The following is a 129,162-nucleotide window of genomic DNA, read 5'->3' as shown; positions in this document are numbered from 1 at the left end:
TCTTCTCTGCCGCCTTTTAGCTCCCTCTGTCTTTGTGAATTTGTGCAAAAGGCATCTTTTTTTTTAAGTGTAACTTTGTCCATGTTGTGCCTCCATTTTGTGTCTTCCCACCACTGAGTTTTCTGTATGAGAGTGTTTAAAAGTGCCCGTGTGAGAGGAGTGAGTGATCCCTGCTTATATCTCCCTTCTGTAACACGGGGAAGAACAGAAACTTTTCTTATTACTGCAGTGGTAGAATAGCAGGCAGCTAAGTCTCTGTCTATCTCTGTGTCTCTCTCAGTGGTGTAGCTGACTCCCCAGTGTATCCCGGGTCTTCAGTAACTCTGACTGAAGTTCAGAGGGGTTAGGTAGTATACTCAGGAGGAAGGGGGGGGGAGACAAGAGGAGCTGGAGGCGGAGGGGGAGGGTTAAGTAGGATTGGAACAGTGGGAGTTTTAAAACAGAACTTTAAATCTCCACCTACGAGAAAGAGAGAGAGAGGACAATGGCGTCATGTGGCGTGCCGTTATCTTCAGGTCTCTGAAAGTCAGGAGACTGGAGGATGAGCATGAAAAGGAGCTTGAAGAGGGGCGCACATGTGATAAAAAGCTGTAGGCTGCATAATCTGCGCTGTGTTTAGGAAGAGAGTGTAGAAAGAAGTAAAATCTTTGCAACCTCCAGATAGGGAAGTTCAACTTGCATCAACACCAAATAAAACGAGGGGAGGATTTGCAAGATGGATGGATGAATGGATGAGTGCACGGCTGGATGGGTTAAAAAAACAGAAACAAACACAGCAAAAGAACAAATAACCCCCCAAACCCCTGCAGCTTAGAGCCAAATGAATCCTGTGCGACGGACCATTAGCTTGTTAACAATCTTTACGGCGCTTTGGACATCAAGGACGAGATGTGAGATCATGCACAAGATAAGAATCTGAAGCAACCTGTGATCAAGACATAAAGAAGGATTCATCTCTTTCATAGTGGACTCCCTTGCCTCCCCCCATCAGCTGCCGAGGAAAACGATGGAGTGGTTAACCTTCAAAACGAGTCAAATTTCTGCGTCAGACGCATTATTTATCTTAATAATGATAAGCCTAATTTACCAGCTCTTCAATCAAGGCACCAACTCCGAGAGGTGTTAAATGAAAACATGTTTGTTCAGTCTTTGATCATTCAGAGAGCAGAACAAAAAGCTGGCCTATTACGTTCCCAGGCAGCCGTCTGCTGGAATTTAAGGAATGACACCGTGTCTTAATTTCACAAAGGTTGCAACAGATGTTCTCTCTGTCAGACGATGACATTCACTGCATCGCCAAACAACATATTCATTTCTCAACGCTGGAAAGCGTCAGCCACTAGGCCCCTGTTTGTCTCCTCGCCAAAGTGTGTGTTGAGCTGTGTGTGGATCACTTGCTCCCCCTACTGGTGATGTAAAAAAAAAAAAAAAAAAAGAAGAGGCTTTTCAGCATCCAGGGAGGAATAAAAGACCAGCATACCTAAGCTTCATTTTGGTAAGAAATTAGATTTCTTTAATAAAGAAGTGATGCTTTAATGAATTCTCTGTGTGGCTTTCACAAAATTCCCCTTTCATTTTTATACTAAAACTGCTTCAATTAACTAACACGCAGCCAGTCTATACAGCAAAGTCTCATCCTCGTTTCTTTGTCGCCCGTCCTCTGCAAAAGTTAGAAAGAATGATAAATACCCTCGCCGCGCGGACCTAACCTCTCCTGCAGCTCATCTTCCCCTCCACACACATGAACGGACAGATCCGTCCATGCCACCACGCTAATGGTGGGGACATTATTCATCTCTCCAGCCAATTTGGGCTCTTTTTTTTTTCTCCCTTTCAGGAACAGAGGCGCGAAGGGTTGAGAGGAGTCAGCGGAGAGTATTAAAAATGTAGAGGAAGATGGACAAAAAGGAGCGGCAGAATAAAGAGGGGCAGGGGAAGTGGGAATGAAGAAGGACAGGAGGTGTGTGGACATTCTGTTCAGTCGAAGTCAGAGGGAACAAATGTGTGCGAATGGATGGAGGAGTTTTGTGAGCTTTTCTTTCCCCCAAGACTGTAGAAAGAGAGGAAACTTTAGGTGGAAAAAGTATTAATACCCCTTTGGTCGTTTTATATGCTGTGTCCGCGCCCCCTTCATGGCCTGCCAAGGATTTTGTTCACAAGGGAGGCAACTTTGAAACCTGTGGTATCTCTGGGGGAGCTACAGGGACTTACAGCTCGGGTAGGAGAATCTGCAGATGACGATTGTTGTCAGGCATTCTACAAATCTAGCCATGTGGAAGAAGGTGATTTGGTCTAATCAGAACTAAAATAGATTTTTGTTGTTGTTGTTGTTTCAGGGATCATAGTTTAGGCTCGTCTACTTAAAATCTAGATCTGAATCCAAGTTGAAATGTGGCAAAACTTAAAAAAGCCTCTCCATCAAATCTAACGCAATGCCAGGTGTCTCTAAAAGAGCACAAAATTTTAGTATTAATTTGAACAAAACTGGAACAGATAGTGGTGTGACTGTGGGGACAAAGGCTTTGTTGATGCATTAAGGTGTCACATTTACATGTTTTTGTAAAAAAAAAAAAAAAACCACAAAAATTTCACTTCACAAATAGTTGCTGTTTTGTGCTTGTCTATCAGATAAACTCACAATACAATATGCAGAAATTTGTGAATATACAATGGCCAAATGAGAATGAACCTCAAAGGACATGAATACCTTCACATAAAACTAGAAATGGGCGGTGCAAGTTTCACAGATTTCCCTGAACTTAAGGACGAACTGTGGAGTCACTGAATTATGGCTCTCTGAGGTGAATCGGCGAGAGCTACGACACAATCTTAATTAAACACTTTTTGATCGAAGGCCATGAAGTCTTACAGAAGCTACAAAAAGTGTATCCAATTTATGGCGCGAGCTGCAGTCCGAGTGTCACTCTGAGGATATACGTTCGCCAGCCCCAGTCAGGAGAAATTACACCCAAAGAACGTGATTGAGGGCATCTTAATAGAGGGGGACGGATCAATAAGTATTATGAGCATGTTTTAATTTCTGGCACCTCACATAAACCTTTACCAACTTCACAATGTCACTCTGTGTTCATAAAAGTTTTCTCCTCAGCCGCCTTGGACAAAAAAAGAAGATATAAATCCATCAAAAAGTCTTCTCCGTTTTATAGTCCCTCTCTCCCTCCCCTTCCTCTTCCTCCTCATCTCCATTTTGATGTCTGTCTATTAGCAGAGGGTGAGGCCTTTCCTGCTCTCCCATCCAGGGGCTAAATTAGCTCAATCAGCCCTCTTTCACCTCTCTTCCGTGGGCTTCGAGCTGAGTGACACACTGCTCCCAAGAGATACAGAGAGGACTCACACACACGCACACACACACACACCAAGCCCCAGCAGCAATGCAGGGAGGGGGCTGCTGGAGAGCGACATGTTGGGAAGGAAGAAGAAGGATGAAAAGGAAGGTATTGGTCAGAGCGGAGGATAAAGTTTCATTCTGCCTCCATCCATTTGAGGTTTCGGCTGTGAATGAAGCACCTTGTTCACTCCTTGTTGAACTTCATTTCATCATTTCCCTCTTCCTCATGCCTTTCTGGGGCGGTGAGGTGCTCGCTTCAGAAAAGGCTCCTTCCATATAGAAAAAGGAAGCCACGAGTAACTACTCCTCAAAGCGTCTCCTCTCTCTTTCTAGGATCCTCGCACTCAGCCAAAGCCAGAGCCTGCTTTCCTGAGCCAACTTTTCTTAAATTGCCCCTTCATGTTTGATTTGTCTCGACCCTTCCCCTCTTTCCCTCTCGCTAAACAGCCAACCAAGTGTTAGTAGAAGTGCAAGGCAGGCATTTCTGTAGCGGCGCATGTGTGTGTGTGTGTGTGTGTGTGTGTGTGTGTGTGTGTGTGTGTGTGTGTGTGTGTGTGTGTGTGTGTGTGTGTCGTTGGAGGAGGGAAGATGGGCGAAAAGGTGGCGATCAGAGTGAGCCATAAGATCTACTCTTTGCAGCTCTACAGGGATTTATTAGAGCGGGAAGTACATTAGCATCATAAAGACCCTGGAGAATAGGACTGTGGATGGGCTGCAGACACCATCACTGCACTCCAGCGTGCTCCTCGCTATCAGGGAACGCGTGCGTGTGTGTGTGTGGATGAGAGAAAAGATTACCCTGATTTAACTTAAGAAAGGCAGTCAGACGGTATATGGATCATCCCAAAGCAGCGGCCGACTAATACATCAGGAGATGATGGAACGAGCTGCAGGAGAGGTTATAATGGGCGAACTACAGAAGATAGCAAGTATTTAAACTTGACCTGATATAAGCACAACATATATATTGTCAAAAAACTGGGCGCTTTCTTGTTTAGATTGGTCTGGGGTGTTGCGGTGCTTGATTTAAAACAGCAACATTTGAATATGACTCTTCCAATTCATGCCCTTCTTTCCATTGAGAATATCTAAGAATCTGATTAGCCAATTGAGTGTTACATTAAAAAAGGTTAATTACACATCGACTCGGGCCTTTCTGTGACTGCTGTGGAAGTAGCTGTCAGAAAACACAAGGAGGAAACTGGATGGCGTTCCTTATTGTAAAGCTCTGATGCCCTCTGTTGGACAAACTATGTAGCATCATATGTAGAGAAACTAAGATCTCTAGCAGAAAATACAATGAACACAAATGCTAGGATTTATAGCTGAAACTTGTTCACTTTATTGGTAAAAGATTGCAATGGGTAGTGTGGAGCTAAGACGTTTTAAAGTATTTCACCCCAAATTTGAAGAAATGTTCTCATTTATGAGAGTTTTTTGACTGATTTACATTCTTGTACTATTGAAAAAAAAGACTCACTCTTTTTTGTCAGTGTAACTTACAAATATTTACATTTATTCCACCCTCTTGGTTTTTTTCTTAGAGAAAGGCAAAGGTTTTAAATGAAGATTTCAAAACACGAGATTACTTTGTAGCTGCAGTAGAGTAATTCATCTATATGAGCTAGAATGACTCAAATACACCTGAGAGTGGGAATGTGTGAAAAATAATATTGACAGATAAGGATAAGAGATAGAGCTGTTTAGCAAAGACGTATGGGCAAAAATTTTATGTTGTAGATGCAAAACACTTTCAGCTGTAGTTGCAGCAAATTATTGACTTTGAGAGGAGCTAAGTGCATATGTACGTTTTACATAATCACTTGTAAAAAATAATTAAAAACCATGTATAATTTTTAAAATTTAATGTACAACTTTATATATATATATATATATATATATATATATATATATATATATATATATATATATATATATATACACATTACTTTATGTAAGAAATTCCCAATAAAATACACTAGTTGGTCTTTGATTTTGTTCCTTTTCTTAATTTAATGGGTGTGATCACTTTTGCAACTCACTGTATAAAAAGGACAAGGACTAACATATGTTGGACTGAAGACACTCCATCTTTCAATGTTGTGTCTTTTGAATTACAGAACGTCTTAAAAGTTGGGAAAAAAAACCTCCAAACAAATCAAAACTCAGAGGATGGATTCTGGAAAAACGTTTTATACTTTTTGTAGAAACACATTTCTCTGTTGGGTTGCTCTGCAGAGCAATTTCAATCAAATAACAAACGAGGCTCATGAGCTCTTTGGCGTGTGATCCGGGTGACTGTGCAACTCAAGTGTAGAATAAAAAAAAGCCCTTTTCTGGACAACAGTGGATGCAGAAACAGCGATAAAAAAACCCAGAGACACAAAGAAATCTTGGATTTCATGGAGTCACAGATGTTTTGTTGTTTTGTTCTGTTTTTCCAGTTCAACCAGAACCACCCAAAACTTTACATTCATTAAATAAGTCATTAGATTTCAGTTAAATCACAGAATCATGTTTAATCTCAATCTGCCAAAAGTAAAATTTAAAGCAGACCAAAACAAATAATTTGAATCATATAAATTTTTTTTTAAAAAAATCATGTCCCAAATGTACATAATCTTATCACCTTTAAAATTATTTGAAATTCAGAAGTTTATAAACCATTAACTTTTTTTTTTTTTTTTTGTGGAACACTTGATAATGTAGTTTCCCAAACTGGCTCTGAGAAGAGCAGGTACTTGGAATAAAATTGAAATAGAACTAAAACAACAAATACAAATAAAATACATTTAAGTGGCATAGTGGTATATGACATCTGAAATATATTTTTTACAAAGTCTAAGCAATAGTAGAGATTCCAGTGCTTCAACAGATAAAATAAACAACAAACTCTAAAATAAAGAACACAGGTCAACATAAAAAAAAAATCATTATCAATGTTCTTTTATTTATTTTGTGTTTTGTCTAACTTAACTGATCAAAAGCGACAACAAATAAAAGTCAAACCCAAGCAGAGACACAACAGACTCAACCTGCTTCAACCGTTAACATGACACCTGGAGTGATGAATCACCTCAAGGCGGCGTGAGGTTCACCCCTACAGCCGTCTGTGTCTGTGTGAACATGTAGACTATACCGCATTATAATCTTTACACTTTTCTGTAAAGAGTGTGTTTGTGTGCATACAGTTAGGGCCAGAAATATTTGGACAGTGACACAGGTTTTGTTATTTTAGCTGTTGACAAAAATATGTTCAGAAATACAATTTATATATAATATGGCTGAAAGTGCACACTCCCAGCTGCAATATGAGAGTTTCCACATCCAAATCGGAGAAAGGGTTTAGGAATCATAGCTCTGTAATGCAGAGCCTCCTCTTTTTCAAGGGACCAAAGGTAATTGGACTATGGACTCCAAAGGCTGCAAGTAACTCAAAAGGCCTTTCCCTCGTTAACCTGTAATCAAGTAAGTAGTTAAAAGGTCTGGGGTTGTTTCCAGGTGTGGTTTTGCATTTGGAAGCTGTTGCTGTGACCAGACAACATGCGGTCAAAGGATCTCTCAATTGAGGTGAAGCAGAACATCCTGAGGCTGAAAAAAAGGAAAAAATCCATCAGAGAGATAGCAGACATGCTTGGAGTAGCAAAATCAACAGTCTGGTACATTCTGAGGAAAAAGGAATTGACTGGTGAGCTTGGGAACTCAAAAAGGCCTGGGCGTCCACGGAAGACAACAGTGGTGGATGATCGCCGCATACTTTCTTTGGTGAAGAAGAACCCGTTTCACAACATCAACTGAGGTCCAGAACAGGGAAGTAGGTGTATCTGTCTCTAAGTCAACAGTAAAGAGAAGACTCCATGAAAGCAATACAAAGGGTTCACATGTAGATGCAAACCATTCATCAATTCCAAAAATAGACAGGCCAGAGTTAAATTTGCCCAAAAACACCTCAAGAAGCCAGCCCAGTTCTGGAAAAGTATTCTATGGACAGATGAGACAAAGATCAACCTGTACCAGAATGATGGGAAGAAAAAAGTTTGGAGAAGAAAGGGAACGGCACATGATCCAAGGCACACCACATCCTCTGTAAAACATGGTGGAGGCAACGTGATGGCATGGGCATGCATGGCTTTCAATGGCACTGGGTGACTTGTGTTTATTGATGACATAACAGCAGACAAGAGTAGCCGGATGAATTCTGAAGTGTACCGGGATATACTGTCAGCCCAGATTCAGCCAAATGCTGCAAAGTTGATCGGACGGCGCTTCACAGTACAGATGGATAATGACCCCAAGCATACAGCCAAAGCTACCCAGGAGTTCATGAGAGCAAAAAGGTGGAATATTCTGCAATGGCCAAGTCAATCACCAGATCTTAACCAATTGAGCATGCATTTCACTTGCTCAAATCCAGACTTCAGACGGAAAGACCCACTAACAAGCAAGACCTGAAGGCTGCGGCTGTAAAGGCCTGGCAAAGCATTAAGAAGGAGGAAACCCAGCGTTTGGTGATGTCCATGGGTTCCAGACTTAAGGCAGTGATTGCCTCCAAAGGATTCGCAACAAAATATTGAGAAAAAACTTTTTGTTTGGGTTATGTTTATATGTCCAATTACTTTTGAGCTCCTAAAATGTGGAGTGTTTGTAAACAAATGTGTACAATTCCTACATTTTCTATCAGATATTTTTGTTCAACCCTTTAAATTAAACGTTACAATCTGCACTTGAATTCTGTTGTAGAGGTTTCATTTCAAATCCAATGCGGTGACATGCAGAGCCCAACTCACAAATATTGTGTTACTGTCCAAATATTTCTGGCCCTAACTGTATGTTCTGATTCTGTGCTTACAAAACTGTTACAGAGGCAAGACCAAACTTTCATATTCCTCCTTCATTAAAGCCTAACTTTACCTGCCTTTCTTGTGGATCTCATTCACAAACCCTTAAAAAGTCCATACATAAAATTATGTTTATCCCCTGCAAATTGCATAGTTCAGCTGAAGCAGACAGAAGAAAGGCCTGGTTGAATACGATTATAAAATCTTAGCTGTGTATGGCCCAAAATGTATAAAAACATGCTGTAAAAAGAGGCAGAAGAGTAAATGAAAAGGCACACATGGATGTGGATCATGGCTCAGACACAACTGAGTGATCAAAACAAATGCTGCTTTTTTTTTTTTTTTTTTTTTTTTTTTGCATTTTGTTACAACACCTGAGTATTTTTGACAAATTTCCCATAAATTAATGTTAAGTCTTTCAGATCATCCAAAGAATTTCATTACTTCACTCCACATAACTTGACAGTGTCTGAGTGAAGGTCCTAACTGGATCCTCTCCCAAGAATTTTAATCAGGTTTTCCATCAAGTCCTTGACTGGACTTTGCTCCCTATAATGGTCATCGTTACACCGTCTGTGATTATGGCGTTTGCACCTCAAGCAAGATGTGCAGTCAGTTAAAAGAAAAAAAGAAAAAAAAGAAAGGATTTGAAACACTGCACATAAAATTTTATGTTTTATGAAGCTGTAAGTTTCATCTGTACACAATTAACTGAAACTGCTTTAGGATATGTTTCAAGTCAAATCAAAACAGCAGGTAAACGTACTAATGGCAGCCACTCACTTTAGCAAGCTGTGCTGAAAGCATGCAGGACCAAGAGTTTATTGAAGACTTCTTCCACCCACCCACTGAGTAAGGTTTTTAACTGAATCATAAGATGTGAACTCCTCCAGAGATCCCTCCAATTTATCAGGCCAACTCAGATCTTTATCAACACCTAACAAGTGTGGCCAAAGCAAAATGTGGAAAAGCAAAGTGAGGAGAGCAGCTATGTCAGAAGACTGTATCCCCTTCAGAATGAATTATGTATGCAGGGCCATAAAGCTATTTCCATTTTATTAGCTATCATACACCGAATCGTTTACGGTTATTAAAAGAGGTGTGCGGGGGGGAAGGGGGCAAATGACGTTCACGTGAGACAATGCCCCCATTTGCTCTCGCATCCGATACCGTCAATCTAATTAACTGCTGGTGTTGTCCTCTGCTGAGATAGGATTCAGAGTCACCCTGCTGGAAATAAGGCTAAATGTGCTGCACAAGTGATCTGTGTGTTGGTTCAATACTGGAAATGCTCAGCCTGGCAGGTAAAGCTTCGAGCCATGCAGATCAACTTGCAGGCACTTGAGTGTGTGTGCAAAAGTATTTAATCTAAACAGAGCCGGCCCAAAGTAGTCTTTGGTCTGATTTGGACCCCACTCCAATTCACCTTAAATAGTTCCAATAGAGGCATGTGAGTTAAGTAAAATCTTGGATGCCAGAGGTAACGGATAAATATAATTTCCACGTGCTGCCTCAAAGTAAAATGGAATAAAATAAATACTTGCATTATATATGCTTTTGACATAAAATGTATACAAACTTTAAAATACCGTTGTTTCTAAATTGTTTTGATATTTAATTAATTCATATGATTTATTTTGTTTTACTTAAATGATCTATTATATGGTGCAACTTATTGCCATATTGAATTGTGGCACTTTTGGCTCTTGATGACTAAAGAGGCATAATTGTAATTTATGTATTAAATAGTGATATTGTCCTTAAAATGTGACTCTGGCACAGACATAAGCAGCAGCTAGCAGCATTTAACTACTGACATTAAATTGAGATCAATAACATAATGATGCAACTATGAATAAATTATAACAAATAGTGCACATGTCGAGTTTCTTGACTTTCTAAATGAGTCAAGAACATTTTGAGGATTTGAGATCAATATTCCGTTTAAGAATCCATATACTTAAACGGCCTGGAGGCCCCAAGCAACAGCTGAGTTTGTTTTTGCCTTGGGCCGGCTCTGACTAACAACTTCTGTGAGACTGGAGTACCCTCTGGTTTGGACTGTACCGTTAAAGAGAGATAACTGTACCACAAAGTGTGTGATTTTGGGACCTGGTGAATATTGATTGATTCTTTTTTGTGTATTGTGTGTATTTTTGGGGTTTTCTTATTTTGTTTGATGCTGTTTACAGTTTTACTGCAACCACGCTACATTTCTACATGATGTCTCCATCCTCTATGCTAAAGCTGGATCTGCGGCTAGAGTCGACAGACGCCTCGGGGGACATGGCAGACAGCAGCGGGTCTCCACCCATGGGGGACAAAGGCTCGTCCATCATCAAGAAGCCCAGCTCGCCTCTCCTCCCTTGGACGTCCAGTCCGCCTAGGTCACCCAGCCCCGACATGCCGTCTGAGAATCCGTGAATCCCATCGCACAGGTCCAGTGACTGAACAAAGTCAAAGGGCTGGGAGCTGCCCACGGCTGGGTACTGGATGGGCTGCTGGGGCGGCAGATGCTGTGGGAGCGGTGGCAGCTGCCGGGCCTGAGGCTGGAGCTGGCTCTGAGGATGGAGGTGGGTCTGGGGGAGGAAGTGGTGCTGCTGGGGCTGAGCCTGGTTGTGGGGTATGTGCTGGGACTGGTGGAGGGCTTGTGCCTGGGCATGAGAAAAGTTCTGCTCTGGGCTGGTCTCTTGTTTTATGTAAGAAGGCATCATTTCACCGGGGTTTAGCGCAGATGGGGAGGTGCTTGGCAGGCCATGTAGTCGAGCTTGCATCTCCAGCTCCTGTCGACATCAAAATCAAACGTCATCCCAAATATTGTCTGCATTGATTTCTTGTTTATGTATTTCTGTTAAGTGTTTTACCTGAATACGTAGCAAAAGCTGTTTGTTGGCCACCTCCATCCTTTTGAAGTTATTTTCCACCTCTCTGGATCTCTGCACATCTTTCTGCATGCGTTTGATATAATCTACAGATGCGCGCAATATAGTACCTTTGTTCCAACGTACATCACTACAAACAGAGGAATGTACACACAGCCAGTTACTCATATGTCCTTTGGATCAGTTGACACCCAATGAATATCATTAAAAACATAGCTTATTTCAGTAATTCAACTAAAAAATGAAACATATAAGAGATCTGTTGTTGTAGCTCTCAAAGCTCTCACTCCTGCTGCAGTTCATGCCCTTAGATTTGTCTTTCTCTTCCTAAACAAGCTTTGATTCAGGTTCCTCGCAAGACTGCAGTTGTCCTTGCTGTTTCTTTTTTTCTAATACACTTTTTCCCTTCTCTTGATTTCTTCATTAATAGGTTCCTTCTTCAGTACTGACCATCTGTAGCTTACTCCCACCCAAAGGAGGGCGTTGGTAACTATGTTGTATAAAGTCAGTATGCTTGTCAATGACTGCTTAGGCCATAACATGGTCATAAGATAACATCCCTGCATGAAGAATCCCTTTTTATTGGTCTTGTGTAATATGTTGAATTTCAGAAGAACTTTGGGTTTCAATTAACTGAGAGGAAGAATGATCAAAACCAACTAAAGTAAATGCTTGGAATGTACACAATAAATGTGATATGAATTTAACTTTTGATAATATTGTAATTTATTGAGGTGTTCCTGTAAACAAAGCAAACTGAAAGACACTCACAGGTCGTTGGTTTTGGGAATCATGGTGCCCAGCTCTTTGATTCGATCATTAATGTTGAATCTTCTCCTCCTTTCAACTATTGAAGACCAAAGAGACAGAAACAGAAAAACATTTTTGCATTTTGGAGATTAACAATAAGAAGTAGCACAAATGCACACAAAGTCACAGTCACAGGCAATTACTCTTAAGTGCTAGAACAGCAGAAATGATCAAGTTAACTATCCACCCACTTGTTACACTATGTCAGCTAAATCAGCATAAAGCTGTAGCAAACTATGCATGAGGCCAACTATGTTGTGCATATTTGTCACTGTGAATGCGTCCACTGCAAAGATACTTACTTAGATTGTGGTTGTCTTTCTTTTGTCTCTCCTTAGCCAGCGCACGGGCTTCTGTGTCTTTGCAAAAACAAAAAATAATCAACTAAAAGCTGTCAAAGTGGCACAACAAAGATGTCACAGATTACCAGGAAGAGTCACTGTAGTTCTTAGAGTAGCAACGTTTACATCATCTGCAAAGAATGAAATGTTTCAAAACTCAGTTGTTCGCACCTGACAGTTCCCGCTTGATGGTCAGGTTGGCGGGACAGGAGTTGCTTGTCATTCCGATAGTCGGCGCCTTCATCCCAGGACCTGTGTAGACGTCTAGGTGGCTGCTGGAAAGCGGGAGCTTGGAGTAAGGGGAGCACAAACAAAAAGAGATACACTGTAGTTTAGAACACATGTCTAAATACAGACTGAACTTTAAGCATTTGAAAAATAACTATTTTATTGCATCAACGCAAGTAATGGCTCAGTCTTTTTATTTTTATAAACAAGCCCCCTTGCTGTTCCCTATTCTAAAAAAGCAAAAATGTTTAGGGTCAAACATGAAATGATGCTATTATTTAAATTTATGTTTGTGTTATAGTGTAAAATTACAATCAGATTAAATTTTACAAAGTACAACATAAAGAGTACCCTATAAAGTATAATCTCATCTGTCTGCACTTCAGCTTAAATATGTTATTCCTTACCAAGAAATTTTTCAGAGCTTCTTGCAACTTGTAAAATACTTTTATGGAGTCAGTGTTCGTGTTTATTGTGCTGTAAAGCGCAAACAGCAGCAGATAATGCAATAACATCACAGCTTGCCAAATGCACAGCAATGATTGACAATCGTCTTATCAACCTTATCGGTCTTTATGGTTGGATTCCCTCCTCTGCCTTCTCCTGCTCCTGAATTTACACCCGTGAAGTGCTCCAAACTCCAAAATCTTGCACTTTAGACGCTATATAACAACAGAGATTTAACTCGGTGAAGACTATTAAAAAGAACTCATTTCTTTTTAATTGTGCAGGTCAAGGAGTCAATGAGTTTTGGACCCGTCAAGGAGCCGTGTCAAACTGCCCTATAAAGCAGTCGGGACGAATGTGTCCCTACTAATGAGACCTGACAGATAAAGAGCTCAAGGAGAAAGATAACTTAATCTGTAAACTACTGTGTGACCTGGAGGATTAAACACATTCACTGACAAAAACATGAAGAGGCATTTCTGAAGTTTTGCAACAATGCTGAAAGATTTCAATACTAACATAAACAAAAAGCTTCAAATTATTAGAAAGTTGAGCTGTGAAGGAGAGAAAAATGGCTTTAAAAAAAGCATAAATTGATTATTAACTAATGAAATTAGACATCCAACAGTGTGGCTATTCATTTATAGGGAAATCAGATGTTTTTTCAGGTTAATGTTTGAAACAAATTAGTGCATCATGATACACGATAAAATCCCAATAAAAAACTTTTATTTCCACCGGTCATATTGACATTATTTCTGCTGACAGTAGATAGCAGAAAACGCACGCTCCGTCTCAGCCTGTTCCTCCGAGCTTCTGCACTTCACTTCACACATTCTGATCGGAAATCCCAAGAGTCTGCTCGTCTAATTAGCGGCTAATTCTGAGCCAGTGCCACCGTCTGCTTGAAGACTTTCAAAACACTCTGTCTGTGCCTGGCATTCAGTGGGGTCCCCGGCTTTTGCTAAAGTTTAAAAGATTCCAAGAATTCCAAGGAATTTGCTGTCTTAATCCCCGTCAGGATTAGCAGGTGAGTTTTACTCACTGTGCTGACATTAAAGGGAATAAAGAGAGGCCGGGTAAGCTGGAATCTATCCAGCACAGTTAACACACTGATATGCAGTTCTTCTACAGCCATCTTTTGAAACACTGAGATTGATTGGTTTGTGCTGACCAATCTTATCACGCAGTGCAGTACAGACTCATGCACAAAGACAAAGTTTAAGTGATTAAACCAATCAACCACACAGGGCGGTGGGAGTTAAAGGCACAGCTGTATATGTGGGTTTCTGTCTCCACACAGCAGTCAGTGAGGTTGAACACACATAGTATCAGAGCCTGCTTTGATTTAAGCTCTAATTGAGATGTAAAATCCAACAATATGAAATGGAATGAGGAGAATCTGAAGTGCAGGAAAAGCATCCAATAATATGCTTATGTAAAAAAAAACTGACAGAAGTTCAAACTCTTAACACACAGCATAAAGAAAAGGACAATCCACTGCCTCCGATCTAAATCAAAGTCATGTCCAAGCAGCCAAAGAGCTTTTTATCTTACCAGCTGAATCTGTTCTCCTTCAATAACTTCCACAATGGCATACGTCTTGTTCATCTCCTTCATCCTACACTCCCTTGCTTACAAAGGCCGAGCGGGCTTTCTTTTTCTCTCCTGGGCTCGGGCAGCACATGCAGAGTTTTGTGGCACCCGCCTCCGCTGCAGCTACTGCTGTTGAGAGAATGACCTCAGCGGCGGCGCTCCGGTTCGTCTTCTACCTCCGTTCTCCACCAAACAGGAGTGAACTTTCCCCCAACTGGACTTTCACTCCGTTTTGCCTCCAGCATAAATTGTCCTCATCGCCCCCACCCGTATACACCCCCTCGCTCCCATTTTTTCTTTCCTCCACCTCCCTCTCTCCGAATGTCTTGTAAACAAGTTGAACTCTAACTGGTGGCGGCTTAATTGTTAATTTTCTGAGTTTGCTTCCTCGGACACAAAGCGCAGCACAGTCCTCGTCCCGGCATGTCTTCCCGGCTATTCCTAACTATGTCCAACACGGTTTGCGGATGGAATGTTTAGTATTTAAGCCAATTATACACTTTGTTTCGTGCACTTCACTTTGTTTGTCTATGTGTTTTTGTTTATGGCTGCATGAAGATATAACTGATTGGACGCTGTGGGTACATGCTGAGTGGAAAAAATGGCTTTGGAGGAACATTCAGTGGATTAACATACTGTGCTTTAATTAATAGAAATGCCTAATAATGTCAAATAATAGCAAACATCACTAATATGGTAATTATTGAAACATAAGAGTTCAAACTCTTTATACCAACAACTGACTTGCAATATTTAACTATATGATTTTTTTTACTTAAAAGTTGAGAACAACAATGAAATTCCAAATAAAGAAACATCAATTATGTAGTCTAAATAATATTGTTTTCTTTTTTATTCATCCAAGGAGGCTTAAAAGGGACTGAAAGTAGTAAAATATGGTTTAAAAAAATGTCACTCAGTCCATAGTTTCAACCTGCATTATTTGAAGAATTCACGTTCTACTCAAAAAGAGGCTCATACTAGTCTACTACAGTTCTGAGATAAATACCACACAACCCAAAACTATAAACATTTGAAATGCTTTCTCCTTTTGTAACATAACACAGTTGCATATTTTAGCCAATTCCTCTTTGGAAATAGTTCAAGCTTTGACAGACTGGCTTGAATACATCGACTCTTGTCACAAACAATCAATTAGATTTAGGATCTAGTCCTTGACTAGGCCATTCTTTCACCTGTTTTCTTTCAAGACTACCTTGTATTTAACGGACTTTATCATCATCATTAACTTTGATCACTTTACCTTTTCCTGTTAAACTGAAATACTACTACAGCAAAGAGATGCCTCTGCTTGTTCGGAGTGATGGTCAGTGTTCCTGCTATATGCAGCATCTTGGGTGAATTTTCAAAAGCTTTCCATTTTGTCAACATCAAAAAGCAACATTCAAACTGAGATTAATTTCTCATTAATTTACTAATTAGTTGGTAGCTCTGGATTTTATTTAGAGGTATCATAGAAAAGGGGCTTAGATAAAAGTGCATGTGCAAATTTTATGATTTGCTTATAAACAATCCGTAAAACCATTCATCTGTTCCATCTACTTCTGATCGTCTGTGACATTAAATCCCAATAATTTAAGTTTGTGGTTGTACTGAGACAAAACGTAGAACAGTTATAGTTAAAGATTTTACTTTGTGTCATATATAATGAAATTATGTGCCGAAAGAAAAATGCTACCACAAACTGCAGTTAAAAATGACCAGTAACAAAAAAGCCTCAACCCTACAGCCTGCAGAGCCAGTGATGCACTCGGTCTTTTACCTCCAGGTTAACTGGATGCAAAGTACAGGCGTCATATAAAACACAATGAAAACGAAGAAATCTGTTTCTTTTCAGAAGGACGATTCTCTCTACTCACTGTGTTTGGCATCTGAACAGGGTCCATGTATCCTTGAATGTCGTCGTAACTGGACTGCATACTTATAATGTCATCAATAACCTCCTCCATCTGCAAAAAAAGAAAAAAAAATAGAGCAATTCAGAAAACCAGTAGATCCAGTTTCAATACAGAAATAAATTACCGAGGCTGAGTCTATCAAATAAGTTTAAAGGTCCATGTTTATTACTTCTTGAAGAAATTTTCCCTAAATAATATTAAAATATTTAGCCAATAAAAGCACTGGCCCATTTTTCTTTATTTCTTTTTTCTTCCATTTTAAAACACCTAAAAGCATTTAGAGAGCTAAATGAGAGCATTTACTCTCTGCGGCAGCGTTGAGTAATTTTTCTCTTCGAAAGAAAAAAAAGAGGAATTGCAGAGTTGAAGGCAGAGTGTTGGTCAAAGTCTCCCAGGTTCAAAGGCCCCAACGTTCTGCTGTTCCTCTGTCACTTGTTAAGCTGTAATTACAGCAGGAAGGCCATTATGGAGCATTTAAATTCCACTAATTGCCTCTCTCAGTTAGTCACCACTTTCTTCCAACTCACCTACTGCTCCTTTGCAAAGTGCTGCTCCTGCCCACCAGAGTACAATTAAAACATTATGATGCTTTCATAAAAAGTGGAGATCATGTCTTCTCTGGGCTAATTTTCAACCCTCGTAATTTTATATATTGGCATAATTAAGTTATATATTTGTGTTGGGTCCTTGCAAACTGAGCATTAAAAGAAGACCATGAACCGAATGTTTATGGGTTTATGTTTATTGCACAGTCTGCCCAGCACGCTTGCAGTCGCCTACCTCCTTCTCTTGGCTAGAGCCAATGTTGAGCATGGCCATGGGGCTGTTGGGGGCACTGTTGCCAGACATGAGCTGCTCCTTACGCATGTGTGGGGAGTGGAGCGGTGGAGGTGCGGATGCCGAACCCCCCGCAGGCCCCATGTTTGTGGGAGGAGACGGTGGCATAATCCCTGCCACTGCGTGAACCGTCTGGAGACACAAAGAGGAAAGAAAAGGTGAAGGTGAACTGAACACACAATTCCCACGGCAGCATCATGCTACTTTTTTTTCACTATGATTCTTCTGGTTCACAACTAAAGCTGGTTACAGGGCATTCCTAGAAGAAAACATATCTGAAGCTCCAAAGACCAGAGATTAGGGCAGAGGCTCACCTTCCAACAACACAAAAAACCTAAATTACATGAGCAAATCTGGTAGAGAAATACCTAAAAGACATTGTGTGCCATCACTGAAGTAAAAAGTGGTTCTTAAAGTAACTGACTCAAACAGAAATAAATTCATGCACACAATACGTTTCATGTTGTTATTAGTAAACGTCATTACAAACTGTCATTTTCCTTTGGTTCCACTTCACAGGCACATACTACTTTGTGTTTTTCTATTGATTTACATACCAGTAAATTACATGTGAAAACGCTCAATACTTTTGCAAGACATTCTGTACAGCAGAGCATTTAACAAACAAATACCTGTTTGTTAGCATAGGTGGTTGACAGATATTCTTTCACTTGTTGTCTCCGTGACTGACGGATGTGATAGTCTGTTGGATTTTCAAGGTGGGTTTGCACCTGTATGAAGTAAAAATATAATAATTCAGTTTAATCATTAAGCAAATGTGACTTCTTTCATTATTTCAAAACTGAAAATGAAAATCTTAGCAGTAATAACACAGACGTATACTCATAAATCAGTTTGAAAATTATTCCTATATTGTTCATAAAAGGCAGTTAACTCAGAATGGTTTACCAATAACATTTAAATCCATGTTTAGACAACTTTATATCTTAGTGATGTGATGGCGCAGGATATATAGCAGCATTAAATCAGTGATGTCTAGTGGGCTGCACAAAATCCCCAAGTGTGGCTCCACAAAGTCATGAGCCGGCCTCATTCCTTCACATCAAAGGCCAGAGCCGAGCAGGGAGCTGCCCCCTGCTTCTTTTATCCACTTTAATAGCTAAGAGCTGGGTTATTTTAGAATAACCACAAACATGTCAGTAAATAGATGTTTCTGTTATTTTCGATAGATGTTTTTACAACTCCCTTGTCAAAGACATTACTGTTACTGGATCTCATTTTAACTGCTACCCATTTCTACACAACCCTACATATGGATTTTTTTTTTTTCTCATTGGTACATTTTACAGGGTTATGCACTGCAAATACACTCCAACCCTACTCCCTTTTGTTCATTTTCTCACTTAAAATGAAATTTGGTCAGGCTTTTACATGCACTAATCTTTGGCAGGAATTTCATATTAACTTTGGGCGCATTTAGTGAATGCATTTCAACTGCACTAAACAGTCGGGCTGAGTGGCCAACTGTTCATGCTGGACTAATAATAAAGGAAACTTCAAAAGTTTATTTTAGAAATGAGAGCTAAGTGCCCAAGTTTGAACTTAAGGTGAATTTTCTCTGATTGACACATTGAAACATTAGTGGAAGTGTATGTAGATATTTGAGCATAAACGTAATGTTTAGCCCGAGGCCCACTTAATATTTTATAGCTGTTAATATGTGCCATTTATAGGGGGAGTATTATTTAAAATTGACTTTTTTAGCTTTACTTTCCATGATAATATTATTTCCTCATCAAAATCCTATCTTTAGCGTTGCCTTGATTCTTTCATGCATGTGTGAGAAATCCTTTAATCTCCCCTTGCTACCATTCAGGAGTCAAATTTACACAATAACTCCAAACCCCCTTAACCTCGGGGCTTTGGAGAACCCAGCTTGAATGGGCTGGCTAGGTTGAATGGTGCAACCCATTCAACCTTCTTTATTTTATTATACTTTATTCTTAAAATGAAGCAAGTGGGTGCTCCCACATCTACTAAGAAGAGTGGTCCAGGGTAATAAAATAAGGCCAAGACTTTGTTGGTGGTTACAAAAGTATCTGATTTCTTGCAACATTCTTAGGGGCTGTGATCAAAACATTTGCAGGAATGTATGCATTTTTGTGCTCGTATGTAAAATTTTGGCCTTTCTGTAGGAATGCCACAGTATATATGAACTTATGCACCCAGATCTTATTTTCAGTGATCACTGAATTTATAGGCTCAACAATAATTTTGCCTTGGAAGAAAATGGCTTAAATGTATCATTAATAGCCTAAATCAATAAGATTGATGATTATCAGAGTGTTTGCAAACCTCTGACCTCAACAGTACACAGATGCACTGAAGTTGAGTCTGTGTACATAAACTGATGATGGACTTCTGGAAGGAAAGGTTAAGTAAAGACGTAGCTGGACAGGAAGGAACAGCATTAGAATCCAGTTTATTCCTCTGAAGTTTTAAATAGAATCAACATGCACACAAAACTCTATGAAGTAATTTCATTAACAACAAGTTCCATGAAATTTGGCGTTGCTGGATATTGCATAACCTTGTTGATAAAAGGACAATGAACACAAAAGATTACATTCCTGTCTCTCAGCTCCTCACCTTGCCGGAGGAACAAAAATCTACACTGATAAACAGATACAATAAAAATACATCTAGCAGTGAGGACGAGCAACAGGACCGACTATTTAGTTCTGACAGCTTGGCCCAGCAGGCCGCGCCATACCGGAACTGACAAACTCCAAAGAAATGTGCTGCAGGAAGTATGACAGCCTCAGCGGGCCTGAAGACAAGAGAGCTTCCTTTATCTGCAACGGGATAAATGCAGGTTTCATAAACGCCATTCCATTGAACCACACACACATAAACACGCAAAGTAAACAGTCAATACAATACAGGCATGTTGCCCCACACTGTTAAGGCTGAGTACTTGCTGGAGAGATATACAGTTACAAACAGGACAAAAAAACAAAGCATCTGAAGGAGTGTCGCACACCAACACAGATAAGGACAAACAGGCATCTCTGGAATCAGGCAAAATGTCCTTTTGCTTTATCAGTCCCTGATAAAGCAAAGTATCTGCATCTGCATCACCCATATCTGGCCAATCACAAAACATGTCAAAAGTCTGTTATCTCCCCATTCTTTCTTCTCACATGATTGTTGCTCCCCTTTATTTTTATTTTTTCCTCCTTTCTCAAACCTGTTTCTGAGAAAGCAGACTTCCTGGTCAGAATGCTCAATGGAAACCTCCTTTGTGCCGTTCTGTCACCCCATTCAGCCATGATTAAATCCTCTGAAACCAGACTGACAGCGCTATCTGTTTAGTGATTTTTCTTTTGTAATGTTATATTTGGGCTGGTTACACAAGACCCAATGAGTTATGCCCAATTCTAAAAATAGGTTGTAGAAGGAGAGAGAAGGAATTCTGTTCAGAGTAAAATAATCAAACCACAGATCTGTGTTTGTTTTTTAATTTTCCCTGCCGATTTATAAGTCAAAATAAAAAGTAGTCATGCATTTCCACAAAAGCAAAAATTTAATCTAGCCACAACTTAATGAAAACACATCCACAAATAATTTTACTGATTCGTCAATTTCTCCAGTAGATAAGTGAAACATTTTCCATTTGTTTAAAAAGCAGAATTTCATCAAACAACAAATCAATATATATTTCCCAACTACACATCAATATGTTCCAAAGATTTTTGAGCACTGAATATAAAAACAGCAGGTTGGTAACAATCATTTATTGTGGCCTCACTGACCTTCAGAACCTCCACAGGAACCTGCATGCTTTGGTACTGCTGCGGAGTGCTGATAGCTGGCGTAGGTGCAGGAGACCCGGCCATGCGTTGCTGCATGTATTGCATCGCCACATTCTGCTGCTGCTGCTGCCGCTCACGCTGCTCCTCCTGCTGCAGCTGGTCTCGCATCAGCTGCATGCAAACACACACAAACATCTCAGAATACTTAAGGAAACCAAGAGTAAAGCAAGGTGTTAGAAAATTATGGAAAAATTATAGATTTACATCAGAAAAAATAGTCATCTTTATAAAAAAAAAAACTAAACGGTTGACTAAATATGTAGTGCCTTGTGAAAGTATTTAAACACATTGAATTCTCTCATTTTGCAGCCTCCTTAAATCCCAGTAAAATCCCAATGTATTTTACTGGGATTTTATCTGCTAGATCAACACAAAGGAGCATGAAATTCTGAAGCGTTGGAAAATAATACCTGGTTTTCACATAATTCAACAACAAAACCTGATTAATTGTGTTGCATTTAGGGGGACTTTGAAACTCCAAATCAAAATTCAATGGAACTAATTACCGCCTAATTAGTCATCTAACTAATTAATAGTTAAATGACTACATGCAAGAGCTGTATTATTACAGGCTCAGGTGAAAGAATATGGTTGTCAACAAACTGAGGCGTTCGTCCACAAATCTACACAACAAAGTGGAATTGATCAGATCAGACCAAAAATGTTACTGTATAATTTTTGCAATAGAAACCTAACACTAGGGCATCACCTTGAATGGGACATCCCCACTGTAAATCTTGTGTCATGCTCTGGGGAGGTTTTTTGTTAGCAGATACATAGAAGCTGAGTAGGATTAAGGGGAAGTTTTATGAAGCTTTGTGGTCATTATAGAAAAAAACTGTCTCTTTGGGGCAATAGAAAACTTTTGATTGGTGGTTATTTATTTATTTTTACAAAGGAGAATAACCATAATGTGCTTTACAAAAAACACTTGATATAAACTGGTTTGTTATTGCAATATGACAAAATCAGAAACAGTTAAGCAAACATGGATACTCTTGCAAAGCACACAGCTACTGTTCAATTAAGAATAGTGAAATTGTTCAGATGAATTTCTTAATTAAATTTATGATGAAGACCACAATGGCAATCGCTAAAAGGGAACTTTCTGAATGCTTGAACGAAACTGTGTTTTACCTGCATTCGCAGCCCGATGCGTGAGGCCATCGCTGGGGGCCGAGGCGGCAGGGGAGGGCGACCCGACGTTAATGCACCACAGTCCAGCCCGAGAGGTAGAGGTATCTGTGCAGGAGATAAGTGGAGATTAAAAAAGGGAGGAGGAAATCAAAGAGGGGAAAAAGACAGAGGCAGTAGAACCTTTCTGAATTTTGCAAAAAGATATCTTTATCAGTAGGATCAAAAGTTCGTTAATAAAAAAAATATCATGAACAGGGGACCGTTCCTTTTGGTTTTTATCAAGATAAAAAGCATGTTGGGCTATTTAAAGAGACAATTTGCCTACAAAGTGGCAGCTTAAAATGCTTGCGATAACTTCACAGATTAAAAATTTTCAGCCAGAGTTTGTACTTCCACATCTTAAAGCAAAAAATGCTAAACTTTCTCACACTGCTGATGGTGCTATATTGCAGTGGCACTGCTACATGAGTTCCAGTTAATTTGTCTCATTTTGTTTTCACTTCTTAATTTTTTTGTTAGCATACACAAATAGTATTGACGGCTTGTTTACTCCAGAATCAGTGAGTGAAATGAAACTTCTACTGTGGGAACAGTATAAAAACTTATTTTGCAACAAATGAATAACTAAACAAAATGTAGAGAACCCAATAAGGTTTTACATGACAATCACTAGCTGACTTTCTTCAGTCAACTGGGTTTCACATGAAACAGGCTGTTTTATCAGAGATGCATCAAGAAATTAGCTGCAGTTTGGAATCATCCGATTTTTGATCTGTTATTAACAACAGTCAACCAATAAGAAACTAAAATACAATCCCTTTTCAAGTCAGGAAATTCACCACAAATAAGGACTTTCAGGCCTTACTGGAGAGGACCTTCAATGTCGAAGTTAGTTTTACATAAAACAGATGGTTTTGTATCAGCTGTTCACTGATGACATGCTTACAAATGAAGTTGGAGGAAGTATAAAAGCTGCAGGAAGCTTTGTAAAAGTAAACCGTATATGAAATATATTTCTACCTGTCGTTCAACATGTTGGATCTGTAAACGTCCCAAGTCTTTTGGGGTTCTCCGAGTTAAAGTAAAGGTCTACATAGTCGAAAAGGGAATCACTGCAAGCAAAATCTTTTTGTGATTTCTGACCTGGTTTTATATCCGTCCACCGCATTTTGACCATTCATCTTTGGTAATAAGCTCAAAGTCACCTTTGTCTCTATTTCACTACCAGACATACTTTGTTAGATTTAAGTCGGGACTCCAAGTCTATAGCCCTAAAATATTTAGTTTTATTTGTTGTGTTATTTATGGTTCTTAAAAATAATGAGTTGCAAGTGATATAAACATCAGCATTGAGGTTTTCCTCCTCACTTTATCTGCTGCATTGTGTCCTGCTTATTATTCTGAGATTTATATTGTAAATCAAAGAGTGCACAAGATATATTGTTAAATAAATATTGAGGGAAAGTTATACATGGCATCTTATTTTTTGCAGCAAATCCTATTTAAAAAAAAGATTATATTGGCATTATATAATTACCTACAACCAGTCTGACTGTTCAGTTGAGTTCCTGGATAATCTGATTTCACACAGACAAAATATCTCATGTGAATGCAATTATCTGTTATTTCTTTCTCGGTAATGAAAGCAGAAATGAGTATGTTTTATTTATATACATATCATTTCTTAATATTCTAGCTAAAAGTATCAACCATACTGCATTTTATGCCTACAGGTGTTGATTTCTAATAATTTTCTTTTCCGTCAAGTCACTAGAAGACAAAACAAAACCAAAACAAAAACAAATGTGCACATAAGTATAATGACCTAAAAGAGGAAGCACCGTTTCCAAAGTAAACATATTTACATTCACTCTATTAGAGACATTAACCACCAAGAAGACTTCCTCTATCATGTAGAGGAGGTCATGTGGAAGTCATGTTATCTTGTTGTCCCTGTGAGATCATGTGAGTTAAAGACCAGGGGGAACACCCATCACCCCCTGGCCACATCTCCTCCTCTTTACTCACATGCACACATTACCAAAACATTCAGAGGGGAGTCCCAGCGCAGATAGTTCCCTTTCTGCGATGACTTGTGTTAATCTCTGCATGACTAAGCCCGCCTGGACCCAAAAGCATAATGACACGAGAGCCTGCCCTCTGCTCCGTTCAGCTGCTGATGCAGCATGTGCGGGGGAATGATAGACAGCACGGCTTCAGTCAGAATCCGATTCATCGGATCTTTCATTAAAAACGTTGTCTGTATATGGTCATAAAGAGAGAATGACCCAGAGAGAAAGACAGACAGAGAGAGAAAAGCTCATTGTGCGTGAGGTACAATAAGAAGGACAGCTCCTATTGAGAAGGACTGAAGCCGCCTGTTGTCCAAAGTGTACATTTCAGCACCCGAGGGGGCACACACTGCCCGCTTTGTGCCAGTTAGAAGGCCTACATGAATAACACACACCCATGCAGAGATAAGACATTGATACGCACAGGCATTCCAACACAAACTTGGACCAGAACGTGAATTTTAGCAAACAATAACTTTGCACTCATAGCTCCGTACTCCAATGAAGTGATTTAATCTCATACAAATGAGAATTTATCCTTACATCTGGACTCCCAACTATGTAAAGTTAACTGTGTGTCCACATCATTGTAACTATACAGAAACAAGTCTGCATGTCCGCAATAGGGGAAATGTTTGTAGTTCTTTAGGTATGTCAAAAAAAATAACTTAAAGAGCTTCAATTTTATGACTGAACCTGCAACTTAGAATAATAATTGTATGTTGCAAGGAAGAAAGGTTATTAGCATCAATAAAATAAACATTCTCAATTTCACTTTGTAGATCAAAGCTACTTTGTTCTGTATTTGACCTGCTAAATAAAAAAGACTGACCAAACTCTTCTAAACCTCAGATATTAACTTAAAATATACAAAAATAAGTTTCAAACTCACACATTATCACACTGAACACAAAACCAGCAATGAGGGCTTTATTCATTACCCACCAAGAACCAAACGGCTGCCATGTGATTTAATCATCTCGCAGAAAAACCCAGACACCATATGTGACACTCAATGCATAATGGCTCAATGGAGGGGTGTAAATTAAAGGTAGAATATAGAGAACCTTACTATTTTCTCTAAAAATTAAAGACTTGAGCTGGCAAGCATGGGTAGAATTAGTGGCACAGGTAGTAAATAGCCAATGCATGTTGTATCTGAGATCTTGAAGCTCATGGAGTGATGGGATCATTATTTCAGTCTAATATATGTACAGGATCAGTCTCTAAATGCTGCTGAACTGATGCAGGTTTTAAATACCTTTAGCATCGCATTCAGTGGTGACAAAGCTAAGAGCTCTCAAGTCAAAGATTCATCTTATCTATTAGTGCCAAGTTTTCTGAAGTACTGGAGGGAATGAAAACCACAAACCTTGTCAGCCTGATTCTTCCCCTTGCATGTGAGCTTTTACAAGCAGCTCTACAATTTCCAGTTCTATCATTTCCCACTTAATAATTTCAATTCAGCATGACACAGTGTAAACAAGATGTAGCAGAATGAGAACCAGGGGATCCCCATTCACTAGAAGAGAAAAACATTGTGAAGTATAACTCTAAGGTGCTGTGGGGTCACCAGACGTTTTCGGAAACAAAAACCAAAATGGAAATTGAATTTCTAGTGCTCGGCAGCTTAGACCCAGTTTTGAAAACACTCGGTCAGATCAAATTCAATTTAAAGTTGTCTAGAGATAAAAAAAAAGTTTGTGAAATGGTTCTGCTTTTTTTTTTTTTTATGAGGTCAAAATTAGTCAGTAAAGGAGAAAATGTCACATGACAAATCAAAAATGAAACAAGCCAATTTAGCACAATGTAAAAACCAGTGTACGTGCTAAAACATCATATAAAGAATAAAAACGGTCAGAAAAATTAAACCTGCATTCATGATGATCTAGACCTGGAAAGCGATAATGGTGGCAAATTCCAGACTTTTTCAGATTTATGGTAGGAGGACCTCAAGAGATCTCTTACCCATGGTGTTAATTTATTTTATGAATAAAATTGCTGCTGGAGGCAGAGTGTACAATGTTTGCATTTTAAAGCATCTCTCCCCAACACATTTGCATCATACAATATCCTGCTCCCACTATGACTCAGCCATGAGGCATACTGTATTACGCTTAACATACATGGTTTCGATGCAGCTTCCTAATATCATACTGAGACTCACTACTACCAGACTGCATGATCCCATACATGGGCTCTCCCGCTGCCTGACAACCACTGGGGACATTTGTGACGCAGTCGCAGCACACAGCAGCTATTGTGTGTCCAGTGCTGTAATGTCATGGCCTCCTTCACTTCAAACGCTGACAGCCAGTAGGAGGATGCAGAGCGGAGGAAGCCCAGGTCAGAGGCCAGCTATGGATTGTGCCGCATGTTAGTCACGGACACACTGAATAGGCAGCAAATACAAAAAGCGCCGCTTTAGGTATGTTGCATGATGACAGCCTAACTTTTTCAGCAAAATGTACATGATCGTAAAGTCAGAAGTTCATGCACACACACACACACACACACACACACACACACACACACAGAGGAAGTATGAGGCCATGGCACCTGTGCTTAGAGACATGGTGTTAATTTGTGGAAAGGGTATTTTTAGATGTGACTGTCCAGTGCCAAAGGAGGCCTCTTTGACAGCCAGCACTTAAAAGTAGGATACATACACACACATTATCCCCTTACACAATGCATATGCACTCTCAGTTAGCAAAGTGTGCAACCTGAAATGCAGGAAAAAACATGTAAAAATCATTCAATGGTAATTTAAGAATAATATTTTAAGAAAGAGACTTTGAATTTAAGTTCAAGCAGAAGAAAATCCTCTAAAGTTATATAAATATCTTCAGAGAACAGTAGATCAAACCTCAGCAGCGTAGCTACTGGAATATAATGAGCGTTTAAAACAAATAAGTCTAAATCTGTGTCCGAGTCTGTTTTATTTTACAGTGTGATTATACTAGTTACCACTGACCTTGATTTGCCTCCAGCACCATTTATACCCCTGGGAGATTTAGGTTAAAGAATTTGTTTAATTTTACCAACATATCTCTTCAACTGGAGGTGAAGATATGTTCACCTCCAGTGAACATATTGCCACTTGCAAAAAGCCATTTTTTAATTGATACTCCTTTCATATTTATTGTCTTTCGGGATATGTCTGTCCCATTTTCTGTCAGAAACAAAGCTTTTGGTTAAATGAAAATATTTTCTTTTGCATTTTAGGCTAACCTGTAACCTAAATATTATGATCAGATGTGAAATAATAACACCAGGAAGAGAAAAAAAATCAATTAAAGATAAATTAATCTGCCTTTCAAGTCCATTCAAAATTTAACAGCAAATACTTCAGTTCCTGCTTTTCTCTTGGCATTTCTGATAACAGAAACAGAAATGTAAATGAGAACAATAGTCATTCAAGTGTAGTGAAACAACGCCTTGGAGTACATTCATTGAGACTTTTTTTTTGTGAAAAACAAAAAATACTCTCTTATCTTTAAACCAAGCTGTAATTATTATTTTTGATATAGTTTTGGTCTGTATATGTCAAAAAGTTTCTCACCATAACAATCACTGACGAACAAAGCCTTTCTGCACTAAGCTGCCCTTCTGGCAGTTCTAAAGACTAAAATAACTCTCCACTCTCTGTTCTCCTTTTCAGGAACACCCTGTTCCCCTGAGGCCTGGTGGATCTTTTATATTTTTTTTACATGCATGTGTGTATTCACATGCATCTGTGTAGGTCTTTGTATGGTTTAGTGGGCATGATGGCATGAATGTAAGGATAGGCTTGCATGGGTAATCCCTCTCTAGAGCGGTTTGGGTATAGCATGTGTCAACAGAACTATCAACTTGCAATAAATGCAACTAAACCAGATGTAGTAAGCGGAGACACGAATGGAAGTGTGACATTGTGGACCCGATGTCACCCTAACACAAGAAGAAGCCAAACTAATTTGTGAGGCTGGCAGAGAGATGCGATCAGTTTCACATGCCGTCAAGTCAAATCCAGCAGGTGGACTTCTAAGATGGCTTATTCAAACATTAAAAAGTACACAGGCATATGAGCAGTTACCTGTTTTAGAGGAAAAGAGTTCACGAAGAGGTGCACACCGTGTTTATGCTGCTCGCTACATGTCTAGCTGCTGCAGGATGATGGTCAAGGGAAAATACAAAGCAAGCAGAGATGGAGACAGGTGGTGAAAGTCCGACAGGAGAGAGAAAAACAGAACATGTGAAAATCTAAAACCAGGGACTGGTGACAAAACATAAAAAACACCAAAACTGGTAAATCAGCAGCTGTAGATAAAAATAAATTAGTTTTGATCTAATAAAAGTAGAAAAAAAACAGCATAGGCAGTAAAGTTTTAAAGAAGGGGAAACTGCAGGTGTGAGTTAAACACTTTGAATAGTTTACAAGTGAAGAATTTCCACAGCGGAAGCAAAGGAAGCAGCAGACCGTGATAAAAGCATGAACATGTGGGTAGTTGGCATCTGTATGAGATTCTCATTGTGTGTATATCAAGACAAACATTTTAGCACATTTAGCTTTGATTTTAAAAAAAAATCAACATTTGTCAATACTTATATTAAATTAGCATAATATATTTATTATCAAAGTTGGAAAGATGGTATTTATAACATATTGTTTTGGTCATTTTTATTTTTGTTGATGGAGTTAAAGCAGCAGTGTTATTTCAAATCAACTTTTTTGAGCTTTACATTATGTCATAATGTTTTCCCCTCATCAAAACACATACCCAGAGCTTTGCTTTGATTCTTTCATGCATGTTTGAGAAATCCCTTTATCTCCATTCAACAGTACAAAACTCTTTGTGGGCCAGAGGATGAAGATCGGAGCTTCTGCATTACAGAGCACCTCTCCTCCACGACTCCCCCACTAGCCAGCAGCAAATAGTAAGTACCTGGTGGACCTTATACATCAGCTGAGTTCATCATGCAAGCTACTTCACAGTGCAATGCTAGTGACGACTTCCTGAAGGCAGAGTATTGGAAAGAGCATCACTTTCTTAAAGAGACAGAGGCCAAATTTGAAAGTGTTCAATAAGTCAAAATTTCTTTAAGTCATATTTGATATATGCAGCTTTTTCAAAATAACTGAAGGAAACGTAGTTACTTGATTGTGCTATAGAATGCATTATGTGGATGGAAAACACATAATAATGAGCCATTAAACTAAAAAAGTATAAACACCTGCTAAGTTCAGAACTAGATTCAAAAGCTTATTTTACAAAATTTCGTTATGCATAATTGTAATGGGTCCCATAGCCTGATGAGCTTTTATCAAAACAGTTTAATTTGACTTTCTTGTTAAAAAAAAAAAAGAGAGAGAAAAGGTTTAATCTAGAAATCTTCTTTCAGCCAGCTGACCAGCAGTTCACAGCAACAGCTTGGCCAGTCATTGTGATGCAATATTCTCTGCTCCATACCGGAGCAAATGGAGGTTCCTGATACACTTTTGTCTGGCCTTCAACTAAAACAATTTCAGAGGAACAGTAAGATATAATATATATATATATATATATATATATATATATATATATATATATATATATATATATATATATATATATATATATATATATATATATATATATATATATATATGTATATGTATATTCTTTTTTTTTGTTTGTTTTGTTTTTTTTTTGTGGCTTTGAAACATTTGAAAACCTTGGTACACTTTGATACTCCTGACAAAACATTAATTCTTTACATTTGTTGATGCTGCTGATGTATGATTTTTTTGTAAATGTCCATTCAGCTGACCGAAGGCAGAATTTATCTAAAACGGGGGTGTCAAACTCAAGTTCTCAAGGGCCGGTGTCCTGCAACTTTTAGTTGTGCCTCTGCTGCACCACACCTGAATAGAATAATTAGGTCATTAAGGCTCTGGAGAACTGAGATACACAAGGAGGAGGAAATTCAGCCATTTCATTACAGTGTTTTGTACATGTGGCACATCTAAAAACTGCAGGACAGAAGTCCCTGGGGGACTGGAGTTTGACACCTCTGATCTAAAAGGTCACTGTGTAATAAACAACCTCATCTTATTTCAAACTATATTCAACACTTGCACTTTTCCAGAGATTACCAGCGGACATTACCAGCTTTGTTCAAACACATCAAACATTTCTAAAATGCAAAGAGTGTTTGACAAGAGCACTCAAAACAATAGTGCCGCCATATTGTTGGTGTGGTTGAGACTAAAGGCTGATGAACAAAAGCTGCTGAAACATTCTTAGACATCTTCTGATTGCCAACTCATGGTCTGGAAGCAGAAAGTGTCCAGAACAACCCAACAGGCTCTAATTACTGTCGTTTAGCTCAGTAGCCAGCTCTAAGAAGGTCATCTTGATATGCCACTGTATGTGATAGCAATGTATGAATCTCTTCACCTGTCAGCTTCTAAGCAATCTATTAACAGGCATTAAAGAGAGAGGGCCTCTGCTTTCCTGGAAATACAGCAGTGAACCCTTTTAAACAGAGATGCACCCAATCTGATACAGCGGGTATCAGTGCTGGACCCAATAATGACATCATTCTTAGGCTATGCATTGACCCAGTTAAAATGGTGATGTTTCACAGAAGGTCAAGTTGGCTTATTTTACTCTGAAAGTTCAAGCCTGTTGTGAAAAGCTGTTTCAAGTCTATTTATAAATATTGTAATATGATTAATTGTATTTGAATAGATGTGTTGATAACACATTTGAGAAAAAAGGTGACCCATTTGATCACACCTTTCTAAGTTTCCTAATTTCTGAGACCCCGACACAAACTCCAGCCTGGCGGTTACTTAGAGTTCAAACAGCTGCTGGAAAGATTCACAGCACTGAGAAGATAATTTAGTGAAAAGTTTTTAAACCAAGATTGCATAGCTTATGGAGCAGAAGGTTTCAGCATTTCATCCACACAATAGATGTTGGTGTGAGCACAGACCCCAGAGATAAATGATCGACAACAGCCCACAACATTCAATATGACACGTTTCAGAGCCAAAACAAGCAAACCTAAGTCTGAGTTGAGTTGAAAAGATGTGATTATCCAAGACTAATTAAGAGGCCCCTAATCGACCACACACGGACTAGATTTTGCAGGCTACAGGGTAAACACTGCTGCAAAGCATCACCTTTTTAAAGGTATTTTAGATCATAAGAGAAAACATGAAAACGATGTTTGTTATGGTATTTGTTCTGTGCACCAAGAGGAACACAAAGGCTGATTGAGTAACAGAAAGTTGCCATTTCTTTTATTCATTTGAACTTTTAGCTGCCACAAAATATGTAGGCCTCAGAAATGTAAGTAATCAAATGGAAGAGTAAGGTACTCTTGCAGTAACACTAAACTGTTCTTAGTGTTACTGCAAATTTAAAAATGTCATCACTTTGTGTCAATAAAGTGATGACATACTGAAGATGCCAATAAACGTCACATGATCACCCTGAGATCTTGTGAAAACAGAACTCAAGATAGGGCAAAAAAAATGCAGCACTGTAATTAGTAGATGGATGCAGGATGCAGGGGAAGATGGAGTCAGTAGCAGCCATCACTCATTAACAGGTGGGGTAATCCCTGGGAAGATCTCAGGTCCATCACAAGGGCCTAAAAATCCAGCATTAACTGACTAAAGCACTGCTCATTAAGAGACTGAATACAACGTTATCATCAATAAATACCACAATGCATCACTTCCCTTTTTCTCCCATTAGTTTTCACAACTCCTAGTTTTGTTAGCAATAAAGCAACTTCCTCTGCAGGCAGCCCAGAGGGGGAAAACAAGCTTTATGTCATAACACAATTTCCAGAACTGGATATTACTTTAAATCAAGAGTCTTGTTCCACTGCACTAACAGAAAATGCTTCACTCTAACCAAACTGGTTAAACACCAACTATACTACTGTGCACTACATCAGCAAGTATGGCGTTTGTTGTTGCTAAACATGCACAAACAGGTATTGAAACTGACAAGATACACTACTGCTCCTATCGCAGCGTATGGAGGACATTTAAGTGTGGTTCATGCTGCTTAGTTTAATGTCCCATAGAAACACCTGCATAGGTCTTCATGATGCAACAAGTCTGGATTCAGTTTGTTTTTGAACAGTTATGGGTATAATCACAGTACTGTTGTTAGCAATTCAATAAAAACAGTTTGCTACTTGTTTCAATAATGCATTTAAGTCCAAAAGCAATGTTGTATTGAAATCACAAAACAAAATGTGTTGAAATATTTCCAGGGATTCTTACCAGCAGTTCTCTTACTATCCCAAAGACAACATAGTGAATCCAGGTGAAGTCTGATCCTCCACGCTTTGCTGTTTGAAACTGACAACTGATTGCTTCCTTGACCCAGCTTTTGCTTACAGCGCGTGAAGCCACTCCCCTCCCCGATATACTGGGGCACTTACAGTGGGCTGAGTGCAGTCAGTATTAGTCACCTTCTTCTTCCTCTCTAACTGCACGGTCAGCTTCCAGCTCGTCCTCAGTCTCCCCCTCCTTCTTCCCCTAAATTAGTCGGAGTCTGGGCAAACAACAAGGAGAGCGCTGTTTTCCAGTAAACTCATCTGTCACTTTTTTCTTTTCTTGCTCAGTAAAGTGTAACTCCTCCTTCAGTGCAGCCTCTCTGAATCTCCCTCTGTCTCAAATCAGCATTTACATGCAGCAACACTTACCCATGTGCGTGTAGAAGCACTCACATAAACATAAAGCCAATTCCTTATTTTGTTACTAGGTCACAGTGGAGTTTTACAGAACAATGCATCAGCATATTTACTTCTTTATTTGCACGCCCACTTATTATCTTCCCAAGCACGCAAATATTCACACACAAATCTGTGAAAACAGATAGCAACTAAGAACTAATAGAATGCATTTTCATTGCACTCTCTGTCAGGTCAATGTCAGTTATTCCAAATTGTGCTTTTTTACATTAATATAGGGTCACTTTATCAGACAATTTTTAAGAAAAAAAGAACAACCAGAATGCAATTTAAACATACTCGCAAAAACTATCAAAGCATATCTCAACAAATATGCATTACTTCTAATGTGTGGGTTAATGGAATATACAACCAAAAAATACAGCTGTAATTAGCACAAGTCAGAATTATGAACATATATTATGAAAACAGAGCAAAAAGACTCAGAACAAAACATTACTTTTGCCTTCTTTCTATGTTTTCATTTAAAATATCCAGAAAGTATGACAATGATATGACATATAAATTCAACTGCATTTTTAGGTAATTATTCCATAAACATTGGAGAACATAGAAAGAATAATGATAAATGTTCTTGTTAAATATTTAATGTTTAGTATACATTTATTTGATCTAAATCAGAGTTTAGTGATTTAGATCAAATAAATCTAAATCACTTTGTTTAGTCAACGGTTAAAGAAATGAACAGTTGACTAAACAACTGTTTAAATTTTATATGAGACATTTTAAAGGGATGTGTTGGGTTTGCAGCTCTGAACAAATCTTAGTAATATGATATAATCTAATAGGACTGGGGCATTACCTCCTTGTAGTTATTTCTACTAACAAATCAGTGGCATTTCACAGTAATCTACTCTCTCTTTCAATTTCCTTTACATCAAGACATGTGAGATACACGTCTGTCTCCCAAAAACCATGTCAAAAATGGAGAAGCAGTGTGTGTCAAATCAATAACAGCCACACCTTAAGTGTTATATGAAGGACCAAACATGAAATAAGTGGCTTTATAAAGTAATTTATGTGCCAAAAATTGCATTCAAAACCCAAAATGATGACTTTTACAACTTATTCCATTACAAATTGTAACATAAAGTAATATTTATTAATAATTTACAACCATATTATTTTTTGACTGTCGCTTGTTAATTTGTTTTCTTTTTTAATGTATTTTTATTTATTTATAACAAATATTCTATATATGTTTATCTATTGTTATATTTATATTTTGTATTAATTTATTTCCTGACATTTTATTTTTCATGTTTTTTTACATAATCAGAATTTAATATTTTTATCCACTATCACAATTCCCTTTTTTCTTTCTTTCTATATTCAGAAAATATCTAATATTTATTTATTGTCACTTTTTTTAAATTATTAATGTATTTACTTCTCCTAAACTAATATTCTTTTTTTTTTTTTGCTATTTCTCTCCTCCAAATTTCTACTTTATTTATTTTGGAGATTTATTTTTCCTATTTTTGTCATGTCCTCTTTTCTTTTTCTTTCTGACTGGATCTCCCTGAGATTGGCAGGGGGAGCCTGGTGGGCGGGGATTCACCGTCGGCTTCTCTCCTATTGGTCAATCTCAAAGAACTGGACATGACTAGATGAAAATCATACAAGACAAATTCAAAGTTACAGAGAATGTTAACTAAGAGTATCCAGTTTTTGTTTTGTTTGTTTGTTTTTTAGTTACTGTTACACATTTAGTCTACAAAAAGACAATATATTATGCATTTTATTGTAGGTGTGCAGGTAGGTATTATTACAGGTAAAATTCATTAACCTGTAATATTCCAAGGTCAAAATTCATTAAAATTTTGACCTTGGAATTTACAGTGAGGGTTATAAAAACAGGTCAGACTTTCAGTCAGGCCTCACATTGTAAATTTTATTGTAATTTGGAATGACCCTGAAGTAAAAAATTTTTGCTGTGCTTACATCCAACATCCCTCAAACAAGATTAACTCCACAGCTACTTTTCACAGCTAAGATTTGTTGAACGATTTGATACTATCTGCTTTTTAGAAAAGCCTGCAAAACTGCTTAGTCATTGAGATTATGTGGAAATATGATGAATGGCAAAAGAGGAAATATACAATCTATCCTTTGAAGAACAAAAAGGTAAAAAAAAAATAAGCCATGCTATTTTTCTATAAACTGAACTAATTGTAAACACTAATTAAAATTAAAAAGTCAGTAACAAAATAGCATATGTGAATCATATTAAATTAAAGAGAAGTATATTTTATGTGTGCAAGAAATCAATTTAGTTACCACATCCTCCTGCATTTGCTGCAAGTTTCCAGTGAGGGTGTGTATCGTGTAGCATGTAGCATGTGAATGTAGCACACAGGTGAAGCTGCTTTGATGGAGATTTTCATCCCATAATTCCAGGTCCCTCCATTTACCCTCTGCTCGCTCTGTGTTGTTGAATGAAGAAACACAAACCACCGCTGCTGTTCCTACCACAACGGAGGAGAACAGAGGCCAGCGTGGTTCAGCAGCACAGAACTGACAAGAACCCCTTGTTTGCACACAAAGAATTCAGCAGTGGGCTCGCTCCAGCTCTCTTAGAGCATACAGTGCATGCACTGGCTTATTTTAGACTGGGAGGGGTTGGACCCCAAACGCTGCCAACGGATTGGTTGGAGAAGGCTGTGTTGCTGACCAGTCATAAGGGGAAAATGAGAGTTCAAGACTTCAACAACAGACTGTCAAAAATACTAGATAAATTGAAACACGCGCCTTAAGAAGAACTTATTTTCTACGAGTTTTCCCCCTTTATCTCGTTGGGTTACATGGTAACCTGGAACCAACAAACAAACAAGATGTTTTAAGGGTCATTGCTGTGGTTCTACTTTGTTTATGTCGTAGAGCTGTGCTAACGCTTTCTAGGGCTTTTTGCTCTATTTTTTTATTGAACCTTTATTGTAGCAGGGTAAAAACCCATTTAGATTAAAAACCTCGTTTTCAAGGGAGTCCTGGCAAAGAGGCAGCAACAAATACAACACAAAAAATACAGTGTCAAGCCACAGAATCAGCCTTAAGAACTTTTACATGGACCCGCTGTAGTTGTCATGTTATTTGTATTACATTAAAAATGAACTGCAATATTTTTGTGTTGTTTCAGGAGATCTGTCACGTATCTGTCACAAAGTTAGTGAATGAGCTAAAAACACTTGCAAATGTCAAGAGACGACAGACCACCTGCAAAAATAAACAATTCTTTTTTTAGGAATTAGAAAAAACTCTGAATAGACAATGCATTGAAGTTGTAAAAAGGGCTTGAACAGTAACAATCCAACCAGCCACACCGCTTTTCTTTATGCACGAGTTAGATTCATTATGTGCAGGCAACTGAATGGAAGGCATTTGAGAGATGAGTTCAAAGATAAAGCACATACAGAGAAACAAACTTACAACAAATTCTGAACAAAACTGTTCGGTTTTCAAATCATGTCACAAATACTCTCATTCTCCAAATTCCTTACACTTTTCTGTCCTATTTGTAAATTAGGCAGCATGTTGTCTCTCCCTCCTTGACTTTGAGAAAAGAGAAAGCAAAGGGATCAGAAAGAGGCTGAGAGAGGAAGACGTAAGGAGGATGAAAAGATAATGAATGAAAGTGTGTGCAGAGTTTAAGGAGGTGAGGGATTAACAGGAGGCTTATAAAAACGTTTACACAATCACGCAAATATTCACACACAAATCTGTGAATATTTAGACCGTTCAGTGCATGTAATGGCTTATTTTAGACTGGGAGGGGTTGGACCCCAAATGCTGCCAGCGCATTTGGCAAGAAGAAGAATTTTATTTCCTTGTATATCAAAGGTTCAACTATTAATAAAAGGTTTAAAGGTAAAATAAGGACAAAGGGTTCATGAATTAGGATTTATGGTTCTATAGGCTCAATTGGTTTGTCTAAATGGTCCTTAGGTGTAAGTGTGCTGGCATGGTTGTTTGTCCTGTGTGTCTATGTTGTCCTGCTGGCAATCAGCCCAGGATGAACCCATGATTCATACTGGCAAAATATCCTAAAATATTTGATATCTCAAATATTTCAGGATGTAATGCCCTTCAATAAGGGCTGAAGGATCTTTAAAACAGATTTTCCTCACATTCATCCTCTGTTCTACAACAAACCCAACAAAAAGTTTGTATCCCGACCAAAACAGGAGACTTGACAGGTATGCTCAGCGTAAACAAGGTCAAATGAAACCAAATGGTTTCTGGAAGTTTACAGATCAGTATTCTGGATATCCCAGATCAGTATTCTGGATAACTGTCTTTGGGTAAAACCATTTGGACTCCTTCCACAAACGTCTGAAAGGTTAACTGATACATTTGAGTTAGTTGGAAGAACACTTATGGATGTTCTTTAAGGACACCTGAAATACAATGTTTACTTGTTTAACATAATGGGAATGTCAAAAGAAATCAGCCAAGATATCAGGAAGAAAATTGTGCAGCTGGTTCATCCTTGGAAGAACCCTTTACTTCAACAGAAACAGAGAGCGAGATTGCAGTTTTCAAATGCAAACAAAGACAAAGATCTTCATTTCTGGACACATGAATCTAAAGTGAAACTGTTTTCTTACAGTTGGAAGAAGAACAGGGATGCTTTCAACATCCTGTGATGTAGGGGGTGGCAGTGTCATGTTGTGAGACTGTTTTGCTGCAAGAGGAACTGGTACACTCCATAAAATAGATGGCATCATGAGGAAAGAACATCATGTGGCAATATTGAAGCAATATCTAAAGACATCAGCCTTTAGATGTCTTTAGATATCTTTTTAGAAGTAAAAGCTTGCGCAGACTGGTCTTCTGAATGAAATATAACCCTAAGCATACAGCCAAAGTGCTTATAAATTAGGTTGAGCACAAGAAAGTCAATGTTTTGATGTGGCAATCACAAAGTCCTGATCCCACTCCTACAGAGAAACTGTGGGAAGATCTAAAAGTGCTTGCACGAGTGAGGCGCTAGTTCTGTCGTGAGGAATGGGGCAGAACTCCAGCAAACTGTTCTGACAAGCTTGTGGAAGGAAACCCAAACGATTTGACCCAAACCATACAGATCAAACTTCACACGCTGAGAAAAAATGTGTTGTGTGTGGAAATATTAAACTTTCATCTGTTTATAGGATCCTTGAAAGTGCATGTTCTCTTTTCCTTCCCATGAGCATCAGTGTCATGTCATTTTCAAACAACAGAGAAACAGGAAGCCACTGATCGTAATAAAGTTAATTGACTCTGTGTTCAATTAAAAAAAACATGGAGTTTGAAAAATACTTGAATTGTATTTACTTTATAGGGAAAAAAAAATCTTAACACAAATGAAGGTTTGAGTTTTCCTAAATTTTTAAAGATATATGTCTTATTAATTGTTTATTTTCATTTTTCCCCAAACCCATGAAAGAAAACTGTGCTTACGCTTGTTTCTTAATCAGCATTACTTCACAGTTTTTTATTATTTAGTCTAACGTATAAGGTTAAATTCATAATGATTCTGCTTTGGATTGCTCTAGGAAAAATACAGAGCCTAACATGACCGTTTGTGATCAGTAATCACTTTATTTACTAAATTAAAAACAAAAATAGAAATGTTTTGTTTACCAGGCCCAGTTCAAAAACAATTTGATCTGGTTCAAAACCCAGAAGTAACGATCTAGAGGTTAAAAAAAGTGTAAGATTTTCCTGTCTTTGCTTTGATTTAAAAAAAAAAAAGATAGAAAAGAAATTCAAAATAAATGTAAGGAGATAAAACATAACAGTGAAACTTGTTATAGAGTCCTGAGAGCTGTACAACTTCACAGTCACATCCGAATGTTCCCCGCAGCTCGTCCTAATAAGCAAATTGTCCAAATATCCACAGCTGGGCAGCAGCAGCACAAGCTTCACATGTGCAGATGTCACAACCTTCTTACACAGAAAAGAGACAGAGCTAGACTGTCACTACTGTCTGTTTCTGAAAAGAGGATATGAAACTGTGGAATGGAGATAAGATGAGGAAGTGGAGTCATACATTCAGCACATGCTCTAAAATGGCCCACCCACACTCACCTCTGATCGATCATGGGTCATGTTGTCATACAGCACACGCCACGCTGTCATCCTCTTGGTTTTTAAGAAAAAGTCCGACTTTTGTTGACAGGGTTGTTGTCGTTTCTTTCGCCTAATCTTGTGTCCCCAAGGGAACTCCAGATCACCACGAAGTCAGTTCAAAATACACCTTTTCTTAGTCTAATCACAAAGCAGCAAGAAAACTGTCCACGTCACGGAAGATGTGTCCATATGGCAAACAGATGAAGCTGTGTTTACACACACCTGATGCTCTTTCACACTGTGATCCACTGAACCAAGCAAACCTGCTTGTCTGTCTTAGCATTTGTGTGTGTATGCGTGTGTGTGTGTGTGAGGGTGTGCGTGCCCCTCTGTGGATACGGTGCGGGTCTCTGTTTACCTGAAGAAAATTAATCACTGACACTTTTAAGCAGGCAAAGTCAATGAAGATGAGCTTTCACAAAAACAGTGATAAGACAGAAAATGTGCCTTTCAGGATGAAAGCATGCTAACAACAAAATCCTACTGAAAGAAAGAACGATCTTCATGGATATGGTCACCTCTCATGTAATATTCCCATCCTGCTCTTATGTCTGCTGGCCAGCTGGGCCGGTTGCAGCTGTGCAACTGGAAAGAGTACAAGTCCATCAGCTGTCGGCACTGCGCTACATGACCTACTGTGACCTCTGACTTTGCTGACAGTCACCTCAAAGCCAAGTGTGTTCATGACACACACTTTCTTCCTGAAACCCAGGAAACATAACTGTTTTCAGATCAGAAAAACAGAAAGCTGTTATGTGCAAAACAAGCCTACCAAAGCTATTTAACTATTAACTAGTATTAACGATGTAGAGAATGTCAGTGTTCAGATCCAGAACAGCGTCTCTTGCTGCAGGAAAAGTTCTGTTTTCAACAGAGATTATGACAAACTTTATGGATGTTACATTGCATGATCGACTGCTAAGAAGGCAACCCATTTGATCCAATGTACATGCAAGTAATGACATGTGCTCGGATAGAGGATAGATTATTTACAGTTGTAAGAAGCACCGCATTATGCACAACCCATAACCGGCTCAATGGCAACCTTTCTGAATCCAGCTAGACATACTGGTCGGGTGAAAATCGTTTATCAAGACAACAGGTATAAGCCAGCTGCAAAAGCTTTATCCAGATGATGTAAATATCTAATGGCTAATTGATATAGATTAGTTGCTTTAGCATAGGTATTTACTGATAGTTGTAGTTATAGGTATCCTGGCTTGTACATCCAAAAGTTAAAGGTCAAAGTATCATGATAAATTTTTGCATTAATAGCAATTTTAGTCTATGTTTATTTCTTAGAAAATTAAGATACTAACATTTACTCCTATGTTTCCAAAAGTTTGTCCACATTTCCTATTTAAGCATGCTTCACTGCAGATGGAAAGCAACATTTTGATAATATACCGAGTCCTGTTGATTTCTTAGGGAAGCCAGGTGCTGTTCACCTTCCCAGCACCGTTTGATCATCTGGGGGAAGAAAGGACTTTCTCTCCATCCTCCAAGCAGAAAACCATATATGACCATACATGACATATCAAAAATATACTTATTTGTTGGGATGAAGAAAATGTTGAATTTAAAAGGTCCAGTAACAATATAACAGTTTAGTTTAAGAGAACTTATCATTTGTTTTTATACATATCATATGAAGGTTTTTAGACTTTTCTGCCCTTTGTGGAGCTTTTTAAATTGTCATTTTAATTTTTTAAAAGTAAAGTGGGTTTACATTTTTTATGTAGGTATGCCAATTTTATTATCATGTACATATGTTTTTACCAAGCTCTGTGATTTCATGAATAATACTTGTATTTTACAGTCATTCCTACAATCACTTAATAAACTCGCCCAGTGTGACATGATTAAACTGTGCGAAAATAATCTAATTAAACTCATTTATTTACATGTGAAATTTCTGGATTTGTTACAGCTAAACTCTGTGCCAGTGCTGCTGCAATGTGGGCCCATCTCTGTTATTTGGTTACATAACAGAGATATTTTCATTCATGGACTAAATAAAGAGCAAGCATTTGAAACAGAGTGAACAAGTGAGATAATGTCAGAGTTTTAAATTACTCTAATGCTGCAAAGTATACACAAGTTCCTAAGACTAATGGGGTAAATAGGCTCTCTTCATTTGTGTGCTATTACTACTCAGTAATCGAACACAACACCCAGTATTGAATTTCTGTCTGATTATTTTTTCACATTTTGCAGTGACAAAATGCTATGTACTTAATTAGAAGTTTGACAGACAAACACAAGCAGTGCATGATTCTTAAGTGGAAAGTTGGTTGTGAATATTGTTAGAAATAAGACTCCGACCCATGTGGTGTGCATTCAGAATATATTCAGTTTCCAAAATTTAATCGTTTGCCAAACTATCCTTAGTAGCAATTACAGCTGTAAGTCTTGCTTTGCCCAACTAGAAACACAAGAGTGTGTCCATTTCTCTTGACAACAGCTCAAATTCAGCGGGATTCAATGGAAGCTGGACATATGTGCAGCATTAGACTTGACCATTAAAACATGAATGTGCATTGACCTATACTCATTGTTCTGCAGGCAGGTGAACCTTCACCCCAGTTCCAAAATTTCTCCAGCCCTTAGAATTTCCTTTCAGAAAGGCCTTCCAAATATCTGCATCCATGCTACGATCAACAGGCAACCATTTTCCCTGCCTCTGTTTAAGAAAATCCTCCACACATCAGGCCGGGTGACTTCCAAGAGCACTTGGGGTGCAGTGGATTTCACTTGGAGGAATCAGGTTCAGAAGGAATTAGTTATTTTTCAAGAGCATCCATCACTTTAAGCATGCTCACTGAGACGTTTAGACCTCCATCACTGCAGATTATGCTGCTCTGTGCAACACATGTCTGATGACAGAGGTCAGACACACAGAGGTGAAAGATCAGAGTGAGACCTAATGTCACTTTGCTGTTACAATGCAAGTGGCATGCAGGTTGAGAAGGCAAGAATTCACCACAATGGGGGGGAAAGTAGCACAAGACATATGAAGAAATCTATTTCAAAGTAAGATGCATATTCACTGAACGATAACAAATAAAGCGGGCTTGACATATGCTGGCCGATCTCAAATGTTAACAATGCCCTAGCAGGCATAACCACACAATATACACACAATAAAACACAGAGAGACTTTGAATAAATTCTGGCCAACAAAGGAGCGCATCCAGTCAGCAGTGCATTCGATATTTCTGTGTTGGCGCCATGCAGGACTGTCAGGCAAAGGGCTTGAATAAGCAGCAGAGCATTACACGCTGTACAGTTTACAGCCACAGCTTATACATAGCAGCATACCCCACTGCTGAGGTGTTGTCACTGATACCAGCCAGACTATTAGCTTATAAATGGCAAGAAGGGCAGCTCCCTCTAGACTCACACATGACAGTAAAAGGGAAACGTGTTGTTTAATGTCTTGTCATTCTTCTTTTTTTTTTTTTTTTACATTTATCTTATTTTCCACCCATAATTACAGATTTGTTGCAGCAATTACAAATAATAAATCTGGTAGTGGTATTTCAAATAAGCTGAAGAAAATGACTGGGACTTCTTTTTCTGCAAATGTAATAATAATTTTATCTAACCTGCAGACGATGTGTTAAAGCTCACTACAAAATTAAAGTAAGATCAAACAAATTGGGGCCAAGTCATGACCAGACTTGCATGACTTGTAGTGCTTAATATATGTAGGTATAACATGGGTGGGAAAACAGGCGTGTGTTTTTGGAGCAATATTCTGGAGTTGGGGGAACAACGGTGTGTGACAGCATATTCCTTTACATGTCAATTAACCACATTTCTGGGTGTAAAGCAGGAAGTGCGCACTTAAAATCCCCTCGGCGGGAGGCGTTTTAGCCCGGGCTTCATTCTAATGGTGCCGCTGAAATACAACTCACCCGCTCTGAAGGTCAGGCAGAACGAGTCAGGTTGAAGAAAGTGCGCGTCCGCTTCCCAGACCCACCGACAGCTTTCAAACGGGAACGGGGGGAAATAAAACCGCAAAGCAAAACAGAAACAAACGGCAGAAGCTCAGGAGTTGTAGGCGCCTCTGTGTTTTCACATACTGACCGCGGACAACTGCTCGCACTTCGGTTCCTAAATTGTTTTCGTCTTGACGGTCGAGATGTTGTCACAACTCAAGAGCGTCTGCGGTCACCTGTGCCACCACCAATAGCGAACCGCTAATGGGATTGTGGGGAAATGTAGTTTTTGCTGTTCGTTGTCTTTTTGAACGAAAACGTGCGACAAGGTGGGTCTAAAAGTGAGATCGTTGGCTCTGCTGCCTGTGTTGGAAAGGCCCAGTCAAAGTCCAGACCTAAATACGATTGATGTTCCCAGGTGTAGCTATTTCATCAAGTCTCACTGAGTAGCTTGAGCTGTTTTCCAAAGAACTGGGGTGGAAAAAGTCTAGTTGTGGAAAGCTGGTACAGACCTCTCAAAAATATCTTGCAGTAAAAGAACTGAATACAAGTGCAACCCGCTTTTTAGTATTTTGTGTTTCTATAAAATTAACAACCATGCTTCATGATGGTGAAACAAGTTACTGTGAGTTTTCTTCAAAAGAGTACAGATTTAATGCGATTTAATTCACATTAGAAATTAAAAGAAAAAATCTCTTCCATATAGACTTTTTTTTCAAAGTATGAACACTTGCAAGATTCTGCGTTTCAATTTTTTTGTACATGCAATGCGGATATGCGATATGCACTTGCATATGTTGAGCTCAGGCTCTGGACTTCACAACACAGCATGGCACACAACATATTGCTCTCGAGGCATATTGTAATCTAGTGATTCCTGTTAGCAAAACAGATTTATCTCAGTGTATTTAACAAACAAGCCCATCAGATTTTAAAGGATAGTGTCTTTTGTCATAAAGATACCAATTTGCAGCATGTGAAAGGCATAAACAAAGTTAAAGAAAAATGTTAAGTCTTCCCAACATGAAAAGCTTTAAATATTTATTGCATGTAATACTAAGAGCAACCACAGGAGGGAAGCATAAACTTTTTATTGTACTTGAAAGAGAGACCAAGCTATTCCTTAAAGCTGCTATATGTGGTTTAAGTTCGTGGGAAGGGTTAAATTACTTCCCACCCACCATTAAAAACAAATGTTTGACAGGATAAACAGCATTGTTATCTATCAGTGGCTATACCTTTATAGTTAATTTTCATTTCAGAAATAAATGAAAAAAGATTTGATAAACTTGAGTGAGCAGTAGTTTTATTGAAATCCAATGTGTACATTATCAAAGTCACTTTCATTTGATAAAGCTAAACCACCAAACCACCATTTTACATACAATTAATCTAAACAACCAATTGTCCCTTTGTAATCGATAAAACATCTAACAAGAATTTTAATACTTCAAGGACATGTTGATTCAATTAAGTCCATTTCCTTGGCAGTTAATCAAGAAAATATTTGACTGCAAATCAAGTATCATCAAAACTCTGGATATGGTTAAACCAATAAAAATGGTAGCACTGTCCCCATCATTAAGAATAATTGATCCAACTATAACATTCTACAACACTGCCTGTGGCGGTAGATGGCAGAGTTTGGTCATGTGCAAGAAGCATCACCAAATAAACTGCAGAAGTGAAAAACCTGTTGAATTAGACGACAATGTATATTGCCCCTTTCTTGTAAAACAAGAGATGAAAATAGTCAGGTGTGTCTCCTAGTAGAGATACAGCAGAAACTGATTGAAAGGAATAAAATTCCCTTGATAAAATGTTTCAAATCTCAAAAAGAAATCTGCCAAATAAGTATTATATGAGAAACAAGCATGAACCAACTGTTGAAATAATAGTACTAATTACTGCCCTGTTGATTTAATATTTAATCTTCAAGGACTGTTTCTTTGCATAATGATCAACACCAGTCAATTCCACCAAATCTCTCTTAGCCATGTGGCTACAGGTGAAATATTCACATAATTTCCTCAAGTGCTTCCTTTTTAAACATACAATAACCAAAATGTCCCATTGATTGCGATTTGGTTTCTGTTTTATGATCATTGTAGGATCAACAGCAGGGTCCCTGAATTGCTGTGGTGGGTTCCAACAATCTTATATGTAGGGCAACGAAGGGTACAGTGGATGCCACCAGTCCATGAGCTTCACGCTGTGCACGGGATCTAAGACAACCTGCATCCCGCCTTGATCCCCTCTCTTCTTTCCCCGCTGCAGAGGCGAGTCCTGGAACACCAGACGGACACGGTGGTGACGCATGTCCGTGCTCACATTGATCGTGAACTGTAAAAACGAGAACATCTGATTAGGGTGGTAGGTGTTGGAGGGAAAAATTGGTGGGTTAATGTCCATTTTGGAAAATAATAAAATATTACAATTTGCAGCTCAGAAACATCTGTTGTTCAGACTGCACAGAGAGCATATCAATGTTATCAGGGTGGATTCAAATATTGAATTAGTACTTGTGTTTTAGTGAAACCATGTTTCACATCACATACCGGCACATCTAAAACGTATAATAGCACACAAAAGTTAAGATTTTTTTTTGTCATTCATTTTATAAAGTGAAACTAATTATTTATTTCACAGAGTGAAATATTTCAAGCTTTTATTTCTTGTAATTTTGACGACTCTGGCTTACAGATCAATGAAAACCAAAAACTCTCTCTCAGAAAAATCAAACATTGTGGAACTGAAACACTGGGAACCCGTGGTGTCACAACCTAATGTAAGCTAATTAACTTAAAACAGTGGAAGGGTTCTAAATCTGGGTCAGAAGGTTACACAATCATGGGAAAGACTGCTGACTGGACAGATGTCCAGAAGACAGTCACTTTACAAGAATGGTGAGCCACAAAAGGTCATTGTTAAAAAAGCTTGCTGTTTAAAGTGTCCTGTCTCTAAGTACAGTCATCGAAAGTTGAGTCAGCATTATGCCCCGTGAGTCTGTGTAGGTCATAATACACTCATATTTTTAAAATGTTTTATTGAACATAGATTTTAAGTATTGTAATAAATGAAACAGTGATTTAGGGTTTCACCATCTGTATGCCAAAATCATCAGAGTTTTATGACAAAGAAAGGCTTGAAATAATATAATAAACAATGTGTGATGAATAAGAGTCTGAAACTTATATATACATATTGAACTGTCAAGACATCCATATTAATTATCATTTAAACTATCAGGATAGCACATACTTGTGATAAAGCACAATGTATGTGCCCAGAAATAAAAGCTACTTGCCAGGGTAAGTGTGAGGCCCATGGCTACAGGGATGAAGATGTAGTTAAGTGTGGTGACCTGAAGCACACAGCAGTCAGAGTCTGGATTAATATGGACTTCTTCATATTGTTTGGGCAGATGCAAAGACTTGGCACAACCATTCTTAAAGTGTCCCTGCATGGATAGAGATTAACATAGGACTCAGACAGCTGTGACAGCAAGGGTCACCACAAGAAAAAACTAATAATTTGAACACAAAAAAGTGAGTTTACTTTAAAAATAGACATCCTGCTACCTGCTTTTTAAATTTGAAGTTGAACTCCCACAATGCTTCTGGTCGAGTCCCTGACACCTTTTTGACCCAGAAGAGAAAACACTGAAAGAACAGAGAATAGGGATTTAAAAGCACATCTTTATAAGGTCAAATGTCAGCTTTTTCATCTTAATTTTTATATTTCTCATAAAAGTAAACTTAACAAAATCTGCCTTACATTTTAAGCATTTACATTGCAACCCTTGTTCTGTCACAATGAAAATCAAACCACAAACAAATCAGATTCAATTTGCCCAAGACACACCAGTTATGTTTAAATTCATCTTTGTCACTACTTTTACATAGAGCAAGCAGGTCACAAGCAAATACACTAAATGTTAACATACCTTGGAATTGAGCAGCGTTGTGGGCGTGGATTCTGGCAGTGCAGGACTTTTTGAAACACGCAAGCTAAACGGCTCGTACAAATGGAAAAGGGAGCGAATCACACATGCCCGTAGACAGTGCATCCTATCTATAGAGTCAGGCTGGAGGCGAAACGGCAGAACAACTTCAACCCTGTAGTGCCTTTAAGAAAAGAAACAGCAAATGGGAAGGTTTGAGAAAAAATATATTTACGTTAATCTCGAAACTAACAATTAAGGTTTATTGTTTTGAACAATTGAACAAGAGGAAAATTATCGGAAAGATCCACTAGGTGGCTCCACTTGTTGCAGTTCAGCTACAGATCTCTGCTGTGTGAAATTATATTTCACACAGGCATATATTCAGACATTTCAAAGAAGGGGCACATATATATACACAGACAGGACACCAGACTACCGCCGACCCTTTAAAGTGAAATCTCAAAATTTAATCAGATCTGATTAAATCAAATCAATTAGATTAAAATAGCTCCAAATATTTTCAAACAATGGCCTTTCTAAGATGAGTTCAAAAAGTTAAGTGCTGTTACCAAACTGAATAACTTAATTATGTTTTAATACAATATAATACAGAAACAAGATTAGTTCTTATTCTGAATATGATGCCGACTTAAAAGCTGTATTGTGAGCTTAGTCACATCGTGCATACTAATGCAATTTAGAGAATAATAAAAGAGCCAGGAAAACATCAAAGTAAAATGTTTTACTAAATTGTTTAAAGACATCACATAAAGTGAGACAATCATCCAGATGTCCATGCTTTGAAAGAACGTCTCTTGCAAATACTGCAAGTATTTGCAAGAGACATTAAACATTCCATGTATTTTGATTTTAAGACACATCTTACAAAGTTATGTTTAAAGATTCAGTTTGAAGTCAACTAAAAACTAGTCAAACCATGACAAACCATTCAGCCAATTCGGGTGAAAAAAAAATTACCAGCATAATAAAAAAAACATGACTGTACACAAACGTGAAAGGGTGAAATCCCTATTTACATCCTGGTTTTCAACAATTGAATTAAAAATACTTCATAATGGATTTTAACACTTATAGCAAGTGCCATATTGTCTGATGCTTTCCTCCAAAAGTTTAAAATCTTTTAAAAGATTGTTGTAAAAATATGGTCATAATATTAATGGGTTACTTTTATTTTTATTCAATAAATCATATGCTTCTATTTTTTCCCCAATTTGAAAAATATTTTACTACCAAGTTTCAAATTTCATTGTTGTGATCATTCTATTTAAAAACATTTTACTAATGCATAATCATATGGTGCATTTACTAACCTGAAAGGTGAAATTTTGTGTTTACAATCTGTACATTTCTTCTCAATGTATTGCTATTGAAACTCATTCTTTTCAAAATTTTCTAGTGACCCGAAACTAATCACCTTCTGTAGAGTCTGGTCCAGAAAGCCGCAGTGCAAGTGACTATCCATGCATTCCTGCAGATCAAAGAAAATTTGCACACATCCTCAGGGCGAATGTAGGAGGAAAGCACCAACCAAATATCTACTGGATAATCCTTCCCATCACTGCTCTCACTGCTCTCTGAGGAGGCAAGACATGAAACATCGAATAAACATGAAACAAGTAACCACTTTCACCATGAACTGACTCAAAGAAATCAATGAAACTGCACCTTTCTTTCTCTTGCTTTTCTTCTTGCGGGCCACTTTAGTTTCACTTTCCCCTTCGTCGTCCTCGGGGTCATCACTGCTGCCCACAGCGTCCGCTCTGAGGCTCGATGCAGAGGATAGGACTTCCTCCACCGCCCCCTGAGAGGCTTCCAACCCACACAGCAATTTCACTGGAACACATGCGATTCACCGTATTAAACATTTTAGTCTCGTTTCCATTTAGGACACGGCAGTCGCTCTTCAGACAGTTTTTTACCTTCTTTTTCAATCGCATTTGCGACAGCTTTCTTTACTCTACCCGACTTCACAATGGCTGGGTCAGCATTAGCAAAATCAGCAACAGTGACTGAAAGAGCAGGAAGAAAGTCTCAGAAACAAAACGAACAATGCATTTAGACAGTTACATATCAATGTGACTAAACCGAATGTATATAATGCTTAAGATCTTGTCCGTCCAGGTTTTACTAAGTTGAACTTGACTTTATAAACCTGAGCAACTGTGTAAGCTCAGAGGTTCTGTCACAGATTAACGGCTAGCCTCCTCCCGGCTATGCTACCTGATTCGCAGCAAATGTCTCCGGCCTTAAATTTCAGCCGTTTTCGGTTCCCTTTCTTGGGCATGTCGATACCAGTGATATACAAGCGACTAACGGGGCTGTGAGTCCTGCCATGGCTCTATGGCAAGCCGAGTTAAAGAGAAAGACAGAAAAATGACAGGAAAATTAAAAATGGTTCCGCCAGGATCTTCAGCCATCATGGAATGACGTCACATACTAAAACCGCGAGAGTGAAGGCTGTTCGCGCTTCTTCTTCTCCTACTTTGACATGACATCTGGTTAGTAGCGATACTGCCATCTTCTGGGATTAGGTGGAAGAGTTTATGGCTTCGATAGACTGTAAGCCACTCCCAGATATCTTTTAAATCCTCTTGAGCAATCCTCTTCATATAAACAGTATAAAGTTTGGCCCTTTTCACCAAGTATGAATATTTTTCAGTGTGTTGAAGTAGGCTATATAAATTACATCTGGTTTCACGTTGACAAGAAAAACATGTTTATTTTCATTAGTGGAAAGCTAAACCTCTTAATATTGAAGTTTAAGATACTTGCTTTACTTGGCTAGAGTGCAAATCTGGGCTCAAAACGTATTGTTATTCTTTCTCCACTATGGCACACAGAAACTTAAAAGCATGTATTGTTTTATTTAAGTATGTATAAATATGTCTGTTTTCCTCAGTGACAGATTGTTTTGCCAGTAGTTGCCAACATATGTGGTTTGCTGATAAACTGATGTCTGACATCTGTTAATTCATATGCATCTACGTTTATTCCATTTTTTGCATTTTGACTTCACATTGAAGATAACCTTACCCTTTGCCTGTCATGTAAAACATTTTCAGCACCCCTGTTCAACAGGTTTACCCATTAAGGTAAATCCCTGACCAGTGATTGCTTGAACCCAGCTACAGAACACAGAGTTTACCTTGCAAGCCTTACCAGCCATATAAGCTTTTTGCCCAATGTTTTTTTTTTTTTTTTTTTTTTTTTTTTTTTGTGCGTGTGTGTGTGAGTGTGTGTGTGAAATTGCTCAAGATTAGTCAGACTCTATAAAGAGAGCTAGTAAAAATAATCTTTAATTCTTACCACAGATTGTCAACAAGATTTTGTTTGGGATCTTGATTGGGTCATTGCAATATCCAGTGATTTAAATCAATGTATTAGTTCAGCTTTAAATTGGACTCCTGAACTAATTCATTAATTTCAACAATGTTTTCTCTCTCCAGTTTCCCCGGTATGCTAGATTAATGGACAAAAGCATTCAGAGTTGTCCTGTCAACAGATAATTCCACCTTTTAATTAGATGACTTCTGAATGCAGTCAGCTGAACTACATTTTATGTTGTCACTCTTCTTTCAAGATTTCTTCAGTGAACCTTTCTGCAAAACGTTAATAATTTTGCTTCTACTACATCATTTTTTTTTATACCACTTTGTCTATGGCAAATACGGCCCACAATAATTATAGGCCAACTCCCAATAGAATTTCATTATAACAACGTGCTTAAAAGTTATCAGTCAAATCAAATCAGTTTTTATGTGTATGGTGCCGATTATTTTCAGCATCATAAATATTCAGTGTTAAATATTTAATTTTTAAGAAGTACTAATTTAATGCAGGGAAAGCTACAATATTTTAGTTGAGCTACTTTTATTAATACATTCATGATCTTGGCATGACCCGCAATGACAATGACTTTGACACCCCAGGGCATAAAAGCCCAGTAAACTCCACTAAAGCACTCTGATGTTTATGAATGCAATGTGACACAAACATCAAAAAGTAACTAGAGAGAAAAGTTGATCGCTGACAACAGTCAATAGATACTATTTTTATCGTCGTTAACAGTAACTACAGCAACATTGCATTGCTATGGTTACTGCAATCTTTGAAGTAATTGTTAAAAGAACTGAGCTTAATTTATCATGGAGGGAAGAGGAAAGACGAGTTTTAGCTGGAATCCACTGATAGCAATACACCAATAAAAAATTACGAGTGCTGCTTGTCACAAAATATTTATGTCTAAAAGATTGGATAAATTCTCAAGATCCATGATTTTCCTAAAAATGGATGGGTACTAAAAAATAATTTTTGCTTCGTGATCATTTTTATAAATTTTGTACTCCTTTATACTCAAGTGGTATGGTTTTTATTCAAGGTAGGGATAAATTCAGACCTGTTGGAAAAGCAGATATTCAACTATAGCCATCAGAGAATATTGTTTTAATTAAGGTTGTGTCCACAGATCCCATTTTGCAACATGCTGTTTTATCCCGATGTCTTCCTATCAGAAGCATTATACATTTTTTAGCAATATAAGCTACAGCGGTTTGTCTGTGGGATCATTTCATTAGTTTGTGCTTTGCAGCACTTTAAATTTATACTGACCTTTGTAGGCCTAATGCATACAAGGAAAGACTTTGGAGATGCCTTGAAACATTCTTTTAGTCATTGCAGTTTGTACCTTTCCAAATTGCACTAATCTGAGTCATCAGGAGCATGGAAATGTGAAAGTTTAGTTTGGGTTTCATCACTTTTGAGCTATTTGTCATTTTGTGTCACAATTCTTTGGATTTTGGATGTTAGTTTTGACGTCACTTATGTTTTTTATAGTCAATAGATGGAGTTCAATCTTAATTTTTTTTTAAGTAAATTAAAAAATTAGGTAAAACAATTTCTGTTTCCCTAGCCCTTCCATCAGCAATTCTGCTAGATTAGCCATAAGGCACCCTGAGAGGTTTTCACCCTTTACTGTAGTTGGTGCTTCCTTCAATTATATTCCAGTTGCTTCTTTTATTTTTCTGCCATCAAAGTTATGTTTGTCGCTTGTACAATAATTGTGTTGTGTTTTTAGTAAAGCACTTTTGAGTCGTTTTGAGCGATGAAAATATGTTGCATAAATGTGCTACACAAATAAACGACTCAATTCATCTCCCTGACTGGGTTTGTCCCGTGTTGTATCTTTCTCTTTGATGCCTACAATTTTGTAATTTTGCCTTTTATTTTTCATTCAATCACTTAGTAATGATATCTGCCTCTTCCCTGTGTCACATAGTCATCACTCCGTGAGAGGTGAGCTGGTTCTTTTCCCTCCTGTTTTTTAACAAGTAAACTGAAGGAAAATATGTTTCACTTGGTATGAATATATTCCACCCACTAACAATGTCACAATAAATAAATTCTTAATGACACCTGTCAGTGGTTGAAATGTTATGCTTAAATCCCTGATTCATTCAAGATCCTGCAGGGTGCGCTGTGCACCCCATATGCATATCTGCTTGTAGCTATTGCTTGGTCAACCTGAAGCCACTGGATAGATGGGGGATCATGTCCCAGGAGCTGTCAAGTCAGGACTGTGCTCGGTCTTCCTGATGTAAGTGGATTGTGGACGTGCATAGTCAGTGTGCGCGCTGGTAGTGGCCACTCATCCATTCATACAGGCTGTAGTGACAGTTGCAGCAGTTTCCCTTGTGTGTGTACGCGCAGGGGACCGTGTGTGTGTGTGTGTAAGTGTAAGTGGGAGGAGGAGTGAGCGTCAGTCCGCTGGCTGCGTGCAGGGATGGAAACGGAGAAGGCTGATGCAGAAAAGAGTCGCTCTCGCCGTCGCTAGGAATAGGGACATCCTCCTGGATATTTTGTGTTTTTCTGAGTGCATGTGCGATGATATCCGTCTTTTTGTCGAGCACCGCCCATTTAGACCTACCAGTCTGTCTCTAAGCTGTCAATCATTTCACGCCGGGGACTCTACATGTGAGTGCATGGCGCGCCCGGCAGGGCGGATCTTCTCACGGGGTGGAAAAAACGCCGGTTAATATGGATAGAAAGTCAGCCATCATCTCCTCATCCCAATCGCAACGATAAGGTATGGCCAGACAGACCCTGGAAACGCGTATTCGATGCACGAGAAATGCAGCTTAGCGGGGCTCCTGTGCGCATCTTGGGTTGGTTTGGCTGTGTGGCTGCGCGACGATATTAGGCCCGCTCTCATCATTCAAATCGAGACTGGACCTCGGGTTCGTAACCACCACGTCCTCCCCTTTCTTAATCCTGTTGTAGCGGCAGTGTCTCATAACGCCGGCCGGACCCCAGAAGCGGGAAGATGATGTGCGAAGTGATGCCGACCATCAGTGAGGGAGACTCGGCTGGTCCTCCGAGAGGCACCGGCAGCGTCCCGAATGGCTCGGACCAGGAGGCCAACTTCGAGCAGCTGATGGTCAACATGTTGGACGAGAGGGACAAGCTGCTGGAGTCCCTCAGGGAGACGCAAGAGACCCTCATCCAGTCTCAGGCTAAGCTCCAAGGGGCGCTGCACGAGAGGGACATGCTCCAGCGGCAGATCAATGCCGCGCTGCCTCAGGTGAGCAGGAGGTGGCTTCCTTTCCAAAAAGCGTCATTCATTTATAGCCTGTGGCTTTGGGACGCCGTTTGTTAAGTTACACAGACAGAAATCATTTGGGCTATTTAGCCTGTTATATGAGAAAAGAAATGGGGGTTCATTTTTCAAAGTCATATTTTCACCATTGAATATGGTGTCAATGTGATTTTTGGAGGAATTAAAACATTTAGTTTCAAACAAAAAGGTTTTAATTAGCAAGATAAATATGTTTGTTTACAAACCGAATGTAGCTCCAACCCATGTAGCTGCATCAAACTAAATATTTAGAAAATCAGTTCAAGTTAAGTAAGACATAATGGACCCATATCGGTCTCACTTTTAACCCAGACTTGCTCTGTATCAAACCTACACCTGCAAGCGCCTAAAATATGAAACGCACTGCCCAGAAACTTCATCTGGGCAGTGTGTTGTAATTGTGAGGATTCAGACCTGACACCTAATAACTATGGGAGTCAGACATGTACCCATTTATCAAAAATGGTCCCAGTTAACTGTTGGAAAGATTTCTGTTTGTGAAAGCTATGAACAATCATGACATGGTAACTCAAGGAGTACCACTCTACTCTTAAAGTAACTGTGTTATCGAAGTACAATTAACAGGTTAAGATAGTTGTTCGCCCTGCTAATTGATCAGCTAATATCAGGTTGCTGTACTCATTTAACAAAAAAGGTAAAATTTTCTTTAAAACAAGTGTTTCAAAATAACTACAAAATTTGGAAAGTGTTTTATCTAAATGTTCTACTTAAGGTACTTGTACTAAATTAAAGTATGAAATGAATGTCATAACTCTTTAACTGTAAGATTACTTTAAGAGAATTGACATGATTGTTGTGCTTTCTTGGAAAGCAACCAGTGAAATCTGGTGAAATATTTTAGCTTTGCATTTTTTGTTAAAGCTGTGACACTGTGGAATTATGTTTTTAATCAAGGCTGTCACACTGGGAGTATTCATACTGACCCATGTGCAGTTGCAATGCTACATATTGTGCAGCTCTAAAATTGTGGCTTTCGTTTATAAAGGGCTGTGCCACATGTTGGGAGCCCTGCAGAAAAGGGCAAAGCCCTCTTGTAATTACCTTAGTGCAAGCGACCTAACTTCTGTACGTGCTGACCTGCGTGTAACTGGAGTGAGATGAGCTGGTTGTAAAATCTGGTTGTGTTTCACATTTGCAGTCTTTGTGTGCGCGTTTCGGCTAAAGAGAGCTGAATAAGGGCTGCTGCAATCACTGTGCATGACGACAATGAATCCTCAGCACATAAAGCTGCGTTACCCTCCGACCCTCTGGTCTAAATGTGATGCATGATGTCACAGCGTGCCGAGTATTCGTCTGCGAGCGAGAAAAAGACAGAGCAGGGAGAAAAACCATGCAGACTGAGAAACTGGCTGCTGCCTCTTGTGGAGGAAACATGGCTGCTTGTCGGAGCACATGGCCCTGGGCTGCTTGCTTCCACACACATCTGTGTGCATTTGTGTGGATGTGTAGCTTTTGATGTGAGCTGTCATGCTTGCCTTCTAAGCCCACATGTTTTTTTTATTGCTGCAATAATACACATATTAGTTATGCAGTCACAGACCTACATGGATGTTATGATTGAGCTGTACATGTTCAGGGAATAAGTGAAACACTATTGAGCTACAAAATTTATTCACACACTTTACATGCTGTTGATGTGATTTGACTAAAGATTTGGATATTGTTAAATCTCTTTGTTGGACAGTCTGCAAAATATGTATAATACAGGCAATTCAAATATATGTTTCAACTGCAGACCTTTTGCAAGTGCATGATTCCTGGTCTGTTTTTCTTTTCCTTATGAAGAAATAACTTGGATGGTGCAGTCCAACTTTAACCTCCCAGTGTGCTTATGACTGTAATTTACTGCTTTGCACTTAGTCCTGCAAAACAAAATGTATATTTTTTGCAACTTCAAGAAAAGAAAGGGCAGAATGAGCTAAGAGAATATGAGGCCAACAAAAGAGTTGGTGATACTAATATATAAGACTATTAGCTGCTTATAGATTTTCTTTGAAGTAGGAAATTCATTACTTCTTTTAAAAGAACTAAAATTCTTATTAGGAGTTTCCCATTGAAGCAAAATTTGCTCTGATTTTCATGTAGATCTGAAACAGGCAGAATTAACATTTTCACTATGGTAGTATATATGAATGTCATTTCTATGTAAATTAAATAGCACATTACAGATAACTATGTTTCCTTACTTGTCCTTCAAAGTGTTGGTACACGTTCATATACAAATCCCTTCCTACTTCTCATCAAAAAAGGGAATCCAATTATCAAACAGAAACCAACTGTTTGATAATTGTTTCTACTTTTGTTTTCCTGTAAGTTGCTCCATTGCGTGATCTTAATATGTCCTTGCCAGAAGTATTGAAGTATTTTGCTCAATCAAAATTCTTTTACCTAGTGTTTCTGATAACTACCACTGCTGCAGGGGTAAAACAAATTAAGCATCAAGACATATAGACTCCTTATGCTAATTTTTGTTGTGCATAATGAGCCACTCTCATTCTGAAAGTCAGTGTCTATCCTCAGAAAGAAGTCTACAAACGTCTCCAATCAGACAGAAGACACGTAAAATTACCAACGACACACGAAGAAGGATTTACTGCCAGTTTCTCATCCATCTGATATCCTATATATTGTTGAGAGTCAAACGTTTCTGTAATCATTCTTCCAGTTTGTGGACAGCTTTCCAAGAAGATAAGGCTCTTATAGCTAAAACCCTGCATTGAAGTGTTTGTATTAAAAATGCAACATTCTTTTAGTTCTTGGGTGTCTAGGTGAAACAATATTTATGGCAGTATAGTGCATCTTGGCTGGGTCTCCCTTTTATGTGAGATCTATGATCTCTGAAACCTGGTCAAAAAAAAAGGAAACACATGAATGCTCTTGCTTCAGCTCTTCAAAAGCTACACAGCCTTATGCATTTCTGCGTGCTGAGCTTTGGAGTGGTCGATCCCCACACACACCGAACCAAGAGATGTTGCCACGGATGGGGTGGGGGTGAGGTTGGAGGGTAAAGTGATGGAGAAAAATGAGAAAAATCTCTGTTGGAATTGATTTCCTCTCAGTTTAACTGCTCGGCTGAGGAATGAGGATTGCCTGTTTTCGATGCATTACTGCGCAAAGAGCAGGGTGTAGTTTATAATGATGAGTGGGAAGTGTGGAAAAAACACATACTGTCGCTGATGTCTCAAGTTCAGGTGTGATGAATATATTAGAGCATGCTGGTGAGGCTCCTGACCCCCTGTATCCTATTCTGTCAGTGGAAATTAGGCTAACGTCTCTCCACATGGGCTCTACTTGTGTATTTATGTCCTCAGGTCAACATAATATCACAGGTTTTGGTTTTGCTCCAGTCTCCACTGTTATGTTGCCCTTGAGTAAGCTGTGGCTGCATATGTGAGCTTTTTTTTTTAAGTATGCCTTTTCAGGCCTCTTTGGTGCTCACTCCTGCGTACATTTTAGTATAGTAGTAAACCCTGATCTAAGAGCTACTTTGTTCCCTTTTGCCAATCAGATGTTTTATTTCCACCCTATGAATAATCTGTGTATGTGTGTTTGGTCTTCTGTAGGGTTCTTGACTCAGTGGTACTAGTCTGACCCAGAACTGTCAAGTCCGTGTTTCTCTTTAAAAACATGCAAACTCAAACTCGTACAAACAAACAGGACGAGCGATTCTAAATTCAGGGATTTTTTTTTTGAGTGTTGTTTCACTTGAAACCATCGCAACTTGCAGCAGTGCCCATGCTCATGTGCGCTTCAGCAGCGTGATAAAAATGGCACACCACAGACATTTCATCACCCACGCACACATGTAACATATTCGTATAGGCAAGAATGAATATGTTCATTAGCTGCAGAGAATAGAATTTCAGATTAACATGCCAGCCTATTACTGAACATAATGCTTCTACTACAGCTCTAGGAGATGGGCTTGCCATAGACAAATTAAGCCATAGGAACACACAAGCGCCCGCACATGCACGCCGGGCTTACGTTTGGATTCTGGCATTGCACACGCTCAAACACATTGTTCGTTTTGTGTGTGAAGAAAACTGTTCCGACACCGTCAGAGGAAATGTGCTGCAAAGCAGCAGCGTGTGCACATGGGAGCGTGCTGTGAACAGGACAGAGAGTGGACGAGCATCATGTGGCCAAACAAAGCAGGTCATGGTTCCTCTGCTGTCACTGGTTCCACAAAGTGTTCTAAAGAAAGCAAAACTAAAGAAATTATAACATAATTTTAAAAATCTATACGAAAAAGTATAAAAAATATGAATAGAAAGAAAATGTAACTTATTTAAAATGTATTCATAATTAACTAGTTGCTGCACTAGTTGTTATTGCTAGTAGTCCCCTTTTCCCTTTTAAGAGTAAATTGTTTTGAAAGATGTCTATGTAGTGCACAATAGTGCGTGGATGTGCGTGTGTATATGTGCATTTAGACACCTGTTCCGGTCAGACACAATACTAGCTATTTTTACCACTGTACACGAGCTGAGATAAAGATATACACCTCAGTGCCCTTCCAAAACAATCGTCTCTGTTTCACTTTCACCCTCTCTGTCTCCACACCGATAAACACCTACATGCTCACATGTACGTAAGGTTCCATGTGCTTTGTTGTTCACACACGTCAAGAGTAGTTTTTTAATCGCTGTACTTTCTGTACACCCTTGTGTGAACTCTTAAACTGTCAGACAGTTTTTGTTAAGAAGACCATATGCCTCTGAGGTTACTGTGTGTGCAAAAGTTTCCACCCTCGTTTTCCCTCTGATGCTGCCGGTCAAAGCATGGAGAAATCTCCCTTTAGCAGCAGGTCAAATCGATTTACAAGCCTCTTCATCTGGCACTCTATTATTAGTTCCCTACTTTTTATACAATGGTGTCTTTCTATCTGATGATCACTCATTTCACTCCTCACTGACCCAGGAGTCCAGTAATACTTCCCTCACTCTGTGGTCATAACGTACTGCTGTGGTTATCTGTTGACCAATGCACGACAGAGTAGCATCAATAGGATGACCACAGAACATTTTATACAAATATATATATGTATATTGCAAACAGTAATTGTAACTGTTTGTTTTAGATCATCGACTACAGTTTTTGAAGAAACGTGATTGTGTTTATGTACTCTGAGGCTATCGATTCAAAATTGCTGTAACACAAATGCCCCACCAGTAGGTGCCGATTACGTCGACATAAAGGACATTAAAATGAGAAAGAATTACATCCAAAGTATGGCTGAGGCAATTTTGGTAGCAATTCTGTCTTTGCGTCTAATTTTAGAATTAGAAGCACCCACGAAGTAAGACTTGCACAGCTTTGAACATTTTCTCCAGTGAAAATTAATTTCACTTCGTGACACTTAGAAGATTATTTTGTAGAGTTAAAGTTAACCCTACTGATGTTGAGGATGACCAGCACTGCACTGCAGTTTTTTTTTTATCCAGCAGACTTATAGACTTTTCAGCAGGAATTAGAGATGAATTCACTGATGGACATTTTTGGTTTCCAGAAGCGAGCATTCTGCATGCATTAAATGCTGCTCTGCTCCAGATTCAAGCAGATGAATTATCTACTATCTTCAAGTCTTAGAAGTCTGCTATTGACCCACTTGTTTCACCTAATCGTTAGGACATGCACTCATTTTAAGTGCATGTTAAACATTACACATTAAATCTGACTCAAACATATAGCATGATTAATTATTGTCGTTATGTGGCTTTCAGTCTCAGATTTTTGCCCACGGCATGTTATTTCTGCAGTTCTGCTGTGTAATAGCAAGAAATTTAAAAACACTCATGTCAACCATTAAATATGCTGTCAGAACTGCTGTCTTTCAGATCAGACATGTCAGAGCGGTTTGGATGTAGTGCAAGTCTCAGAAAGGGGGAAGTAGATCACAGATGATAATTTGTGCTCGTCGCAATGAATAAATACATGCACTTAAAACCTCCATCCTTGTGCTAATATTTGGGTCAGCTAAGATATGCCAGGAGATTTTACATTACTTTATCAAGGCCAGCAGAAAGGAGCCTTGCAGGTTTGGCACTTAGCCACCATAGTTACTGTTCTGAAAGTGTGTTGTGCATGCTGTTATAGTGCGAGAGAGTGTGTGTGTGTGTCAAAAATAATATATGGTAAAATACTGAGCTAGAAGGTCTCTTTGTGCAGTATTTAGAGGAGGAAAAGCATATTATAAGATATTATAACTTTTCAAGAGTAAACACTTACCAAGGAATTAAATGAACTCAAATTAATTATCAGCTGCTATGATAATTAAATACACCAACAATTTTTTGTTTGCTGAAAATGCAAACAAAATGCTACCAGTTCTAAGATGCAAAAAAGAAATGTTGCCTGGGATCAGATTGTAATAGATTTCAAACAATACATTTAATTCAAGTGAGATTAATTGTGCAACTCAAAGTGGGATTTTTTTTTTTCCTCACAGTTTGGGTTCCTCACAAAAAAATTGTCAATGGCTCTATCAGCTCACCAACCTGGGATCTTCAAAGACTCAAGTTTCTTTTTCCAAATGTCTCCGTCCCATCCTAAGCGCGTGTTTGTAATATATGCAAGTGTGTATGGCCTACAGCTAGTGTTGTTTATGCATGGATGGTGGAAACAGCTTTGTGCGCCCTGATAGGAGGATATTGAGGTGAGGGGAGGAGGAGGCACTGGCAGATGTGAAATTACTATGTCCCATTGGTCTGTTACTGAAGCTCAGATCTTATGCTGTTTGTTATGTAAGTGCCAAATAGTGGAGCTAAGGTTGAAAGAAATTGGAGCATGAAGTGAGCAGCTGAACGTCACCAGGAAGCTCTGTTGGGGAGAGAGAGAGAGTAACACAGGGACTGACACTGAAACAAACAAAGGTAGTTCAGTGTATCTAGGAAGTTTTTAAAGAAGGCTTAATGGAGGCCAGTGATGATGTTGGAGTGTCACCAAAATAAAACCCAAACAGGAAGCACAAAGTAAAATAATCAAATAATCATATGTCTACCTTAAATGGTTGTTTTTATTGTTTTACTTAGTTGAGCAGAAGTCCTTGTAGAAAAATGTCCTCTGCTTTTTCTGCTTTACAATGTGTCACTTCAATAGCATGCAAACTGGTGAAGTGCACTGCAGAGATGCCTTGTTTTCAGAACCCACCTCTTTCAGCACATATTACCAGTGGTAACTCCAATCTCTTTTCCTTAAGTGTAAACTACATTGCTATATCATGTAGTATTTTCTATCCTATATATATAATCTTGAGCAGGAAGTAAAGTTGAAAAGGTTTTGGCTCCTGTGCCAGCCAGATTAGCATGAGCCAGGAGAAGCTTTGGACTCTGGACTGTTGAGAGTGATGTTGTTTTGTTAGTTTTTTTGAGGTTGCAGGTATTTATTATGAATGTTGCCAGCTAAAATGACACAAGGGTCATGAACGAGTGCAGTCATTCGTGACTCTATGCCCATTTTCTCATTCACCCATTTTGGGGTGAATGAGAAAAGCAATGTTGTTAATTATTTAAAGCGTCACTGGCTAAATTTTAGGCATTCAAATATTTACAGACTGTATTTCACCCAGAGGCAAAGCTTCTTTTTAAGAACTATTAAACCCTTAAAAATAAATGAAATCCCTCCCAAATGCTGTTCCAAGTTGCTCTAAGTGCAACAAAATTTGAATCAGATTAAGATGAAAGACATACTATTACACTGCACACATAGCCCCCATTAATACCTGACACACTTTAAAAATGCTTAGTTGCCTCTTTTAGTAGTTTATTCATAAAATATACCTTAATATGCATTAACAAGCACAATAGGAACCATATCAATGCTATCACAGAAGCTAATCTCTATGGTCTTCCTTATTTCCACTCTTGGAGGTACAGCCAGTCAGTGCCAAGGAAAATAAATGCAGCTCCTGGATTGGCTGTTTTGCAAACGCCAGCCAGTAGCATGTCAACTAGCTCTATGCATTGGCATTTCAGTTTCCCAAGCTACATTTTTGTTGAATATTTTAAGCACGCTTGACAAAAAATATCTGTAAATAGCAGCTTTTCCATGAATAAGTTGTTGAGTATTTGTATACTGAACCACAGGTAACCAGATGCTAGGTGCTGTGAAGCTCAAAATTAAGTCAGTATTTTCGTGCTTTAATCTATTGAACTGAGACAAAATTAGGAGGTTCTGTTACGTCCTCCAATCATGGCAATTATTTTATCTTCAAATGTCATTCAATGTTCAAAAAAACTGGGAAAAAAATGCTACAGCAAGAGCTGACCACTTCAAATGGCATATTTTTGTAAGAATGTTTAGAAACGTCCACACTTTCATTTGCACAGTCCCACATAAGTTGATGGTAGAGATGTACAACTAGAATAACCTGCAAGTCTAACTAAAAATCTGCCTCATAACAGCTGACTAACCGACACCTCTCTGCCTTATCATCTCTATGACAATCCTTCATCTTGACTTTTTGGAAAATTTCATACGCTCTTCACGCTGTTATCCTGAGTCCATTATGTTGTCCCTGTACTGAGTCGCCCTCTTTGCCAAAGCTTTACCAGAGTCTGCACACAGTTTTTGACCCCTGCTCTCTGCTAGATTATCATTGTCCAAAGCTAGCTCCCCTTTGCCGCTGTGTTACACCATGAATTAGATGCTCCCCCTCTCAGTAGTATCCATCCTTCGCCTCCCTCCATCCCTCTGCCAGGGCCATCTGGCTCTCAGCACTATGCACATTTAGCTCAGCCGGGTGCCAATTTGTCCCTGCGGCTGCACAGGAGAGATGGAGGGAAAGGAAGAGGGAAAGGTGAGAAATCGAGACAGACATACATTATGGAGAGAGTTTTAGCAAAGAGAAAATAAGTCAGAATGAAAACTGAATCAAGCATACCCGAAGGACATGCGCTGGTAATGGGAAGAACAAAAAGCCACTTTATCTATGTGTGTGTATGTGTATCTCTCCTTGTAATAAGAGCAGAGTGATTGGAGCTGCAGGACCACCAAAGGCAAAGGCAGGAGGGATGGAGGAGGAGGCCAGGAAAGGACAGAATGAGAAAGACGAGGAGGAAGAATGGAAACGGGGTGATGTGAGATGAAGTTTTCCAGCCTGCAGTTAAGCCCACAGTGGCCCTGCCGTGTCTAACAACCACACAATTGGAACTCTGTCAGTTCACTTTCCCTGCTGCAACTCTCACAGAATAAAAGATAAGGTATCCGAGGGTGGGATGGAGAGGGATATGGTCGAAAGGCTGGAGTTAGCAGTTTAAACCCAGGAGAGATTACATCTTTGTCAGAAAAAACAAACAGGATATCTTAAAAGTGAAGGTTGTACTGTCTATAACTGAATGCATCAGCTGAGACCCAAAACCCATAATATGCACACTCTCCTATAGACAAAGAGGTCGGGGGGGGGAGGGTGACTCTATACATCACAATTTTTTCCCAGAGAGAGATTTAAGCAGAAGCAGAGGCTTCTGCGTCTCAAGCTAAGTCCCCGGCTGGACCCTTAAAGGGATTTAAAGAACTTCAAAATGCTTCTTCTGCTCCATGAAATAGAGCTTGTCAGTGTCTCACAACACAGCACAAACCCCCCACTGCTGACTGTCAATAACACACACATACACGCGCACACATGCTGAAGCTGCACAGAGCATGCCTCTGCAAGGGAAATACAGGATTTAAGGGAAGGACACAATTGTATGTGCATTTCAAATAAACATGCTATCATCTGAAGTCGGTATTTTTTCTTATTTCAGTCACGTTTTTATGTGTGATAAACTTAAAGCATCAAGATGGGTTGTGTGGTAATTAATGTGTTTATTACTCCACTTCAACTCTAGTATGATAAAAAACAAATTTAGCTTGGTAAAAACCAGCGCCTTGTCCTACAATATTTGCTTCAACCAGAGGGTCTGGGCTCTCAGCTGTTGAGAAGCTATTGCTTCCTGGAGGCGTGGATTGGGTTGAAGTTTAAAATTTTACCCAGTTGTTAATGTTTGTCCTTATATATATGATGCACCCATTTGACACTATAAAAGTTTACCAGAATTCGTCTATGCCTTGAACAACTATCCCTCACTGCGAAAAGAGTTGAGCTGAGCCGAACGAGGCAGCTGGTAATGTTAATTATTATTAGTAATTATTTACTCATAAGCCATCTAAAATATGATCATGTGACAGAAAGAATCAGTTGCAACCATTTAGAGTTGCTACTCTAAACGGTATTTTGAGAGGTATTTCATACCAGGAATGGAGGGTTAAGGGGGAATAGTCTCTTATATTTAATTAATCAGTATGCACTAAACAAGGATCAGAATCAATAGACACTGAGTGTTAATGTTACATCTTAAGAAAGTGTTACACAATTTAATTATAAGTAATGTGTGAAGGATCACTTATCTCCATAAATCTGGTTGAGTGCGAAAAGACTACAAAAGCCAACAGAGAGGAATTGATCCGGCAGCTTTGGATTAATACAGACACCTGAAATGACTGACTTTGATGCCCTAGATTGAGCAAAGGCATCAACATGAAGTTTATTTTATTTCTGTTTGGTTTTAACTAAAAATGACTACAAACTAATAGATGGCAAGAGCTTTTTTTTCTCCATTTATAAGGGCATAGTAAATAAAATAATGAACTAACCTTAAAAAAAAAAAAGACTGCAGTATCGAGAAAATTAGAATGAAATTATAATTATGCCTAAAGTTTATGTGGTTTTTGAAAATCTTGACAAGGTACCACTTTGGCACCCATGTCTGTCTCTAAAAATGAAGAGTAATATTATCAGAGTGAAAAGCAGACTTTAATAATTATTTCAGTGTGTTTGATGCGGTTTTTCAGTGGGTCAGTTGGCAACACTCTTCTGTAATCTGGACCTTACACCAATGAATAAATGGGAATCTCTGCCTGGAAGCACAAAGACAGCTCTAAATAGCTCTGCTCATTCTGAGTCACTATTGTATCACTCTCAGTACTAAATATAGACCTAAATAAACAACGCTTTGTTTGTGTGGTTAGAGTTTAGCCTAAAGGTATTTTAAATATTTCTGAGTCAGTGTTTTTTTCACTCTATTTCCTTCCCCACCAACCAGAATGGAACCATTTTTGAGTTTTTACATTTTAAACGGTATGTTTTTTTAAATGATATTTGGCATTATGGTCTTTCAACACTGCTGTTTTGTATGTCCAAACAATAAAACAAGATATTGTGCTGTGTGAGTTCTGAAACAATGCAAATCAACTTGAGATTAATCAAAAGATGTAACACCATGCTAATAAAAGTGAAAAATATGTATTAGCTGAGCACTCTTGCATTTTGAATTAATTACCTTCTATTGTATCTTTCAAGTTTTAAAAGGTTATTCCATTTTGTTTGCCAATTTATTGTAAATTTGAATGTAATTTAAATGACCAGAAGTTCTATCTTCATAAGTCAAATCACCATCTTTCACTGTCGGCGCTTTGTCTCAAACGGTTTGCTGGTTTTACACTGCAAAACCAAAGGTGTATGATGGACACACACCTTTCACATAGCTTCATCTTTGTGTCATCAGCCTAAAGAATAATTTCTCAAAAGATTTTAGTAGAACATCAAGATATCTTTTGTGTGATTTTTGGTCAACATGGATTTTGGCCTTGAAACTCCACTATGGGTGTAATTTTTGCCCAGTACTTTTCTCATTTCATGCAGAGTTTGGATGTTTTGCTGATGTATTGCAAATCTCTGGGTTCACAAAAGATTTGCTCTTGGAGTAATTTCGATAGCTCTGCCTAAATGCAGCATTATCAACTTGTTATAAACGCAGCATTTTTAAAAACATTGTTACTCTGAAAGTTTGTTGTTTTTTTTCACACTGACCCTAAAATCCTTGTAGAGTACTGTATAATAAACGGCTATGACTTGAATGTAATTCTTTGAATGTTGCTCAGTTATTAGCCTCGGTAAACCAAAGCTATATAAAATGGTGAAAGTGATAAATGACCCACACCGAGTCAGCACCTCCTGGTATTGTACATTTCTAACTAGGATGATACATCACAATCACACATGGTCACGGTGGGCAAATAAACTCACACGATACCTGCAGAGTTAGATTTATCTCAGGAAAAGTGCATGGGCTTGCTGTGGGTTAGAAGTTAGCCATGCAATCAGATGCCAAAGCACGCATGGCAACGTTCGCTGACCTTATTATATTCCAGGGCTGATTCAAAGAGTGGGAGTTCACCAAGTACTTAGTGAAGAGGAGGACGAGAAATTTCATGTGCCTGTGCATCCACAGAGGTTCTTAGATCATCTTGTCTCTGCATTAAACCGAGACCTATTTATTCAGCACCACCCACAACATGCCTCAGTTCTCAGCTGCAGTCTGTTATTCATTTGCTTCCAGCTCCATTCACAGATATGTGGGCTGGGGCAGACACTCGGGGATGACTTTCATCCACTCAGACGCTCCAATACAAACTCCTGCTCCTGATTCACTGAGGTTTGTCACATTGAGTTTAATTTGTGTGTCTGTGCGTGTTTCTCTTTGAGAACCATGAAGACTCGATATCCCAATGATTCAATACATGAAAAAGTGTGATCTCATCTGTCTTCAAAGGATTGCTCTCCTACTGTTGTTTCTGCTTTCTCAGTTTCATTATTTCCCTGTCTTTCAAGCACCTCGCTCCACGCCTTATCGGTAGTGATGGCTGCAAGCGAGTGTGCTGAGAGGTCTATTAGTTAGCTATCATCCTGTAATGCTTTAGATCGAGCAGCCAGGTCCTTGCACGTACAGCTTACCTCTGACTCTACAAGATGAGGGTACAGATAGAGGGAAGCTAAAAAAGACACGGAAATGCACAAACTCTTCACAGAATGTGTTCATCAAACAAAGTGGTTTGGTTTTTTTGATTTAAATGTATTTTTGTTGGACAGAACAGAGTGATGGTTTAATTAACCAGTTTCTTTTTACCAGTCTTGTCATAAAAATATTTGGTCTGTTTCCATATGTCCTTTTAGCTGTTCACTGAACTGACCTAATCAGCTCTTTGAGTCTTCACATATTCACAGTATCCTCTCTGTGTTTGTATGTGTCCATTGATGATGAAGGTCAGTGAGCATTGTGGTTCTTCATTATAATAATGGGGCTGTGACGTGGTTTGCCCAATGCAAGATGAACATCATTCACACTTAGCTGCCTCGCTCTGCCCTGCAACATCTCATCTTGCCCTCATTTTCACACTTCAGTGACCTTTTCATTTATGCAGACTTACTCTCACTCATCCTGTTCCTCTTACACAATCAGACATGAATCGATCAAACACACTCCAGTAGTGTCTGACACACTTGCCAGATGTTTAAAAAGCAGTATATAAAGGGTCTTGCTAATGTTCTTACTCCCCTTGGACTTTTCCCCGTATTGTCTCACATCATGACCACAGACACTGGTGTACCTTGTAGGGGTTTTATGTGATAGACCAACATGAAGTTGTCCATAAATGTAAAGTGGAATGAGTTTTCTCAAAGCTCTTGCTTCCTCTGATGCCTCTAAATCAAACCAGTTGTCACTCGAGGTTCTCAAATTAGAATAGTATATCTGTGTGTGCTTTAATCTCCAAATGAATCAAGATGTTCTGTGAGGGCCTCAGACATTTGTTGGAGACCATTGGTGAATGAACAATTATGAAGACCAAGTGGAGAAGCATAAAGCTCACAGTGTACTGTTCAGTCAATTATTAGGAAAAGGAAAGAGCAGGACACAAGTGTAAACCTACCAGCATATGGCTGTCCATCTGTACAAGGACAACTTCAATATGAGAAACAGGCAGTAACACTGGAGGTGCTGTCAATCAATCAAGCAATCAATTACAGAGCACTTCATACAGTCCGGTCTTACACAAAGTGCTTGATAGAGGTTAAAGACAAAAAAAGACAAGACATTTAACCTCTGGATACACACACAACAAACTACTCAAAAATAATGCTTATCCAGTAAACAAGCAAGTAATTAATTATAATAAAACTTAGGAATTAAAAGTTAGCTAAATCAACAAATTAAAGATTGAAAAGAGGATGGGAACTGCTGACTACGAGCTGTTCACTCTGCAAATATGGCATTTCTTGAAGAGGATTGCTGAAAGTAGGATCGCATAAATCTGAAAACCGTTTTGTGTTAAAATGCTAATGCCTTGAAGGTTTTGCTTGTAATGTGAAAAGAAATTTAAGAGGATATAATGTAGTGTGCAGTGGTTTTGAAATAGATTAAAGAAAAGCTTTTAAGTGAGAAGTGGCTGCAACTTTTAATTAACCCATTACCTGTCATGAGGACAGCGGATCCCTCATGCACCCATTGACTCACATGTAAGTGTTTTAAGAGTGACAGTTTGATTTCAGGTCTGAATGTATTTAGAGTTAATCTGATGAGCTTTAACTTTATGACCTCTGTCAGTCAAGTGAAGTAAAAAATATTACTGATCAAGTTATAATGTCGTCTTATATTATAACTGTAAGACGACAGTCTTACTCGCAATATATATTATAGACAGGAAGGGAACGTTCTGTTCTAGAAGTTGATGAGTGGGACGCAGATAAAGTGGGCACGTTTAAAGCTTTAAGTGAATAAGATAGCTTGAAGGCTGAGTCATAGCATCTTCACAACTTCAGCCCCTGAGTTATGGTCTAAGTCTGCTAATAAGTACATAGCAAAAACCGGTCCAAGAAAGAAGCAATGGTGAAGAGGAAACAGTGGCACGAGCAGGAGAAGGTTGTTGTCCACATAGCACTGTGGAGCTCTAGACTACATCACAGATAGTCATAATAGTAGGTTTAATTTGGGATTTCTTAGCCTGAAATAGAAAAAATAAGGTAATGAAGAAAGACTAAGATATAGATAAATGTCCTATTATAAGTTATGAGAAGACCATATTATAAGACATCTGTGCCAAAGCCCAAAACCTGTTTTCTTCCTCCAATAGTTCTCTCTGACTTTCAGCCATTTCTTTTTTGTCATTGTGGCATGTTCATTTGTCTTCTATCTGAATCTGTGTTTCCTCTCTCCAGGCCTATCGAAACTCACTGAGCCTCTTGTGTCGCCCAATTAATGGCAACATGTTGCCTTTTTTTCCCCTTCTTTATCTCTGCCATCTTGTGTGTTCTGAGTTATGGGGAGAGAAGGGGACCCTGGAGGGAACACAGGCTCCAACAGACACACACACGCCCACGCCCGCTCTGACACACACACACACACACACACACGCACACACACACACACACACACACACAGTTACATGCTCCTTCGTACCCACAGATACATGCTTTAATTGGTCCAGACTGACTTTGGTTTTACTGCCAGGTTGATGAGTGTGTAGTAGTATGGTTCACACACACAATATATGTAAATTGTTGTACAGTCAAGCAGTGGATTTTTTTGTTGTTGTTTTTTTCGTTGCAGTTTTCATTTTGGTTTCCAGCTCTTTACTGTGACATTCAGCGACACTCTGAAAGTAAGCAGTTGGGTTTTCATAATAAAAACTAAAACTCAAAGGACACAATAACATTTATAGCATTTTGGGGATTTAAAGGGTTGTTGTTTTCTTGTTTTTTTTAAGAAAACCAAAAGAGCAAACAATATTTTTAGATGTCCCAATTAGTGCAAAACTAGTAATTAGTTGGCAAGTCAATAATAAAGAAATATTAACTTATCTTAGAAAATAGTAAATAAATGAAGATTCAGTTCCCATATTCTGGATTAAATCTGTTTTATTTCTAATTTGAAATAAGACAGGCAATTCTCAGAAAATAATAAAACAATATAAAAATAGTATCAACTTTGAAACTTAATTATTTCTTTATTTACATCTTAACAAAAATAGCATGCCAAAACTAATCCAAAAGTGCCAGGAGAATGAATAATTTCAGACTTCACTTGCTGGATGTTTTAAAATAAACATTTTCTAAAGCAAAAGGATCTCATGACCTAAAACTCTTCATTTGCTGAACTGATTTTGACTATTATAGAATTAATCAAGACTTCTTCAAAACTCTAGGAGTAACGTTTCTACGTTATCAGCCATAGCTGCAATCCTAAACTTTCTAATGATTAATCATACAACGTGTGTGTGCTGCTAACACTAAGCAACAGATGGTCAGTCTTTAAGAGGCTTTGTCAAGTTTGTGAGGTTATCCGACTTTGTATTCACCTTTGTTGCACAGCTTATGTTTTTGCTTATCGTAGCGCTTTGTTTGTCAGACTTACAGTCCAAACAACTTCTAAAATCACTTATGTTTTATATTTTTAACCAAAACGGAGTGCCAAGACTCTTCCCTGGACATGCGTGCCTTGTTGTAGTTATTTCTAAACAATCCCAGCTTACAGATTTGGATGTCTGTAATCATTTTTTTGCCTAAGATACTGCAAGGGAGGCAAATGGCTGATCATCGGTGTGTCTGCACTGCTGCTTGTCTGCCAACTTGAGAGTTTGGATTCTGCCAGCTTTTTATTGATTTTAATGCAAATTAGTCCATTTTTAGCATAAATATAACAGTGTCAGTAAACAGAGATATTTGTGAAAACAGAATAATTGCAGAAAGCTTCATAGAAACTTTGCGATATTTTACTTAACTGATGGGATATTATTGTGTTGTCTGTCACGTTAGTGTGCTGCGGTTCTTCTGTGGCACCCATTATTTATAAAAAGCATGTCGTTCCCTCTTGCTTCAAACTTAAGAGCATTGTCGTAACCATCAAAGCTGAAAGCCTGCGCCTTGCTGTGCATGCACCCCATGGGAACCAGCACAGCATGCTCCAGCAGTGGAGAAAGTCCGCATGTCAACATGCTGACGTAGCAGAGAAGAGGAAAGGCAGAGAGAAACGTTTTTGAGACGGTGTGTTACTTCTGAATTTCCTTGTGCCAGTTATACATTTAATTATCTCTACATGTTCATTAACTGACCAACATTTTGACGTGTAATGATGACACTTGGCAAAATGTGACGTTTACTGGTTTTCTCAGTAGTTTGCTGTGTAGTGTCTTGTGTGACTTTGTATTCTTATGTTTTTATGATACAAGTCACCTTGTATTACCTAGTTGCTGACAAGTGCTATAAAATTAACTTGAACTTGACAAAGATTGATGCAGCTTTGAAACTTTACAGGCATATTAAAAAAATATACTTTTTGTCTATCATAGTTACTAAACAGAAATTAAAATTAGAATGTTGGAATGTTCAGAGAATCTGAGGTTTGAAATTGACCACACATTTCTGATACTTTCATCTTGAAAAGCTGCAGATAAGTCAGAAAGGTTGAGTTGTTTGCAAAGTAACACCTTCACATACAAACTGACTGATGAATGAAATAGTTTAGTTTGGGAGGACTTTATTTAATAGAAAAGATTAACTTTGCACATCGGGAGAGTGGATTTTGTGGATTTGAGTTGAATAAGTGATGGAGAATGAACATGAGTAAACTCAGTTTCAGTGAGTCTTGACTGAAGTTTTGAGCTAGATTGTGTGAAGAAGCCATTAACCTCCCATCATCCTCCTTAGTCATAAAAACCTCGAAATCCTGAACAGCCAGGAGAGACGAGGACAGTGAGCAGCTTGGAACAGCAATACAATATTTAATAGAGGATTTCTCTTTGACTTTTATGATGTTGCAGTATTAATGAAATCACCGAACTAAGTACAGACTGCATTCAGTGGAGGTGTAGTGCTGGTTCCGACCCATCATATGGTTTTAGGTCTGTTTCAGAATCCATCCACAATCACTGGATGATGCAGCACAACTGAATTTGCTTTTGATGGGCGAGTCCCTCTCACACTTTGGCACGACTTTTATCTGTTTAAATTACAAAGCCATTTGGATTCACAAAATTTGACCATATTACAAAAAAAAAAAAAAAGTCATGAGTGGAGCATGTAAATGGGTCGAAATCATTGGTGGGCGTATTTGTAGTCTGGGTCAACTCATCTTTGTAGGATTGTGTTTTTCCTGCCTTTTGGCAAAAATCATTTTTCCATCCCTCTCTGTTATAAATTGCGCTTCATTCCTGTGGGACTTCATTGTTGGCTCACACACAATTTCACACCCATACACACAGACTCCTCTCAACACAACCGCCTGGTGGGAATACACCACACATCTACTTGGCTCTTGTTTAATGCTGACCCAACAGAATATGCATCCAGTCTTCCCCTCACCCCCGTGGCAGAGAGCCATCCTCTTACATTTGCACATACAATTTAGTGTCCCTTATGTAGATCCTGCTCTCTTACTGCCTGCCCTTCTTCCTGCTCACGCCTCTAAGTGTCCGCCTGTGGTTCTGTCACAGTTGTTTTATGCTTTGTGCATGCTTGTGCTTCTATGCAGACATAGGGTTGTCTGTGTTCCTTGAACAGACAGCCCTATGTCATGCAAATTTGGTCTCAATTGAAATGTAGAGCTAAGGACAACATAAAGAGATGTGTCATGTTGTTGGACTTTGGAAAGATGCCAGAGTACCTGGAGAAAACCAACACATGCATAGGGAGAACATACAAACTTTGTGCACAAAGATGCCAGGGGAGGATTCAAAAGCAAGAGCTTCTTGCTGCAAGGCAGCAGTGGCTTCCGCCTTTTTTTTTTTACCATGACCTAATGTTTTCAGTGCTGCTTAAGTCAGATTTTTGCATTTTTTTGTTTACTTGTAATCTTGATTACTGGTTACGACCATCTGCCGACTAGACTGAATGTCTCAGTGGGTCCAAATTTAAAACGGATTGGGGAGGAATTCCCTATAGATTGAGACTGAAGGTGAAACAGGACAAAAAAAAATCTGGAGAAACTGCATTGCATTTTCTCAATCACTATTAAGACAACAGATAAGTGGGTGGATGCCTGGATGGTTCTAAAGTGGAAAAAAGGTGTGAAAATCTAAATACATTCTCCAAAACTCTTCATATGTAAAATATGAAATAGGATAATTTAAAGAAGTTGTCCTTTATATTAACTTAAGTGTAAACTATTAAAAACCTATATCTTTGTTCAAAATGATAAAACCGTTTTATTGTAGGAAAGACAAACACCCTGCTTCCTACTTCGTTTATCCACTTAGGGATAATAAAAAAAAAGTCCACTGGCATTTTTAGTGTTGTTGTTCTGAACTAAATGATAATGCTGGTTTCTGCTAATAAATATTCTGAGTTATTAAAATGTGAGGTACGGTAGACCTCAATTCAAACGAGAGCAGAGGAAAATAAACTGCATACAGTTTTTCAAATGTTCAATAAAAGTGATCTCCACACAGACGGAGACAAATATAGCCTGCAGTAACGAAGGAGGGGTGTAGCACAGCAAGAAAGGGAATAAATTCTTCAGGTTTGAGCTGCTGAATTCATTAAACAGCTGTGTACTCTGCATCCTTAGTAAACACACCTCAGCTTTGCCAAGGATGCTGGTCCTTGGCAGCACAGCTGTGTGCGTGTGCGTATTTCGGGATGACATCATACAGTAGCTTGCTGAGAAGGTCTACTTCAGGCACATGGCATCTACAATATTTATAGACCCCAAGAACAGATGAGCTCACTCAGTCACTCAGTGTGACTGGCTTCACTTCACACACAAACACTCACCCAAAGGACAGAAAAAGGAGACTGAAGAGTTAGTGCCACACCCACTTTGCAATATTGTCGCCATCATTTTCCTTGAGGTGACCTTAAAAGGTCCACAGCTCACAGGAAGGCAAATTCACCACAACATATAAATTATGCAATATCTTTTTGGTAGAAATTGGGTTTATTGAGACCGAACATGCATAGGTTTTATGATTTAGGACTACTTTCAGGAAAAATTGAGCCGCCTTCACATGAGTCATAAGGAAAGGGAATGCGAGGGATTAAACGGATGCAAAAAAGAAGAAAAAAAAAAAGAACTGCTTCAGTACAATCACACACAAACATAAAACGCAGTCTCGCACTCACACATTATAGGAGCAGGATTCCTGAAGCAGATTTCTAGCCCACACATATAGGACTGAAATTTCTATTTCCCGAAGTAGAATTTCATTTGAAGAGCCAATACTGTGAGTCAGTGTAACATTAAAGAATGATCGAGACTGACCACTTGCTGTGTTTGATTGGGTGTGTGTTTGTCGGCGTTTTTTCTGCATGCGTGTTTGTGAGGAAAGCAACCAGTGACTGAGGATGTGTGCTTAAGTTAGATGGCTGAAAAGCTCCAGAAGGGGGGGAAGAAAAAAAAAATCACATTTTATAAATAAATCATCTGGGGCCTGGTGATGGACGCACACACAGGCGCACGCACACACACACAGGCGCACACAGCACAGTGATGCTTCATACTACGGGCCAGATTATGGTTGAATCAATTTAAAGAGCAGTGTGCTACTGTTGTGTCCTCTAGATGTGTGCGTAAGTGTGTGTTTGTTCTAGTGGAGGAGCCTGCTAAACCAACTATGTTGAGCCAACAAAATGATAGTTTAATTTCAAAGATGAATTGTTTTAGACATGAAACATCAGGATTACAGTTCTGTTCATTTGTAGTAAGAAAATAATAATAATAATTAAAAAAAAATCAAGAAATAATTATATTTATATATATATATAAAATTTTTATTTAAGAAAATATATAACACTTTATAACACTTAGTGATAAGTATTGTGATTTTAAACTGTTGTTTCTATTTTGTTATTGGGTATTAATACTTAATTCGCCTGTGTTTGGACCATTTTGAGCTGAAAGTTATCTCTGTATCCCCAGTTTAATTAGCTGAATTACACAAATCTTTAAAATGCGGAGGTGAGTGATCAGTGCAAAGAGCCTATGTGTATAGCGTGGCACCACATGAAGTAAAGCTGTTATCATGTCATTGCTGTGTAGTCAATTTTATAACATGGGAACATGCTTGCCATATATAGTGTCTCAAAGTCCCCACAGAATCCACAGCAGAAGCACAATAGGGACATTTATCCGTTTGTTTTTAGTCTATGCACGCAGATTTCTGTGAAAGAAAAGTGAACTAACATAATATTTTTAAAATGATGCTGGTTGGAGCGTTCTGAAGAGCATGCCCTCTCCAGAAATGTGCATTTGTTGAGGTGCGTCATGTACTGTATATATAGCACAGGGAAGAGAGGCAGGCTGTGAGGGATGTGTGACAAAGGATTAGTTAACAGATGCACAAAGTTTCTTCGACAATCCCTGTAATTAAATATATTTTGTTCATTGCTTATTTAGCTTTTTTGTATTTGGTCAAATGGACATATCCATCAGTGGGGCGAAAAGGACAGACACTGCAAAAACGGACAGCAGCAGGATGCTCCACTTTCCATCACCTTGAGATCCACTTGCCATGCCTCTGTCATTACTGTTACAGTCATCGTGAGCCTATACTGTAAATGCACACACAAACACACACATGGCGGTGTAGAGTTACTTCCTGCCACTGCAGTTTGTGCTCTCTGAAGGACACCAGCAAGTGCTCCTGACCTCTAGAAACGTGAAAAAAAAAAGGAAAAGGAAAAACGCACACATCTGCTGCTCGTTTCTCACAGTCAGGTTTCGCTGCACGAGGAGCGTGGAAGACAGAAGATTTTTGAAAATGATCCTGGACTCATTATTGGAGCAGGTTATTTACTTTGAATGTGAAGATTAATATTAATACAGCTACTAATGAATCTTCTGCTTTCCTCTGGAATCATGATACACTTTCATCTGCAAAAAAAGCAACAAAAAAAAAATGCAGAGCAGTTGGAATGGGCCCGGTTTGTGTTTATGTGCCCTCTGGAGAATATGCATGTGGAAATCGGGTTGGTTAATTTTTATATTTTTATAGGGTTGTAAGCCAGGGTGAGTGTGTGTTTATAATCTTTGCATATTTAAAACTATTTGATCAAGCAAAATTTGCACTCCAGCCTAAACAAACAACAGAACAGTCAAACATCTACTGTTTCCAGCAAACCGTTGAGTCAAACGTGAGCTGGGTGTACAGAGTTTGCCTGTTTTGCAATGGTGGTTTGCAGTGCGCCTGCTTGACATTAAGTATTCGTTTGGGCTGGCCCAGGGCTTGAAGCAGAGGCAAGCCTGAAGGAGTGATGGAAAGAGCTAAGCCATGCACTCCGACTGAATGATGAGGACAGCAGGAGAGAGACACAGAGCTGACACAGGTGCTTTACACAGAGGCAAGGAGGAGGATGTGACAGCTGAAAAGAAAAAGCAAATGAGGTTAGCGGGAGGAGCAGCAGAATGAGACGATAAGGAAGGAAGTGATGAAGAAAAACAGCTAAATCTTTACAGGGCGATAATCGCGTTTGATATCTGCAATTAATTTGCAGAGGAGAACGCTTTCTTCTCACCCCTGTCACTCTCTCCTTGCTGATTAATTCATGTTGCTGCTGATTCTCTGAAACAGGTTCTTTATGTGTAGTTTACTGAGGCTGCGTCAACTTTTTCAGTTCGTCTTTTATGCTTTGTGTCTCAGATTTTCCATTGTGTGATTCTGAAATTTTATTTATCCTTGTTCAATGGATTAGCATTCTACTTTTTGCGAGAGAGCATAATATAGAGAAAATACCCGAATATGATGGTATAGAAAATATCAGATGTAATTATTCCACATTTTCCATCACAGTGCTCCTGTTACGCACCGAGACGCTTCTGGATCTTAACTACTGTCGTATGATTTGGTCGTGGGAATTAAGGGCAGAGATTTTCCGTCTGCCTGGCCAAATAAAATATTGCTGTTACCGATAAGAATATGAATAAAAAGACTGAATTTGATCTGGGTATCACTGATAGCACATTAGTTGTGCATTTGGCAGTTTTAAAGTGGTAATTTTCTGTTGTTGGGAGCCAAATAATGAATTACATTAAATCACATTAGAATTGGGGAATCATACTAGTGTGACTCCAGCAACGCAGCAAACGTTTGCGAGACGAAAATAAGATTGCAGTTATTTAAATCCGACAAAATATTTCACTGTCCAGAAAGGGATCACTGCAGATAGCAGAAGGTTATTGGTGAATGTGTTCATTTGGCTGCAATACCGATGAAATTTAGTGTTAATTCCAGCACTTCAAAGCTTCAGAGTTTTCAGCCATATTAATGACGTTGCTCTAATAACTGGTGCTCACTGTTAGCAAATGCAGTTTCTTAATTAATTCGAATAATATCGGCCTATTCAAAAGTTATTGATTGTCACATTGATTGAGTGGTTGGGTAAAATTTAGCAATTGATTTGAAAACAAAAAAATAAATAAATTACCCCTGGAAACATTTTCATAAATTAGCAATATTTGCATAAATACTATGATTCGTTTATATATAAACATATATATATAAACGAATCATAGTATTTATGCAAATATTGCATATATATATATATAGTACACAAAGTTTCTGAAGGCGTTGTGCTGCGAAGATGTCGTCTGCTCCATGTTAAAATTGGTTTTCAGTGCAAAATGGCTGCTCTTTGTCAAGAGAAGTTTCAGCTGAGATTAGTTATGCTTGAAAAGAATAAGGAGTCGAGGAAAGAGGAGAGAAAGACCTGAAGGAAAAAAGAGATGTGAGCAGAAGCAGTGGGGAGCTGGATTGGATGGAGTGTGGAAAAAAAGCAATCAAGTGCAGTTAGGCAGCAGCAAGAGGAGAAACGCTGGTGAAGAAGAGGAGTCAGACAGAAAAATGTGAGATGCTGTCAGATATACAAACCAAGTCAGAGGTCTCTCAGTTCTGTGAATTCTGCTGCAGAAAATGGTCTTTGAAACGTGTCAGGTTTCATAGTACAGAAGATGTGTGTGCATGTGAGCGACTCTTCGGTGCGTGTTTGTTCATCGCGTTGCCTGTTTTGGTGCTTCTTTCTGTGACAGTAAACACCAGGTTCTGCCAAATCTGGCTCCCGCTGATGTCAAGTAGGACTTGTCACCACACATGACTTCTTACCTGCTTTTGTTGTCAGCGCTGTTCTCCTGCTCCTCCTTCATCTCACTTATAAGACAATTTCATTTTCATTCACAAATCCTCTAAAGCTTGTTATCTGTCCCTTCCGAGTGTCTTGTCTTATTTCTCTGCATTTTCTGCATGTGAAAGTTTCCTTTTATTTCCTCCATGCCGTCAGTAGGGGTCTCTCTCTCTCCACCAACCAAGACAAAAGGCATTGACCACTGCTGTCGTCGGTTAAGGTTCAAACCTGCAGCGAGCTGCTGGTAGTTAGCAGTGGAGGTCAAGACAATCTCTAAAAGATTTATTTTTTTTTTTTGGACGTGTGAAAATGTGAGTCATCTTCTTCTGCTGCTCTTCCTCTGTGAACACCTGTTACCTTGACAACCAGGTGAAGGCAAGTCCTGTAGAAAAGAACCGTTTCCAAGTTGTTTTCGACATTTATGCTCTACCGCTCCCAGAGCTTATTTGAACAAGCTTTCCAAAGTAGAGGATAAAATAGCGAATCCGTGGGAACAGATAGATGTACAGAATGAAAATGAGAATTCAAGCTGAAGTTACCTTACCTCGGTCTTATTTAGTGCTTTTAAGATGAATCTGAAATACTTTTTGGGTTTCACAGGAAGTCGTTGCATTACATTTCTTTTTGCAAAACTTTAATTGTGGCGTTTAGATTAAAGCTAACACTTTTGTGGAGGCGTTTAGGCATCCAGCTAAAGTGGCGTTGCAATTGTCCAGTTAAACACACCAAAAGAAAGTTATTTCTTCAGCATCTCTGTGAGTAAGGAGTTTACTAATTTTGACTATGTAGGACCGCAATGTTTTTTTAAAATGTGAAACTCAAAAAAATGTTCCTGGTCAAAAGCACTTGAAGCTAAATATCAAGCAGAGTGAGAAAAATTGGGTTTTCTAGGATGAGTTTTGTCATCATCAGGCAAAGACATTAATAGAGAATTGAAAAGGTCCAAGTCCACAACCCTGTGGAACACCATACATGACTTTGGTATGAACAGAGGATTCATTGTTTTAATCTATGTTTGAGTGTTTGTTAACATTTAAAACAAATATACAAGAATAGTCAAATGGGAATTCTGAATATTCACATCTGAAGAAGATTAACTCTGATTCTTCCTCATTTCTACTGGGTAGTACAAGAAATAAGAATATTATTTTGTTAAACTGTCTTTAAAAAGTATCCTAAATACGTAGTTTGAGATTCCTAAAAGCAGCAACTCTGCAAATGTTTTAAATGAATGGATATTTTGTTGGTTTGCTTGGTGGTTTGTTTTTTCACTTATAGACTTGCTATCTCCTCAGAGAAGGGCCATTCAAGAGCATATTAGTACATTCTACATTGTACTTTTAAACATGCTTCAATAAGCTAAGTTTATTTTATATTTGTATATATGTGTGAACTATAGTTTGTGTTGTTACACTGACTTCTTGCACAATGTTTAGCAGCTGATGAGTTGAGTAGAGTTTGGTTCACACAGAATACCTACTTATCTCCCCTTTTGTCTCTGCATTGTGTCTTTCCTTTTACAGATTGTAAACATAATGACTCAGTGCGGATTCTCTGTTACGCTGTCTGTTGTTTTTGGATTAAATTGGGTTAACTGGGAGCTGTTCCAGATTACATTTTGCAGTCTACATGATCTGACTATGAACACCCTCATAGTCAGAAATGATAGATCCTGACTTCCAAGCACAACATATGGATTTATTTTATTTTATTTTTTTTCATTTGAGTCCCTCAACTGTTCCAAATCCAGATTTAAAGTGTGTTTGGGATTATAGTTCTGCTGAAACATTTGATTTTTTTTCCCACCATCCACTTGTAAATTTGAAAACAAGTTTAAAATGTGGAAGTACTCCTCCTTTATTGTTCCATCCATTTTTTGCAACATTTCACTGGCATCTAAAAAGACTTTTGTTTTGATGGCACTGCCACCATTATTGACAGTAGGTACTGTGTTCTTGAAGCCCTCATTTTGACTTTTCCAACCATACTTCTTGTCAGTGAGACCAAATATCTCAATCTCTGTCTCCAGAGAAGATAAAACCTTTTTCCAGGAAGGCATTTGTTGGAAGCTTGTAATTTCAGTCAAACTGACACCTTAAAATCAGGTCAGTGAATGTTCTTGAACGTTCCCGACCATAACCCTTTGCAGAATGTTTGAACTAGGTCAGTGCTAGGAATTCAGCCTATTTAAGTTAGCTTTATGTTAAAAGAGAAATCAAATAACTAACCAGAATCAGGCCAGGTCATTCTTGGTATTACCAGGCTCCTCTGCAACTTACTAAATCACATCAAATATTTTAGCTTATATGCAGAATTTTTACTGCATATGAATATTTTCTATAAATTCCGTAGCATCCTACCAATTCTTGTTTTCAGAAATTATTGAAGTTGCAACATCCATGCAGCTGATGAGGGAACCTCGTATGTTTTTATCAGAGAGATTCTGGTTCGCATAAGTCTTGATAGGGTGGCTATGCAGTGTAAAATCATAGGAGAAAGTGCAGTTTTCAGACAGTGATCCTCTAACATTGTAAGTATTCTTTATTGTAAAAAAGCACCGGCAAGAATAGACTGTAGCCGAGTGCAGGCACTGCGTAATTTTACCAAGAGAGGCAGGACAAGCCAACTATGACTTATAAATAGAAGGAATCAGCACGCACAATGTCACACTAGAGGAAAGCAGGTCTGTTGAATTTGTGTTGAGTAAGCAGTGATGGTGTGTTTTATTAGGAGGAAATAGAGCATTTAATTTTATGCTAATCCAAAGTATTAGACCTAAATGTGACTATAAAAACTACCGCTGAAGTGTCCCTCAGTACCTTCTGTGAAAGAGAAACAGAGCAGCTTGTGTGAACCCCAGAAATTCACCTCACCCATCACTCTTCCTTCCTGCCTTCCTTCTTCTTAGTTTGTCTTTATTCAACGTGCTTTTCTGTGTTTTTCTCTATTCCCTGGGTTTCCACTCCCTTCCCCTTTGTTTTTACACAGCTATCACATGGGAGGCAGGAGGGATCCTGTCTCCCATCTGAGGCTGAGTCTGTAGGAAGCTGAGTAGCAGGGTATCATCCTGGTGAAGGGCAGTGCAACTCTGGACCAGTATTTTTGCTCCATCCCTTTTTCCCTGCGACTCCTCATTCAATCCCATGCATCACCCTCTTTTTGCGGAGTTCGCGTTTCAGGAATGTGATATGTGTAGCTTCCATCATGAACCGAACAGTGAGGAACTACCTTCAGAACTGGACTAACTTTAACACCTACATGTACCAGGTAGGGGACTCGGCTCTCAGCAAGTACCCGGACATTAGCAGTGAGGAATCGCCTACAGCTCAGGCAGCTCTCTGCGCGAGCTCCGTGTGTCCTTGGCAGAGTATTGATTTCAGCGCTGATGACTCTTTTCTAGGACTGACATATGGCCTTCTCTGCACCTCTTCCTCCCTTCCTTCTCGTCTTTCCTTTCCCCTACTTTGGCTCAGTCGAGCTGGAACGCATAATTACACTTTGCAGTTATGGAATTTGCATATCTGTTGAGAATGAGGCTGTTTGATATCATTGTGGAAGAAAATACCAGAGATAACTGTGTGTCATGCATTGATGAGAATGCTCGTCCTTTCTTTGACTGCTTTGCATGCTTGACTAAACATATATTTTATTACTTCACATGTGAGAAACAGACTCCACTGATACACAGAAGTTCCTTTGTGCTTCTCCTTTCATCCAACAGAGGAAGTTTTCCCTTCTCATCCCACCATTTTTTTCCCCTCTGTACACGGTTCTAGTTTTGTTCTGCTTTGATGAAGCAAGTTAAAACACATAAATGGATTCTACTCTTTGCCTGCAGGGCTGCAGTGGATAAAAAAGTTTGAGGAATATTGGGAAGAGATTTAACACCCACTGTACGTGCTCGCCAAACGCAAGATTGAAGTGTGAGATGTGCCCTCTTATTTTGCTGCATAATAATCAATAAGGAGGTTCTCAAATGACTTTTTCTGAGCATGATTTGGCAAAACTGGATACTGAGTTGTTGCTGTTGTTTTATCTGGTTTAGAGTCATTCTTGCTTTAAATGTAGGACAAAAATCTATTTCTGCATTTTTAGATATTTAAGTGTACAGAGTGCACAGATTTCTCATGAGCTTTAAAGATGAGTTCTAAAAAGGCTGAGACCAAAAAGCACAAAATGAAGTTTCACCAACATGTTCCAATTTGATATACGTGCTGATTTCTATCTTCAGATTATTTAGGTTTTTCTCTGAGAAATATACTTAAACTATTATTAAAATGTGTTCTTTTGCAACAAATATTATGCAATATTTTTGATTATTGTGCACAGACGTTTTTGTGTAAGTCAGCATCCTCTATGCTTATTGATGAACTGAAGACATTTTGACGAAATTAGTACTAACTTTAAATCTAAGCTGGGAAATAAGTTAATCTTCTTTTGCATGAACATAATTCCACATTAAGCAAAAGTTTCAATGCTGTAAAATAACTCAGTGAAATGACTATGACTGAAGGTTTTTGTGATTTATTTATTTTTTTAATTTCAAATTTCATGCTGGAAGGTCTGTGGTGTTGTGGGCTGGTTTCTCCTCCACAGGCCCTGGGAATCTTGTTAAAGTGCATGGGATCACAACCTCTTTGAAATGCAAGATTTTAAATGAAAATCTGATTTAAAAAAAAAAAAAAACACGGGTCATTATTGAATCTTTTACCAAGATAATAATCCGAAACTTATGACCAAAACCGGAATGGTCAAAATCCGCCTCTCCCACAGCCTGGAAAAAACAAAACACAACAGCCATTTGTTCTATGCTATGTACAGAGGTTCTTGACCCCTGATGATTGAGAAATTATTGTTTGGAGATGCAAACTTTGTTAAAGTTTAAAATAACTGACATTTGGTCTTGATCTACAGTATGTAATGAACTAACTTGAAGCTATGCTACGCTTCCTAGAAATTGTGTGGGCCACCACCCACTGCAAAGCTGGAAGTGCAAAGCTGAACGAGATGTTTGTTAATGAGAGCAACGGCAAAAAATGTCTTAAACATTCTTGCTCCAACTTCAATTGCTCAATATTTGGAAACGTATCCAATACAAAACTAGACTGCAATTCTGAGGTAGTGCAAAAAAAAAAAAAAAAAAATGGTGTAATAATAACTTAAGAAATGTTGCCTCCAAGTAGTGTATTGGGATAGGGACTTTGAATACACTAATAATGTGAAGATGACTGGGAGTCAACTGTAGCTATTATTACATTTCCTTTAACACATAGATTCTCACAAGTAACAAAATGTATTTGTTACTTTCCAAGTAGAAAATGTGTTGTGTTTTTTGTGTAAAGTTATAGAAAGACTTTTTTTTCTGCCATCTTCATCACTCTAAAGATTCAGAGGGAGCTTGGACCTTTCAGGTGTTGCAGTTTTTTTCCACTTTCACTCGAAAAAAACAAACAAAAACAAACAGCATCTCTTCGCAGCCTTGAATGTGTTCAGCGTGCTCCCCCACATGGCTGTGGAACCGAGGACATCCCTCCACTCAAACGTTCATGCAAAGTTTGTCGGGCTCTCAAACGCTCTTGCTAATGAGCCGTTGCCATGACATTCACAGCAGTGTGAGGCTGTGGTGTCATGGCAACAGATTACTCACTGCCTACTTTAGGGGCCGTCGCCCAGGCAAAAAGCGCCACGGCGATGTGTGTCACAGTTCCTGCGCGCGTTGATTAAGGTTTTGTCAGAGCAAGGTCGAGTCCACCTCCCTGCCGTTCGCCACATCAGGTGCCTCTGCAGTGGTGAGGAGTTACAGAGATGTGATATCTGAGGCTCCACGGGGATGCAGCTCGTCTTTGGCAGTCCTTGCTAAGCCGATGGAAAGAACTCAAGAGTTAAAGTCGTTTGGTTATTATGTGGAATCTTGTTTTGCATCGCAATAATCTTTCTCCTTGTCCTGAGGAGCTGCACAACCTATCAGTATGATGCTTTTGGTTCAAGAGAACGTTTAAAATTTACAGTCATCCTTCAGTGAGTTGAGAATGAAACTTCATTGTCGGAGTACAGATAGAAAACAGCTGAAAAGACTTAATGATTTTGCTGGGAACAATCATTTTTGTCCATCTCTGAAAGTTTTGTTGATTTTTCAGAAAAGGCTATATATATATATATATTTTTTTTTTTTCTCATTTCCCATGTGAAGATTTCTACCTTGTTATTTGTATGCTAGCTGTACGTGCTGAATCTACAGAACCATTTTCACATCAGAACAACAAGCGTAAGTGCATTTTATTGGGATCTTATGTGACAGACCAAAGTCAGCTGTTTCTGCATGTCTCAGGTTTTCAGAGGAATAAAAACTAAACATTGACATCGAGCCTCTGCCTGACTCTCAGTGCTTTTGCTCCCTCCAACTTTTCTTCAAGGAGAATCTCTGTATTTAGCTCTATCCATCATCCAGCTCCTACAATCCGCTTTGTTTGTGGAACAAAGGCCTCCCCACAGACTAATGCAGCCACCACCATGCCTCATGGGATAGTGTTTTCAGGATGTGGCGCAGTACTAGCGTTAGCATGAAGAAACAGTTGCGTGTGTCTCCCCATATTGCTCGAGACAACATGCAACCGGACTTCTTCCTGATTTGTATTAACAATGTCTTCCTTCTAGGAGAAAGAGTAAAAGTCTGCCAATAGATTCTCACACCTGAACTGTCTCACTTACTATGATCGTCTTGGCTGCTTCTCTGATTATCGCTTGCCAGTTTAGGTTCTTCGAGTTGAGAGAGACTGAGTAGCTCTTCTTCATAACTTTGTTTCTTCATGATCCTGTTTGCTCAGTAATGTTCTCTGTCTCTCAGGTCTTCACAGAACAGCTTGGTTTAGATTGTGATTGAATTGCTTGCAGTCATCACATGACTTCTGGATTTTATGTAGAGGATCACAGGAAATGGATACACCACAGATTTTTAGACTTTAAAATGTGAAAAAAAAAAAAAAATTGTAAGTCAGTTTTTTTTTTGTTTTTGCTTTTTTTACTTTCACTTCCCAAGATAGATTATGTTGAGGGTTGTAGTTGGTGTGTGACAAAATGAGAGTGGGTATGCCAGGGGTGTGGATTCTTTTTTCAGGCACTATTTACTTGAGCTGTAAGCGTCCTCTAATTAGCATACATGATGAGTTCACTTCACCAAAGCATGGATGGCAAATCATATGATGTGTGAATGAACTGGTTTAGTCTCCTTCCTTCCTGGCTTAGTCACATATCTTGTTCTTTTCATTATTTTATTTTTTTTCTCACCGCCTGATGCTCAATGAGCCGCCACGCTGTTCTGAAACAGCAGCGGACACTCCATTAGATTTTCTCACAAATAGCACACATATCATGATTCTCTATCATCACCGCTTCCTGCTCGCTGCATTGAAACCGCTTGAGTTAATGAGTCCAACAAACTGCAGAAACTGCAGAGAAGATATGTGCAAGCTGAATACTGTTCCGGTTGGAAAAGAGACCAGTTGTCAAAGTAACAGAAGGAATCCGACAGAGATTCATGGAAAAGAAGAACAATGTGTGTTCTGTTCAAAATGGAGCAGAACTATGACAAATATGGACGTGGTACAAAGCAAGGAAAGAGAACCGATTACTCACAATTTTTATATTGTTGTACTTATTACAACAAGAGCCTTACCAAAGGCACTCGTAGGCTTAGGATATAAATCATTTCATGTGCACACTTGCTTAAGTACAACTCGATTTATCTGTTAATGTAAATCGACAGTGAATTCAGTGGATGGCGACTAACAACATATGCACAAATATTCTCTCGTCCATTTTTCTCGTAGCACCTCTACAGCCTCCCTCCCCGTTCTCACGAGTTTATTGTGAAGTATAATTACTTGTCACTCAATAAATGTTGCTTTCTTTAATTACAGCCCACTCCACATTACTCCACCTCTACCAAAGAAGTGGGATTTTTCAATTTAGGTGAGCCGTGTGCATGCTGAGTATGAGGAATCGCTGCTAAGTCAATGACTCCAGGCAGCTGTTGCCAGATGCTTATTCAGGAGGAGGGATTCCTGCAAAATCAGTGACTTTATGGAATCAGCAGGATTAATAATAATCTGATCTCGACTGCATTGTTTTATAATTAGGATCACATTAGAATGTATTGTAATGAGCCTTCAGATGACATTAGTTCATTAGCTATATAAATAAACTGAACTGAACTGAATGTGATGCAAAAAATGACTTGAGATAACATTTGTTGTGAACTTGCACTGCAAAAAAGGTCAGAGTTCTTTGCCTTTGACCTGTAATAGGGAGACATTTTTAGCTAAGGGATTAGCTAGGATTGGATTTTAGGAACAATATTCCTAATGGAAATTATAAATATTTCTGAATGTCTTCTTTATTAAAATAACCATTCAAAGACGATGAACAATTAGAAGACAAGCTCTTTTAATTGTTCATATTATTTGTCATCAGAGGATGAGCAAAACGAGAGACAATCTGAGATACACCAAATACAAATACAGAGATCCCATGCCTAAATCCTGTTTTTAAATATCTTTGAGATTATCTATATGAACGGAAACTAAACACTGAATCTTAATATTTACAGCCTTTTTTCTTTTTGTATCTGACTCTTCTACAGTGTCTTTTTCTCTCTCCTCATGCTCAGTCACACACACACACACACAGCATTTTGTTTCATCCGTTAATCCAAACCTGCTTAAGGAAGAAAAAAAAAGAAGAGAAATCCCTTCACAATGTCTGGGCTCAGCAGTGTTTGCTGTCTAACACTGGGGGTTGCGGCATTCCTCTGGATGCCACAGACGGCCTTTTTCCGTGCTCTGTACGGTTTTACTCCCTGACAGATGTCGAGGTTGTTGTCAGTGAGCCCCGTCAGTATTTGACTACTGAAAAGCCGTCCTGGGATTTTTGTTTGGTTCGGGGTGCTCGGCCTGTCAAATGAAGAAAAACACAGGGGCTGTATAGGCTGTCAGATGAAAGGTGTTGGACAGGCCCTCATGAGAACAGAAACCAATTTTTTTTGGATTCTTTTAGTGTGTGTGTGTGTTTAATGCCATTTTGTTATCTTTGTTTATTGTTCCTCAGTTTCAGAAGAATGCAATTCTGTTTTCTGTTTGTTCTCCCTTTTTGTATTTGTCCCCTTTTCAAAGTTGAGATCCAGTGGCTTTTCAAAAGGCAACGTAATATGGGGATGAAGAGATGAGCTAAAGGTCTAAGACCTGTTTGTTGAGCCATCTTTTTTTTGCCATGATTGAAAGAGACAGTGACACGTAACATCTGTTGGTGGATTAAAAGTGCAAACTGACCCATTTTTACCTCTCTACAGTCACTTTTTTCTTGGCACTTTCCATTTCTGCTCCATGTTGTTCCTTTCACTGAAGTGTAGCAGACAGGTTCAGGAACCTTGCAGGCAAGATTGCTTTATACATACTTTGTTCATTTGTGGTTTATTTTATTTCTATCTCATTCGAATTCTCCTCTTTGTGTTATTAGTCCAAAAGCTCACCTTAGTTAGTGTGCGCCGCTGTTCTCTTTGATGTTTTTTTTTCTGTGTGTGGTTCTGCATGTAAACAGTCCTGACCAGACAACATGGCTACTTTAAAAGCATCAAGCAAATTAGAGCTGAACGTACATTATCTTCATTCAGATAACAGATGTAGTTGTTGGAAGCTCTTATTCATTGCTTTAAAACTGCACCTAACAGCGTGGGGGTATTTGAACACTAAAAGGTTTTCGAAGGATATCTACAGAATCTGTGTCTGTCCAATGGTGTTATTTCAGCTTTTCTAGCTGAACGTCTCATATCAATCCTTTTTTTTTCTGAAAGCCAATGATATGTTGTGTTCCGGATTCATAAATATAATAATAGATATTATATAGATACATTTTTAGAACTTTCTTTTTTGCATTCTTCAGCAAATGCTGCATACAAAGTGACAGCATATTTCAGGTTTTAAATACTAATGCTTGATCTAATTTTTTTGTACATTTGATACTATCCTATCCAAAACGGTGAGCAGGATCTTACGCCAACCTCCATGATGCTTTATTTTTCTGTACGTTTCATCTTTGTTTGTTGGGGGAAGCCCTCATCTACACTCCACCTTCCTTTGCTGCAATTTCTGGGAGAGACTAAAAGCTCACGGTGCCAGCTTTCTTTCAGCTTGAGCCAGTGTCGAGATTTATCATGAGAATGGAAAATGGAGAGTGCAGTGTCGTCGCACCGGGGAGGTCCCAGATTTAATGTGGTGTGGGTGTGTAGGTATGTGTGTGTACGGGAGTATCCTGAGTAAAACAAAGAGAGAAATGACGGAGATCTGGGAGGCAGTCTGGACCGATGCCGACCTCACAGGAAAATCCAGTAAAGACGAGCATCACATCACAATCGCATAATAAGATTCAAACACAGAGATATTTTATTATTATTATTCTATTTTATTCATTTAATAAACAGCCACTGGATCAGTGCACTCAAACCAAAAACATATAACTGCAAAACGACATTAGATGATGTGAAGCTTCTCAAAAAAAACACGTCTGAATGACCATCGACTTCTTGGGCAACATCTCTTGGATTGACAACATCTGTGTCATACGATTTGCCTAAAAATGCCAAAGACTTCATGTACAAATAAATATTAAACTATAAATTCTCTGCAAAAGACCTTTGGATTGCAGCTATGTTCACATATAAAATAAAAGTTATAAAACCTGCCCAGTCCCAGACCATTAAAGTTTACCAACTGCGAAAAGCAAACACACAGCAAAAATGCCCAACCCATACAGGTTCACCTCAAACTATGAAAGGTAATGGAGCAAATTTTAATAACTCCACAGGAGCGATAAATGTCCGTCAGAGTCAGAAATCCACACTACTGCCTATCTGATTGTCCTCATTCTTGGAAGTCCATCTTTATTTCTGAACTCACGTCTTTTACATTGCTCTGCTAGTTTGCTCTCCAACCTTTCCCACTGTGTTCCAGCTTTTTTCACCTCTATTTGCATTAGTATTTTTGCAGACGCTTCAATCATTTTGCCTCTCTTCATAAAGTCTCCTCTTTTCCGATGAGTTTAAATAGTCTGTCAAACCTTCACGTAGATGTCACCTCTGTGAGGCTCACAAAATTCATACCAGTCAGTATCTCCACACCTCCTCAGTGTACCTGTGGTCAGAGGTCACTGCTGAACAATGGATTTATGCATGGAACAGTCTACTTTACAATCTATCTTGCGAGGACCAAGATCTGCAAAGTATCTGTTTGCATAACTGACATATGTATTAAGGAAATCAAATTTTCATTTCCTCTGAAGCAGTTGAAATGTCAGAAGTAAGGGGTATTGTCACAAAAAATGCCCCAGAAGTGCCTTCCTGTGAATATAAAACTGCAGTGTTTTCCAGCTAGTTGTAATGAATGGAAGTGCTGTGAAAGTTTTGCTGCAATACCCCACTAAAAACATATCTTTTTTTAATGACGAACCATGCAGAGGCACTTTCTCTTGGCTAGCTTCAGCAAGCCAAGTGCTTGGAGAGACTTCAGTTGACAGAAGTTCAGCCTGCTTAATGCAGACAGCGATTATCTGACAAGTCGCGACACTCAGATCATGCATAAAACATTAAACGTTTTGTCTCCAAAAATTCAGGGGTTTCCTCAAAAATGCAAACATCAGAAGACAAAAATAAGAAAGTTGATGAAATATTACACAAAACGTTACACTTGTCAGCTAAGCACACACAGAGTGTTCAAAACCATGTGTGCGTCCAAAATGAAACACATTCGTCAAAAAGATGCTAAGGGACTTAATGTTCCACAAAAATTCTCCTCGTTTAGACCCAAGCAGCACACATTTTTTTAATACACCCACTCATGTGACAGCAGCCTGAAGCATATTCCAAGGACTGCAAGTGCTTCAGATCTCCAGAAAAGTACAAAACTAAATGTGAAAAAAAGAAGCATCAATAAGCTCAAAGAATTTCCTAGCACAAACAAGATTTCATCTCTACTACTTTTTTTTTTTTTTTTGGATGATGATGATGATGATGATGATGATGATGATGATGATGAAGAAAAGCCCTGGTAGCTTTTCGGATAACGACTAAGTTTGAGGTTTCGGAATAAGTACAATAAAATGTCTTCAATTTGTAATCTAAAAGTCAAAACACTTTCCTGTCCCCTGGCCTTTGCTGGTCCTAACACTTTGCCCTTAACAGCCTGGAAGTCGATATTTCCAACGTGTGCACTGTGAAAGCCACGATGGTTGATTTCTAAATTGATACATCAATGGATACTTTAATAGTGTATCAGAGGACACTAGACTCTGCTGCAACGCGTTTTAAAATTTGATCCCTTTTAATTTTCGTGGTTTTTTTTTTATTGGCAAGGGCTCAGACAAACATTTCTAACACCAACTCTTTCCCATAAGAACCCCGCAGAAAGAACAAACCAAGCTGTCCAAGATTTATATCCAGCCAATTGTCAATTACTCATAAATTATTCCTCAGCCTGGTAGTATACGACTCCTTCTGGACTGCTTTCCCACATGTGACTCAGTTTGTCTAAAGTAGTGCCCACTGTGTCGATCAGGATGTGGCGTTAACCTCAGCGTGGGTGTTCTGTCTGTTTGCTGTGTAGGAGTTTGCCACTCTGACGAAGGAGCTGAACATATGCCGGGAGCAGCTGCTGGAGAAAGAAGAGGAAATATCTGAACTCAAAGCTGAAAGGAACAACACCAGGGTATGTGTACGGCTGTCCACGAGCGAGTGTGTGGGAAAAGTGCGTGGCTACCCTCATGCAAAGAAGAAACAAAAATAAAAAATAAAAAAAGTCCAAGATTAAAATGAATTGTTTTGTGTATGCGCATGGCGCTGTAGCTGCTGCTGGAGCACCTGGAGTGTCTGGTGTCTCGTCATGAACGCAGCCTCAGGATGACGGTGGTGAAGAGACAGGCGCCGCCGCCATCTGGAGTCTCCAGTGAGGTGGAGGTCTTGAAAGCTCTGAAGTCACTGTTTGAACACCACAAGGCCCTGGATGAAAAGGTGAGCACTATGACTTCGGTCAGCTGGTGCACACCGACTGAATACTTAATTAAATAACTCAATTGCTTGATGTTAGCGTCATGTATACCTTATTATGATGCCTAACTTTTTCTCCAACAGTTCAGCTGTTCCCTGTCACTGATTAATTCTAACTCTAGAATTTTTCTAGCTTTTATTTGGTTAATTAGCCTTATTATTTCTCACTGTCATAGTAAAAACATATGCATGTACATGAGTAAACCATTACTGAAACACTTTTAAAGAACAAAATTGAGGAAGTCACAAGATTGCATTTAGATAAGTGTCAGCACATTGACAGTGCCGTACACAAGTAGCTTCCCCTTGAACCTTTTCACTTTTTGGCAAAAATTCTCAATTGGACACTGATTAATAATGTATTCTTTACGTAAAGCACTTCTTTGGCTGTATGTTGAGCCTCGATGTCCTCATCGAGGTTGATCCTCTGCACTACTCTTCAGTATTTTGCAGCCTTTTTTCCCTAGTAGTCTCCTGTATTCATCTCCATCTATCTTCCTATACTTTCACATAAAATTCAAATCAAAGAAATTGAAGTGTGCTGATAATTTCTTTGTAATTGAGAAAAAAAAAACATGGAAAAGTTCAGAGTATAAATAGTTTTACACACCATAGGATCATCAACTGAAGTCATTTGAATTGTGACCCATATTCTGTGTCTTGGTCTCTGTCAGGTAAGAGAGAGGCTTCGGGTGGCTCTAGAGAGGGTGGCAACCCTGGAGGGGCAACTAGCGTCCACCACCCAGGAGGTAAAGTAGCTTGACGAGATTTAAAATCGTCCATTATGTGTGATATGGTGTTTAGGATCCACACGCTTCAACAATGATTTGCTTTACGGCTCTGTTGGGAACCATCACACATAGAGGTGGAGTAAATATTCTGCTCAGACTCAGTTATAATCCTTTCTGAGCGAGCAGATCATTTGAGAATTAAAGTTAGATCTTGTTATGATGAACTGATAACAAGAGGATAAGCCTTATTTTTTCCACAGTATAATTCATATTTGTAGGTGTGTCAAGTATACAATTTTACTGTTACATGACCCTGAGCTGCACTGAGTTTTGTTCTGAATTTTCTAGGAAATAAAATAAGATAAAGTTGTGGTTTATTTGCTCTTCTGTTTCATCTCCTCTGCAGTTGAACACTGCAAGACAGAGGAAGGACGGAGATTCAGTGGAGCGGACAGATGGATCCAAGCCTACATGGAAGGTCTTTTGAGCTATTTTTCTGCTCTTCTCTGACTCTCAGCCTTGTCCTTTGCTTCCCATTAACATTAAACATCAATATGTAATGCTGCTTTTTGACTATGTTTCACCTGAGGAGTAAGAGTAAAATAATTTTATTGTGTAACCTGTCTATTTATACATTTAGTTTTTACTAATGTTGTTGTGCTTCATCTCATCGCTACACTTTTGCTTACATCATATTATAGAGTCCCATGTTGGTTACTCTTTTATGCAACCACAGGAACTCATCTTAAATAATCTTAAAAGTCTTATTTTGATAATTACAAAGAACATACATCTGCAGAGATCACCAACTGTGTTTTATGGCAAAGTTTTACTTGGCCTAAATGTATTTCCCCCACTGTTAATGTGAATGTTTGTGTATTTGTGAAAGGTATTCATTAGAAAGCAAAATGGTAGCATTTGGAAACAGAGGGGAGTCCTAGAAAAGTGTCGCTCCTGCCTGCTGTCAGAATGTGTCCCTGAAGGTTTGTTTAACTAAGATCATGGAAATAACAGCACTCTCCGCGACGGAGAGAGGAGAAACAACACCTAAGCAACAACATGAGAGCCTCACCTCGCATAATTTACTTCTAAATGCAAACATCTCTGACCTTTTTTTTTTTTTTTAATGTAGGTCACTCAAAATCATCTCTACAACTCAGCCCTTTGATGTTACTCACGTAAACAAGTGCAGACGGGTGGGTCATACTTGTTAGTGTTCCTCTTTGCAGAGACTCCCCAATGGGTCCATAGACGCCCACGACGACGGCAGTCGGGCGTCTGAGCTTCAGGAGCTGCTGGACCGGACCAACAAGGAACTGGCTCAGAGTCGCGAGCACGCCGCCACTCTGAACGGCCGCATGGTGGAGCTTGAGGCGGAGCTGGCCAACGCACGACGAGAACTGAGCCGCAGCGAAGAGCTGTCAATCAAACAACAGAGGGAGCAGAGAGAGGTGAGGTTGTCTTCGACTTACTTGGTTTTAAGGTAACCTAGAATTAAAAACTAAAAGTCCATCTCACTTACTGACATCTAGTAAATATTATTTTTCCTCGTGAAGAGAGAGGATTTGGAGGAAAGAATCACAACGTTAGAGAAACGCTACCTGGCCGCCCAGCGAGAGACAACCCACATCCACGACCTCAATGACAAACTGGAGAACGAACTGGCCACCAAGGATTCCCTCCACAGACAGGTAGCATCGCTGCTAACTCACCAGACATCATGCAAAGATAAGGCTTTGAATGATGAAGCTTCTTCAGGGCGTCAGTGTATAAAACATGAATGGTTTCATGTTATAACAAACTTCAATGTTTTTTTACTGGGATTTTTTGTTGCCAAAATAAAGTTGTGCATGATCGTGAAAGGAAGCTGTTAAATAGTTTTCAAATTTCTTGACAATTAAAAATTTGAACAGTGTATCTCAGCCTTTGTTTACTCTGACATTGCTAAGTCAAATTCAGTGCAACCTTCTCCCAGGCAAAAGTAACATCTATAAAATCCAGTGCAAAATTTTAACTTGAGCTGTTTAAAGCCACGTCTTCCAGTAGTATTAATGCGCCTCTTTTTATTACTGTTATTTGAACATGATTGCTGGTGTTAGAGTGAAGAGAAGGTTCGCCAGCTGCAGGAGATGCTGGAGATGGCGGAGCAAAGGTTGGCTCAGACCATGAGGAAGGCCGAGACTCTGCCAGAGGTTGAAGCTGAGTTGGCACAGAGAGTGGCGGCACTAACCAAGGTAACACACACACACACATACACACACACACACACACACAAATCTCACAAGTTTGAACCTTAGAAGGATGAAACATCAGAGGCATTAACAGCAAAAGCATATAAGCTTGTAAAAGCAGCCCTTTCTGAAGTTGTGTCTGCTTGCAGTATATGTAAATGTCTCCCCCTGCAGGCTGAGGAGCGTCATGGCAATGTGGAGGAGCGGCTTCGACAGCTGGAGTCACAACTGGAGGAGAAAAACCAAGAGCTTGCGAGAGTATGTGTGTCCATTTGTGTGCGGGTATCAGGCTAGAGTGCGTGTGGGTGGGTGTGTGTATATGTGTGCATCACCCCTGAAGGGTTATTCTGACCTCTAATAATAATAATGCCTATATGATTTGGCTGATGCTCCACGTTTTGGCTGTTTGCTTGCTCATGCATAAATGTACACACACACACGCACACTCAAGAGGAGCTTGTCATTTTCCTCAGTGCATTGTGGCATGAATTCAAACCAAATTGTACAAATCTCTCTGCCCTCCCCCTCACTCTCTCCGCTTTAAGACTGATTGGATACTATCTTTAGATTCTGAATAATTCATGCACAGCTAATTTCCTTCTCCCTCCCTCTCTCTTTCTGCGATCTCATGACTATATTTAGTAGAAAGACCTCTCTGAGTGTGCAGATATGTGTTTACATGTCTGAGATAAATGTTCTTCTTTAATGGAATTACTCCAGAAAACACATTAGGCACAGTGCTTCCATTTAATAGATGCTGTTTAACCCTTTTTCATCATCAAGTTAATGATGGTAATTAAATCATCCTGGCTAGCCAAGAAGACCTATGTCTGGCAGCTGGTGATCTAGAGCTAAATTCACGCTTTACTCCTTAATCCATGTAGATATGCTTAATTAGCTGCATAAATGCGCCCACATAGAATCTGTGTCAAAGAGAAAAATGTGACAAAGTTGTTCCGTTTCCCCTCGGTTCCTCCTGTCTTGCTCGTTAGGCTCGTCAAAGGGAGAAAATGAACGAGGAGCACAACAAACGTTTGTCTGACACCGTGGACCGTCTGCTCACGGAGTCCAACGAACGGCTGCAGCTCCACCTGAAGGAGCGCATGGCCGCCCTGGAGGACAAGGCAAGGCATCTTCACAGATTCATTCAACCAGCAGCTTTTTCGTTTTTTTTTTGGCTCATACATTATATGAAGTCACAAAGCACATGCAGGTGCACTTTAATAAATTTGAATATTATCAAAAAAGTTTAAAATTTTTTTATTCACGTTACATAATGAAATTTATAATGAAAATCTAAAGCTTAGTTTGTCATCAAATTGAAATATTACAACTGAGCAGGACAAAGTTAATTAATGTATTCATTTTAATATGCTCACTTTATGTTTTGGTTTTAAATTTCATGATAATGTGCGATAACTTGGCAGCTGTTGTGTAAGTCAGTTGTCTGTTCACAGTTTTAACCATAACATTGGAAAGTTGAGTGTAAAGACAAACGGCAATTAAAAAATATATAAACAAGTTACCCATTAGAGCCTTCGTTGCCCCAATACTGTGAAATCTACAGATACACTTCTTTGGAAGCCCTGCATGTCTGTGTAAATATTACGTTAATTTCTGAGAATCAGCATTTTGGGTGTTTATTAGTTGTAAACCATAATCATCAACGTTAACAGAAAAGAACAGCTGATGTACTGCATGTCACTCTGAATGTAATCTGCGTATATATTACACAAGTTTGACATTTTGGATTTCTTAAAATACATTAATTTTTTGTCTATCAAGATGCATCCGTATTATAAAATTTTTAAAAATATTTTTTTTTCCTGGGTTATCTCATCTTTTTTCAAGAATGCACTCATTCAGGACCTGGAGAACTGCCAGAAACAGCTTGAAGAGTTTCACCACACCAGGGTCAGTGAACCAGCAACAAATCAATAAAGCTAGATCCGCTTCTTGTCTTACAACTTAGGCGTGTGTACTGAAAAAGGAATAAGTTATTTTACTTAGCACTTCACCCGTATCTAGAATTGCTGTGCAATAGTAGTTGCTCTTAATATCTTGTTGAATTCAGAGTTAAAAAATGATAGAATTTATTGTTTTAATTGATTAGTTTTTAAGAAGATGATGAAAAATGTATGTGCCACTTTGTTTGAATTTATCAAATAAAAACCAAATGAAATCTATAAAGTTTTGTGCCACCATAAACTTGGCACAATGTGCTGAAGTTTAATGGCCAGAAAAACCTTTGCAAGGCACCAAAAATATTCTTGCTTACAATTTTGCCTAATATTTAATCTTTAACTTTTGCAAGTTTTTCTTTTTCTCACTATGTTTTTTGGCTTTTCTTATGGATTAGTGTAACAGCATACACTTGCTTCCTGACCTTGTCCAGTCCACACGTCCTGCAGTACTGTTTTTATTTTTATTTTATTTTTTTTCAATTAATTAATTACTTTTTAAGAACAGCCTTTCTACTTCAGGAACGGCTGATTGGAGAGATTGACAAGCTGAGAAACGAGATTGACCATCTGAAACGTCGCAGTGGAGCGTTCGGAGAGGGAACTCACCCTCGGTAACCTCAGTCTTTTCTTTCCTCTTTTATTTCTGCCTCCCTTTATATCTTTAAATCGGTTTCTCATGTAAATGATCTCAGCTCTCACTTGGGAAGCTCCAGCGACCTCCGCTTTTCTGTGGTGGAGGGTCAGGACGGCCACTACAGCACAACTGTGATCAGGCGGGCGCAGAAGGGCCGGCTGTCGGCTCTGCGAGACGATCCGAACAAGGTGACGATTGTGTTCTGAATAGGAGGCAGCAACCAGCAATTCCCATGCATGCATACTAATTAGGACCCACAGACAGGATAACACTTTAGCGACCCTTCTAACCACGCGCAGCTTTTTGCCAGTGATTAATTTGGGTTCCTGTCTGCTTTGCCAGTAAGTGTCAGCGCTTGGCTTTGTGTGATCATCCCTAACTTCTCATTTTCTACTAACTTCTCTGTATTCCTGTCTCTCTCTCTCACCTGCTGCTGGACATGATGTGTGATGTAAGTTTCTTGTTCATCCATCTCTTCTCGTAACCGGCTCGACACCTCCACCAAAGTCAGATTTCACTTTTAGATGTATGCTTGTACTCTGGTTGGATCCATGGGACTCATTCTTGAGGCTGCTTTTCTCGCAGGTTATTAACGAAAATCTCCTCTGTCTACACTTATCTTCACACACGCGTGTGTCAGGTGTGTGCCGTGTTTGAGCAGGATTACCCGTCCCTGCGCGGGAGCGTCAGCCACCTGCTGGGCAGCGACATGGAGGCAGAGTCGGACATGGACGACGACGTGAGCTCGACGCTGCTCTCGCCAAGCGGCCAATCAGACGCTCAGACTCTTGCTCTCATGCTGCAAGAGCAGCTTGACGCCATCAACGAGGAGATAAGGTGGGATATCTCAGACACAATGTGTAACATGATGGCTATGGGGAAAATACTATTACCCGTTCAATTGTGTGCTGTTGTTAGTTAACCTGTCACATAAAATACATTCAAATTTGTGACTGCAATGTAAGAGTTCAGAAGTTTAAGTTAAGCCACTGTAATTATTACCAAAAAGGTGTTATGCTTTAATCTTCACATTTAAATCCTAAACGTTGGCTTGGAAAATGAATCAGAGGAGACACTAATAATGATGGGGAAAATTAAAAATTAAAAAAGCTGGCGCCCCATGTTCGATTGACAAGGTTTCCTGACATGTAAGGCTGGAGCTTTGGCTTTGCAGAGATAATCAGGCTACGTGGTCAGTGGCGTCACGGATGTGCATGTTTGTGTCATGTGCCCAGGATGATCCAGGTAGAGAGAGAATCAGCCGAGCTGCGCTCTGAGGAGATCGAGTCCCGCGTGAACAGCGGCAGCATGGACGGCCTGAACGTGACCCTCCGACCCCGAGCCCTGCCCACCTCTGCCACCGCCCAGTCGCTGGCGTCATCCTCCTCTCCGCCCACCAGCGGCCACTCCACGCCTAAGCATCATGGACGCAACACCAGCCACCATCTGGGAATCATGACTCTGGTCAGAGGGAACCCTGCAGTTATGAAAAATATATTCAAAGTGATCAGCATTTGCATAAATGTTCTATATTGACAATGTAGTTTTTTTTTAAACCTGTTTTTCTGATAGCCAAGTGACTTGAGGAAACACAGAAGAAAAGTGGCGGTAAGTTTGCAAATGCAGCTTAAGTGAAGTGGTCTGAGTGTGTTTCATGAGTGAGCTGAGTTGTTCTTGTGACTCTTTCAGTCTCCTGTGGAAGTGGACAAAGCTACTATCAAGTGTGAAACATCACCTCCCTCCTCGCCTCGAAGTTTACGCCTGGAAACCAACTTCGCTCAGTTCACAGGCAGCCTGGAGGACGGGCGAGGGTAAACACACACACACACACCTACGCACACACACATCAGGAGCTCACAACTCCAATACCACAACTTCTTAAATCATTTAAGAACAACTCTAACAGTTGGGAAAAAAATACTTTTTTCTTTTACATACTAAATAAATGCAACACCGAACACCAAACTGGAAGAAATGAGACAAAAAAAAAAGTGAAGAGTGAGAAATTTCCATGTGGGAAAATGTACTAATAAGAATAGAATGAGTGGACTTTGAACACACAGCTAAAACACAATATAATCTTATTTCTTTCAGTAATTATATTTTAAGATGTGAAAGACACATAATATATGCATTCATTACACACTCAGTGATATATTTTAAGACGTTTAATAATATTTATTTTGAGAATTTTGGCTAACGGTTAATGAAATCCCAAAATTGTGAAAAGTACGTCCATGCTCTGTACGTTAAATGCGCCCATCATTTGTGTAAAACAGCATGGAGGCGATCAGCCTGTGGCTCTGCTGAAGCTCAGGTTACTTCAGTAAAGGCTTGACTGCATTTTTGGGTCGGCTCTTCATCTTCCTTTGGACAACACCCTGAAGCTTCTATGTGGGGCTTGACATTCGTGCACATTGATACCACGGTCATTACGGCATGGCTTGGCAGTGCGGGCACCTGCCAAGTCCTTCTGGAAAATGAAATCAGCATCTCCATTAAACCTGACAGAAGAGGGACGTATGGACTCCTGCAGAATATCCTGGCATTGACTTTGGGATTAACCAAACCCTGCGAACCAACACCAGCAGGTGACATGGTTCCTTGAATTATCACTAGCTGTGAGAACTTCCCATGCAGCTTGCATTCTGTGACTTTCCACTGTTGCTCCAAACTTGACTATATTATTTACAAGTTAAAATAGTTTATGTTCTTTCATTCCGACAGAATACAGTGGAAAGTTTAGCATCAGTCAAATTTTTCTTGTCTCTGGTTTTCGAGTGGCTTAAATGCAAGTCAGCAAAAGGCCATGCAGGTTTTGAGTACATCTTTGTGTGGCAGGTTTTGAAGCACTCTGTTCTCTGTGAATTTCCCAAATTTCAAAAATGACTTTGCTTCACAAAGTTTTTATCATTTTAAAAACATAAAGTCAGTTCTTGCCTGCCTTCTAACAAATAATTGACATTGTATCCCACTCAGAAAATGAACATCTCAAATATGTCATTCCATCCATCCATTTTCTGTACACCTTTGTCCCTAGTAGGGTTGGGAGTCATGTTTGTGGACTGTGGGAGGAAACCAGAGTATCTGGAGAGAACCCATGCATGCACCTCCATGCAAACTCCATGCATGTTCCCAGAACCTTCTTACCTTCTTGCTGCAAGGCAACAGTGCTAACAACTGCACCACTGTGCAGCCCTCAAATATGTAATATAATCATTCATATTATGAGTGCATAAAAATTTCTATCAGAACTATATATTGGGTATGTACCTTTTATCAAAGTAGGCATCATCTTACTTTTTACTGTTCTGAAAATGTATGTAAATACACATCTTTTGCTAGACACAAACTCAAACATAAGCTTAAACAATAATTTAATAATGTATCCTTTTCACTTTTTTTAATTGGATCAATTAAACTGTATGTCTTGTTTACTGGTTGCAGCAAGCAGAAGAAAGGCATCAAGTCATCTATCGGTCGATTGTTTGGGAAGAAGGAGAAGGGTCGAATGGACCAGACTGTTGGCAGGGATGGACAATCTCTACCAGCCTTAACAGGTTCTCTGTAAACTGCATGTTCTAGAAGTACAGTGCTCCAAATGAAGAGGACTAGCTGATGGTAACACAAGCTATTGTTGCGTTTCAGATTTTGAGATGAGCATTGGTGACACTATGACTTTGGGAAAACTGGGCACACAAGCTGAGAGGGACCGAAGGATGAAAAAAAAGTAAAAGACTTTATATTTAGAATATTTTGATCCTCTTCTTATCGCTGATATTTTGCAGCGTCCTTATTGTGCCACACATCTCTCCCTCTAACTTTGTGTTGAATTCATTCAGGCATGAGCTTCTGGAGGACGCGAGGAAAAGAGGCCTTCCATTCGCACAATGGGATGGTCCCACAGTCGTTTCATGGCTGGAGGTATTTCACCGATCAAGCCAGCCAGACATGACCAAGAAAAAAAAAAAGCCCTTTGTTCTTTGTATTGCTCCCTTCATGTCAGGCTGCCACTAATATGTACATTTATGGTGACTGTGGTGTTGACGTTTGTTTTCCTGACGGCTCTGAACAGCTGTGGGTCGGGATGCCAGCCTGGTATGTGGCTGCCTGTCGTGCCAACGTGAAGAGTGGAGCCATCATGTCCGCCCTGTCCGACACAGAGATCCAGAGAGAGATTGGGATCAGCAACCCTCTGCACAGACTCAAATTGCGTTTGGCCATCCAGGAAATGGTCTCTCTCACCAGCCCGTCTGCGCCTCTGACCTCCAGAACGGTAAACAAATACACCCAGTACACCCCCATCGTTAGAAATGGTTCCTCTTTCCAGTGTTTTTTTTTTTTTTCAGGGAATAAATTGCGCATGCAAGAAACATACAATACCGTGCGAAAGGATTCGTGCCCCCTGAACCTTTTCTTATTTTGTTACGTTACCACCACAAACTTCAATGTACTTTTTTAGGGTTTTGAGTGTTAGATCAACACAAAGTCGGCCATAAGGAAAACAACATTTTTATGACAGAAAAAATCTGAAAATTGTGACTAGCAAAAACATTTCCCCCCCCTCAATAGTCATACTCTACCTTTTGAATTCACCTATTTTATCTTTCTCTTTCCCAGCAGACGAATCAGGGATAAGCATCTGAGAAAGACTAGGTCATCAAACAACACCCTACACTTTGAATTAAACATATTTGTGTGTTAAAATGGTCCCGTCAAAGTCCAGACATACTACAAATGAGAAACCAAAGCAAAATCAGAACAATTTCCTCACAGTATCACTAAACTTAAGTTTTTTGTTGCAAAGAAGTGTAGGGAACAATTCACCATCTAGAAGTGCAAAGATGTAAAATGTGCACCATAAAATTTTTGCTGCTGCTGTAGCAACTTTTGTGTACCCTTCACACAACATTTATTGTCATGGTGTCAAATAAAATCACTGCAGTTAATATAGCCTAGATTGCTGTGATGTGACAAGATGGGAAACATTTTGAGGGGGAAGAATGCTTTTTGAGGCAGCATGTATGAACACAGAGAAAATATATAACACTTGTGAACACCTTTCCCTGCACTGAAGATCCTTTTATAACTCATGACCCTCAATTTGCATGCTGAGGTGATACTTTTTCACAATAATTAGCCTCTTTTTTTTTTTTAATTCAGCAGCTTTTAATCGCATGGTTTACTTGAGAAAAAATAGCAAATGCATACATCTACAAACTACCTGCTTACCTGCCTGAAATACACTCCTTCCTTGGCATCACTCAACGAAACCTTTGTCTGCTTGTGCGTGTGTTTGTCGTTGTGTATGTGTACGGTGTGTGGTGTGAAAACGTACACTGGAGTGTTCTCCTGTGTGTGCTCATGTATGATGCTCTTGTTTGCGTGTATGTGCTCTGTGTTGTTTGTGCGCGCGTGTGTGTATGTGTGTTTCTGTCCTCTGAGCAGTCCTCCGGAAATGTGTGGGTGACTCATGAAGAGATGGAGAACCTGGCTTCCTCCACCAAAGCGGTCAGTACCATCTGGGTGCTTCCCTCCATGTTAACCCCACCCAGCACTTTCTCACACTCACACTGGTCCCTGCGGCAACACACATATGTCCTCTCCCTCTGCAGAACCCGTACAAAGACCCACCATATCACACACTAACACCTGTTTTTTGCGACCCTGCTCTTATCTGAATGTATTTGTTGGATGCAACACATGTAGCATTGTTAAGATGAATGCTAGAATGCTCGCAGAGTATAAGCTGAGATGAGATTTGCACGTGTGTGTTTCTGAATCTATATTACGTGTGTGTTTGATTAGCCCCTGTCTTGCTAACCTCGTATGTTGTCTCCACTTTGCTGCCACTAAGGAGAATGAGGAGGGCAGCTGGGCACAGGTGAGGTTGATTTCCCTAACTGAATCTGTACCAGGACTCTTTATGCATTTAAATAAAGACTGAATGCATTGTAACAGCGTTATGTTGCAATATCGCGAAAGTATTCACACCTTTTGAAAGTGTTTTAGCTTCGTATAATGTTACAGCACAAACTTTTAGGGATTTTGTTGGGATGTTAGAACGAGACAGCATGGTTGAATAAAATTCTGAAAAGTGTGGCATGAAAACCAACATTTTACTTTTATGTCACAGTTGTACATTATTTTGTGCTGGTCAATCAGATAGAATCCCAATAAAATACAATGAATTTTGAGATGTAACATGAAAAATGTTCAAAGCAACTGCTGAAAGGAAACTTTGTACTGTTAAAGTATTTTAGAGCATCATGCAAACTCTAAATCCTAAAGTCTACATAAAGTTGTATTTTTACATTATTATTAGCAGTAGTAGCAATAATAATAAAAAAATATCTACTTCATACTATTACATTTTTATTTCTGAGCTCATTTCCATCTCATTTAAAATCTAAAACAATTATCTTCATGACGGCGACGCATCTGTAACATTTTTTGCTGACATCCCTCTAGACATTAGCATATGGGGACATGAATCACGAGTGGATAGGAAACGAATGGCTGCCCAGCCTCGGCCTGCCTCAGTACCGCTCCTACTTCATGGAGTGCCTGGTGGACGCGCGCATGCTGGACCATCTGACCAAAAAGGACCTGAGAAGCCATCTGAAGATGGTGGACAGCTTTCACAGGTCTGCGGCTGTGATGCTCAGCTTAGCAGCTGTTGAACCTGCTCTACCTTTCATGTGATGACTTGATGCATGAGCGAGCTACAGAGATGGCAAGGATACTGATTCATTATGTGTGTGTGCTTTTTATGTGCCCTAGGGCTAGTCTGCAGTATGGAATTATGTGCTTGAAGAGACTCAATTATGACAGGAAAGAGCTGGACCGTCGGAGAGAAGACAGTCAACACGATATGAAAGGTACCATTTACACACAGTCATCCTCATGTGTAGCAAACGCAAACACGCCTACAAGCATAAATAGGCTCTCCTGTTTAATCAGAAAAAGAGTGTTTCTGGAGAACCGTCTTGTGGTTTCATCCGATAGTGTCAATTTGTGCTTGGCACCATAACAGGTGCTCCTTAAACTATCAAGAAGCAAATCTTGTGATCTAAAGCCCCACTTGCGTGTGGAGTGCCCCACACACACGCTGGCGCACACATTTAAATCCAGCCGTCCCTCTCGCCCTTTTGACCTTGAGCTCAGCGCATGAACTTGACTCAGCTGTCGCTCCGTATCACAGTCCAACTCTGTGCACACATAAACACTCACGCGCGCACACGTTGCGCCTGTTCCAACTTGGAAAGCTGGCTGACAGCTGTGCTTCAAGTGAACAAAGGGAGTGTGCCAGAGAGTTGACGCCATGCGGACATGCACATTACCTCTTTCACTAAACGCCTCTATTTGCTGTTTATGAGACACATTAGGGAAAGTGTTCATTTAATACTGTGCCACCACTCCGTTTTTTATTTCAGACGTTTTGGTGTGGACCAACGAACAGGTGATCCACTGGGTCCAGTCCATCGGTCTGAGGGAGTACAGCGGCAACCTGCTGGAGAGCGGCGTTCATGGGGCGCTCGTCGCTCTCGATGAGACTTTCGATTACAGCAGCCTCGCGCTCATCCTGCAGATCCCCATGCAAAACACACAGGTGGTTATGCAGGAAACAGCCATGTATGGCTTACGTGTATGATCCCATTTAATTTGTTACTTCTGCTTTGTCTGGTTGTTACATGTAGTAAAGTTTTAAGTAAATGGGTCAGGATCTATGATGTGAAATTCTGTACAAGCAGTTCATAAGTTATTATGAAGTTAGTTTCAACTCTCTTGGCATCTTAATTTAGAATAAATCGATATTAACGGGACCATGAGGGGCTTTTGAAGCTTCAAACCATTTGCCAAATTTTAATTGAACAGTTTTGTACAGAGAATAATATGAGTATATACAGTGAAGCTGATTATTTTATCGAGTGCCCGTGTGACCGTTGTCAGTAGGTGTGACACACCCTGCCATAAACCAGCTGTGATTCAGAAACAGTTTGAGGGGCTCAAAGTCTGAGGTGTTGATTTAGCCTTCAGATTTCCTAGATTTCAGTCAAAATCCACAAAGGATCCTCCCCTTACTTACAGTTAGCGTCGTGTGCCGGGTACAATAGGCCTCCCTGAGCTGTTTGAACTGCAAAGGGGAAAAACAACACTGTATGTCAGGCAAAATTAACATTATGCTTGATCAAGGTTTGATTGGATTCTGTGTGTTTTCCAGGCAAGGCAGGTTCTAGAGAGGGAGTTTAACAACCTTCTAGCCTTGGGAACAGACCGCCGACTGGAGGAGGTGACTTTGCAAGAACTTTTTCTCTTTGGTGGTGATTGCTTTTACTCAGGCTGTGTTATGTTTTCAGATTAACTGCTCCTCTATATGTTGCATCCTCAGACGATATTTCTTTATAAACAGCACGCTTTTCTCTAATTTTCCTCTCACAGAGCGGAGACGACAAGTCATTCCGGCGCTCACCCTCGTGGCGCAAGAGGTTTCGGGCTCGTGAGGGAGGGACGGGTCTGGGGATGATGGCAGGCTCCATGGAGACGCTGCCTGCTGGCTTCCGCATGCCTGCCATGTCAATGCCGCCTTCCATGAATCTGGCTGCCAAGAAGCAACTTCAGCCTGAAGGTTTGTTCCTACTCTGTGGCTAGACTGACTGACTAACCGCATGTTGTGTCCTTTGTGTCGTGCTGTGCTCAACACCTACTTTGCCACGCCTTCTTAAGCTCCTCCCCCTGCGCCTCCGAGACTTGACCCCTCTGCAGTGCGGACCTATTCCTGCTAACGGCACCCTGCTTATTAACAGGAGCACTAGTGCTAACAGGTAAGTTTGCTGTGTTTTCTAGGTCTGTTGGTGAACTATCAACCTGTGGTCCAATAGGGAGCTGTCAGTGATACTGTCCAGTGAGAGGCTAGTAAAATAAAAAAAAGTCACATTTACTCAAATATATTTACTAAAATAATCTTACAATAAACTTCTAAATATTAGTAAAAAATTTTCAGCAGGCAGCAGCATTTTTTCCAGAATAGATTTTGAAACGCCTTCAGAAGTTAATATGAGTCTTCATGGAAACAAAGTACGAATAAGCACGAATAAATAAAAAATAATTGAAATATTTGCACAGTGTTACACTCAATGATAAAGTCTTAATTTCTTTCTCCTTTCTTTCATACTGCCATCCTGCCTCTGAATGCTCTTCCAGTGCATTCTCATTACTTGTACGGACACATGCTTGCGGCCTTTTGAGAGTGATATGCCAAATCTGGAGAGGGAAGGATAGGGTGCGCCAGGAGAGGGCGGAGTCTTCTCCCCTCTCACGCCCAGCCTCACCTCCCACCTTCCACATCTCTCTCCTCCCCGCCCCCCCGGACTCGTGCAATACAGGGGGCACCTCTGACCTTTGCTCTCCGAGAGCGCTCGTTGGCTGCTTTCCGCTGCTGCTGTAAAGGAGGCTCGTCCCGGTCTCGCCTTGTTTACCCCAGTGCTCCCAGTAGCCTCGTTGTTGTGGTGTCGTGTTCCTGCTCTCCTCGTCTCAGCTGTGGGGTCTAGTCCTGGTTCTGATCGTCCTGAAACGGCCAAGACCAAACGAATCTTCCTGTGTTAACACGACGGTTGTGAAAACGATTTAAGGAGATGACGAGCAAGTTGTTGCTTCGGACTCAAGAGTGATGAATACTTGTATAAGTGGCAGATCACTCTGCACATTAACCTTTTACCGGTTATGCAAGGTATTACTCATTTATCATCTCTGTACAGAAAAATGGATGACTTATGTTTTTTATAGAAATATTATATATATAATATATATATATTGGAAATATATATGGAAAGTAATATAATATTGCTGTTTGAAACCCAATGCCCTGTATTCAATAGTGACTGTTCTCTTTCTCCTCCTTTCCCTTTCTCTCTGTGTTGGACCTTTGCGTGTCGTTTGCTGTGCGTTTGTGTGATTAATTGGTGGGAGGGACTCACTGAAAGAAGTGTGTGTTTTTACAAGGACTCCTCACAGGTTCATGGGTCCAATTCTCTCTTCTTCTCCTCTTCTTCTGTCCCCCCCACCAAACCTTTTGACACGATGTAGCTGTAATTTCTCTTCCTCTCTTCGCCTCTGTCGCCTTCTGTATGACACTATGTAGCCTAGAGAGAGAAATTTAATGAGAGGCATGAGTAGGGAGTGTGTGTGTGCGTGTGTGTGTGTGTGAATGAGAGAGAGAGAGATTGAGCAAATTAGCCTATCTCCTGGAGACTTTTGAAGGGGTCAAGTGTGCTTGTGCTTGTGTGTGTGTGTGTGTGTGTGTGTGTGCATGTGCGTGTGCATGGGTGCGTGTGTTTGTGGGTGTGAACGGCCGACCCTAACCATGTGACTTTGACTCTTTGTGTGTGTGAATTTTAGTGTGGACACTGTAGCTCACTTCTGTCAATTCCAAACTTTCTCTCATGTCAAACAATAAATTGCTGCTCAATATCAGTCAGTGACATGCACTGCTCTGCACTGGCCTTCAAAAGCATCCATAGCCCTTAAAATATCTGAAATTTTGTCATATTTCAGTCACAAAATAAATGTTTTATTTATTTGTTTGTTTTTTTCTGTTTGTTTTTTTCTTAACCAGGATTTTATGCAATGTATGAACTTGAACGAGCTTAAAATTGTGTAGTGACAGAACAAGGATTCATGGTTTTCAAAATATTTCACAGAAGGAAATCTGAAAAGTGTGGCATGCATTTTAATCCCCCCCCCCTCATGCATAAATTGCTTGGGACTCTCGACTGTTTTCCTGATTAATTCTCTCCCCCGCTTGGCCTTTCAGTTTAGCCGTGTCGGTATGTTTGCAGTTGAGATTTTTCTTTAAGCGTCTCCACAACTTCATCTCTGATCTGTCTGTTGCGTTCCTTGCTCTTTGAGGAGTAAAGGGATCTAAATCAAAATGCATGCCACGCTTTTAAGGGTTTTTTTTATTCTAGTACACACAACTTGGAATTAATAAAATATGCTGATAGTTTTATTTGTAATGCGAGAAAATGTGAAAAGTTTAAGGGGTATGATTACTTTTGTAAGACAGTGTAGATGACAGAGACATGTCTTATTCTGCTCTACCACCTCATGGTCAGTTTTTGTGAAGAAATGCCAGCGGGCAGTCCATAAACCCAGCTGACCACCTCCTCCAATGAGAACACAGCATATGAACTCGTGAACTGCTGGATGGCTGTACAATCTTTTATTATTATTATTATTTATTTTACAGATTTTTCCAAGGTGTCTAAAAGGTGTAATGTGCTATGTGGCAGCTATGAGTACTGTGTCTTTATTCCAGGTGTGAAACAATGCTGACAAATCAAGATTTTATTATTTGGCCATCTGAAAAAAATGTACTGTATTTATGACACTATATAGACATGAGTAAAGCTGTTTTTTAAAGAATTGTGACTCTGTTTCTTCCTGAAGTCCTCAGAACTTTAAAGCCACAAAAAAAGCTTATTGAAAACCATCTTTATTCCGAGAATTAAAACAGAACAATATCACTTTTCAGAACATCTACAAATACACAACAATCTTAGTTATAAAAGTCAAAAATAAGTTAGCAAAGATAAAAAATAAAATGGCAAAACCACTCTGTAAAAAAAGGGGAACATATTTACAACAAAAGCATTTATAACCTGTTTAAATTAAGCAGATCTTGGTCAAAACTGCCATGGTACATATTGGCCCCACAAATAAATCCATGTTTTTTTTGTTTTTGTTTTTTAAGCATTGAACTCACACAAAAAGAATCAAAGATACAGAGGAAAACTTAAATTAAGTTAGAACAATACAATCCATCTGTGAGTCTGGATAACAGAGATTCACTCTAATAAATAGGATTTTGGGTTCATGCAGCAAAATCTTTGAATCTCAAGTTAGACTGAGCATCTGTAGCTCTGACAAACAGGACTGGACCACAAGATAAGGCATGTAATACAGGGAATAGGGCCTCATTGTAAAAGGAGGAATTCAGTTTAGCCAGCAGACACAGTAGAGTTGCAGTGAAAATTCATTAATTCAGATTTTCGATTGTTTGCATAAGACAGAAAACCAAAGTTTGTAGATTCACTAAAACAAAATAAGTACTCCAGTCAAACCGCATCACCAATTAGCTATATTTCCTCTATAATTGATGGATCTCTGTGCGTCTACATCTGTGTTCCCACTGTTTTGAAAGGTCTATTTGGGAATGTCTACAGGAAAGGCCACAGATCCGTCTGAAGCAGAGATGCTGTCCACAATGGAAGTCAAGGCCTGCATGTTCCCCTGCTCAGGAGATTCAGCAGCACTCAGGAGATCTGAAGAAAGAGAGAGAGAGAGGCCAAATCACACAGTCAGTACCGTCGACAAAACACTAATCTGTTTGCGGGATCCGGTGAAAGTTCATATTCGGCCGCGCTCACCCTCACCGCTGTAGCTCGGCGGACACTGCTCCGGAGTGCTGCTCCACTCGGGGCTGCTGCAGCAGGTGCTCCCCGAACTGGGCTCGCTGGACGACGACACCTGTTAGCACAAAGACACACATGCAGAAGTTTCTGTCAGTCACTTATCATGAAAAACTGCACACAAAAATCCAGCGCAAAAGATTTATGTTTTTGAAACCTGCCACGTTAGTTTGAGAAGTGCATATCTGACTAAAACATGAGCCTGTTTATTTAGAAGATTTAACATCCGACATCTAAAAATCACCCACTTTATTATTTTTTATTCTACAGTTTGTTTTTCTCAATTCCCAACAACCTCTCAGCCATTTTTCTCTACATTCACATCCACTTTTGCCTGTCATCCTGGCTCTCTTTATCCCACTCCTGTTGTACTCACTCGGGGCTGGGTCGGGGTGGGTCGATAGTGCAGTCCCTGCTGTCCTGTCTCAGTGTCCTGCTGGTTGAGAGAGGACACCAGCGCTTGAAGCCGTTCGATGTACTGTATGGCACTCCGCAAGATCTCCACTTTGGGCAGCCTCTGGTTGGGGTTCATCAAGGTGCTCCTCTTCAGAGCATCGAAGGCCTCGTTCACCTTCTTCAGGCGTCTCTTCTCCCTCAGCGTCGCTGCTCTCCGGCGATCCATGGTCACAGTCTTTCTTTTGCACAGCTTACAGGCCCAGGGCAGGCATTGACCAGGGCAGTGGGTCTCAGAATGAGGTGACAGGCTGGAGGGAGATGCTTTGTCCTCGGTACTTGCGACTCCGACACTGGCACCTCCTGCGAGATTCCCACACAAGCCCATCATGGAGTTTCTGTCCTGGTAACCAGCTTGGTCGTATGTCCCAGATAGGCGAGAGGGGAAGTAGCTGTCCCCTCCTTCATAAAATCGCTGATCAGGAAAGAAGTATGGGTTGGTCTCAAAGAGCTCCATATTGGCCCGTGTTGTGCTCTCGATGTAAAGGGGCAACAGTCCCTGCTTCGTTTGCCGCTGCTCTTCAATGAGTGGTCTTCGTTCCTGCCTCTGGGATGTGTGTTGGACTGTACGCGTGTGCGCTGTCTTCCCCTTGGCCGGAGTTTGCGATGAGTGGAAGACGTGTGGTGAACAACTGGTGTGGAGCAACTGTAGGCTGGCATTTAAACCCCTCTGCCTTCTGCAGGATCACAGGGTTAAATTTAGCACGAGCCCCCAGAAACCTGACACGATGGTTAGCTGTTGCTGCACATCTACACTTCACATCTCTTTCGGGCCATGCTCTCTAGGGCTTTAAGGCCCATTCATGTGTTTCAGTGTGTGGGTTTGAGCACTTGCCCGCGAGTGTGTGCGCCAAGAAGCCACAGTACGATCAAGTTGCCGTGGAAGTGGAAGAGATAACCGCAGATCAAAGATGTTGGCCTTAATAAGTTAATCCCAGACTTGCGTTCTCCTCCATGACGCGGAACAAAAAGACGCTTTTCCATGGGGGAGGGTGGAGTCAGTGAGGTAGGAAGAGTCTCGAGGCAGCTGTCACCTCTACTAGGATCGAATAATTTGTAGTGATGAGAAGATGTTTGTGACCAGAGATAGTTGTTTACTCAAAAACTAGGTCACAAAGGCAATGTCAGGTTCACAATGAACGTCCATGAATGTGTAAACATAGTGGCATTACAGGGAGAGTATTTTTGAATGAGGTTCTGTGAAAAGGTTGTAAAAAGATAATATATTACCTGTATGAAATAACTCTGTTGGTGTCTTCATTTTGTACAAAGTCAGATTAGTTGTTCTTAGAGGCTCAAGCAAACAGCTATACTGAAAGCAGCCAGGATAAAAGCATTTTTTGTGGTACAATACTGATCTGCGGAGACAGTATTTTGTGAATCTTGTCACTTTTGCAGTGGGGACTTTTGTGCACAGAAGACGTTGATAACTTGCACATGAAATGGAGTTTGAAGATTTTGCACCACGTGTGATTTTCCTGTAAGAAACATGTAAAATATTTCCGTTCAGAGATTTCATTTGACGGAGAAATGAAAGTTGTGTGAATGACAAAATATTGAACTATTCCATTAGTGTTTACTGTGCCCTACTATTTTATTTGGATTGCAAAAGCTTCAGATGTGCCTGTGTTAATGTGTGCTTCATACTGAAAGATCATTGGTGGAGCACTGCTTCCTGCCACTGTTTTCCAAGTAATAACAATCAGATTGTGTGTAAATTACAGACCAATCCTAAAGTTGATCCAGAGGGAATGAATTTTTTTACAGCCATCACCTTAAATTAGTTAGATCAATTGGGATCACATGTGCTGATCTATTTTTGTATTTGACACAGGAAGATCATTGTTACCTTTACTTCAAGGGCTTTAATCTTTATAATCTGTGTAAATATTATGAAAGAGCACCTGCAAACACCACTATGAAATCAAGAGATATGTAGACTGTAGGTGTGATAATAATTCATCACAAAGTCACTTAAAACATCCAGATTTGTTGATCCTGAAGACTGAAGCTAGCAGGTTATCTGAAAGGGACCAGGACCAAGATGTACTTCTGACATCTTAAAGGTAAAATATTATTCTGGTTTCTCTGTATATAATGGAGGTGGTTCCACATGAATGATCTCCATTTGTAAAACATACAGTCAGAATGGAACATGCAAAACATTTCTGGTCGGAGTAACCAGAGTAAAATTAAAGAAGAGCTGTGTAAAAAAAAGCAGTAATGCTATAGAGTTTGGGAGCACTATTTTGTTGATTTTTTTAATGATCTTTATTTTGCTTTGCTTTCGTTGTTCTGTTACTTTTGCAGCAGGAACTGCAAAAGCAACAGTAACTTGGGGACAGTAATTGATGTTTAATTTCCAATAAAACATCAATCAATGTAATTGATGTTTTATAGGGAATCTCAGTTTCCCAATAAAACAATCTTTTCTGAGATAAATAACCTTTCTGCTGCAAATGTGATAAATATCTGAAGGTTTGTAATGACATTCTTAAGATTAGAGTTATTTTAAGACGGTAAGCGTTTCAATTTGGTCTCAGCCCTTCTTGCGCAAACCTTTAGTTTCATCCTCAGGGACTAATGAATATGGATTTATACTTAATAAAGAAGCTGTGAGAGCTATCTGCTGCAGGTAAGCTATAAACTGCTTATAAAATTTTGACAGAATCTTACTTCAAAAATCCTGAACTATACCTTTGAAGCGTAATCCATTGTTGGTGGGTGTCATATTCTATTTTCCTTCCCAGGGGAATTGCACAATGTGATGCAAGAAGTGTCACTTCTGAGCTCTGTATATAGCAGGTCTGGGCAGGCATGAACAGAGAAGTAAGTTTAGCACCAGGATGACTCTGGCTCAATTTACTCTTTGAAATCAAGGGGCAATGATGAGACCACTGTGCAGAGGAAATGGCTTTGGCTCTCCTGACCTCTTCCAGTCACTCATAGTTTTAGCTTAGCCAGCAGGTGTTAATCCACCCAGAACACATCTTACCTCATAGATCAGCAGCTAATTCTGACTGGCTTCCGCTAGCATGGAAGCATAGCCAAAACACACACTTCCAGCAGCAGAGATGCCGCAGCGGAATGACAGGCACCATTTAAGATGTGCTACATCCCTGCGTCTCTTGTATCACTGTCATAGATTTATCACTGCAACACTTATGGCTAACAGGAAATGCCTGCTGGTGCCAGAAGAATTTGGATGCAGTATTTTGTAGCCAAACTCTGCGGTGGCAAATTGAGTGAGGAATATTGAACCAATTGGCCTTTCTCGAAAACTCTCTTTATTTTTTTCTAGCGACACATTAATTGGGGGTAAATGAAGAAAAAACTTCCAGAAACTGTAAAATCAATGTATGAACTAACAGTACATCACATATTACGACAATATACAGTGAAAGTTGTGGTAAATAAAGTGCAAACATTTACATTGCTATCAGTTTTAGGAAGATTTTTAAATATTTTTCTTTTTCTGACCTTTCAACAAGTGAAAACCAAAGTTTATTCTCAGCATCTCAAGGTAGGATGGCATTCAAAGAGATTGCTCCCGAGTACAACCTCACACCTAGAAAACGTGCATCGCATTATGTAACAACAAATATGACAGAAATTATGCTGTGATCTTTCGAGCAGCTGGAATCCTCTGCCACGTGAAAATGGGGGCATATTTAACTTTTAGAAGTACACCAAATGTTTCCACTAAAGGTGGAGCAGAAGAAAGTGCCAAACATGCCTCAGTAATATTTTGCTTTTCATTTAAAATGTGCGCGAAAAGTAGAAATTCAATTTCACCTGTGAAAAAGTAGGTAAAATTTTACATACACAAGTATATTTCTCCCTGCTTTTTTTGTTTCTCATTCTTGATCCTTTTCTGTAAATTCTTGATTTTCCAAAAATAAAAATAAGAGAAAATAAAACCATTTCAGTTTTTGAGAGATAACATATGTTTTTGTTTTGTTTTAGCTCAAGTATCGATATTACTGGAGCTGGCAGGATGTTGGGTGTATACAGTTGAAGTTTTGGCTTCAGGCTTGAAGCAGAGCGTGCAGCTGGAGCTTGGCAGAGGCCTGCCGTTGGCTGTCAGGTTAGTCTGTGATGGATCTTCACTGATGGTGGAGGGAGCACAAAGACGGCCGTGTTGGACTCACGGGTGAAGCAGGGAGGGGGTCGACAGTGTGTCAGAGTCACTCATAACCCTCTGTAATTTTAACCCATTGTCAGCAAAACTTAAAAAGTGTGTGTGTGTGTGTGTGTGCGTGTGTGTGCTGGAGAATCAAACATGCAAGCAAATCCTCACTAGAATGAACATAGTCCTTAAGATGCAAGAAAGTAAGACTGACTGAGATCCCCCACTGAATAAAAAGAAGTCAGAAACGTGGTAAATAGTATAAATAACACTGGAAAGTTGGGAAAAAATTTAAATCTTTTTATTACTGTTCTATGTGAATAAATATGAGCCCTCACCTAGTCTTGTTCTCCTTGCTTACTGCCAATAAGAAAATGTGTTTTTATTGATATTGTCAACAAATTTTGTCCTTGTTTAGCCACTTTTAAGCTATACAATCTGAATTTACCCTAAACAAAGATGGCATAGCTCTGGCTTTTTTGATCAGTCCTCCCAACTCGAATCAATTGATGTCTGTGAACCAGATATCAATTAATTCAATTGGCCTCAGCCTCGTCAAACGCCATATTTTCTTACCTTGTTTTTGCCTCTTGTGACATAACATTTCCAGGATAATGCAAATAAGCAAAAGGAAACTGTTACCCCCCATGTTGTTCTTGAAATATTTCACATCTGTTATGGAGATGTCTTTTCACCTTTTATTTTTTAGTCTCAGTTTCATGTTCACACATGGTAAAGTCATCTTTACTATATTTTTTTATAACTACATGTATCCCTGTTGTGGGAAGTGGGAGCTTTTCTCTTGTAGCCATGTCCTGATTTATGAAGATTAAAAGAAATCATTCATATTTAAAATGGCATGTTTGCTTGTCTTTCTCATTTTGAAAAAATTCTAATAGAACTGGATTTGTGTCATCTAAAAAAATACTTATATATATATATATATATATATACATACATACATGTATATATATATTTACACATTTGTATTTCTAGAAAAAAAGTATATTCTTAATGTGAAGCTTATTTTGAATAAATCATAAATAATTTAGATCAAACATTTTTTTCAAACTACTAAAGTGTGAAATTATACTTCTTGTAATAAGAAAATTATTTCTTTTATGTTTTTACACATTACCTACAATATCAATACCTATTAGGGGATTTTGCCTTCTACTCTTGTGACAACTATTAGATGAGTAAACATCATTAACCTGAAATAAATAGTTGTTCTATTTAAAATTACTAACTTAACTGATGATACTAAAAAATAAAATAAAAATCCTCAGTTGTTTACAATTCTGTGTTCATATGACTGTGTGAGTGTATGTCTGCAGGGATTGCCCTGTCATTGGCAACAGTGTCCCACTTCTCCTCAGTGACAAGCAGCAACACATTGTGGGACAGCTGAGGACGGTGGGGTGGGGGTGGATGGGGACGGGTGGATCAGCCCTCCTCACCCCAGGTTAGCCTCAAGATCATCGCTGACCCAGAGAGCCGTCATTTGAGTGCCGTCTGAAAATCTCAGATATGAAAGAGGAGAGTAAGATAACAACAGAGAAAGAGCGTTAATCAAAGGTGGATGAAGCAGGACATCCGTCCAGGGAGATCGGATCCCGGCGACAGAACAAGGGTACAGAGGGTTTGATGCCCTTTTAGCTGAAAAGAAGTTCTCACTATGTACAGAATATGCCAAAAATATTCATTTATACTGACTGTGTTTGAATTTATTTTTATTTATTTAAATTTATTTGGCTATGCTTAAGCATACTTGTCAGTGTTTCAGGATTTTTCAAAAACATCTAGTAAACAGGTTGAAAGGGGTTTAGTTAAATTTCACTCAAATTCCTCTTAATCTTGAAGAAATGAAAGTCTTATAGGCTACTGCAAGTAAATATCAACTTCACATTAACTTCACACAAGTTACAGTGGGTAATCCAGGTGATACAAAGTGAAGACAAAGGGAGTTATTTTTGTATCACGTGCTAAACAACACTCCCCACTGACTTTTGAGAACTGAACCGAGTTTAACCCTTTCAGCAGAGCAGACCAACTTCCAAAATCCCTGTTCAGATACACTAGTCTTTCTTAGTCATTATGCCACCTATATAAACAAGGTTATTTAAGTCATAACCTTGTTTTCGTCTATTTAAATCTCTCCTACTCTTTGTTCATTAGTTTTTTTACAGTCTGAAATAGTTTCAACCAGACATATATGCATTTCTCATAAGCAAAGCCAGCTGATCGCCAGTGTGCAGCTTCTTATGTAGGAGAGACTCCATGTTTTATTTAGCTGGAGAAAACTCCACGACTTTGCCTATAGCATCCAATTAAATCCCAATTTTGAAACCTTGATTCTGGTGATCGGACCAGGCCTGTTAAAACCTTAAACCTTAAGATCTGAGGTCCAAAATCATAATACTGCTTCTGTCTGTCTAATGTAATTTGGGGTAATTGTGAGATTTGCTTCATTTGCCTTTACATCTTCATTTTGAAATACAATCAATTAACCTCAATAATGTGGTTAATTAACATCAATACAGATTTATCCTACAGTAGACAGAGTAGTGGTCAGTAAACCTTAAACCTCAGTCTGACCTCAGCTTCGGCAGGAGGCGGGAGAGAAAAACATAGTGAATAAAATTCATCATCTGTTGTATCTGAGCTGAGACTGCACAGAGTGCATCTTTACTGCACAGAGTGCATCTTTACTGCACAGAGTGCATCTTTACTGCTGGTGAAAAACATTCAGTTTAAAGGATGGCAAACTCAAGAGGTTATGATCACCATACTGACAGCAGCAGATGCCACAATCTGTCGCCAGAGACTACTGACTACCATCACCATGATGACAGAACATCCCTCATTGGACCTTTAAAATCTGTCTGTTTTCTACTAATAACACTGATTTTCAAGCGGTTTCACAACTTTGACAATGAAACAGGACAAAGCACTGGAAATGAGTATATTATCTTAATAAAGGTGGATTAACCGGTAATGGAAAAGTGAATAAAGTATTCATATAGTGCCGTGGAGTTTCTGTTGAGTAATGAACCTTACATAAGCTTCAGCGCAGACCCACTTGATTGATGTCTGACGGCAACATGACACTACTACTGCCTGGCTGATGGTCAGCAGAATACTCCCATTCATGACGGTTCAGAAAGATGCGCCCCACCTGTGTTTTCAGGGGGCTCTGGAGGCCTGGAGAAAGCTTTCAGAAGTTTAGGAGTTGGGGGGGCGGGGTGGGGAGTGGATGAGGACAGTAGTTTTGCCCCAGCCACGCTGCAGCTCACTGGGGCTTTTATCGCAGAGTAATCCCCTACAACAAACAGAATGGCCGGCATGTGCATGTGCAGCTGTCGCAGCCTTAGTGCAAGTGGTGTCATGTTAAATCACAGGAATGGGCCGAGCCATCCACTGCCCTTCCCTTCACTGGCATCCCACTCAGCCCCGAAGATCCAGCATACCCAAACACACGTACACGCTCATACCTATGTACATTATCCACTTCCCACTATCGCAGTATGCAGCTCACTGTACCTCTGGAGTTAGTTCCTGTTAACAACCAGTGGTCTACTGTTTCCTATACATCATTTAAAGTACTTCGCGTATGTTTTCATTATCCTTAATCCTTTTCGCATTTTGTCATCCGACAGCTACAGACGTCAGTGTAGTTTGTTGTGATGCTGTGTAACACAAAGTAGAACATAATTATGAAGTGGGAAGAAAAGAGCTTCTTTGTTTTAATTTATCTGAAACTCTGACAAGTGTGGCATGCATTTCTTTACTCTGCAAAACAGAATTAAATAAAACAGAGGCCAGTTGTCGCTTGGAGTTCCTTAATTAGTAATTTTAGTCACTGTGGCATAATTTAAAGTGGTTATAAAGGCAGCTGTTCTGTGAAGGTCTCGGGACTTTAAGAAACTTTGAGTGAACAATCATCATCATGACGCTCGAGGAACACAGCATTCTGTCGCATTTAACATTTAAAGCAGGGTAAAGTAACTAAACAACATCCTGGTGTTTGATTGTTTCAGTTGGCATTTTTTTACGCTGTTATTCAAACGCAGAAAAGCCACAGCAAAGAGATTTTTGTCCACTTACAATAACAGACAGGGCAAGGAGTGTCAATAATAGTCAGCCATGAGTTTGGAGGAGCTGCAGATATCTACAGTTCGTCCAGGAGAAATGGCTTGAAGGACAGCCAATAGTCGTGCTCTCCATAATGTTGACCTTTGCTCAAAAGTGAGCAAAAGAAGTCATTCATAAGCAAACATATGGAAGAATGTGCTTTGGTCATAAATTAACTTTTTAAACCTTCAGGCAAAATTACAATTCATAACACCCTATGTAATCCCAATGAGATGCATTAAAGTTATTGATTGTAATCTGCCAAAATATTGGTTCAATTGGTATGAATATCGGTATGAATGCTTTGTGCACCATAAATGGAACAGTTTATTTCAGTGAAGCCAAAGCCAGTGGAACACCCAGTTCACGCTTGGCAGGCGGAGCATCTTCTTTGAGAGCTTTGAAAATCACAAATACTTCTGACTCAACATTTCAGCTCGCTCCAACAAACTTTGCACCACCCAACCACTGTCCAGCTAAAAGCAAAGTAGCAAAGTAGGAAATAAGGTTTAAGACTTTACCAACAGAAGACGTGTGTGCATAGCTGTGAGGAAACGATTACCAGCTTTTCAGTAACAGTTCCATCATATGGCTTCTTTTCTTCATCTCTTTTTATTCAGACACACCTCTGTTGTTATTTCACCACCTTGTTAACACCTACTATCTTTATACCTTCTTCCAAACTGCTCTCTTTGTTTAGCTCGGGCTCCAGTGACCTTCTCCCATGTCAACGCTTGACAAATATAGTGTCCTGGTTTCTGCAGCGACCAAATAGTCCGACACAACAAAGGGGAGCGCGCGTGTGTGTGTGTGTGTGTGTGTGTGTGTGTGTGTGTGTGTGTGTGTGTGCGTGCGTGCGTGCGTGCGTGCGTGTGTGTGTGTGTGTGTGTGTGTCTGCATGGAAGTCAGACGGGAAATCTTGGGGAAAAAAAGCCTGGAGGCAGAAAGCTGAAGGACATAAGAAGAGGAAGAGTGGAACTGTATTTATGAATTACACTCATCCTTATGTACTCAGGTGAAATATTGAAAACAATAGTGATGTTCAACAGACTAGGTTATGGAACAATGAAGAGAGAAAGTGTCTAGCTGTTCTGAGATGTTAAAAAAGCAGGAACTGTCACAATAGAAACATGTGGACCCCCCCCCCCACGCTCTCCACTCCCTCTACCATGCCGTTCTAGAGCTGCTGTAGGGGCGCTACAGCATTCTTCGCCTTTACTCGATGACGCACCAGATGCCTCCAAGCAGAGCAGTAATGTTTCACTAAATCAGATTTAAGATTTGCCTGCTCCAAACATTTCGGGCCACAATGATACACAATACCTTTGACCAACCTTCATTTGTATTGAAACATTGTTTGAAAAAGAAGTGACTTTGTGCTACCTTGAAATAGATTTACCTTTAAAGAGATGAGTCAAGTAGCAGTGCAGTGTAAATGTTCCTCGATCCTTTTCACATGTTATCATGTTACTTCAGTCTTGGTTGAGATAAGGTCTGGCTGATGAACATGCTTGTATTTAAACTATTCCATTGTAGCTCTGGCTGTATGCTCAATGTTATCCTGCTGGAAGGAGAATCTCTGCCCCAGTCAAGTGTTTCACCAGTTTTTCTGTCCAGTATTGACCCCATCCTGATGTCCCTCTCTCACCAGCCTCACTGCCCTTGCTGAAGATAAGCACTGACACAGCAGGATGCCACAACTGTGTCTCACAGATGGACTAGTGTGTTCAGGGTGACGTGCAGTTCAGGTTTTCTACCACCATATGACCATTTGTCATCTGATGATTAAAATACCAGATGACAAAATGGAGGGAGTTTTGTTGGAAAATCTAGTACCATTATTTACAACACCCAAAATCAAAAGTAATCAGATGTCCGCATTACAAGAATGTTGGCGACAATGTGGAGAAGTGAAAGCCAATCATTCACATTTTTTTGGGAGCTACAAAAATAACTGATAATTGGGAACATGTTTGATCAATATTGACTCAAATCCTGGGCTGTACTTGACTAGTGAAGTATTTGGATAAAACAACAGATGTGATGAGGAAAGTTACTGTCATCGTTACATTTATGTCGAGGACAACATAAATGGGGACTTTCCACAAACAAGACTTGCTCTAATGAGCACCTAAATAACATCCTGCTCCACAGAAGCAGTGGTATTTATGTACCGACAGAAAGCAGGAGAGGACGTCTCGTCTGCCCCACTTCTCAAGAACGGTCCAAAAATAAGTCAAGGACAAGCAAGCAGAAAAGAAATGGTGAGTAAGCAGAGGAACTTTGCAGGTGCTGGAGCTCAGTCAGAGAAGAGACAGAGCAGCTGCTGCGTCGTACAATGACTGTGTCTTCGCCCAGTAAACACACATTGGAAAGGAGAGTTGCAATGCCACTGATGAATATTTCAACAACATTTAATATTTTAAACCTTTATTGCTCAACAAAAAACATTCAATAAGCAACAATTAGAGGAAAAAAAGAAAAGCGTACCGTATTGGATTACATTATAAACTTCTCAGAAATGAATCACTTCCGTCAGCACCTGAATCTATATCAACTCTATCGCCTACATGAGGTCTATATGTAGCACATTCCCATTATGTGTTGACACTTAATGAAGCTGATAAATGCTACTGGCTTTATTTATAAGTTTATATCTAGTTATTGGCTCATAAGCTTCAGACCAATTCTGCACAAGCTCAAGTCACGGTAAAAGGCATGCGCTAAATGTATATTACAGATTTGTACTGATACAGCTTATGCAGAAAGCAGTTATGTGACAGAACTCTCTCCACCTACTGGCAGAAAGATTAAAGGCAAGGAAGAAAAAAACTGGTTGGAAAATCTGGCACATTCAATGAGGTGAACTTACAGTTAGAAATCCATTGAGAATCTGTAATAATCTTAATTGTGCAAATTAGATAGAGGATACATTTTACTTATAGCACACTGAAATGAAATGGCATCAGTAAGGTCAGAAAATGCAAAAAATAATCAGAATAAGATCTACTATGTACAAATTAAGTTTAAAGTTATTACATGGCAGTGTAACGCTTAAATCAAACTTTTCAAGAAATGTGATGTGTGGATGCTCTTACAGTTGCAACCTTCTCTGCTTCAGATTAGGCGTTTACAACACAAACGCCATAAATAAATTAAATATGAAGTCGTTTTCAACTTAAATCAGAGAGGTGAGAAATGAAGAGTTACCTACTACAAGCATGAGTTATAAAGGTCAGAAACACTGAACAAACACCACACTGTCACAAGGAAAAAAGTTAGAGCTGCAATCTTCAGCAGGTTAAATATTGTATGTGGTGAAGCACTCACACAAACAAGATTTAAGCCAACATCTAATTATTAAAACGTATTTTTACAAGGCTGGGTATTATTTTAAGATAATTTTGGAATGAGGCTTTCATAAATCTGAAGCTGATGTAAAAAAAGGAAAGGGGTTGACTTGCTAACCTGCTATCGGTCAAATTTATAAATGGCAACTCTTCTCAGAACAACACTAAAGAAAGATAAAAAGAAGATCTAATTTATTTAGAAAAGAAGAACATATTAACTGATACAACTCTGCAAACATAAAGTAAGGGTTCAGGATAGGAACATTTATGTGGCTATAAAACAAGAACAAAACCTTCATGAGATCAATTAAAACCTCAAACCAACTGCTCAAGTGTCAGCATTTAGCAATAAATAAATAAATAGTTCTGCCTTGTCCCTTATTTAATTTAGACAAAATAGAAAATATTAGTTACTACTCTTATTGCCTAAAAATACTTTACAGGCAGTTTGATGCAAAACAACCATAGCAATGAAGAGCAAACTTTACCAAGTGCTGAAATTTGTGTTTTCTTATGTGTATTTTTGGGGATGGGTAAAATAAACATGTTAAACTATTTATACTTTCATCTGTGCATTGAATTACATTTAGGTGCCAAAACCCTTTGGATCCCTTCAGCTGCTCTTTAGAGGATGAATATCTTAATAACTTTTTGAATAATCTTTCCACATCCTGGACAGGGAACCTGGAACTTATGCAACCTCCTTGCACATGGGAAACATGTAAGCAGGTGAGCCGTTCGTCCATGGATTATATTACCATTACGCGGTCTCACCCGACACAGCTTGCAGGGCTCCAGCAGCGCCTCCGGTCGAACGTCTTGGACCTCCATACCCAGACTTTCCTGGCTTTCCCCCTCTGAGAGCTGGCCGTGCTTGTGGAAGCCAGATGGGCGTGGCCCTTTGCCTTTACTCATACCTGCTGTGGGAATCGGTCGGTCAGCTGTGGAGTGGGAGGGCAGGATGACTGGGTCTGAGACCGTCCTGCTGCAGTCTGGAACATCAATGCCTGTGTCGCTGTCGTCCTCTTCATCATGGGCAGAGAGAGAGCTGCATGCTGGGATGTCGGGGACGGAGAGAGAATGAGCCAGCCGGGGCACGTCCTTGTACCAGTTTTTTCGTAGAGCCCAACAGCGAACGCAGTACCGCTGGACAGGTATGTTGTATTTCCTGCACTCTGTGCACTGCCATGCATCCTGAGAAATAAGACGGACACAAAGTCAAGTCTAGTTCTTTGACATTCAACTCAACAAAAGGTAAAAGCACAGATCTTGCATATAGGTACACACCTGTGTGGAGATCTCTGTATCAGTGTCATCACTCAGACACTGAGAGTCTTCATCGGGTTCTTCTTGCATCTAAAAATAAAAAATAAAAAAAAGGTAAATAAGCTATATTAACCATACAACTGTGTCTTCAATCCTCATATTAATGTATTGTCCTCCATCTTGTCATCTTATCTGTTTTTTATTAGTCTAAATACAGACATCCAGCTTGTCATCCTGCCATTTGTGGTCAGAGCTACAATCTACAGAAACATTTCCAGACAAAAACCTTTGAAGAAAATCTCCATTAAAAAAGTAAGCTGCATACATAATTCACTGAATAAATAAAATGTAGACTGGATAGGCAAAAATCCAAAATACCTCTCGGTCTGACTTTTCCTCCTTTCCTCCTCCGTAATCATCATCAACAGAACCTTCTTCTCCTCCACTTCCCTCTTCTAGCGCCGCTTCCTTCATCTCCACACTCACTTGCTCACTCTCACCCTCTGTCAGAATCCACAAGTCTTCTGTTGTGTCTGACACGATGGCTGTGTCCTCCTCCTGTGCAAGAGACAGCTGATTCATCAGTCAGACTACCACCCACTGTCAAAAAACAATTTGTCTTCAAAATAAATACATATCACCAAAAATGTAGTACAAAATTATCTATTAAAACTTTTGTTTTGTCTTCAAAAAATATCAAAACCATTTTAACCAATTTCCTAATGTACACATGCAATTTTCTATTCTAAGCAATATTTGAGATGAGAAACAGACTGGAGAAAATCTGATGTTTTTCTACTCAGTGAACACACCATGTGCAATCGCTACCAGGTCTCGTGAACAACTATCCTTGTTGACAACACTGTTACTGGCTCAAAGTTGACCATTCTCAGCAACAGTGAGACTTGTTTTATGTTGACTGCTCTCATACATAGCAGGATGTTGACATTACACCGAACATAAATAACAATTTTCAGCTGAAAGGCTCAAATGAAAATGGCTGTTCTTCTACCTTCATTACATCAGTGAAGACAAAAATCTGAACCAACTAACATCAGAATATCAGCACTGTACAAAAACCAGCAATTTGAAATTGCATACAAAATTTTGTTCATCACATCAAAAAGGGTTAAGCAAAAACAGTAAAACAAGAATGCCTTTGCCATTCTTGCCAGATTTGAGCTATCCAAGCCTCTTTTTAAGTTTTCCATTTCAAGAAAATGAAATGGAAAATCATCGATTTATAGGTTTTCAATAGTTGATAAGTCTGAGAAGTTGCCAAGCCAATCTGAACTCCAATGATGATACAAGAGACAAGCAGGTCGTCAAGATGGTGTTATAAATGCACATTATGTTAGAAGATTGTTTTTGAACTCAGAGAAAATTATTCTTTAAGTTAAATTATTCTTTAAGTTTCTTAAGTACTCCATTAGATTTTTTGCTTTGTTCTTCATTATGTTGACTACCTGGCAAATTAAATAATTATTTCTGAAGAAATTTTGTCTATTTTTGTTTTAAGCATCATCATCTACATTGTTGCAATGCCCCAAGTTTCAAACAGGTCGAGTTATTTTTTCCCTCACTATTGGATCCGTTGACCATATTTTACCATTTATTTTAAATGTCAGGGTGTACAAACACGAGGTCTCTTACTTGGTTTGTATGGATGTCAGTGGAGCCATTGCTCCTGCGGCTATAGTTATTACGCAGATTACCCAGAAACCACCAGGGTAGACCAGAGAGGTCCCACTCCTCCAGGGTGACATCCAGTTTGGGGCGCTTGCAGGCTGAGCGAGGCAGGCCTTCAAGCGACTCTGTCGAAGTTTTGAACAGTTAGCTTTTTCTCTCTGGACCCGGTCCTGTTGAGGCGTTCTGATGCTGCTTGCTCACCATCGTCTGGATCACGAGGTCGTCTCTGAGAGGGGGTCTGCAGAAGAGGCCCTTCACTCCCGGCCACCACTCCTGCTTTGACCACACCCTCATATATCTAAAGAGAAGAGAAACATGGAAAAAAAAATTATACCGCAGATCCATAACTAGATCCTTGGAGGACTCACAGCTCCTTTTCAAGATGGCCTTCGAGAATGGGGGAGGTAGTACAAAAGGATGAAAGGTTGAGGACTTAGAACAAGGAAAGGCTTAATTCATAATTTGATTATAACTTTAAATTAAAATAGCAAGTGTTGGTAAAACAAAGAGAAGACTGAAAAGTCAGTGCTCCAATTAAAGTACAAATACATATTCTGCAATTTCTGCAAGTAGTGCTGCTTGCAATTTGCAAAATTTAGAAATGTTCAATCTAAGGAAACAGGACAGAAGACAATCTACAACATTTCTTAGAGTAAAAGTACATTCATAGTGGGATAAAACATCTGCATGGTTCACATTTTTAAAACTGTCATAGCTTCAAGGAGAGAGAAAGAAGACATAAGACACCTCATCTGAAATTTGATCATCATGAATAAAATACAAATATATCAATCTCTTTGATTTACAAAGCTGAAGTAAACTAATATTAGATTAATTATGTTAAAGTAGCAGGGCAATCTATCTACAACTGGATTTTTCTGGGGAACAGGAAGAATGGCACACAGGAACAGGTAGGCGGTGCGTTATTAGGCCTGTACCAGAGCAGGAGCTGAGAGCCTCCAAACTGAAGCAGAGAAGAGAACTCTGAGACAGACAGAGACAGTGACTCTGCCCCCCCCATCCACTGGGTGGAGCTGGTGGGTCACAAAAGAGTGCTGGAAGTACCACCAGACCAAACCAAGGATGGGGTCGTACAGAGACGGTGCCACTCTGTACAAACGTACACCAACGAAGACAGCAGACCGTCTCTCACTCTCCTCAATGCACACAAGCAGAAGGAAGCTTCCTTTACCAAAACTTGTAAGGAAATAATTCTTTTTTTTTTTTAGGAAGAGATTCAAACAGTTGTACAGGAAGCCTGTGAGTCGCTGAGTATTGTGTGCAGTGAGGTGAATAAGGTCTCTGTTTCTCCTGAGCACCATGCTTCGGCTTTACCTGACCACGATCCTCCACTCCGCCCTCTACACACTCACGGCCCACAGAAAGATTCTCTGCAGCGTCTGCATTTCAAATGAGACACAGTAACAAACAAAAGGACACCCCCCCTTTAATGATACGAGTACACACTCTCTCACTATGGCCTTCAGATATGTGGAGCCTCTTCACTTGATTTGAAGTACAAGCTGGATAACATTTCTTCTGGCCCAAAAGAAAACCCCTGCATCCTAATGTGATGCAAAAACTCTAAAGTGTGCTTTTTGTCATTTTCTTAAAAGAAAAAAACAATATGTACAATGTGAAAAAAAAATGTAAAAATTAGTCCTTGTTTTCCCACATTAGCCGCAACATACAAAAATAAAAGGAGATTCGTCAGACAAAATATTCAAAAATATATAAAGGATTTCAAGCAACAAACAGGGTAATTACTTACCACTAGAGCCAAACACAACGAGGTACTTCTTTAGCATTTCATACACTGGGCTGTAAAATGAGTCAATTAGAATTAGTAAAAAAATAAATATATTAAACAGTTTTCAGCCTGAATGAGTAAAGACGTTATGAGTAAAGGTAAATACCTTGGATTTTTGACAGAGAAGCTTTCAACTTCCAGAAGTTCACCCAAAGGATCATCCTGGCAATGGACAATGTGTTGCCTCTGTTTGTCATACAGCTGCTTCCCCATGATATACTGACCCAGGTAGTGCATCACCTACACAAATTAAAGGATAGATGCTGATTATTTCATTGTATGCCAGAGGTGACCTTTTCACCCTCTTTGGGGGCCCAAAACTTAAATATACAGCATTAAACCAACTTCCCTCTCACACACATCATAAAAGTTTATGAAAATCAAAATTTGTTTAACCCTTAAATCATCACAGTTCATGAAATAGAATTTACACAAATCACAAAATTTATTTTCTATGAAGTGTAAAAGTCAGATGTGGTATTGATCCCTCAGATTAATTTCGTATTTATGCTAAATACACATTTGTTTTTTACTGCAAAAAAGATATTCAATTTATATAAACTATCCCTTTGACATGTCATAAAATCTTCACTAAATGATCACTAAATGTTGTGAAAATAAAAATATAAACAAAAACAATATTTGGTATATTGTTTTTGTTTTGATTTATATATTTTATAAATCCATCTGGGGATGTTGCTAAATAGAAATCTAAAGCTTAGTGTATCCTGCCCATTGACTGAAAAGCCGTGGCTTCCATATCATGTGCACGTTTCATCTCGTATCCATGTGCAGGGCAGTTTAGTCATCACTGCTGCAGAAAGAGTGCAGACACACCTTCAACATGATGCAACCAAAACGTGTTCTAAAATAGCACTGTGTAGTTGTACGCTTTCCAAGCCATCTTGTAACCCAGACGCCAGAAGTAGACTCGTGATTCACACTTGATCGGGAAGCTCACCTCTTTGAGAGTGAAGACATCTTCCTGAGCTCCAGCTACACGCAAGATCTGCAGCAGCGGGGCTTTTGGTTTCACCTAAATAAAAAAAAATTTAAAAACACGATTGTTTAGCATCAAAATTTGCAATAACTATAGCACATGATGCCTGGATTTTTTTTTTTATATTACCTGATTACCCTCTCCGGGAAGCGTCCTGCATGACGAGCTTGAAGCCTGAGGCTGGGTCGACAGGGAGCTCATAGTAGAAAACTAAACCTGAAATAGAGTACCAATGCGCACGTATAAATATATAGCGCTAAATACTATTCCTTATTTCACACAGTTAATATGATGCTTTTCAGTCCTACTTTTCTACACAGCCAAGTAGATATGGTCGTTTCACCAATTACTTTCCCTTTGTAACCCGCAGGTACGATAGCACAATGCTAACGTAACCGAGAAACCCGTTCGAAGAGTATATCTAAACATAACGTGACTGCATTACTGAAATGCTACTGTATACCAGACATGGCAATGGCACTTGTTAAAGCAACTGCTGCATCTGCAACAGTTCCCATCAACCGCAGCTGCCACGCCAGCATTAGCTAACCTAGGCGGCTAACAACAGACACAATAAATACCTTCGTTACAGATATCTCACCGTTTAGAGTTGGCATTACTTCAGAGCAGCTACATTGTATCACTCGCACTCTGGTTCTGTGACAACGAGTCAATATAATATAATAATAACAGCAAGTATAGGAAATAAGATTTTAGCACGAGCTAATGCTAATAAATAAAAAGTGACGGTTAGTAGAACTTCAGCTTTAAAACGTCAGTGAACTTCCGGTCATGTAGATGAGATGTAGCGCCCCCTCTTGTTCTTCTGCTTCTTCTTCTTGAAATTGACAAGGTTGGGGTTACTTAAAAAAAAAGTGGTGAAAAAAGAAAAAAAATCTCAATATACAATATTGAGATTGTCACACAAGACTCCCAAAATTATGGAAACCTGTTTCCACCACTCTGTCAAAAAAAAAAATCTCATTATTTTGAGATACTATCTCATTATTTTGAGATAGTATCTCATTATAATTTGATAATTTATTTAATTTTTTTGACAGAGTGACGGAAACGGGCTTCCATACCATCGCCATCTCGCTTCATACAACCACTTTTCTTGGCTCTAATTTAATTTTTTAAATTATGCAATTAAAGTATGGGAGTGGGCCTTGGTTTTTGTTTCAACTACAGTTTCATTAGTCACCCCCTCCTCCCGCATAGTCCAACCTTTTCTTTCTACTACACAATGAGTAATTTTGAACGACAAAAGTCTCCTGCTTCTCATTGTAAGCTGTTTTAAGCTGAAATTGTTATCTACTTGCATACTCAAATCACTATGAAAAATAAAATAAAGGTAGACATAGTCACTAGGTCCAGGAAACAGCAAATTTTAAGTGTGCAAGGAAAAATATTGGTTTTCAAAATTTATTAAAGTTTTTAGTATACTCTGTGTTTATTTATGACTTCTACTATATGTCTGTTTTTTCTCACTTTTTTCAGTACAATTAAAATGCAAGTGTATACATATGGATAGGTGGACATGTATACACATATAGTGGATACAGAACTATATGAGTATACAAGTATTTTTATTCTAGGTCTGATCTGAGAGTTACACTTATTTTGATGGAACTAAGAGAAAAACATGTTCTAAAACCTTTGAAGCCCTTCTTTGGCTTTTTCATTAGTTGCCCCCTCCTCCCATACGGTTCTCTATAAACGCATCCGATGCCTGTTGTTGCTTTGGGGAGCTCAGTGGGCGTGGAGAACCAAAACAAAAAGGGTCAGGAGCTGAAAGGAAACACAGCATTTCACACAAGACTCCCAGGAATATGAAGAGTCTGCAAGAAGGCATGGCTGCAAAAGGACTGATTGTGATGGTCCTGGTCACCAACATCTGTGACGGAGGTGATATTAATAACGTCGCAAGAGGAAAAACATTTTGTCAACAATTGTCTGTGCAAAATTAATGCATTCCTGTCAAATATTTCTCTGGCAGCACTCCTTGGGAAATCATCAGCGTATGACTTCCTGCAGAGAGTGAGAGAAAGGCGTGGACTGGAGTGTTTTCCTGGAGGATGCAGCTCTGAAAACAGTGAGGCTGAGGAGTTGACAGATGTCAATGCAGGATATGTAAGTACATGCAAATTTTACAGCTGTGCATTAAACCACTGTCCTCTGAAACAAATTTTCTTTGACCATTAAAACTAGAACACAGATAACACATTACTACTTACAACATAAGTGTTAAAGCCAAGATTGTGATAAAAACAAATTACACATCTTGAGTCTAAGAACTAGTCAGTTGTATGGTGACTATTTGTGATGTGTTACAGTATCACAAACCATCAATGAAAATGTCTAACTTGTCACCTTTAAGATGAAGAATTTCAAAGGCTGTCAGAGTTTCATCTAGCTGAGGTATAAAAATTTTAACCTCGGAACTGAATTTTCAAATATTTTAACGGATTAAATGTCTTAGAATTCTGCTAAACTTAATTTTGCTTAATTTAAACACATGTTTGAATGCAAGAAAGCATGCAATGTCAGCAGAGGAATGTGTGCATGGAAATCAAG

At 39.3% G+C, this 129,162-nt stretch overlaps 5 protein-coding genes across 17 annotated transcripts; 1 reads left to right on the top strand and 4 right to left on the bottom strand.

Moving 5' to 3' along the window:
* Positions 1–7,938: 7,938 nt before the first annotated feature.
* On the bottom strand, positions 7,939–43,288 carry tfeb (transcription factor EB). Of its 2 annotated transcripts, none has more exons than XM_055027118.1 (12): positions 43,066–43,288; positions 28,371–28,440; positions 22,221–22,325; positions 21,024–21,194; positions 17,880–17,978; positions 17,191–17,379; positions 16,372–16,461; positions 12,392–12,509; positions 12,182–12,238; positions 11,841–11,916; positions 11,052–11,199; positions 7,939–10,970 (listed from the first exon to the last, which is right to left on the bottom strand). In XM_055027118.1, exons 3-12 carry the CDS (start codon positions 22,248–22,250, stop codon positions 10,404–10,406), a joined length of 1,545 nt encoding a protein of 514 aa, XP_054883093.1. In that variant the 5' UTR covers positions 22,251–22,325; positions 28,371–28,440; positions 43,066–43,288; the 3' UTR covers positions 7,939–10,403. The 2 variants fall into 2 exon arrangements, with proteins under 2 accessions (XP_054883093.1, XP_054883094.1); XM_055027119.1 differs by having other exon boundaries at positions 12,182–12,232.
* Positions 43,289–45,166: 1,878 nt separating this feature from the next.
* On the bottom strand, positions 45,167–49,469 carry tmem183a (transmembrane protein 183A). Of its 2 annotated transcripts, XM_055027680.1 has the most exons (8): positions 49,277–49,469; positions 48,976–49,065; positions 48,722–48,889; positions 48,471–48,630; positions 47,036–47,216; positions 46,671–46,751; positions 46,397–46,549; positions 45,168–45,432 (listed from the first exon to the last, which is right to left on the bottom strand). In XM_055027680.1, exons 1-8 carry the CDS (start codon positions 49,338–49,340, stop codon positions 45,247–45,249), a joined length of 1,083 nt encoding a protein of 360 aa, XP_054883655.1. In that variant the 5' UTR covers positions 49,341–49,469; the 3' UTR covers positions 45,168–45,246. The 2 variants fall into 2 exon arrangements, with proteins under 2 accessions (XP_054883657.1, XP_054883655.1); XM_055027682.1 differs by lacking the exon at positions 46,397–46,549 and having other exon boundaries at positions 45,167–45,432.
* A 3,364-nt stretch (positions 49,470–52,833) lies between these two features.
* Positions 52,834–107,708, top strand: ppfia4 (PTPRF interacting protein alpha 4). 8 transcript variants are annotated; one of them, XM_055026535.1, is made up of 31 exons: positions 52,834–53,138; positions 53,333–53,633; positions 90,285–90,386; positions 90,524–90,688; positions 91,399–91,473; positions 91,862–91,933; positions 92,685–92,906; positions 93,012–93,146; positions 93,555–93,689; positions 93,861–93,944; positions 94,679–94,810; positions 95,538–95,600; positions 96,170–96,261; positions 96,343–96,472; positions 96,925–97,121; positions 97,520–97,748; positions 97,857–97,892; positions 97,974–98,095; positions 99,732–99,844; positions 99,933–100,014; positions 100,127–100,208; positions 100,360–100,560; positions 101,733–101,795; positions 102,142–102,168; positions 102,756–102,931; positions 103,068–103,165; positions 103,721–103,896; positions 104,509–104,577; positions 104,727–104,913; positions 105,012–105,109; positions 105,489–107,708. In XM_055026535.1, the coding sequence occupies exons 2-30, from the start codon at positions 53,376–53,378 to the stop codon at positions 105,068–105,070; spliced, it is 3,582 nt and encodes a 1,193-aa protein (XP_054882510.1). In that variant the 5' UTR covers positions 52,834–53,138; positions 53,333–53,375; the 3' UTR covers positions 105,071–105,109; positions 105,489–107,708. The 8 variants fall into 8 exon arrangements, with proteins under 8 accessions (XP_054882510.1, XP_054882521.1, XP_054882513.1 ...); XM_055026546.1 differs by having other exon boundaries at positions 52,834–53,633; positions 96,946–97,121; XM_055026538.1 differs by having other exon boundaries at positions 52,834–53,633; positions 102,145–102,168.
* Positions 107,709–107,771: 63 nt separating this feature from the next.
* myog (myogenin) lies at positions 107,772–109,844 on the bottom strand. Of its 2 annotated transcripts, none has more exons than XM_055026578.1 (3): positions 109,131–109,783; positions 108,719–108,812; positions 107,772–108,607 (listed from the first exon to the last, which is right to left on the bottom strand). In XM_055026578.1, exons 1-3 carry the CDS (start codon positions 109,662–109,664, stop codon positions 108,489–108,491), a joined length of 747 nt encoding a protein of 248 aa, XP_054882553.1. In that variant the 5' UTR covers positions 109,665–109,783; the 3' UTR covers positions 107,772–108,488. The 2 variants fall into 2 exon arrangements, with proteins under 2 accessions (XP_054882553.1, XP_054882559.1); XM_055026584.1 differs by having other exon boundaries at positions 107,775–108,607; positions 108,713–108,812; positions 109,131–109,844.
* A 10,039-nt stretch (positions 109,845–119,883) lies between these two features.
* Positions 119,884–127,358, bottom strand: mdm4 (MDM4 regulator of p53). 3 transcript variants are annotated; one of them, XM_055027129.1, is made up of 11 exons: positions 127,187–127,358; positions 126,715–126,801; positions 126,547–126,621; positions 125,692–125,825; positions 125,547–125,596; positions 125,111–125,175; positions 123,977–124,073; positions 123,740–123,900; positions 122,465–122,659; positions 122,108–122,176; positions 119,884–122,014 (listed from the first exon to the last, which is right to left on the bottom strand). In XM_055027129.1, the coding sequence occupies exons 2-11, from the start codon at positions 126,784–126,786 to the stop codon at positions 121,445–121,447; spliced, it is 1,488 nt and encodes a 495-aa protein (XP_054883104.1). In that variant the 5' UTR covers positions 126,787–126,801; positions 127,187–127,358; the 3' UTR covers positions 119,884–121,444. The 3 variants fall into 3 exon arrangements, with proteins under 3 accessions (XP_054883104.1, XP_054883105.1, XP_054883106.1); XM_055027130.1 differs by having other exon boundaries at positions 122,465–122,644; XM_055027131.1 differs by lacking the exons at positions 119,884–122,014; positions 122,108–122,176; positions 122,465–122,659; positions 123,740–123,900; positions 125,111–125,175 and having other exon boundaries at positions 123,983–124,073.
* Positions 127,359–129,162: the final 1,804 nt, after the last annotated feature.

The sequence above is a fragment of the Poeciliopsis prolifica genome, unplaced genomic scaffold, assembly GCF_027474105.1.
Source record: "Poeciliopsis prolifica strain line A6 unplaced genomic scaffold, Auburn_PproV2 SCAFFOLD003, whole genome shotgun sequence".
In the NCBI taxonomy this organism is placed as follows: domain Eukaryota; kingdom Metazoa; phylum Chordata; class Actinopteri; order Cyprinodontiformes; family Poeciliidae; genus Poeciliopsis; species Poeciliopsis prolifica.
This window is presented reverse-complemented; position numbering and strand designations above follow the sequence as displayed.

Excerpts from the sequence above, each read along its gene's own strand:
- ppfia4 (XM_055026535.1), top strand. The coding sequence starts at position 53,376 with ATGATGTGCGAAGTGATGCCGACCATCAGTGAGGGAGACTCGGCTGGT. Across the intron at positions 93,147-93,554 it reads AGGATTCCCTCCACAGACAG|AGTGAAGAGAAGGTTCGCCA; the intron begins GTAGCATCGCTG and ends TGCTGGTGTTAG. Across the intron at positions 97,893-97,973 it reads AACACAGAAGAAAAGTGGCG|TCTCCTGTGGAAGTGGACAA; the intron begins GTAAGTTTGCAA and ends TGACTCTTTCAG.
- myog (XM_055026584.1), bottom strand. The coding sequence starts at position 109,664 with ATGGAGCTCTTTGAGACCAACCCATACTTCTTTCCTGATCAGCGATTT. Across the intron at positions 108,813-109,130 it reads CCACCCCGACCCAGCCCCGA|GTGTCGTCGTCCAGCGAGCC; the intron begins GTGAGTACAACA and ends TTGTGCTAACAG. Across the intron at positions 108,608-108,712 it reads GCCGAGCTACAGCGGTGAGG|ATCTCCTGAGTGCTGCTGAA; the intron begins GTGAGCGCGGCC and ends CTCTTTCTTCAG.
- mdm4 (XM_055027129.1), bottom strand. The coding sequence starts at position 126,786 with ATGAGCTCCCTGTCGACCCAGCCTCAGGCTTCAAGCTCGTCATGCAGG. Across the intron at positions 124,074-125,110 it reads GAGTGGAGGATCGTGGTCAG|ATATATGAGGGTGTGGTCAA; the intron begins GTAAAGCCGAAG and ends TCTTCTCTTTAG. Across the intron at positions 122,177-122,464 it reads AGGAAAAGTCAGACCGAGAG|ATGCAAGAAGAACCCGATGA; the intron begins GTATTTTGGATT and ends TTTTATTTTTAG.
- tfeb (XM_055027118.1), bottom strand. The coding sequence starts at position 22,250 with ATGGCCTCACGCATCGGGCTGCGAATGCAG. Across the intron at positions 16,462-17,190 it reads GCTCTAGCCAAGAGAAGGAG|ATGGAGGAGGTTATTGATGA; the intron begins GTAGGCGACTGC and ends CTTTTTTTGCAG. Across the intron at positions 12,239-12,391 it reads CATCAAGCGGGAACTGTCAG|ACACAGAAGCCCGTGCGCTG; the intron begins GTGCGAACAACT and ends GTTTTTGCAAAG.
- tmem183a (XM_055027680.1), bottom strand. The coding sequence starts at position 49,340 with ATGCCCAAGAAAGGGAACCGAAAACGGCTGAAATTTAAGGCCGGAGAC. Across the intron at positions 48,631-48,721 it reads GAAAAGCAAGAGAAAGAAAG|AGAGCAGTGAGAGCAGTGAT; the intron begins GTGCAGTTTCAT and ends TTGCCTCCTCAG. Across the intron at positions 46,550-46,670 it reads ACTTCAAATTTAAAAAGCAG|GGACACTTTAAGAATGGTTG; the intron begins GTAGCAGGATGT and ends CTATCCATGCAG.